The following is a 144,179-nucleotide window of genomic DNA, read 5'->3' as shown; positions in this document are numbered from 1 at the left end:
TTGTCCCTCCTAGCACTTTAGTAGAAGAGCTTAAAGCAAACACAACAACATAGCCTTGTGAGGTTTATATAATATATAGGTGTAATACATAAAGTAATTATAACATAAAGGATGGGGGGTACAGATCTGAATATTGGGGCAAGCTTTCTATATTTTTAATGACTTGGCACAATATTTACTGTAAGTGGAGTGTGAAAACTTATAGATGTATATTATGATCCAACCACATTTTTAAAGATTGAGAAGCAGGATAGCTGAAAATCAACAGTAAATTTAAATTAAATTCTAAAAGCTATTCAAGTATTCCTTAAAACACATGATGGGGGGAAATAAAAATAGAAGAGACATAGAAGAAACAGATATTGAAATTATACACCTAAATCTAATGCTATGAATGACTACATTAAATGTTAATGGACTAAATTTTTCAATAAAATACCACAAATTTTAAAAATATTTAAGTAAAACAAGACCCAAGTATATGTTGTCCATAAGACAGCAAACTTTAAATTACAAGACACAAATAGTTGACTGTAAATGCATGGGAAATATTTACCATGCCAATAGTAAGCTTATGTGTGTAGGAGTAGCTATATAGAAATCAGAAAAAAATTACATTTTTAATATGAAAAGTATTAATAGAGACAAAACATTTCCTAATAAAAAGTGGTTAATTAAACAAGAAGACATAACAATCATTAAGTATCTATGTGATCATTAAAAGAGTTGCAAAATACAAATAGCAAAAATTGACAGAATTGAACACAGAAATAGAAAATTCCACAATCATGGATGGAGAGTGTGTTAGTTTCTTAGGGCTTCTAGAAAAAATCACCACAAATTTTGTAGCTTAAAACAACCTAGGTTTCCTCTAAGGTCAGGAACAAGACAAGGATGTCCACTCTCACCATTATTATTCAACATAGTTTTGGAAGTCATAGCCACAGCAGTCAGAGAAGAAAAAGGAATAAAAATTGGAAAAGAAAAACTGTCACTGTTTGAAGATGACATGATACTATACCTAGAGAATCTTAAAGATGCCACCAGAAAACTCCTAGAGCTAATCAATGAATTTGGTAAAGTTGCAGAATACAAAATTAATGCACAGAAATCTCTGGCATTCCTATACACTAATGATGAAAAATCTGAAAGAGAAATTAAGGAAACACTCCCATTTACCATTGCAACAAAAAGAATAAAATACCTAGGACTAAACCTTCCTAGGAAGACAAAAGACCTGTATGCAGAAAACTATAAGACACAGAAAACTATAAGACATTTCTTTCTTTAAGATGAAAGAAATTAAAGATGATACCAACAGATGGAGAGATATACCATGTTCTTGGATTGGAAGAATCAATATTGTGAAAATGACTATACTATGCAAAACAATCTACAGATTCAATGCAATCCCTATCAAACTACCAATGGCATGTTTTACGGAACTAGAACAAAAAATCTTAAAATTTGTATGGAGACACTAAAGACCCCGAATAGCCAAAGCAGTGTTGAAGGAAAAAAGATGGAGCTGGAGGAATCAGACTCCCTGACTTCAGACTATACTACAAAGCTACAGTAATCAAGACAATATGGTATTGGCATAAAAACAGAAACATACATCAATGGAACAAGATAGAAAGCTCAGCGATAAACCCACGTACCTATGGTCAAGTAATCTATGACAAAGTAGGCAAGGATATACAATGGAGAAAAGACAGTCTCTTCAATAAGTGGTGCTTGGAAAACTGGACAGCTACATGTAAAAGAATGAAATTAGAACACTCCCTAACACCATACACAAAAATAAACTCCAAATGGATCAAGACCTAAATGTTAGACCAGACACTATAAAACTCTTAGAGGAAAACATAGGAAGAATACTCTTTGACATAAATCACAGCAAGATCTGTTTTGATCCAACTCCTAGAGTAATGGAAATAAAAACAAAAATAAACAAATGGGACGTAATGAAACTTCAAAGCTTTTGCACAGCAAAGGAAACCATAAACAAGACGAAAAGACAACCCTCAGAATGGGAGAAAATATTTGCAAACGAATCAATGGACAGAAGATTAATCTCCAAAATATATAAACAGCTTATGCAGCTCAATATTAAAAAAACAAACAACCCAATCCAAAAATGGGCAGAAGACCTAAATAGACATTTCTCCAAAGAAAACATACAGATGGCCAAGAAGCATATGAAAAGCTGCTCAACATCACTAATTAGCAGAGAAATACAAATCAAAACTACAATGAGGTATCACCTCACACCAGCTAGAATGGGCATCATCAGAAAGTCTACAAACAATAAATGCTAGAGAGGGTATGGAGAAAAGGGAACCCTCTTGCACTGTTGGTGGGAATGTAAATTGGTACAGCCACTATGGAGAACAGTATGGAGGTTCCTTAAAAATCTAAAAATAGAATTACCATATGATCCAGCAATCCCACTACTGGGCATATACCCAGAGAAAACCATAATTCAAAAAGACACATGCACCCCAATGGTCATTGCAGCACTATTTACAACAGCCAGGTCATGGAAGCAACCTAAGTGCCCATCAACAGACGAATGGAGAAAGAAGATTTGGCACATATATACAATGGAATGTTACTCAGCCATAAAAAGGAACGAAATTGGGTCATTTGTTGAGACATGGATAGATCTAGAGACTGTCATACAGAGTGAAGTAAGTCAGAAAGAGAAAAGAAATATCGTATATTAACGCATATATGTGGAACCTAGAAAAATGGTATAGATGAACCAGTTGGCAGGGCAGAAACTGAGACACATATGTAGAGAACAAATGTATGGACACCAAAGGGGGAGAGCGGTGGGGCGGTGGGGGTGGGATGAATTGGGAGATTGGGATTAACATGTATACACTGATGTGTATAAAACTGATGAGTAATAAGGACCTGCTGTATTAAAAAAAAAGTGTCTTCTTGATAAAATGTTTAAAATTTTTAAAAATAAATTAAAAATAAAATTAGTAACATGAAACACTTTATAATTATTGAGGAGAGACTCCCTACAAAAGCCTTTAGATTCAGAAAAATCTTTAAAAAAAAAAAAAAAAAAAAAAAAAAAAAAACAACCTAGGGCTTCCCTGGTGGCGCAGTGGTTGAGAGTCCGCCTGCCGATGCAGGGGACATGGGTTCGTGCCCCGCTCCGGGAGGATCCCACATGCCGCGGAGCGGCTGGGCCCGTGAGCCATGGCTGCTGAGCCTGCGCATCTGTAGCCTGTGCTCCGCAACGGGAGAGGCCACAACAGTGAGAGGCCCGCGTACCACAAAAAAAAAAAAAAAAAAAAAAAACAACCTAAATTAATTTTCTTACAGTTCTGGAGTTTAGACATCTGAAGTCATGGTTTCAGCTGAACCATGATTTCTCTGCAGGCTCTAGGGGAGAAATACTCACTTGCCTTTCCTGGCTTCTGGTGGTCCCTGGCTTTCCTTGGCTTGTGGAAGCATAATTCCAGTCTTTGCCTCCATCTTCACATAGCCTCTGCCCACTGTGTATGTGTTCTCCTTTTCTGTCTCTTACAAAGACGTCTATCATTGGTTTTAGGTCCCATTCTAATCTAGGATAATCTTATCTCAAAAGCCTTACCTTAATTATATCTACAAAGACCTTTATTTCAAATAAGGTTACATTCTAAGGTTCTGAGTTAACATCTCTTTTGGGGGCCACTATTCAATGCACTAAAGAGAATAAACCCCTCCTCTCAGAAATTTGTGGTCAAATTAGGGGAAAAAATAAGAAAGACATAGAGGATCTGAACCATCTAATCAACAACACTGACAATTTATGTTTATAAAACATGATACCTGCACAATATAAAACATGATACATGCAGATTACACATACCTTTTAAGGGCACATAAAATATTTATCAGACTAGATCAGATGCAGTGTCATAAAAACTTCATTGATTTTAAAAGATTGAGGGACTTCCCTGGTGTCATTGGTTAAGACCCCACACTTCCACTGCAGGGGCCATGGGTTTGATCCCTGGTCGGGGAACTAAGATCCCACATGATGTGAGGCGTGGCCAAAAAATTTAAAAAATAAATAAATTAATTAAATAAATAAAAAGATTGAAATCATTCAGGTGTAACCTCTAACCAAAATGCAATTGCATTAAAAATTTACCAAAATAAGATAATGAGGAAAACCCAAATATTTGAAAATTCAACAACACACTTATAAATATTCCATGGGTCAAAGAAAAAAATCAAAAAGGAAGTTAGAGAATATTTTGAATTGAATGGAATTACAGTAAAAATTTTAGGACAGGGCCTCCCTGGTGGTGCAGTGGTTGAGAGTCCGCCTGCCGATGCAGGGGATACGGGTTCGTGCCCCGGTCTGGGAGGATCCCATATGCCGCGGAGCGGCTGGGCCCGTGAGCCATGGCCGCTGGGCCTGCGCGTCCGGAGCCTGTGCTCTGCAACGGGAGAGGCCACAACAGTGAGAGGCCCGCATACAGCAAAAAGAAAAAAGAAAAAAAATAAAAAATAAAAAAAAATAAAATAGGACATTTTTGGGCCTCCCTGGTGGCGCAGTGGTTAAGAGTCCGCCTGCCGATGCAGGGGATACGGGTTCGTGCCCCGGTCTGGGAGGATCCCATATGCCGCGGAGCGGCTGGGCCCGTGAGCCATGGCCGCTGGGCCTGCGCGTCCGGAGCCTGTGCTCCACAACGGGAGAGGTCACAACAGTGAGAGGCCCGCATACCGCAAAAAAAAAAAAAAAAAAAAAAAAAATTTTAGGACACAGTTAAAACAGTGCTTGGGGTAAAACCTATTATTTAAATACAGTACATATATTAGAAAAAATAATGATTTCAAATCAATGATCTGGATTGATTTTATAAAATTAGACTAAAATAACAATTAAACCCAATTATGTAGATAGAAGGAAATAATACATATAATATTTTATAATAGTAAAAATCAATGAAATTTTAAAAAGGAAAAAACAAAAGAGAAAAATCAGTGAAACCAAAGCTGGTCCTTTGAGAGAATCAATAAAATTGATAAGCTTCGAGCTTAACTGGTTAAGTAAAAAATAGAGAAGGCACATATTGTCAAGATCAGAAATGACATAGGAAATGTCACTATAGATCCTGTAGATATACAAAAATGTGAAAATATTATAAAAAAAAACTCTTGCCAATAATTTTGACTGCCTACATTAAATGGACAATTACTTGAAAAAGGCTATATAATAAAACTGACTCAAGAAGAAACAAAAAAATGAACTTGAATAGTCTTCTAGTGATTTAAAACATTTAATTTATAATCAAAAAGAAGACATACAGATGGCCAAAAGGCACATGAAAAGATGCTCAACATCGCTAATTATTAGAGAAACGCACATCAAAACTACAGTGAGGTACCACTTCACATCAGTCAGAATGGCCATCATCAAAAAGTCTACAAATAATAAATGCTGGAAAGGGTGTGGAGAAAAAGAAATCCTCCTACACTGCTGGTGGGAATGAAAATTGGTGCAGTCATTATGGAAAACAGTATGGAGGGTCCTTAAAAAACTAAAAATAAAGTTACCATATGATTGAGCAATTCTACTGTGGGCATATATTCAGAGAAAATCGTAATTCGAAAATATACATGCACACCTATGTTCATAGCAGCACTATTTACAATAGCCAAGACATGGAAGCAACCTAAATGTCCATCGACAGATGAATGGATAAAGAAAATGTGGTATATTTATACAATGGAATATTACTCAGCCATAAAAAAGAATGAAATAATGCCATTTGCAGCAACATGGTTGGACCTAGAGATTATCATATTAAGTGAAGTAAGCCAGACAGAAAAAGACAAATATCATATATCATTATATGTGGAATCTAAAAAAAAAAGATACAAATGAAGTTATATACAAAACAGAAATAGACCCACAGATATACGAAACAAACTTATGGGGACTTCCCTGGCGGTCCAGTGGTTAAGACTCCTCATTTCCACTGCAGGGGTATGGGTTCAATTCCTGGTTGGGGAACTAAGATCCCAAGTGCTGCACTGTGTGGCCAAAACCAAAAAACAAAAAAGCAACTTATGGTTACCAAAGGGGAAAGGGTGGGGAGATAAATTAGGAGTTTGGGACATAACATATACACACTAGCATATATAAAATAGATAACCAACAAAGACCTACTGTATAGCATAGGGAACTATACTCAATATTTTTTAATACCTATAAGGGAAAAGAATCTGAAAAAAAAGATATATATCTATGTATAACTGAATAACTTTGATGTACATCTGAAACTAACACAACATTGTAAATCAACTATAGTCCAATTAAAAAAAAACCAAATAACTTTTCAATAAAAAATTGTTGAAGTCCAGAAATATTATTGGAATAAATACTATCATTCTTACACAAACTATTCAAAAAGAGAGAATAAGGAAACATATGTCAGCTTACTTTATGAGGCTAATATTACCCAATCAAATCTTTTTTTTAAATAATGAGAGCATTTAATTCTTTTTTTTAAAATTTATTTATTTTGGTTGTGCTGGGGTCTTAGTTGTGGCAGGCAGTCTCCTTAGTTGTGGCTCACAGGCTCCTTAGTTGCAGCTTGCTGTCTCCTTAGCTGTGGCATGCTAACTCTTAGTTGCGGCATGCATGTAGGATCTAGTAGTTCTGGCTCGTGGGCTCTAGAGCGCAGGCTCAGTAGTTGTGGCACATGGGCTTAGTTGCTCTGCGGCATGTGGGATCTTCCCAGACCAGGGATCAAACCCCTGTCCCCTGCATTGGAAGGCGGATTCCTAACCACTGCGTCACCAGGGAAGTCCCACCCAATCAAATCTTAACAGGATTTTAGAAGAAATTGACAAGATATTGTTAAAACTTACATGGAAAAAAAAAATATATATATATATAACAGCCAAAGCAGTTTTGAAATAGAAGGACATGATTGGAGGATTTATCTTATATGATTTCAAAACTTACTATAAAGCTTCAGTAATCAAGACAGTAAGAATAGACATAAAGATAGGCATATAGATCAATAGAATAGTGTAAACAGTATAGACAATCCAGAAATAGACTCACCATTAAGTGAACAATTGATTTTTTAGAAAGTGCCAAGATAATTCAATTTGGAAAAGATATATTTTTCAAGAAATGTTGCTAGAATTATTGTATATCTGTGTGGATAAAATGAACATTGACTCTTAACTCACACTATGCACAAAAAATAAATCAAAATTGTTGGTTGACCTAAATGTAAGAGTCCAAGTTATTACATTTCTAGTGGAATATATAGCATAAAATCTATGTGGCACTGGTTAGCAAAAGAGTTCTTATAACGGACCTAACAAAAAGGAAATCAATGAAATGATAAAGTTTATTAAAATAAAAATTTTGTTTCTTTGAGACACACATTTACAAAAGTGAAAAATTAAGACATTAACTGACAAAAATATTTGCAGAACACATACTGACAAAGAATTTATCACTCTTCTCATGAAGGGAGGCAGGAGCAACTGACAGGAATACGTGTCCTGCTGTGAGGAACTCTCCAGAGAAGGAAGACTGACCACAGGGATCTTAGGAGTGTCCTCTGGGAGGTGGAACAAGATGGTGACACAGGGCAATGGAGACTGCAGAGAGCCAAACACAACCAGAACTCTCAGCTGGGGCAGGAGCCACCTTCCTTCCTTGAGATGAGACACCCTGAATCCCACCAGTGTGGGAGAATTGTTATATTAAAGTGTGAGTGCATTAGTAACAGTCTGGGTTAGTAGAGCTTTCAGAGTCTCCTGGACTCATCCTTTCCTAGGACCCTTTGGTTGCTTCTTTCAAGAGTGATTCTGCTGATGAGAAAAACACAAGGGGCAAGACTGGCTACATAGTGTGTGCACCCAATGTAAAATGGAAATGCTCTGCCTTCTGTTCAAAAATTATTAAGAATTTCAAGATGGTGACCCACACCCCCCCCCAGCCCCCCACATTGAACTGCGTGTGAGGGCCTCCTAAGACTGAGTCCATGTAACTCTACAGGTCATGTGCTACAAAGCCAGTCCTGACTTGCAAATAGGCTCCCAGTCAGAAGCAAGAGGAAGATCGGAATTCTATGCTGGAATGTTTCTCAAATGTGAGTGCTTAGCAGAATCTTCTGGGGAGCACTGAATTAATGAGGTTCCTAGGTGCCCAAAATGAAGGTTGTGGGGGTGTTCAGAAATACTTTTTTAATTTGCCAGGTGATTCTGCTGGGCAGACAGGTTAGGCAATCAGAGCTATATAGGTCTCATAATTTATATGAGATTTCAAGAGGCTTGAATACTCATCTCATGTTGTTCAAATTGAAAGATCTTTTTTTTTTTTGATGTACGCGGGCCTCTCACCATTGTGGCCTCTCCCATTGCGGAGCACAGGCTCCGGACACGCAGGCCCAGTGGCCATGGCTCACGGGCCCAGCCACTCCGCGGCACGTGGGATCCTCCCGGGCCAGGGCACGAACCCGTGTCCCCTGCATCGGCAGGCGGACTCTCAACCACTGCGCCACCAGGAAGGCCCCAAATTGAAAGATCTTTATAATCGTATGTGATGATTATCTCTTTAATACTAAGCATAGGTTATTACAATGATTATATTGGATCATTATGCAAGTGTTGGAATAAGCTAGGGTGCTAAATATCGTTTCAAATTCTACACTTTACTTTTCAGTCCATTCTTACTATCCAATTGACTCCTACTGAAACACCCTTTTCCTTTTCCTTAATCTTCACTTCCTTCTGCTACTTGGACCTTGAAAAAAATCTAGTTTTAAAATATTTGCATGATAGTAGCCCTTAACGCTGTTTAAAACTCTTAGATGATCCACTGGGTCCATAAAAATATTATTAAAAAATGTAAATCCTATCCAAATGCCTGCAATCCAAAAAACTGGTATGTAAAATAATACTTAGGTCTATACCTGGTAACTGATTCACTTCAAACTACCAAGATCATCAGAAAATATTACCTACAATTTAGTTTTAGGTTTTTAAAGTATATTTTAATTCTTTTTTTAATGCCTTGTGAGCAATATAATTCTTCATTTTCATTGGACTAGACTAGCAGTAATTCTCAGTGTCGGAGGTTCCTGAGCACAGTCAATTAGGCAGACATAGACTGACATCTTAGAACTTGGCCTTGAGATGTAAAATGATACAATGTGAGATACACAAAGTAGTCAAGGAGTCTTTGGGACTATTGATTAAGCTGCTCACCGAACACACTGGAATCTAACCCAGCCCAATCTGTAGAGAGCAGCTCTGTATTCTTCCTGACATTTTCTTATTTCCTTCATTTGGAAGCAGAGGATAGACAAGAGTAAAAAGGATATTTCTCCAGTGCTTGCTTTCCAACAGAAAATGCAGTTTAAATATATTTCTTCATGCGCCAAATCTGTTTTGTTAAGGTATGTTTCAATTCCCCTTAGGGCTCCTTGGTTTATTTTCCTTGTAAAAGAATGAAGGGAGGAAAGTGTTGTATAGCAAGCAGTGGCCTCGCAATCCTTCTTTCTCTAGCGCAAGGGCCAAGTGTGCTTCCTGCCATCTGCCTCCTTCCATCTCCTGGTGCTTGTTAGGAACCTGGCAGCCCTGGGCAGAGGCAGAAACCTAGCAGGCCTTGTTGTTGATTTGTAAAAGCAGCTTAATTGTTAGCTTTGCCAAGCAAGTCCCCTGGGGTAACGACGGAAAGACTACTGAAACTCTTAGTTGAGGAAAGTACAGGGGCGAGAGCTTAAACTGAGAAGGCTACTAAAACAGTGGGACCTCCAAAACCAACCCGGGCCCCAGCCTCGAATCTTGATTCACTGTTGCCACCACGACACACATTCAGTGGTGAATACTGATCAGAGTCTGCAGTCTGGATCAGGGCTTCTTGCTTCCCTGTCTCCAAACCTTGACTTAGAAAAAGTGGGTGTGAATCCTCCACTTACTCTTTTTGCTCAGAAAACCCCAGATTCCTATTTGCAGTGTCTACTAAGATGCACATTCTTAGAACCTTTCAAGTGGCAGAGAGCTCAATCTTTCCCTTCAACGTGGCCCATGGTTGCTGGTCTTTACCAGTTGGGAATTTGTGTCATCTGCCTCTCGCTTCCCTCCCGGGAGTCTCAGGTCCTCTACATAGAGGAACTAATACTGTTCCACTGACATCTTAAAATTGAGAAAGGAAGGGAAAGGATACTTCTCACCAAAATGTTCCTGAGAGAAACATAACTATCTGAGATTCTAAGATTTAGATTTGTTGGTCGCCAACTTATCCAGAATATTGAAGTAGAATTCGTTGAAGTGGTTTAACAGCAGCCTCACTATCTATAGAACAAGGATCATAATTATATCCCCAGATTTTATTTTTATACCCAAACATTTGGAAAACCACTGCCTTTCTGAAGTTCTCCAGATGAGACATTGACATTACTGTACAGCTCTCAAACCCCAAATGTCTCAGTAATGGTCTCTGTTCCAGACCAGTTGCCCTGAGCTTCTCATCCTTCAGGTGCTGAAAACCTGTCTGGCAGCAAGACCAGCAGCCTCGACATTTTCAGCTTGCATGTCCAGGGAAGCCCCCTGACTTCCAGACTTCCTGCCGGTTAGACAGCGCCCCCCCGCCCCCCGCCAAGACACTCAATTGCCATGTGCTCTGCATCCACTTCTCTCCAGGTTCCCTGAGTTCTCAATCATTTCAGACTCAAAGACTTCCAGGATGAAACCCATCATTCCTCGCATCTCTCCACTCCTCAGTCATTTTCAGAAAAACAAGACTCTCAGATGAACCGTCATCATGTAGATTCATGTTCCCAATTCCTTGTGTAAATCATGTGTTCTACCCAAACTCCCAGACCTTCCTCCCCAAATCTTCCACTTAGTTCTCGGTCTGTTAAAAGCAAATTCTGTTCCTCTAAGCATTCACTTCTGTTTATTATTCCAATGGAAACTTAGTGGTCCCCTGAGGACACTCCTTCCCTTCAAGTCCTAGAAAATAAAAGCTTTTTCTTCTTTTCTTCCCTCATGCTTCAAGATGTGCTTGTCGAGTTGATAGGATCTCTGCTTCTATTTGTTACTTCCAGAGTCTTCTGGCCTTTCAAAAACAGCAGCTCCTTTGAAGTGTTTGTTGCCAGTCTTTATCATTTGCTCTCCCCGTCAGTGTGTTCTACCATCTCTCAGCCCCTGTCTTCCCCTTCCCGGAAGCTTGGTGACCTCACACATCCAGATATATGACTCACCTAAAACTCTGGCCCCTCAGGTCCTTAAACTCCTTATCCTCAGTGAACTTTTTCTCCACCTCATCTCTCATGATGCCAAGGATCTCACAAGGATCCAGATCTGGTCATGACCAATGACTGCACTGCTTCTGAAATCTTGATTTCAAATATGAAGACAGTCTTGGACGCTCACCTTTTATTTCAGAGCATTGATTGTACTATAACCATTCCAGCATTTTCACTGAGACTTCAAATTTGTCGATTCTTTTCACTACCCATTATCACCTGTTCTTTCCTCACTCTCACATTTAAGAAGGTCTTCTTAGACCTCGTGTCTAGCTCCTGCAATCAGCCCCAAATTCTGCAAAAGAATTGTATGAAGTTTCTGTTTTCACTTAACCACCTTCTAATCACTACAGCTGGGCCTTTGTCTTCACCGTTCCACTCAAAGAAACTTTAACAAAATCATTAATATTTGACAAAGCCAATGGGCTATTCTTTGTCCTCATCTCAGTTGCTTTTGGTAGTATTAATTATAGCCATTTCTTTGAAAGCGCCACTTTGATCTGCTGGAGTCCCAGACACCATACCCTCCTCATTTTCTTTATAATTTATTGGTTGCTTCTCTCAAATCATATGCTGGATAACTGTCCTCTACTATTAAATACTGGCTTGCCCAGAATCCTGTCCTTACCATTCTTTTATATGTTATACTTCTTTCTAAGTAATCTCAACCAGTCCCACTGAATTAAACACCAACCATACACCAATGACTCTCCAATGTGAAGTGTAGCCTGGGCTTCTCTCATGCATCTCAAATTCATTTGTACACTTGCTTACTTGAAATTCTTTTTTGATGTCACAGAATCAACATAGTCCAAAAAAAAACTACTGATTTTCTATTAAAATTTCTTTTATTCCCGAACTCCCCATCTCAATAAACAATACTATTATTCATTCAGTATTTAAGTCCAAAAGCTAGAAATCATTCCTGATTTCTCTATTTCCTCTACACTTATATTTAATCCTTTTATTATTGGATTGGCCAAAAAGTGCCTTTGGTTTTTAAGTAAAAATAAAAGACACATCTTTCATTTTCACCAAGAACTTTATTGAACAATGTGTTCACCGTTTTGTTTCACTACCTTCTGCCATTTTTCAGGCAACTTCATAATTCCATCTTCCCAAAACTTTTTATCTTTTTGAGCAATGAACCATGCCAGGTGCCTTTTACAGTCTTCCAGGGAATTGAAATTTTTTCCATTAAGAGAATTTTGTAAAGACCTAAATAAATGGAAATCCAAAGGTGCAATGTCTGGTGAATACAGCGGTAAATCAGAATTTCCCAGACAAGCTGTAACAGTTTTTGCCTGATCATCAAACATGCGGCCTTATGTTATCCTGATGGAAGATTACATGTTTTCTATTGACTGATTCTGGATGCTTTTCGTCGAGTGCTGCTTTCAGTTGGTCTAATTGGGAGCAGTACTTGTTGGAATTAATTGTTTGGTTTTCCAGAAGGAGCTCATAAGAGAGGACTCCCTTCCAATCCCACTGTATACACAATTTCACCTTCTCTGGATGAAGACTGGCCTTTGGTGTGGTTGGTGGTGGTTCATTTCACTTGCCCCACTATCTCTTCCGTTCCACATTATTATACAGTATCTACTTTTCATTGCCTGTCACAATTTGTTTTAAAAATTGAATGTTTTCAAAAAATAAATATAATAAAAATGGAACGTTTTCATTACATTTAAGTGGAGCACCGCATGTGGAAGTACAGTCAAGAAGGTTTTTTTCGCTTAACTTATGAGGAACACAAACATCAAAGTGATGAACATAACCAAGCTGGTGCAAATGATTTTCCACGCTTGATGTGGATATTTTGAGTATGCCGGCTATCTCCCGCGTGGTATAACGTTGATTGTTCTCAGTTAAAGTCTCGATTTGATCGCTATCTACTTCAACTGGTCTACCTGGCTGTGGTGCGTCGTCCAAAGAGAAATCTCCAGCATGAAACTTCGCAAACCACTTTTGACACGTTCGATCAGTCACAGCACCTTCTCCATACACTGCACAAATCTTTTTTTGCGTTTCAGTTGCGTTTTTACCTTTCTTGAAATAATAAAGCATAATGTGCCAAAAATGTTGCTTTTTTCTTCCATCTTCAGTATTAAGATGGCTACACAAAAATTCACCGATTTTGATACGTCTTTTTTTAAATGCACACTGATATGATAGCTGTTACATACAATCTAACAAAATTGTTTCCAATGCAGTTAAAGACAACTAAGTGCTACTAAAGCCATCTTACGGAAAAAACCGAACAAACTTTTGGCCAACCCAATATATCCTACTGGTTCTACTTTCAAAATATATGATAAAATATGACCACTTCACCATCCCTACTATTACAGCTTCAGATCAAGCCACCGTCATCTCTAAGCCACAGCCTCTTAACCAGCCTCCGTGCCTTTGTTCACCTACCCCTTCACCTGTAAAGTCATCCTCCACCCTACAGACTTCCCTTCTAGTCACTTCTAGTCATTCAATACCCTGTAACAGTTTTCCATAGAATGCAGGAAAATATTTAATTTGTACCATGGTACTAACCCCATCTCCTTCCATTTTCCCCAGAATTTATTGTTTTAGCAACAATTACCTTAAAAGCTGCCCCTTGAACATGTCAGTGCCATTCCCACTCTAGGGCCTCTGATGCTCACCTTTCCTTGTATAATTATTCTCTTAATGATCTTCATGTGGTTTCCTCCTTGCTCATAATTCCAGTCTCTATTCAAATGTTAAATTTTCAAAAGCAGGGCTTCCCTGGTGGTGCAGTGGTTGAGAGTCCGCCTGCCGATGCAGGGGACACGGGTTCGTGCCCCGGTCCGGGAAGATCCCACATGCCATGGAGCGGCTAGGCCTGTGAGCCATGGCCGCTGAGCCTGCGCGTCCGGAGCCTGTGCTCCACAACGGGAGAGGCCACAACAGTGACAGGCCTGCGTACCGCAAAAAAAAAAAAAAAAAAAAGATTTTCAAAAGCCTTCCCTGATCATTCCAGCTAAAAGGAGACATCTGCCTCCTGGTAATTCTGCATCCCAATACTGTTATCTTATTCACAGCCCTTATCATTACTTCCAATAATATTTGTTATTATTTGTGTGTTTATTAGTTGTCTACTGACCCTTCTTACTATGATGTAGCCCCATAAGACTCTTTCCTGTTACTGCTTTTTTTCAGGAAGTGCAAATTATGCCTGTAGAAACTAATAATGGTAACAATAATAAAATTTATATAGTGTTTATATGTGCTAGGCACTGTTTTAAGTGCTTCTCATATATTAAATCATTTAATTTTCACAATTGTATGACATATCTACGATTTTCTTTATAGATAAGAAAAATGCACAGACCATACAACCAGGAAGTTAGTAGAGGTAAGATTCAAACCCAGGTAGTCTGGCTTCAGAGTCCAAACTCTTAGCCACTACACTGTGTTTTTCTGATTTATTGGCTGTCTGACTACCTCACTCTTGAAGTAAGGGTCTTGAAATTCATGCCTGTCCATATTTAATCTGACCAATGCTCCAAACTGGCCAAAATACCTCAGTGATACAGTCATTAAACTCTGTAAAAGCAGCTCAATATTGTTGTAGATCAGTGTTCCTCAAAGTTCGGTCTTAAGAAAATTTTACACTTTTAAAAAATTACTGGGGGGCCTCAAAGAGCTTTTGTTTATATGGGTTATATCCCTTAATAGTTACCATTTTAGAAATTAAAACTGAGGTTTAAAAAAACAATATATTAATTAATTTTGAAATAATGATACCATTACATGTCACTATAAATAATATTGTAATGAAAATTAACTATACTGATAAAATAAAAGAAATATAGAGTGCGAAGAAAAGCACTATTTTACATTTTTGTAACTTGCTTTTATGTCTTCTTCCATAGAAGACAGCTGGATTCCCAAATCTGTGTCTGCATTCAATCTGTTGTGATATTACACATCATGTAGTCTCATGAAAACTTCACTGTACACTTGGGGGAGAATAAGAGTGAAAAAAGGAAATGACTTCTAGATATTAATACAAGCAGTGTTTTAACAGATAAGATCACATTTTGAGAACTACTTTCCTGAACTGAATTTATACATCAACCTTCTGTTCCCTAATCCCCCAGGTTGTTCTCACTAAGGTAAATAACTAATTTGAATACTTTAACCTACACTTATGTTGACCACATTAATTTTCATTATTTTTTCCAGCTCAATTGTTCCTGCTTGCTAATGTCATTTAAAAATGGCTGTTAGATGCTATTAAATTAAATGCCCTTATAAGATATAAGCTTAATAAATGAAGTTGCCATAAAAATTAAATAATCAATCAACTGGAATTCAGTCATTCATCCATTCAACAAATGCTAACAAAGTTACTATCGGGTGCCTGGCTCTGTTTTAGGTCTTGGGCTGCATAAGTGAACAGATGTAGACAAAAGCCTGTGCCCTTGTGGGACACACATGCTAAGTAAGGGAGACACTGTAAAGAAGAGAAGAGATATGTAAGTGGCTCTTTTGCCCCTTTTCTGTTTGTTCATTTCTGTTTCCTCAGACCTTAATCACAAAGATGAGATCACTAGGCAACATTTAAACTGACTCCTGATTTCTGCTCTACTGAATGTACACAATGCCTTGCCTAACCTGTTGATTCTTTCCCTGGATTAGAAGGAATAAGAATAAAGAATTAAGTAGTTAAAGAATGGCTTCCTCTCTCCCCCAGCCTCCCCTTAACAAATTTGCAGGCGGACCACGTGGGCAAGAGAGCGTCCAAAGGAAGATCAGGGGAAGTCAGCAGTCTGCACACAATGGAAAAATGACAAAGAATCTGAGCTTCTGCCTTAATGATTAACTGAGATTGTTTTCCCTTTAAAAATTGTCACAGCTGCACAGAATCTTCGGAGTTGGTGTCCAGACATGAGTCCAACTTCTCCCCAGATTGCTGGCTTTTCTGAATAAAGCACTTTCCTTTCTACTGACACTTGCCCCTTGATTATTGGCTTTTGAGTGGCGAGCAGCTGAACCTGAGTTCAGTATCAGATACGGTATGTTCAAATGTGGTAAAAAGACAAATTGGAGCCTAGTAAGGGAGATGTGGTGTGCATTTTTGTGGGAAGGTGAAATTTAAACCTGGGTGGTGAGAGTTAGTCTTATAGAGAAGGTGACAATGAGCAAAGGCTTGAAGAAAATGTAGCATTACCTGTGCAGATAAGTGGGGGAAGAAAGTTCTATGAAGAGGGAGCATCCAGGCAGAGGCCCCCAGCAGCCCATGTACCTGGTGTCTGGGGAACAGCAGGAGGAGTGGCCCAGCACAGGGGAAAGTATTCTATGTGAAATCAGAGATGCCAGGCACCAGTCCTGTATGTCCTGCATGATGTTAGCTTTTATTCAGAGCAAAGTGGCGAGTCAGTTCTAGTTTGGATTATGAATGTGTGTTGCATGAACTTGCACAAAAAGCATAATTATATGTGTCTTAATGTCTTGGATATAAAATTAAGAAATTGTACCAGAAAAGTTTCAAGATTCTGACAGACTATAATTCTATGATACTAAGGCATTTTAAATATAAATAAAGAAATAGAAAACAACTAATAGAAGCTAAAATTATTAGTCACAAAACTGAAATTTCCATGAAGACATAATTCAGTGCGGATGTATTTTACAATGTGCAAATCAGAGAGACAAAATTAGCAATACATAGCGCAGGGATTCAAACAGTTAAAAAGAAAAATAAAGTCTAGTCTCTAGTGAAGTAAACAGAAAGCAAATTGAGATGAAATTCAGAATGTTACTGATGAGACTATTAAGATCTATATATTATTTATTCATTCTTATCACAGGTAGAATGTCATATCAATATCATATCATAAAATATTATAGTGTCTTAAAAGAAACCAAGTGTCCTGTTCTGCATATAAGGAGCTTTGAAGTCACCACTCCACCCTAATAAGTAAAAAGCTAAACAGACTGGAAAATTAACTCTTCCTGAATCACCAGGGCAAACAGCTGCTCCCAAGATTGGAGAGAGAGACAGGCAAATACAGGGAGTCTCAGCTCACCAGAGCAGATTCCAGTGCTGGGGTAGGCAATCAGCACTGTAATTTACAAATTGCTGGAGGCTCAGTGCCGACAGTCTGAGGGTTAAAAGGCATCAGGCGTACCCAGTCATAGTCAATACTGTGAGATTTACCTCCAGGAATATAACCAGATTCCCATAGTAAATATAGGTGAAAAATCTCCCAAGCATTCCTGCTTGGGGAGAGGGAAAGAACCATTTTGAAATATGCCTGGATATTCTGTTCTTCTTAACAAGGGTTGCCCTCAGGGAAAACTAGTTAACCAGAGCCTAACCTGCTGGGGTTTTATCACAGCCTAACTAACCAGGGAAGGGAAACACCCAGCTCCAGCCCACTCTAGCCATCCTGTCCTACCTAAGGGGGGAGAAGAAAACTGAGAAACTCTTGTGAAGTTCATGGTCCAGAGACACAGGCTCACTAAAAGACTGAGACCTAACACAGGACCATAGAGTGTCTCCTATCCCCCCACACCTCACCTCCATATTACTGAGGCCTATTTATAGCAGTTCCTTTTTGCCCAGTACATCATGTCTGAGTATTAAGAAAAAAATTATAAAACATACCGAAAGACAAGTAACACAATTTGAAGACACAGAGAAAGCATCAGAACCAGATGTGGCAGGGATGTTGGAATTATTAGACTGGGAATTTAAAACAACTCTGATTAATATGCAAAGGACTCTAGTGGGTAGACAACACACAAAGAACAGGTGGGTAATGTAAGCAGAGAGACAGAAGTTCTAAGAAACAACCAAAAAGAAATGCTAATAATCAAAAACATTAAAACAGAAATAAAGAATGCCTTTGATGGGCTTACTAGTAAACTGGATATGGCTGAGGAAAGAATATCTGAGCTAGGAGATCTATCCATAGAATCCTTGAAAGCTGAAAAGCAAAGAGACAAACAAACAAACAAAACAGAAGGGAATATCCTAGGACTGTGAGAAAACTGCAGGAGTAACACATGAGTAATGTGAATACACAGGAGAAGATGTTACCAAACACAGGTTTGGATGCTCAATGCTCAAAAGCCAATAATCGAGGGGTAAGTGTTGGTAGAAATGAAAGGTGCTTTATTCAGAAAAGCCAGCAATCTGGGGAGAAGTTGGACTCAAGTCTGGACACCAACTCCAAAGATTCTGCTCAGCCGTGACAATTTTTAAAGGGAAAAAGGAGAAACAATCTCAGTTAATCATTAAGGTAGGAGATCAGATTCTTCATCATTTTTCCATTGTGTGCAGACTGCTGACTTCTGATCTTCCTTTGGATGCTCTCTTGCCTGCATGGTCTGCCTGCAGATTTGCTAAGGGGAAGCTGGGGTAGAGAGTCAGTTATTCTTTAACTACTGGATTTCATTCATACTCCTTTTAATCCAGGAAAGGAGTCAACAGGTTAGGAAAGGCATTGTGTACATTCAGTAGAGCACAAGTTAGGAGTTAGGTTAAATGATACCTAGTGATCTCATTTTTATAATTAAGGTTTACAGGAAACAGACATAGACAAACAGGAAAGGGGCAAAAGAGTTGCTTACAAGTCCCCACTTGTCAGACATCATTCTATTTTTATGGGATTAGGGGCTAGGTCCATCTTCTGTAACTTCTTTGTGCTGACATAGGGCACCGTACTTTCTGAGTGGAAGATGTCGACATGGGTCTCTAGCATCTCTTTGCTGACAATTTTAGTTTCCTGCTTATATATATGGGCAGAGCAAGCTGTTTTAACGCCCACAAAGATATAGATTATTATGTGCAATACTGTTAATCTCATTATTTCCTCAGACACTGATTCTGTGACTCTAAGGTCCTAATCATTAACTACTTGAGTCTACGCTTTTGAGACTCTGGGAGGCCTGGGAGACTTCAGCTTTCTACAAACAAGAGGCAGGGGACATAGAGGGTCCTTTGTATTTAGGGAGGGCCCTGCAGGGTTCTGCTTGGTTCCAAAGAAGGGGAGAATGGAATAGAAGAGATTTTTGAAACAATAATGACTGAGAATTTCCCCAAGTTAGTGTTAGTCATCAAATCACAGATCTAGGAAGCTCAGAGAACACTAAGCAGGATAAATGCCAAAAAACTCCCAAAGAAGCCCAAAACAAACGCAAAACTACACCTAGGCATGTCATATTCAAACTGTAGAAAATCAAAGATGAAAGGAGCCAGAGGAAAAACCTCTTTACTTATAGAGGAACTAAGGTAAGAATTACATCCAACTTCTCCTTGTGTATGCTTATATAAATATCATACATATGTTTATATACAAGTGAAATGAATGATGGCAGGACTATAAGTGACAGGGGGAGAAACAGGGAGGAAGTAGAACTATTTTGTTATAAGGTATTCACACTGCTGGTAAAGTGGTATAGTGTTATTTGTAAGTGGGCTTGGATTAGTAGTAAATGTATATTGTAAGCTCTATGGCAACCAGTAAAGCAAGTAAACAAAAGAAGTATTAAAGAAACTAAGATTTGAGGAATACTGGAGATTTTTTTAAAAAAATGTATTTAAATGCATGTGCTCCTATGAAGCCTTAACTGGCCTCCAAAATAATGAATTGTTGGCAAACTGTCAGCTTTCCATTAGGGAATTCAAACAAGTCTCTTGGGTCAGAGACAAGGATCTATAAATTGGAGAAACTGTCAGTGGAATTACAGCTCATGATCAACACAGCAGCACACTCTGGCTTTTTGACACCTTAGCCTAAGACCTCAGGTCGAGCAAAGATATATTATCACATTAGCTTCAGAAGAGTCTCGGAGAACTCCTCTTTGAAAGAAGCAACTTAACACCAGTCACTTTTCTGTTGGACTTTTCTGGTTATCACTTAGGGCTTAAGGGATAAAGGATACTATTTAGTGTCCTTTCCTCACCCACGGTGCAAGAATCAGTGCTACTTCAAAGGAAAGGGAAAGGGAAGGTTAGCCCAAGGTCCATGAACAGATATGCAGTGAGAGAGTGATGCTCCAGGGCCCAGATACTTAATCCAGAGTCCAGGAAGGGATGGCTCTACAGCTCACACTCAGCGCTGGCATCAAGGCAAAATGCATTGGGCTGTCATCCAAGTTCCCAGCACTAGCTCCCGGGCTCTTCTGTCTTTTACTAGCAACCTTCTGTCTTCATATGCTTCATGAAGTTTCACTTGACTGGAGGATTTTAGTACAGATCAGTGTTCCTATTTGAGGCAAACACCCTTTCTACCTGGTTAAATCTCCTGATAGATTCTCACTGACTTCACATCACGAATAACTAAGATGAGTTTAATTCAATGTCTTTTTATACTGAGTGTCTCCTATGTGCCATGTCACTCATGGCGTTACAGGAGATTCTGAAAATAATAAAGAAGTCAGACAGGAGCTCATTTCTAGAGTTGTGCTGTCCAATGCAGTAGCCACTAACCACATGTGGCTATTGATACTTGAAATATGGTTAGTCCAAACGGAGACATGCTATAATTATAAAATGCACACTGGGTTTTATCAAATTAGTATGAAAAAAGATTATAAAATATCAATATAAAATAATTTTATATTGATTATATTCTGAAATGATAAGATCTTGGATAAGATAAAAATATTATTAAAATTAATATCGCCAACCATGGGGAGTCAGGTATTCGAATTATGATCCACGGTCTTTCAAATAACTTTATTAATATATTTGAAAAATCAGATAACAAGAAAGAAAATTTCAGCTGAGGAATTGAAACTGTAAAAAAAATCAAATGGAAATTCTAGAATAAAAAATATGATAACTGAAATCAAGAATGCTGAAGTATGTATTCATTCAGCTCCTCGATAAATACCCAAAGAAATGCCCACATACATGCTCCAGGAGAAATGCAGAAGAATGATTCTAGCAGCACTATTCAAAATGGCCTAAAATGGATAAATAAATTGTGGTCTATTCACACAATGGTGTAAGTATACAACACTGAAAATCAACAGCAGGACAGATGGATCTCACAAACACAGTGTTTTGTGAAAGAATGTATATATGAAAGAATATGTACTATATGATTCCGTTTATATGAAGTTCAAAAATAGGTAAAAATAATCTGTGGTGTTAGAAGTTAGGACAGAGTTACCTCTTAGGAGAAGAGAGAGGGTCATGATTAGGAAGGGACATAAGCGAGGCTTCCAAGATGTTCTATTTCTTGATTTGGGTGGTAGTTACATAAATGGATTCACTTAGTAGTGATTCCTCAAGCTGCACACTTAAGACTGTAAATGTGTCTATATGTATATAAAAAGTTTATAACATAATAACACATAATACATATAATAAACTTCAATAAAATGTTCAATGAAGTAAAGCAAAAAAAACCTCCACTTCTTTTTACCTTTTAAATATGGCTACAAAAAAATTTAAGTGACAAATGTGACTCATATTATATTTCCATTGGATAGCACTGCTCTAAAGAAGAAAAGATTATCATAAAGCATTAAGTAGGATCACAAACTAGATTATACAAAATGCTATAACTGAGATTTTAAAAAAATATAATGGAAGACTAATAAGAAGTCCAAGAAAGCATCATGGAAAAGATAGGATTTGCTCTGTGCTCTAAACTATGGGTAAATCTGAACTATAAATACTCTATACTCTTTGAAGACTTAAATAATTTGTTTCAATTAATCTTCCTTTCATACAGTAGCCGCTGTCCTGTACCAAAACTTCTTCCCTTCCATCCCTTATGATATGGGAAATTATATTGCTGATGAGACACAGTGCCATTATTTCAAAGGATCACGTGCCTTATGGTTGTGTTTTTTATGTTTTCAACAATATTGTCACTAAAGCCAATGTGGATAGTATACTGTTTCATCATCAGTTGGGACTTCATTACATAACTGAGTTATCCTGGACCCTCAGTATCAATGGAATATAAGCATTCTTTTACTAAACTAAACAGAAACTCCTGAAGTTAAGAACCTAAAAACAGAGTTTCTCTTGCTGTTTATAATTGTGGAATTTGCACTTCCTTCCTTAGTAAAGACCACTGGGTTCTAAAATTAGCCATAATCTGCAACTGAGACCACTCACGACTAAGTCCCACTCTCTTGCATCAACTTTACTCTAGCAATTCTCGCCAATTCACCATCTGGGTCAGGTCATATTAGCATGAACACTGGAATCTAAAATTGCTAGATCTCATTTTCATTTTCTAAAGCATATATTTTGTAAACAATTTGCAGAAAATCACTACCTTGTAACTGCGAAGGAACTACAGAAAGCCAAGACCCATCTTTCTTTTATACTCCCCTCCGCTCCCTGCACTTCTGAAGCCAACTGAAGCCAGTCCCTAGCAGATTTGGTCTCATGAATGTCATATATAAAGTTACCCATAAATTCATGATGCCCCAAACAATATCTAATCCTGGAAGAACAGGAAGGTCCTACCCTAATACAAGTACACTGATGCAGCAGCCTTCCTCAAGATGTGCTTCCTCACCCAGGACTATCACAAGATAGTCCACTTCTGTGCACAGGGCTTCTGCCAGTATGAACCTCCTGTTTAATCTCTAGATGGAGGTAGTAATCCATAGCCCCTTTTTATTTGATCTCATTAAGGAATTTCAGGTAATGTATAGTTAGCCTCTCATCATATCATCCACACAAAAAGAGAGAATATATTCACATTGATCTCCTGTTTTCTGCTTGTTTCTTCTCACTCTAGTTGTAAACTTCATCTGCTTCTTCCTTTGCTCTCTAATTTCTGGTTGACCAACCCCACTAGCTCTGCTTCATGTAGACTTATCTCCACCCCACGTGCTTTACCCCAGGATCTCAGAGCTCATCCCCACCATTATTGACCCCAGAGAGGCTGGGCTGTCTGTGACTCTCAAGGTAAGTCAGCAGCCTGGAATGCAGCAATCTCCAAGTAGGTGGATGCATTATTTATGGCTATAAGATATTAATCAAGTAACAAAACACAGCAAGTCTCACTAGTGCCAGTGCCATGGAGAAGATGATACTGGGAATGGGACCAGACTGTGTAGCAGTGTAGAAGCAGGTGGCAGAATAGAAAGGAGAGAAGGAGGCAATGATTTCTGACAGCTTTACTTTGTGTCGGATGCTGCCCATGAGAAAGTCTCCCTTTCACACATTTGGAAATGAAGTCTCAGAAAGATTAAATATATGTCACACAGCAAGTAAGTGGGAAGAGGCTTCAAACATTGGTCCCTCTAACTCCTCCACATGCCCTTTTCTTTCCCTTTATCACCTGTTTGTACACTGAAGCACATATTTGTGTATTTTTGGAAAAACGTGTTCAGAATAAGTTTAGGGATAAATACAAATGCAATGATAAAGAAAGAACCTAGGCCTCTGGACTTTGCATCCTCAGGCATCGAGCTGAGATCAGGAGGTGATTTTCCTCATTTCACAATAGCCTTGGAATGGTAATGACATCATGGACGTCTTCCATCCCTATGCTCTGGTTTGAATTTGCTTCCATTTGAGGCCAATATTAGGTCAAATTTCCAATCTTCAGACTTTCCATTTTTAGCAATAACGACCAAGTTTCACAGTGTCTGTTTTGTTCAAGCTCTTCACTGAGATGATCCAATACCTAGTACCTCTGGACAACTAGAATTGCTTAATCCCAATGATTAAATAAAACAAAAATATCTCATATTTTTAGGCACAGCCTATTAATTTATTAGTTTGGGCTCCTTAAAGTTGTTCAAACAATTTATTTGGCCTTAGCACACATCTAAGTTGGAGAACAAGTAAAATCATCTCCAGGCTGAAAGTCCAAAAATATGCAGCTGGTGGGTTTTGGGCTATTTTCCAAAGCAACACAGTAGTGTGGACACTATTCTATTAGTAGTGTGGATAAATGTAACTAATAATAAGTTTTAAGTCTGTGTGACCTCCATGCAAACTACATTTTGGCAACCAAACAACTTCTAAAGTCATCAAGTTGTAATAGTGTGATGCAAGCTATGCACATACATTTCCATTAGATGATTTCTAATGTTTCATTAGAATTCTTGCTTATTAATGAGGTTTGGAGTAGAAGGGAAGCTGAATTGTAGAAATAGGAGCACAAGCATACAAAATTCAGAGAAATGTCTCCATATTTCTTTCTAATTTTAGTTTAATTTTCTTATTTCACAGATAAGAAAATTAAAGCCCACATTATCTGTCTAACATTCCGTAAATTCCCAGAGCTCAGAGAAAATAGTGAGTCTTTTTGTTTTTTTTAAAAATAATACTTAGCTCATATTGTCATAGAGTAAGCATTTAGAAAATGTTTCTCAAAGTGAGTTGAATTCATGATGAAATCCATGTCACTGAATTTTCTTATAAACACCTAGGCAAATTCACACAGTGAATATTCCCTTTTCATAATCAGTCCTTCGATTATATTAACATTGATTTCTCAGCATTATAATTCTATTAAAAACTCCTTGTAAATGAAGATTTTAACAGTAAAAAATAAAATATTATATAACACAGCATTTAACTTCAGGAAAATTATTGTGCAGAACACTGAATAAAAAGCAAAAACAAAAAACAAAAAAGCAAGCGGTTACTACCCTCTCAGTCCAAGATGTAATATCATGTGATAGCCTTTAAATTACATTGTTATAAAAGTGTTGCTTTACAGATTCCGTAGGAATTAATAATGGTCCTGAATATAAACTAGATGGTTTCTTTTCCTTGGCCTCCATTGTACATCTTAAATGGCATTTCTGTACTCACAGTCATCTTTTCTTAGTGAATAAACTTGTCTAACATCCAGGAATTACTCTGGGGAAAGATACTCTATCCATGAGGTTGAATTTCTTTTTTTCCCAGAGGAAGGTAAATTGGATTATCCAAACCACTGTTATTCCCATTACAGCCTTGCCTTTTTTCTTCGGTGTTCTAACAAGCTCCACTACGGAGGATGACCCCAGACGCTGTCAAGACAATGCTTCCTTGAGAAGTCAAACAAACTGGCAGAAACGCCTAACGAAAAAGATGATGAACTCAGATACCAACACACACAAAGAATCTGAGGGAAATCATTTCAGTTCTATATATGGTTCAGGACAAGCAATTAAAGACGTTAAGTATATTCATACAAATACTAGCCACTTGCATTTTCACATAGTCCAGGAGTTGTCTTGGGCTAGTAAAACTGAGCTTATCTTCTGCATGGAGACACTCACCTTCTTAAAATCCATTCTGAACACAAGCTTGGGCACTACTGGGTTGCAATTTACTCCTCAAGAGTAGACACTTTCTAAGCTTATTAAAACATACACAGCTAAGCAGTGTTTTTGCGCTTATTTCCTATTGAGTTGAAATTTGTAAGTATATTTTAAAGGCAAAAATATTTTTTGCTATTTCACAGAATGACCTATTTCTAAGAATATTAAATATGTGCTTTCATAGAGGTAGTTTACTGTTAAACCTTACCTCAGTTTCATTATCCATAAAATGGGAAAATAGTAAAGCCTTACTTGCAAGATTGGGAGGGTTAAATGGGCTAATACCCTTAACAGTGCCTGGTAAAATGTGAGCCCTGCAATGAACTTTAGTTGTTATTCTTGTTCCTCCTTTTTTGGCTTTTATTGCTATTACTGATTACTGAAGTCTTAAGGAAGTCCATTGTACTTACCATTGTTCCACATTCGAATGTTATAAAACAGCTTGAAAATACACAGACAAAACACTCGCATACATACATTATGTGTATTCAATCGATTGATTAGTAACTGGTGAATCGTTAGAGTTATACTGTATTTTCCTAGAATGCTTCTTCTGGGCCAAGTTTACCAGAACTCACGTAGGAAGGACCCCAAAAGTAGCACAGGTGACAGTACAGCCATAGCACAGCTGCTACGTCTCCGGTGCCTCCTCACTCAGAACCGTGCCAGGGCTGCTAAAAACACTGGGCTCCAGAAGAAAACGGAAACTCGCAAAGCCTGTTCCTCTGAAAAAGACTCGGACACTCACGCAATATCCTCTCACTCTCCTTCTCCCTTATGTGCGCACGCGCGCACACACACACACACTCGCCCACACAAAATCTCATTTGCCTGCCTTCAGAGAGGTAAAAGCGAGAACCGAGGCACATCTGCAGACAAGGAGGACTAAGTGTACTTCACCTTTTCTTCCCAGTCCTTTCTCTTCTATCATCCCTTCCACCCACCTTGCTCATTCTTTTATCTTTGGAAGATAATAATCTTTTTTTTCTTTTTTTTGCGGTACGCGGGCCTCTCACTGTTGTGGCCTCCCCCGTTGCGGAGCACAGGCTCCGGACGTGCAGGCTCAGTGGTCATGGCTCACGGGCCCAGCCGCTCCGTGGCATGTGGGATCTTCCCGGACCCGGGCACGAACCCATGTCCCCTGCATCGGCAGGCAGACTCTCAACCATTGCGCCACCAGGGAAGCCCCGAAGATAATAAGCTTAATAATTCTGATTAAAAATAGTTTTCAGCGTGTTAGTATTCATCTTGGTGTGTTGCCCTCTTTACAGGAAAAGGGATGGAGGGTGGAGTAGGACCTGCTGATAGCAACATTTAAACCAAAAGTGAAGGACAGGTTCTTCGATTTGGGTAAATATGTTGGGGCAAGAGGAGTGTTTAGAAGATCCTTTATTTCAAACACTGTGTAAGACTGTCTGCTTCTCTTACACGTGTGAATGCCTTGAAACCCATTGAAAAGACTCTGAGGCCAGCCCAGATGCCTAAGGTATGCTACTAAGCATGGCTAGAGGATGCAAAACACTTCTGGCCCTGATATGATGAAATATTAATCCAGGGACTTTGGTTCTGGCAAGACATCTAATAAGAAGTGAGAGTGTGCACTGCTTACCCAGGTATCCATGGCAGGTACATTTAACCCCCTTTATCCTGTGGAGTTTACTCTTGCCAATTACAGCTTCATGACACTGCACTTGAGCTTGGGGATCTGAGGTAGTAAGGCAGAAATGCAAGTCCATGCTCCTTACCAGGACGTTTCTAATCTCAATATAGACAATATTATTGATCTTGATCTGTGAAACTTCCTTTGTTTTTTCTCTCACTGGGAACCTGACAAACAACTACTACCATTTACCCTTTGACAATCTACCACAACCTCAATAAGGTACATGGTACATCTATAGTGCTTTCCGAGGATCATGAATTTTGTTTTGTTACTCTTTGTTTCCCCTATGCAGTTCAACAATCAGGTACTTGCCAAAAGAAAACCTAGATAACTGACCCATCTACATAAAAGTGCTAGAAGACAGCCAATCCAAAGAAATTACATACATATGGAACTGTCTTTTTGGAGGGTTACTTTTAAAAATTTAACTACTTTTTCATTGAAGTATAGTTAATTTACAATGCTATGTTAGTTTAAGGTGTACAGCAAAGTGATTCAGTTAGACATGTACATATATATCTATTCTTTTTCAGATTCTTTTCCATTATAGGTTATTACAAGATATTGAATATAGTTCCCTGTGCTATATAATAGGTCCTTGATGTTTATCTATTTCATATATAGTAGTGTGTACATGATAATCCCAAACTCCTACTTTATCTCCCTCACCCGCCACTATCCCCTTTGGTAACCATAAGTTTGTCTTCTATGTCTGTGGGTCTATTTCTATTTTGTAAGTATGTTCATTTGTATCAGTTTTTTAGATTCCACATATAAGTGGATATGATATTTGTCTTTCTCTGTCTGACTTACTTCACTTAATATGATAATCTCTAAGTCCATCCATGTTGCTGCAAATGGCATTATTTCATTCTTTTTATGGTTGAGTAATATTCCACTGTATATATGTACCACATCTTCTTTATCCATTCATCTGTCAATGGACATTTAGGTTGCTTCCAGGACTTGGCTATTGTAAATAGTGTTGCTATGAACACTGGAGTGCATGTGTCTTTTCGAATTACTGTTTTCTCGGATATATGCCCAGGAGTGGGATTGCTGGATCATATGGTAACTCTATTATTATTTATTTTTTAAATTTATTATTATTATTATTATTTTTGCAATACGCCGGTCTCTCACTGCTGCGGCCTCCCCCACTGCAGAGCACAGGCTCCGGACATGCAGGCCCAGCGGCCACGGCCCACGGGCCCAGCCGCCCCACGGCACGTGGGATCCTCCCAGACTGGGGCACAAACCCATGTCCCCTGCATCGGCAGGCGGACTCTCAACCACTGTGCCACCAGGGAAGCCCTATTTTTATTTTTTAAGGAATCTCCATGTTTTCTCCATAGTGGCTGCACCAATTTACATTCCCACCAACAGTGTAGGAGGGTTCCTTTTTCTCAACACCCTCTCCAGCATTTATTTTTTGTAGACTTTTAAATGATGGCCATTCTGTGAGGTGATACCTCATTGTAGTTTTGATTTGTGTTTCTCTAATAATTAGTGATACTGAACATCTTTTCATGTGCTCATTGGCCATGTGTATGTCTTCTTTGGAGAAATGTCTATTTAGGTTTTCTGCCCATTTTTTGATTTTTTTTATATTAAGCTGTATGAGCTGTTTGTATATTTTGGAAATTAATCCCATGTTGGTAGCATTTTTTGCAAACATTTTCTCCCATTCTACAGGTTGTCTTTTCATTTTATTTATGGTTTCTTTTGCTGTGCAAAAGCTTTTAAGTCCCATTTCTTTATTTTTGTTTTTACTTCCATTACTCTAGCAGATGAATCCAAAAAAATATTGTGGTGATTTATGGGCTCAACATTTTAAAGGTTCTATGAGGTGCATGAATCTGTGTTCCCATTTCTCTTTCCAAGTTTGGGAAGTTTTGAGCGATTTTTGTTTTAGATATGATTTCTTTCCCTTTCTGTTTCTCTTTTCCTTCTGGGATTCCCGTAGTGTTTATATTTCTCCCCCCGCTTTTTTTTTTTTTGGTGGAGTCCCATAAGTCCTGTAAGCTTTCTTCATACGTTTTCATTCTTTTTTTTTTTTTTTTTTTTTTTTTTTTGCCGTACGCGGGCCTCTCACTATTGTGGCCTCTCCCGTTGCGAAGCACAGGCTCCGGACGCGCAGGCTCAGCGGCCATGGCTCACGGGCCCGGCCGCTCCGCAGCATGTGGGATCTTCCCGGACCGGGGCATGAACCCGTGTCCCCTGCATTGGCAGGCGGACTCTCAACCACTGCGCCACCAGGGAAGCCCTCACTCATTTTTCTTTTTGCTCTTCTGACTGGATATTTTCAACTGATCTACCTTAAGTTCACTGGTTCTTTCTTCTTTGTTCTATTTAGTCAAGTCTGTTATTGGATATCTCTGTTGAATTCTTTAGTACTATTATTGTATTCTTCATCTTTAGGATTTCCAGTTGGGCTCTTTTGACATTTCTTTTTTTAATCTCAGCTCTTTAAATCGATTATTTCATTGTATTCTTTTTTCCCCCATCATTCCTATATTTTCTTTTTTGTTCTTCTTTAAACTTCTTGGCCTGGAATGTCATCAGAAAAATGTCAAAATAGGGATTTTCTACTGTCTTCCCCCCACAAAGAACACCAGTATTGACAATCACCCTTGAATGAGAGTGACATTTCGGAAGTCCAGGATTTTTGTGACAAGATTCCAGCACAGAGTTGGAGCAAAAAACCCCCAGAAACTGGATACATTGAAGAGGGTAAGAGGAATAGTTTCAAATTACCTGTGTCAGCCATCCTTCAAGGCAGCACAGCTCAGTGCCAGGACTTCTTGGCATGAAATTGCTTCCACAGAGGAAAATTAGGTTGTGTGAGTGAATGCCTGTCTCCCTCATCTGTGTTGGATGCTGACAATGAACTACAACTCTTTCTCAATTCATTTAGAATACTGAGTTGTATTGTAACACTGGAGGGTACAGAGGGGCTGAGAAGTCTGCAGTCAGGGCTCTTAAAGAACATGATAAATATGAAGAGCCTACTAGTCTTTTCATGGACCCCATAAGAAAGCCCTCCTATGAGGCCCCAGAATGCCTTGTCTGTGGATATCCTCAACTCGCCCAGGAGCACCATTAGCACTCCACACACCTCACCCACACAGATCCCCACACCTTGGCCAGCTCCCTGTACGGGGCCCAAGGGAGGCAAGTGCAAGTGGTTGCAGGTGGCTAGTAAGCATGTGCAAAAAACAAACCAAAGTCTGTGGGACTGGGAGAAAGCACACAAATTTGAGCATTAATCACTGCCACAGAGAAAGCAAATGGGAGGTTGTCTGCACCTGGGCTGGATTTTCAGGATTGAAAGAAGGCATTCAAAATTAATAATTCTCGCCCAACAGGGAACAAGAAGTGTGGAACAAGTGTATCATAGTAAAGGTCTGAGAAAGCTTCAGAACTCCTTGCAGGACTGATAGAATGTATTTCTCTCACCAAAGCTGTCAGTAAAGACTGGAGTAGGTGGCTCCTTCTTCAAATGTGAAGACAGCTATACAAGCCTTTAAGGAACATGACATCACCCAAGGAACATAAAAGTTTTCCAGGAACCAACCCCCAAGAAGTCAAGATCTGTGATAAATAATTCCAAAGAGTTGAATTAAGGAAACTCAGTGAACTACAGGAAACAAAGAAAGATAAGTAAATAAAATCAGGAGAAAGATACACAAATAAAATGAGAGTTTAATAGAGTGATAGAAATCACATAAAAGAATCAAACAAAAACTCTGGAGCTAGAGAATATAATAAATGAAATAAAAATTGCAATAAAGAGCATCAGCATCAGCCTTGATCAAGCAGAAGAAAGAAAATGTTAATTCAAAGGGAGGTCATTTGAAATTATCCAGTCAGAGGAATATAAAGAAAAATGAATGAAAAGAGTGAAAAAAACACATTAATTATAGGATCGCTTAAAGGAAATAATCTACGTGTTATTGGAATCCAGAAAAAGGAAAGAGAGAAAATGGGGCAGAGAGCTTATTTAAAGAAATAATGGCTGAGATTTCTGTGCATTAATTTTGTATCCTGAAACCCTACCAAATTCATTGATTAGTTCTAGTAGTTTTCTGGTGGCATCTTTAGGATTTTCTATGTATATTATCATGTCATTTGCAAACAGTGACAGTTTTACTTCTTCTTTTCCAATTTGTATTCCTTTTCTTTCTTTTACTTCTCTGATTGCAATGGCTAGGACTTCCAAAACTATGTTGAATAAGAGTGGAAAGAGTGAACATCCTTGTGTTGTTCTTGATCTTAGAGGAAATGCTTTCAGTTTTTCACCATTGAGCACAATGTTTGCTGTGGGTTTGTCATATATGGCCTTTATTATGTTGAGGTAGGTTCCCTCTATGCCTATTTTCTGGAGACTTTTTATCATAAATGGATGTTGAATTTTGTCAAAAGCTTTTTCTGCATCTACTGAGGTGATCATATGGTTTTTATTCCTTAATTTGTTGATATGGTGTATCACATTGATTGATTTGAATGAGATCCTTGCTGCATAGAGTAATCTTAGTTGTAGGTTTTCCTCTTTCATCCCTTTAGGTATATCCTGCCACTACCTTCTGGCCTGCAGACTTTCTGCTGAAAAATCAGCTGATAACCTTATGGGGATTCCTTTGTATGTTATTTTTTGTTTTTCCCTTGCTCCTTTTAATATCTTTTTCTTTGAATTTAATTTTTGTTAGTTTGATTAATATGTGTCTTGGTGTGTTTCTCCTAGGGTTTATACTGTATGGGACTCTCTGTGCTTCCTGGACTTGGGTGACTATTTCCTTTCCCATGTTAGGGAAGTTTTCCACTATAATCTCTTCAAAATTTTCTCAGACCCTTTCTTTTTCTCTTCTTCTTCTGGGACCCCTAGAATTCGAATGTTGGTGCGTTTAGTGTTGTCTCTGAGATTGTCTTCAATTCTTTTCCTTCTTTTTTCTTTATTCTGCTCCTCAGCAGATAGTTCTACCATTTTGTCTTCCAGCTCACTTATTTGTTCTTCTGCCTCAGTTATTCTGTTATTGATTCCTTCTAGTGTATTTTTCATTTCAGTTCTTGTGTTGTCCATATCTGTTTGTTTGTTTTTTAGTTCTTTTGGATTTTTGTTAAACATTTCTTGTATTTTCTCAATCCGTGATGTGGCACTTATATACAATGGAGTATTACTCAGCCATAAAAAGAAACAAAACTGAGTTCTTTTTAGTGAGGTGGATGGACCTAGAGTCTGTCATACAGAGTAAAGTAAGTCAGAAAGAGAAAAACAAATACCATATGCTAACACATATATATGGAATCCAAAAAAAATGGTACTGATGAAGCTAGTGGCAGAGCAGGAATAAAGACACAGACATAGAGAATGGACTTGAGGATGCGGGGGGCGGAAGGGGGAAGCTGGGGTGAAGTGAGAGTAGCATCAACGTATATACACTACTGAATGTAAAATAGCTAGTGGGAAGCAGTAGCATATCACAGGGAGATCAGCTCGGTGCTTTGCAATGACTTAGAGATGTGGGATAGGGAGAGTGGTAGGGAAGCTCAAGAGGGAGGGGATGTGGGAGGGGATATGGGTATATATGTATGCATATGGCTTATTCACTTTGTTGTACAACAGAAACTAACACAGTATTGTGAAGCAATTATACTCCAATAAAGATCTATTTATTTGGAAAGATTTAAACATCCAAATTCATGAAGTTTATGTGTCCCCAATATGACTCATTACAAAATGAACATCTCCCAGATAAAAAGCTATAAGCAGATTCCTTAGCAGAAACTTTGTAGGCCAAGAGAAATTTGGATGTTATATTCAAAGTGCTGAAAGAAAAAAACTGCAAACCAAATACTTTACCCAGCAAAGTTACCCAGATAAAAGACTTTCCCAGACAAAGAAAGTGTGAGAAAATTTATCACCACGAGAACTGACGTACACGAACCACTGGAAGAAATTCCTCAAGAGTAAATGAACAGATGCTAATTAGTAACATGAAAACATTCAAAAATATACAACACACTGGTAAAAGTAAGTATATAAGCAAATTTATAATATTATATTACTGTAATATGGTGGTGTATTAATCACCTAACTCTAAAACAATGTAAATATGTATGTACCCAACAACAGGTCACCTAAATATACTAAGCAAATACTAACTAACTAACTAACTAACTAAGCAAGTTCTAAAGAAAGTATTAGACAATAATTCAATCATAGAAGTGGATTTTAAAACCCACATTCAACAGTGGATAGATCATCCAGACAAAAAAAAAAATCAATACGGAAATCTTTTGACTTGAGTTATACTTTAGACCCAAGGGACCTAAAGACATATACAGAACATTCTAAACCACAGCTGCAAAATAAAAGTCTTTTACAAGGCTACATGGAATATTTTCCAGGAATAGATCATATATTATGTCAAAGAATAAGTCTTAACAAAATTAAGAGTTGTAGTCCAACTAAGTATTTTTTCTAACCATAATGGTATAAAACCTGAACTTAATAACAAGAGGAAAACTGGAAAATTCATGAATACAGGGAAGTTAAACAACGTACTCCTGAACAACCGATGGTCAAAGATTAAATTAAAAAAATTTGAAATAAATAAAAATGAATACACAACATACCAAAAATTATGGGATCAGCAAATGCAGTTCTAAGAGGAAAGTTTATAGCAATAAACATACACAGAAGTAAAAAAGAAAGATTGCAAATAAAACCTAACTTTGTATCTCAAGGAAGTAGAAAAAGAGAGCAACCAAGCCCAAAATTAGTGGAAGGATGAAAATAACAAAGATCATAGCAGAAATAAAATAAAGATCAGAAAAACAATAGAAAAGATCAACAAAAATAAGAGCTGTTGTTTATATAAAGAAAAACAAAATTGACAAACCTTTAGCTAGACTAATAAAAAAAGAGAGAACACTCAAAATTTAAACATCAGAAATGAAAGAGAAAACATTACAACTAATACAAATGCAAAGAATTACATGAGACTACTATGAAAAACTATATGCCAAAAAATTGGGTAATCAAAAAAGAAAAAAGATAATTTCTGAAAGACATACAACCCACAAACCCTTAATCATGAATAAATAGAAAATATGAAGAAACAAATAATCATAAGGTGTTTGTAGCAGTAATTAAAATCTCCTAACAAAGAAACCCAGAACCTGATGGCTTCACTGTTGAATTATATCACACATTTAAAGAATTAATATCAATTCTTCTCAAACTCTTCTTAAAAACTAAAGAGGAAGATCACTTCCAAATTCATTTTATGAGGCCAGCATTATCCTCATTCAAAGCCAGATAAAGGCACTATAAGAAGAAAAAAATTGCAGTTCAAAATCTCTAATGTATTGTACTCAGATGGAAACATACTCAACAAGATATTGGTGAGCTGTATTCAACACCACATTAAAAAGAGCCTACACCGTGATCATGGATTTATCACTCAAATGAAGTATATTTCAATATATGCAAATCAATCAAGGTGATACACCACGTTAACAAAATGGAAGATAAAACTCATATGATCACTTCAGTTCATGCAGAGAAATCATTTGACAAAATTCAACATCCTTTCATGATAATAACTCTCAACAACTTAGGTATAGAGGAAATGTACCTCAACATAATAAAGGGCATATATGACAAGTCCATAGCTAACATCATAATCAATGGTGAAAAACTTAAAGATTCTCCTCTAAGATCAGGAAAAAGATAATGATGCCCACTCTTGCTACTTCTATTCAACATGGTGGTAGAAGTCCTAGCCAGAGCAATTAGATAAGAAAAATAAATAAAATATATTCAAGTTGGTAAGAAACAAGTAAAACTGTCTGTGTGCAGATGATATAATCTTACATATAAAAAAGCCTGAAGTCTCCACCCCCACAAAAAACTGTTATAATCAATAAATAAATTGATAGTGTTGCAGGATATAAAATCAATGTGAAAAATTGGTTGTGTTTCTAAACACTAACAATGAACTAATAGAAAGAGAAATTAAGAAAATAATCTCATTTTCAGTACCACTAAAAACAATAAGATATTTAGGAATAAGTTCAACCCAGGAGGACCTTTACACTAAAACCTATAAGACATTGATGAAAGAAATTGAGGATAACACAAATAAATGGAAAAATACCTATGTTCATGGACTGGAAGAATTAATATTGTTAAAATGTGTATACTACCCAAAGCCATCTATAGATTCAGTGAAATATCTATCAAAATTTCAGTGGCATTTTTCACAGTAAAAAAATTTGTATAGAACCACAAAAGACCCTGAATAGACACAGCAATCTTGAGGAAAAGGAAAAAGTTGGAGAGGCATCACACTCCCTAAAACTTATAAATGTCAACACCAAAAAAACCAAAACCAAAACCAAAACAAAACCTTGAAACCAAACCAACCCACTCCCAAACACACAACAAACTGATTAAAAAAGGGCAAAGAACCTAAATAAAAGTTTTTTCCAAAGAAGACATAGAAATAGCCATCAGGTGCATGAAAATGTGCTCAACATCACTAGTCATCAGGGAAATATAAGTCAAAATCACAATGAGCTATCACCTCACTCCCCTTAGGATAGCTTTATTATCAAAACGGCAAGAGATAACAAGTTGTTGGTGAGGATGTGAACCCTTACTCACTATCGGTGGGAATGCGAAATGATACAGCTACTATAGAAAATAGAATGCAGGTTCTAAAACAAAACAAAACAAAACAAAACCCAGAACAAAACAAAAAACACAGCTTATCTACTGTATTATCCAGCAATCACACTTCTGGGTTATATCTGAAGGAAATGATATGAGTATCTCAAAGAGATACCTGTATGCCCATGTGCAATACAATATTATTCACAATAGTCCAGATATGGAAACAACCTACGGGTCCACTGACAGATGAATAGATAAAGAAGATGTGAGATATACATACATAATTTAGCTACAAGAAGGAAGAAAACATAGTCATTTGGATAAAACTAGAGGTACATATGATGAACTTAGAGGACACTATGCTAAGCTAAATAAGTCAGTCAGACAAAGACAAATATTCTATGATCTCATATGTGGAATATAACTTTAAAAATGTTTCACTCTGTGGAACAGAGAGTAAAATGGCAGTTACCAGGAACTGACACCTAAAGGAAATTGGAAGATGCTGGTTAAAAGGTACAAGCCTTCAGTTATAAGATGAATAGGATTTGGAGATCTAATATACCTCATGGTGACTATAATTAATAAAACTTTGTTGTGTACCTAAAATTTGTTAATAGAGTAGATCTTAAGCCTTCTTACCCCCCCGCCACACACAAAGGTATCAATAAGAGATGTGGATGTGTTCATCTTTTGTGGTAATCATTGCGCAAAGTATACATATATCAAATCATCTCAAGTATGCTTTAAAAATATACATTTTTATTTGTCAGCTATACCTCAATACAGCCAAAAAAATCTGCTTGGTCTGTTTTATATTTCTTTTTATCACCCCTTTGTTATTTTTTCAGAAAAAATATTTTTAGGAAACATATATTTCATACATAACTATCTTAAATTCTACCTGATCATCTCATTATCAGAAGTCATGAGCAGAGTGACTAAGTTTGTTGTTTTATTCTCTGTTGACTCTCACTTATAATGGCTTGTTTCCTATGTGTTCCATACTTCTGCTTATATATATGATTATGATTATGACAATATATTAGTAGTAGTACTTACTGTAGTATTAGACTGGTAGCATAGACAATCATACTGGAGTAGAAGTGGTGCTCATAGTCATTCGTTTCAGTCATATTAGTGGTAATATTAATGGTAGTATTTGATCAGAGTAGGTAGATAGATCAGAGAAAGCCTGGCTCCTGTTACGCCTCTTTGTACAGAGGAGTTGTTTTTCCTCACTCAGGCTTCACTGAGAATATAGCTATTTCAGGAATCCCAGATCTTCTTTTGTGGTTTCAGCTAGTTTGGCTCTTAAGATTTCCCCTAATTGTGACTGCCCCCCAGATACTTAAATATATTCTTAGTGTAGTTTGTTTACCACCTAAGCATTTGGTAGCAGTGCATTTTGGTTTGGGTGTCTACCATATTGTCAAGTTTTTAATAAAGTCTAACATCTTTTATAAGGGAGAAGAATACTAGACTAAAAACATTACATGTATATATGTGATGAAATCATAATGATACTATTACCAATGAAGAAGAGCTGGTAAACTTTTAAGATCCACATAAAAAGAATATGCTGATTTTTTATGTTATATAAATCACAAGTAAAGACCTATATGACATTAAAAACAACAAACTGCTAGTGTGTTGGGAATAAGTACCTGTGACTCAGGGTATATGTTTTAGGAATAAGATAATATACAGTAATAGAAATGTACTGTATTTCAAATAATGAAGATATAACTGAAGATGATGGGCTAGGTAAAACTGTTTAATAGTGATAACTGGCTTTAAGTCAATGAGAAAAGAGATGTTAAAAATGCATGTGAGACATTGGAGAACACTTGTTCTGTGAAATATGAGTGGAAAGAGGACTATTTTCAACTATTATTTTATATAATATGCAATGTGAATATTTACATGTAACTAAATTAAATACATTTTATAATTGAATAGTTGACTTTTATCTACATGCTTCATCATTTATATTTCCAAGTAGACCAAACTCTCTTTTGTTATATATTTGAAGACACATGTGACAAACTTGTATTAAATTATTTTAGTTAATATGAGTGAAAATGTAATATTTCCAAATTAATGTATTTATGTAATATTTGATTTTAAATATTCATGTGTAAATTAATTAATTAATAGATTGATTATAAGTACACTTTTTTCAATAACTTTTAAAATTTAGATATTCAGGTTGGTCAAGACACTCCATCTTTTCATTGGTGTCTCCTTATGTCTGTGTATGTATATTTATTTTAAAGTAATTTTCAGATGACTCAATTAATTGCATGTAATGAGAAAAGATTTTCTTTAGTGTTAGCATCTATCGTGGCACTTTACAATTTTAGTTAAAGGGCTTTTGTGTGGAAGTCCTCACATTCCCTCTGAATTCACCTTTCCTGATAAGGATATTAGTTACTCCACCTGGCCACTTAGAGCTCAGAACCGGGCCAGGACAGGACCTTGGGGTTTCTGTCCAGCAGATACTTAGGGAAAGTCACAACACAATTATTGAGCATGGAAGGTGAATGCCCAAGTCTTGGGTGCTGATCTCATTTCTTTCTCTCACAGCTTTATAAACCCTACAGTGCAGAGGAGAAATCACATACATTTTTGTATTTTTTTCAAGGTCTGGAAAGGTTGACTGAAACTCCTTATCTTATGTAGTAGATTTTTCTTAGTTCTCCACCACAAAAGGGTACTTTTGGCCTTATTAGCCCATTTAAGAGTCATTTTTTTTATTGAGGTGTAATTGACATACCACATTATATTAGTTTCATGTGTACAACATAATAATTTGATATTTGTATATATTGTGAAATGATCACCACAGTAAGTCTAATTAATATCCATTGGCTCACATAGTTACAGAATTTTTTTCTTGTGATGAAAACTTTTAAGGTCTATTCTTGTGGCTTCCCTGGTGGCACAGTGGTTAAGAATCTGCCTGCCACTGCAGGGGATGTGGGTTCAAACCCTGGTCTGGGAAGATCCCACATGCCACGAAGCAACTAAGCCCGCGCGCCACAGCTACTGAGCCTGCACTCTAGAGTCCGCAAGCCACATCTACTGAGCCCATGTGCCACAACTACTGAAGCCCATGTGCCTAGAGCCCATGCTCCGCAACAAGAGAAGCCACCACAATGAGAAGCCTACGCACTGTAAGGAAGAGTAGCCCCCGCTCACCACAAGTAGAGAAAACCTGCACACAGCAATGAAGACCCAACACAGCCAAAAATGAAATAAATAAATAAGTAAATAAAAATCTATTCTTTTAGCAACTTTCAAATATGCAATACAGTATTATTAACTACAGTCACCATGCTGTACATTATATCCTCATGACATTTACTTTATAACTGGAAGTTTGTACCTTTTGACTCCATCCATTTCACCCATTCCAAACCCCTGCCTCTGGTGCCAACTAATCTGTTCTCTGTATCTATGACCTTGTTTTTTTATTTGTTGTTTTTATTTTTGTTTTGTTTTTACATTCTACACATAATTGAGATTATAATGATATTTGTCTTATTTTACTTAGCATAATGACCTCAAGATCCATCCATGTTGTTGCAAATGACAACATAGATTTCATCCTTTTTATGGCCAAATAATATTCCATTGTGTATATATATGTGTGTGTGTGTATATATATATATATATATATATATATATATATATACACAGCACATTTTCTTTATCCATTCAACTAGTGATGAACACTTAGATTGTTTCCATATCTTGGCTATTGTAAATAATGCTGTAATGAACATGGGGATGCATATGTCTTTGCAAGGAGTCTAGTTTTTAACATTCTCTACTTGTTTTTAATTAGCTGATAGTTAATGCCCCCTTCTCTCTGTGTAACACTTGATCCAAGGTGATATTAATCTTATTTTTACTTGTTCTATGTCATTTACTTTAAAAATATTCTGTGTATCAATCTGATGTGTTTGGAGCATAGAGAATTTAAAAAATGAATTTTCACTCTCTCTTGACCTGTTGACTTTTCTCTTTTAACAGAAAAGGGAACTTAAAAATATATCACAGGGCTTCCCTGGTGGCGCAGTGGTTGAGAGTCCGCCTGCTGATGCAGGGGACACGGGTTCGTGCCTCGGTCCGGGAAGATCCCACATGCCGCAGAGCGGCTGGGCCCGTGAGCCATGGCTGCTGAGCCTGTGCGGGAGACGCCACAACAGTGAGAGGCCCACGTACTGCAAAAAAAAAATATATATATATATATATATATATAAATATATATATATATCTCAAAATATTTTGATATGAAATTTTCTACTTAACTGAACATTTTCTCTTAAAACCTCTCATAAAACTTTGTTACATTGTTTGTAACATTTGATAATGATGAAGAAGATTTCTCCTTCATACTAAACACAAAACATACAATTTATACATATTTATCATCTGGATATGAATTACTTCTGTCTTACCTTACCCTACGGAGAAGAGAGAAAAAAATGCTTATGGTGAAATAATCCATTGCATAAAAACATCTTGGGATTATATTTTGTAAGCAGTTCAATTCAACAGAAATTTAATGAATATGTCTCATGTACAAGGCATGATACCAGCTTCAGATTACAAACATGAGAGATCAAAAAAGGTGAGAAAGTGACACTTTTACTATTACCCACTTTGAAAATAGTGGTCTGATGTACTCCCAGACCAATTCTAAAGGAAAAATAGTCTATTTAGCATGTATAATTGACTGTAAGAGAAGTGATCCAGGTTTTGGTGTCAGGCAAAATATTTTATTCTAATTATTCGACAGAGGCCCTTTAGAGTTATGGGAGTCATAATCACCTCAGGGGAGATGTTAAAGTATGAATTTGTTCCAATTAATTGCTGTTGCAAGTTGACATTTCATTGTTAGTATATAGAAATGCAACAGATTTCTGTATATTAATTTTGTGTCCTGCAACTTTACCAAATTCATTGAGTTCTAGTAGTTTTTTCTGTGGTGTCTATAGGATTTTCTTAATATCATGTCAACTACAAACAGTAACAGTTTTATTTCTTTATTTCCAATTTTTTTTCACATTTAAAGTAGATTCAATTTTTTTTTACTGAAGTATAGTTGATTTACAATATATTAGTTTCAAGTATACAGCATAGTAATTCAATATTTTTATAGACCATACTCCATTTAAAGTTATTATAAAATATTGTCTATATTCTGTGTGCTGTACAATATATTTTTGTGGCTTATTCATTTTACACATAGTAGTTCATACCTATTGCTCTCCTACTCCTATCTTGTCCCCCCCTTTACCTCTTCTCACTGGTAACCACTAGTTTGTTCTCTATATCTGTGTCTTTTTCTGTTTTGTTACATTCATTTGTTTTATTGTTTATATTCCATATATAAGTGATAACATACAGTATTTGTCTTCCTCTGTCTGATTTATTTTGCCAAGCATAATACCATCCAGGTCTATCCATGTTGGTGCAAATGGCAAAATTTCACTTTTTTATGGCTAATATTCCATATATATATACCACTTCTTCTATATCCATTCATCTGTTTATTGACACTTCAGTTGCTTTCATATCTTGGCTATTGTAAATAATGCTGCTATGAATATTGGGGTGCATGTATCTTTTTGAATTTTTTTTTGTTGTTTTCAGATATATGTGTGTGTGTGTATGTATATATATATATACACACACACACACACACACACAGACATTTTGTGTGTGTGTGTGGTACGTGGGTCTCTCACTGCTGTGGCCTCTCCTGTCGTGGAGCACAGGCTCCGGATGCGCAGGCTCAGCAGCCATGGCCCATGGGCCCAGCTGCTCCGCGGCACGCGGGATCCTCCTGGACGAGGGCACGAACCTGCGTCCCCTGCATCGGCAGGCGGACTCCTAACCACTGCACCACCAGGGAAGCCCCTCACAGACATTTTTTTAAAAGAAGACATACATATGGTCAACAGGCACATGAAAGATGGTCAATATCACGACATCAGGGAAATGCAAATCAAAACCATAATGAGAGGGCTTCCCTGGTGGCACAGTGGTTGAGAGTCCACCTGCCGATGCAGGGGACACGGGTTCGTGCCCCGGACCGGGAAGATCCCACATGCCACGGAGTGGCTGGGCCCGTGAGCCATGGCCGCTGAGCCTGTGCATCCGGAGCCTGTGCTCCGCAACGGGAGAGGCCACAGCAGTGAGAGGCCCGCATGCCGCAAAAAAAAAAAAAAAAAAAAAAAAAAAACACAATGAGATACCACTTCACATATGTCAGAATGGCTATTAACAAAAAGACAACAAATAATAAGTGTTGGTGAAGGTATGAAGAAAAAGGAACCCTTGGGAACTGTTGGTGGGAATGTAAACTGGTATTGCTACTATGGAAAACAATATGCAAGTTCCTCAAAAAATTCAAAATAGAACTACCATATGATATAGTAATTCCACTCCTGGGTATTTATCTGAAGAAAATTAAAATCCTAATTAGAAAAGATATATACACTCCCATGTTCATTGCATCATTATTTACAATAGTCAAGATACGGAATGGATAAAGAAAATGTGATATATATATGACATAATATGATATAAAAAAGAATAGGGCTTCCCTGGTGGCGCAGTGGTTGAGAGTCCGCCTGCCGATGCAGGGGACACGGGTTCGTGCCCCTATCCCGGAAGATCCCACATGCCGCGGAGCGGCTGGGCCCGTGAGCCATGGCTGCGGAGCCTGTGTGTCCGGAGCCTGTGCTCCGCAACGGGAGAGGCCACAGCAGTGAGAGGCCCGCGTACAGCAAAAAAAAAAAAAAAAAAAAAAAAGAATAAAATCTTGTCATTTATGACATTATGGATTGACCTAGAGTGTATTATTGTAAGTGAAATGAGTCAGAGAGAAAGACAAATACTATATGATTTCACTTACATGTGGAATCTAGAAAAACAAAACAAATGAACAAAACATAACAGTAGAGAAACAATTACAGATTCTCTGTATCTATGACAATAATGGTTGACAGAGGGGAGGGAGCTAGGGGGAGAGAAATAGATGAGGGAGGTTAAGAGGTATAAACTTCCAGCTGCAAAATAAATGTTACAAGTATGAAATGTATAGTGTGAAGAATATAGTCAATAATTATGTAGTATCTTTGTATGGTAACAGATGATAACTAGACTTATCACGGTGATCATTTTGAATTGTATAGAAATATCAAATGTAACAGAAATTAACAGTGTTGTAATTATATTTCAGAAACAAACCAACAAACTCATAGGAAAAAAGATCAAATTTGTGGTTACCAGAGACAGGAACTGGGGAAGGGGGAATTGGTTGAAGGCAGTCAAGAAGTACAAACTTCCAGTTATAAGATAAATAGGTACTAGGCATGTAATGTACAACATGATAAACATAATTAACACTGCTATATGTTATGTATGAAATTTGTTAAGAGAGTAAATCCTGAGTTCTCATCACAAGGAAAAACAACTTTTTAAACTTCTTTAGTTTTGTATCTATATGAGATGATGGATGTTCACTAAACTTATTGTGGTATTGAAAAAAAATTAAAAATAAATAAGTAAATTTCTGACATGGCTGAATACATATAATAGGCATTTAGGAGAACATAAACAAAAAATATAATTTTTTGAAAATCGAAAACAGTGTGGAATTATGTAAGTTAAATGTTAACCTCTTTGGTTATTGCTGTTGCTATGGGTGTTGGTCTTCTTTTTTGATATAGTTTAAAGCATGAACAAACTACTTATCTTTCCATTAGAATTTAATGTTAAAATTTTTACCCATTGGAAAATAAACTTCACACCTGTGTGTAGCTAGCTTATTTGCTATTCAGATAAAATAATCTACTTATTTGTCTCCTTTTCTTGTTCATTTTTTGTATTTTTTGGTGCCAGTTAGTATTTCTAGCTCACGATGTGAACAAAAAATAAGCCTTTAGATTTACAGTGTCTTGTGACTTTTTGACAGCTTTTGTGAGGTATTTGAACCTTTGGACAAAACTGAGATTTGGGATATTTAGTGAATGTAATTAATTCATGTAGTCTTCGCCTCCAGGTCATTTGGATTTGTACAAAGCTGCTTATAAATGCAGAATATTTGCTTGCCATTCTCAAAGGAGTATGGCCCTAATTAAACTGCAACATAGTGTTATTTTTCTTTTTGAACAAATTTTCCCTGTGTTGAATTTTTCTTTAGTAATTTTGCAGTACTAAAAATCAAGAGAAAAGAAGAGAAATCTAATCTCTTATTACATTGCATCTCATCTGACAAAGAAGAAATGATGGTACTCCAAACAGAAAAGCAGCCATCTGTTGGAAAGAAATACGAGAAGCTGAATTGTCAAATTCTCTATTTTAAGCTTTCTTCAGCAAAATTGGTCATCAATCATGTTTTAAAATAGAATGTGGGCACAGGAAACATTCGGGGGAAAATATTTTTCCACATTATTGTTTTCTGTTTTATTCGTGGCACGGTGCCTTACAGGGGTTATGTTCATTCTAACCACAAAATTCAGCATTCTCAAAGTAGACTACCCTACTTTAAGTGATCATATATTGGATATCAGATAGCAAGTTGCCAAGGACTATGTTCAATATCTGGATAGATGAAGAGGATAATGTCTCCTTTGTGAAAAGTGAATTCTATTTATTAGTTCATGCACTCATTCATCTACTTATTCAGTCCGAATGCAACAAATATTTTGAGCTTTTATTCTGTGCCAGGCTTTTTGTTAGGTATTGAGCATTTAAAAATGAATAAAATACTATACTTTCCTCAAAGAGATCAAATATTCCATTCCCAGTTACTCTCCATCCAACAGGCTATGCTGAATGTCAAGTGAAAAAGTTACCACAGTTCCAATTATCCATAAAGAACAACTCATTGCTATTCCCACCACTTGTCTAGCTTAATCAGCCCTCAAGTCTTAAAGCTGTCAGGCAATATTAATTTCAGTGATATCTAAAAGGAGCACAGACCTAAAAATCCTGCTTGAATATAAAGAACCCCTCTGTTTTCCTACTCCGCTATTGGAAAATGCTTTGTTATTGTTGGAAAATGAATTCACTTCATAGAAAACAAATGTCCATTGCCATCATGGAGCCATACTATATTTTCCATTAATCCCCACTTTGGGCCATTAATAAAATTAAGAGAAAAAGGATAGAGGTGAATTGAAGAGAGCTAGGTTTTCATCTTCCGGTCACTAAAAAAAATGCTGTGTTTTTATGAGAGACTATTTATAACTCATATGGCTCGTTTGAAAGTATGACATAGGTTGCAACCATGGCAGCCAATGCCAAGGTTTTATGTTGGGCGTGTAAAGGATCATGAATTTTGTAGTACTGTAGATTTTTATTTTCAGGCTATAATGCATAATTTTTCGATATTTAACTGAATTTATTTTAAAGTGTTTAGGTTCCCAGAAGAAATGCCTTATCACTACAAAGCGTAATCTACCTCCATTTTTCTCCTTTTGTTATTTTTCTTAAAATGTTTTTTGTTGGATTAAAATGATTAAATGGCCTATTTAGTTGTAGTTGCACTACAAAATTGTATAAAATATTCTTTTTAAGAAGTTATATTTTTTCCTTGTGGGAATGATGTCAATTTCTAATTGTTGCCTACAGAGAAAAGAGTAATGATACTTAAAAACTTCTGCTCCTAGACTGGTAAACGGCTTTGACCAAATGTGTAAATCTAACCCTTAGAATTAAATGAATAAAAAAAAATTAAATGAAGGATTATGGGATGCTGATAAACAAACAGTAACAGAGTAAGAGTAATGACAGAAAGAAACACCTGTAAATAACATCTACAAAAAACCCAGGTGACAAGAATTTCTCCTGAACCTAAAAGTACAAACTACCAACAGCTACGACACCATTCAGTATCATCATCTATGAGGTAAAAGCAGAATAAAGGCATCGGTGCCTCAAATGGCCCTGACAGTAGAACAATAAAATTGCCAGTAGGTACTTAATGGAAAGTACAACAGGTCAATCTGAAAACACAGACAAATGTGGAAGAAGGGGCTTCAGCAGCATACAAATGTCAAGTTAGTGTGAGGGGGCAGTGAAGGATATCTGATGATGCTGGAGAGTATGGATTGTAGAAAGTGTCCAACGCAATCTTTTTTCCCAGAGGGTAGAAACTGCTGGGAGTTGAACACAGATTGAGCTGGGGAGGAATAATGGTTACTCTTCATTGCTGATGGAGGACAGTAGATTGTATCCCACTTGCTTCAGCTCTACACTTAGCACATGCTGCTAATATTATACTGTATTCCTATCACACTGAATTCCATACCCTTCTCTTTTATGCATATTTCTCTCAAACTAAAGCACTAAGAACCTCAGGATAGGGACCATATTTTATGATATTTCCAGTATAATATCTGTGTATTCCACATTCTAAGATATTACATGTAAAGTTTGAAATCACAAAAAATAACACTGAAATTGGACAAACCTGAATAATTTTTATATTGTTGCCTACTTATACTTTTCAGCCTGCTTGAAATATTTTTGAACATATTGTAAAAGAACTGTGAATAAAACCATATTAAAGTGATAATGTAACACAAATATTATTGGTTAGCATTACAACTTCATGGATCTTCCTCACCCTCCCTGTGATATATATCCAACCATGTGAAACACCATAATTTAACCATTGAGGTCTATATATCACAATGCTGAAGAAGATCCTTGACTTAAAAGAAAAACCACACATACAAAATTATAGCATCCTTTTATATAGTCTTTAAAGAGGAAGCGTTTCTAATAACATAATAGCAATTATTACTTCTAATATCACTTAGATTACTACCACTTATATACTTACCTCTGATTCATACACATGAGTATTTTAATCAATCAATCTCCTATTTTATAGGAGATTGAACATATTGGGAGCTTTGAGTTAATTACTATAAGAAGTGTGTATGCCTGAGCGTGTTTGTGTGGCCATAATATTGAATATTGTTCACACATGGATACCATCACCTCCTATAATCAACTCTTGCATTAAATGTATATAAAGCTGAAAATGACAAAGTTACTTTAAGCCTGGCCTCCTGTACAACCTCTACATTATTTGTTCTTTTGAACTTAGGCAGAAGCTCTTGTATAAATGTGAACATTATTTGAACACCATGAAACCTTAAGTTCTTGTTGGTCATTAGCATATTAACTTGAATTCACTATCTAATTAGCATAGTATTGGAAAGAATGATATATGTCTGTAGGCCCATGCATTTATTTGAGCAACTTAAGCCACAGACTCAAACTCATGGGTTTGGAAGATGTTCATTCTAAGAGTTGGGGAGTAAAGCTTCTCTGTTCAATACACCTGCATTAGGTTGGCACCTCAAGGCCCCAGGAGCCAACTCAACACAGCAGATTGCTGTTTGGAACACCTAGAGACCTTTGCGAGAAAATTTCAGTGTGGGGCTTCTCTAGGCTTCTCTTTTCCCCTGTTTAACTCCAAAAGAGAGGTGGTTCTAGAGCCAAGAGAAAGGAAGGGACTTTCATAGGGGAAAGACAAGCACCGCATCTTTACCATCTCCTTATATCCACATCCAGTGGGATGGCACAGTCTGCAATTGTTTGGTGAATGCGGTAATGAATGTCACCACCTACCTTCAGTCACTGTTCTGCAACTTCAACTTCAATAAGTAATTTCCAATGTTTTCCTTCAAATTCATCTTCTATAACATAGGAGGAATTATCTTGAGGGTCTTTTTTTCCAAAAATGAAGAGGACACTTTACAAACTTGCTATACAAAGATGAGAAATAAAAGATAAGAAAACAGACTTTGAGTTGTAATATATTAAATAATCTCAGCTATTTACATGCTAGAGGCTAAAAAACAGTGCCAGTTATCTAATACACATAATTTTATTCCATAAGAGGAATAAATCTAAGCTGAAGGAATATATAGTTTGCCCTATTAAATATAATGGAATGATTTCCATTTTTAATAGGAAAAATAAATGTGACCTATAAATATTTCATATTTTTACATAAGTTCCCCTCCTTTAAAGGATGATTTCTAGTGGGGCTGTGGAAAGCAAATGAGCTTTGGGGTTAGCTTGGCCTGAATTCCGATTTGGTTCTGCCCCCTAGTGTACTATGTGAGTTAATCAAGAAGCTCCCCGATATTTGGATTCCTTAAAGTATGTGAAATTGCTTAGCACAGGGCAGGTTTCAAGACTTCTGTCTTTCTTTTTCTTGGTATTTAGCAGAACAAGTGATACTGGGTGACAGAAAGAGGGAAGACTCTAGATGAGACCGTGAGGACAGGCACTGCTTAGGAAGAAAACTATAAGCAGGAAAGGGCTCAGGGCAGTTGCTCTTGGCTCAGTGGGCTACAAAGAGGGCTAGAGAGAGGAAAAGAAAAGTCTTAATGATATATGCAAAATGAGTGTCTCTCTGTCTCTCCAGGGATGTGTGAGTAGACAGACAGATTGTCATCAATTTTGAGGGTTGCTCGGGATGATCTGAGTAATATAGATTCTATGGAATGAGAAAAATCCCCTTTGCAGGGTGTACAAACTGTGTGTGTTTAAGAGCTGGCCCACCAGAGCAACAGCGAAGAGTCTTCTTAGAGGCTCTAGGACTTGGTGTGAGGTAGGGCTGTCTGCTCTCTGCAGACAGGGGGTACCTGCTCTCAGGGGGTCCCAGCAGGGTTCATCTATCCAAGGACACTGGCATTTCCCACAGCCACTTTGTTAGTGTACCATAGGTGTCAGTGCGGCGATGTGATGCGTCGCCACCCACTGCACCCACTGACCCGTGCACACATCATGAGAACTCGTAGAGGCGGTCAGAAGCTGGGTGGAATAGTGGTGAAGAGGACAGGATCTAGGGACAGCATGCTGAGGGGTGACCCCGACGTTGCCTCTTACTAGCTTAGCCATGTTACTTAGGTCTTCTGCTCAATTTCCTCATCTTTAAAATTGGCAGTAATAACAATTCTTATCTCGTAGGGGCATTTGGAGGGAGTTCAATGTGACATCAATGTATAAGTCACCTAAATTTGGTTATCCTTCTGCTATACGTGATCTGAGTCCTATAGCAATTAACACAGCAGAACTATATGTGCATAAGTAGCTTTATACTCTCTGCTTATATGCTGAGCTGAGCTGATTTATTTCACACCTAATTTGCAACTTGTTACAGAGCTTTTTCAATACTAATATCCAAACATGTTAGACAAAGGAAAGAGGATGGACACTTTTGCTTGTTTGATTTCCACTGATTTTGTAGTACTGTATTTTCAACGTCTTAGTGACATTGGCTGTATTAAAGGTCTGTGCCACACACCCTGCAGTGAATGAGAAACCGTTTTTACAGTTGCCATTACAATGAAACCCCTAATTGCCTTAAGAATAATTTTATTGTTCTTGCAATATAAAATTATACTGATAGATCATTTTAAAGTCACACATTTTTCTTAAAGAGATGAGATAAGGAAATAAAGTGGTAATGATGTGTTTAATTTATAAGTAAACCCTAGGAATACAACTTATTTCATTTTGTTACTATCACAGAGAGTAGAAATTGATCATGTTTTTAACAGAGTATTAACAAATCCCATTATTAACACATCCCATTTATCTCCTGTTTATTCATTTGTCATGTAGATGAAACTCCTTGTCTTTTCCATGTTGGAGACTAAGTTGTGATGATCAAATAGAACAATATAAACAAACAATTAGAAGATTAATTTGCTACAAGCCTCCCCAAGATGTCAGACGCGTATTATCTAGTCATGTATATTCAAGGCCCGGTTATCAATAAAATATAGGCAGAAGTTATGAAAATGGTAAGAAATAAGATATATTACTGTGTAATTTTCAAGTCCAATTTTTTCTTCTTACTCTCACACGTCATTCAATTCACTAAAGATTCATTGCTTGTTATATGAGAAGAAATAGAATATTTTAGATATAAAATGAATAAAGCAAATTCTCTACCCATAAGGAATTTGCAGCAGAAAAAGAATAACACTGTCATGTGATGCAATCCAATGAGTACCATATAATGCAGTGACAGTGCTATAAAGGATCTGAAACAGTGCTGTGGAGAACAGACGAAGAGCTCCTAACCACTGAGCCTGACTGCTGGAGACAAACAGAAAAGGTCCAGAGAGAAGAACCATCACTACTGACCCTGGAGGATTAAGCTGGGTGCATCCTGTGGAAAAGAGGAGGGCATTCCACAAAGACCATGCGCAAAGGCAAAGAGGTAGAACTGTTTTAGGAGATAAACAGGATTTGGGTTGAAAGGAGCACAGAATGTATGACAAGGATTAGTGAGAGAAAAGTTTGGAATAAAAAATTGGGCCCATATGGTTAAAAACTTTACATATCATGTAAGAAACTTGGACATGATCCTGGAAGCTTTAGGGAGCCACTGGATAATTTAAAAGGGAGTGTAGTGGTCAGAATTTTATTTAAAAAACAAAATCAAAGCAAATAATAAAACTGAGGGCACTTGGGATATAGCAGGATGTAGACACAAATGGATCAAGCATAAAAGTTGGAAACACGTTTGACCAAATTGCTGAATTGAGCCATGGTAAACAAACAGTCCATACATTTGCATGTATTAAAGAGAGCCTAATGTTCCTGAATTACTACTGTTCACTTAAGCTAGAATCACTACTGTTTTATGCACTCAAGAACAGGTACAAAGACAAAACAGACACATTGAAAGTTATCAGTTTCGTACAAGTAGATTCTTTTATTCTTCAGTCTCTTATAGACTTCTTAAGATGATAAGAGCACTGTCAATACATGATATATAATATGACATAATATAATATAAGTTCTTAAATCCATATAGAGTGTAAGGAAAATTATACATTTATATATATATATAAATATATATTCTTTACTTAAAACTAACTTGAAAAATCATTTTGTAAGAGCTAATTCATGTTCAGAAATATTTCTCAAATTTTTATAGCTATTTTTAAAATTAAATGTACCTTGATACACTTACCTGCAAAAAAAAAATTTAAAAATATAAAGCAATTTTTGAAAGAGTAAAAAAAAAAAGCATATTTTACTCTGGGAAGATTTGAAGTTAATTCAAAGTCTTAAATCCATGAAGTTTAAGTTACTTCAAACTGGCCTCACGTGTCTTCAAACCCTTACTCATTGCAATCCAGGAAAATTGCTTTAGAACTAGACTAAAAGTAAAATTGTTTGGGATAGGTTATTCTTTCTTTTATGCAGTAAAATCATAACGTCTAGAATACTATGTGCTTCCAAGATTCAAATTATGTTTCTCAACCTTAGTATTAAAATTTATTAAAAAGTAAAGGTTAATGTAATGGTTTTGAAAGGCAGAATATAGGTAAAATGGAAATATAAGATATTTTAATGGAGAAACAAAAAGCTTTTAAATAAGACACACATCTTATTGTATTGAGAAAGCAAAAAGTATTAAGAATTTGGCATAAAACAGTTTATAAAATCATACGAGCAAGTATTTTGTACATTTCTAAGATTTTCCATTGAGTTATTTAGCAAATCAGTTTGATTTTTCAAAAGAAGCATGAATTTAAAATTTTAGATGTAGACATAAGCAAGACCAACAAACTATTTTGACTTTCAAACCACCAGCTGTTTAATTGTGTTGTCAAGTAAACAGTTTTGACTCCCTTCAAATGTTTCAACTTTCTAACACCATTTTATTCATACCTACACTCATTCAAAAGCTATGTATGAAGCATTTATTATCTGCCAGTTATTGCATGACTCACCAGATACACTGCTGAGCAGGACCAGCTTGGGCTTTGCCCTTACAGATTTTCAGTTGTGTATGAGGGGAACCTGGCATTTAAAATGCACAAAACAGGGCTTCCCTGGTGGCGCAGTGGTTAAGAATCCATCTGCCAATGCAGGGGACAGGGGTTCGAACCCTGGTCTGGGAAAATCCCGCACGCCGTGGAGCAGCTAAGCCCCTGTGCCACGACTACTGAAGCCCTTGCGCCTAGAGCCCGCGTGCCACAACTACTGAAGCCCTTGAGCCTAGAGCCCGTGCTCTGCAACATGAGAAGCCACCACAGTGAGAAGCCTATGCACCGCAAGGAAGACCCAACGCAGCCAAAAATAAATAAGTAAAAATAAATTTAAAAATAAAATAAAATAAAATGCAGGAAACAGCTGAAGATGGCGGAAGATTCAACTTCCACAAAAGCTTGAGCCTCATTATACGCTTGTTGTATTATAATACATTAGTATCTAAATGACATGCCCACAGCCGCCATGACAGTTCCTGGAAATCCCCTCCCCTTCCCCAAAATAGTTGGAATAATCCTCCCACTTGTTAGCCTATGAATTGTACCCTGGGGACTCTCGCCTTTCGAGATGGCCCACACTCTGTCTATGGAGTGAGTATCTCCCTGAATAAATCTGCTTTCACTCTAAACAAATAAAATAAAAATAAAATGAAATGGAGAAAACAGTATGGCATGGATGAGTATGTTTGTTAGGGACCTCTTGATCGAGACCACCTGCCCTGCCCAGGCACGCTGGCGTGAGTTGTCTCACAACCGGAGATCCCAATAAGGAACACAGCACTGACAAGCTACAACCAAAACCGACTGGAGAAATTCAGGAGGGGCCAACCTCTCAGAAACCCTCACACTGGAAACCAACTTGACTGAGAAATATGTGTGCCAGAAAGGGCCCTGAGTTGGACCAAATATGGGCATGAGCAAAATGATTGGCCAGAGACAACCCAGAAACTAACCCCATCACCATAAAACCTGAGACTGGGAGCCACGGGGCAGAGCAGTCCTCCTCGGTTCCCTTACCCTGCTGTTCTCCCCTAGAGCACCCCTTTTCAATAAAGTCTTTTGCCTTACATCAGTACATGTGTCTCCTAGGACAATTCATTTCCAAGTGTTAGACAAGAGCCCACTCCTGCTCCCCCTCGCCCCCTAACACCTCGTGACACACATATTTACAGAATGGAGAGAAGTTGGATGTGATTAAGTACTACAGCTTGTGAACGAGACCAGTAGGATGTGAAACTGAAAAGGTAAAGTGAGAGTCATTCATTCAAATTAATGGAGTGGCTCTTATGTCCCAGGCACTGTGCTAAGATTATAGTGTAAATCCATTAGGTTATTTTATTGGTCCATGAGGGATCTGTTGGTAACTTGGACTAGAATGGTGGTGGTGGATAGAGGTGTGGAAAGAAGAAGAGGAAACAAAATTTTGACCATGGTCTAGAATAAGAAATATTTTTTTTTCATTTCAACCCAGTGTGTGCATGCACATGTAAGTCTATAATGAAAATACACATTTGTGTCTTAAAATTGACACTGATCTCTTTCAGCTTTAGTTTACTATATTCCTTTTCATTAAAAGAAAAAAAAAAGATGGTCCTGACCCTTTTAACTTATATCAAAACTTGGGACCTGCAGCTTGTGAATCCCTGGATAGATAATTATGAATGATAATTAAATCCTTAATTTACTGGTTAAGGGAGTAGGGGGTGATGAGGGAAAAGTATCAAGCCTTGCTCTAGAGGATTTTGCTTCTCAAAACAGGATAGCAAGCAGCAACTTATATTAAATAGACTAGGCTTTGGAATGAGTTTATGATTTAGGTTGTGGACAAGTTGATTTTGAGGATCTTTTGCAACATTCAAGGACATGTGTCAAGTGGGCAGTTTGATCATAGGGTCCAAGGCCCAGTGTAATGGCCTAGAGTGTAGATGCTGATTTCTGAGTCAACTGTATATACATGGTCATTGTTCTGTAGATGTGGATACAATCACCTAGGAAGAGATCAGAGACCAGAGGAGAAGGCTGACCCCTAAGCTTTGAGGAGCTGCCGACCTTTAAATGGTTGCTTGCAACTGAATCAACCCAAGGGAGACAGTGAGGAAGCATCTAAGGAGACAGGGAATCACCAGGCAGAAGTTGTGTCAACAAAAGCAGCAGAAGCAAGCGCTTTAGGAACGAAAAGTGTCATTGGTGACATTTCAGTACAGTAATAAAAGTGGAAGGCAGATTGCCTTGTGCTAAGCAGTGAGTGTACGGTAAGAAAAAGGAGAAAGCAAAACAGGTCTCTTGAGAAATCTGGTGTGAGTGGAAAGGGCAATGAGGTCGTAGGCAGTTGGGTACAGACCCTACAGGGCCTTGTTAGTTTTGCTAAGAAAATTGGAATTTGCCCCATTATCATTGGGAGTTAACACATTTTTACACAGGAGTATGACACAATGGTTTTCGTGAAATAGATAAATAACTCATAAGAATGTGAGGTAGATGGGCCATGTTTGGAAACACACTAGCAGTGGGAAAACTATTTAAAAGTTGATTGCCACAATCCAGGTCAGACAGGGCAGCAATTGAGCATCATTTAAACAAGATTGTTATAACTGTAAACTGAAAGTCTGTTTTCTCATACTTTGTCCTCTCATCCTTACATCAAATCAGTTTATTCATTTCCAGTAATATACGGTACTAAATTGAAAATAATCCCCGTAGAAAAGACTTTTTCCCCCAAGGGCTTTTAAAATGAAGTGTAATGCGCTCAGTAAAATAATCGTGGAAAGAAGTAGAGCAGTTTTAAAAAGAACTAGTGGGAAACAAAAATAATTAACTTTCAAATTTCAAGGCAGGAAAACAACTGACATGTTCTCAGTCTACTCAGGATTTACGTTCAGTTCCCATTAATAAGTCATTTACCAAAGGAACAAAATTATAATACATTTCAGTACATTAAAAAATTAATCTTATCTACTCTAAACAAGGACAATAAAATGCTTTCTTTTAATTGACACAGAAAGCAAGTAGCTCTTAGAATACCCTATGTTTTTCTCATTTTTAATAAATAGTGGAGCAACTAAAAATCATAGTCTAGATAACATCACGCTTTCCTGTTCGATGAAAGTGTTAAAACTTTGAAATGATTAACCATAATAAGTAATTTTTAAAAATCCACTCCAAGTGTCTGTTTTCTGTTTTTTTCCCTTTAGCTTTCCCCTAGACAATTTCCCATAACACAAGGACATGTCAAAAACACTTTTGAAAATTGACAGTGTTTTAGAATTAATGAACTACATTCCAGAAATATAAATTTGACTTAGCTAAAGGGCATAAAAATAAAAATTTCAAGACAAGCCCAAATGATCAGGATGTAGTTAAAAAATAAAGCAGAGAATAAATGGACAAGTTACGATTTAAAATATGAAGGTTACTGTATTTTTAATAATTTTACCTTCTTAATATATTGATATGATGCCAGGCCCTGTCAACAAGGCATTTGAGTTCCACTGCGGTAGTGGACATTGATTTTTACTGATACTCCTTAGAATGGAAGAAGGAAAGGTAAATAGTATTATATTATTCAAGAGACAAAAATGCTTTAAGAATAGGGAAGGTGTGATGCAAAGAAAATAGATTTTGTGGCTTTCTTGTGTGTGTGCTTAATAAGATGATCAAAATATTGAAATCAATTTTGATTAAAAAAATCTACTACCTCCCTTGGGAGTCATTAAAGATGAAAAAAATCAACCGTATGGAAGCTGATGTTAGAATAGTTGGGAGATTTCTCCTGCTGATTGACAGCCGTGAAATCAGCAAGAGAAAAAAATTAAGTGGCTAAACAAATTTGTATTGTTAATATGGCTAAATGTTCAATTTCATATATTTGTTTGAATACTCTAAACATTTTTGATGGTAAGTGTTGGGAGAGTAGAAGGTGGAGAATAAAACCAGTGGACTTGGTCATGTTCAAATTAAACATTTTAATCATATCCATAAATGCTTATGTTTTGTTACATTTTTAAAAAATTAATTTATGCTGTGTAGTATAAAAATGGAACAACACAATAGGGAAAAGAGTAACCACCTCGCCCAGACTCTTAATTATAGAACAGATTCTTATAGGAAATGCAATTACTTTGAAATATTTCTGTTATCAGTATTTTGTGATTATCTTCAAGTTATAAAAATATCACTATTTATTGATGTTCATACATTCCTGTTCCAACAGATAAGAATTTTGTTTATTCGAATACCTCAATAATTCCTCCTTCTACTTCTGTATTTTGATTGTTATATTACTGATTTTAGTTCCTTTAATGGATACCTTTGTAACTACATGGATAACTATGGATAATTTTGTACATTTAAAATTCATCAGCACTCCATGGCGTCTTTTGAGATGCTGCTTTTTAAGATGAGAACATTAATTTTCTGAATGTAACCTCTCCTCTACTCAAGTTCTACTTCCAAATTCTGTCACATCCTATTTCTGTTCTATAACAAAAATTAAGTCCTTCATCCTGATTCTAAAAGTTTTACAGCCAACAAAATGTTTACATAATGACGATCAGGTGAATATTTTTTACCAAGGATGAAGCAGTGTGCTATTGTTACCCTTCCTTCTCTTCAGTTTTGCTGTTATAAGCCTTATGCCACACACAAAAACTGGTATTTCTAATATCAAAGAAAATTATTTCCCTGTCATTCTTGCCTATCAATTGTTTATATTAAGTCGCATTCTATTTTGTTTCATACTTAGATCGTGTTTTTCCTGGACATGTTTTTGTTTTTCCTGGAATTTGAGATTGCCTTCTATTTTTTCTTATTGAGAGATAAAATCAATACCACATTTATTTCTAACTTCTTCCAAGTTCCTACAAATTTTAACCTTTTGTACTATACTCTTCTCTTACATTGAAAACATTCTTCTTAGAAGCAACTGGCTTCTAGATCAAATTTGGAAAGATTAATTGTAGGTCTCCAGCATGGCTAAGAAATTTTTTAAATGGACTCTTAAGCAAGACCAGCATTTCTTGTATGCTACATCTTTTTCCTTCTTGTTTCCCAGCCTTGTTTTGCTAGTGTACAACTTCAAAATCTTCCTCATGGAGGATGCTTGTAAGATAAAACTTACAAATCTTAAAAAAAAAAAGTTTATTCATACTCATGCTTGATGCATGTTTTGGCTAAAAATATAATTTCAATTTATTAAATATATCCCTCCCTCCATACTTAAAAAAATTCTGTTCTCTATCTTCTAGGATATATTGTTTTTGTGAAAAAATTAGATGCAAGACTGATCTTGTTTCTTTTAAAAGATATTTTTTGTTTTTCTCTGTGAAACTTTCTAGCATCTTGTTTTGATATACTCAGTACTTTAATAATTGATAATAGTTCTAGGTGTAGATCTTTCACAAATTCTTGCTAAATGGCACTTAAAGTGTCCTTTAAATATGAAAACATAAAGTAATCTGCTCTATTTAAGATCTGGGGGAATTCTTCCATTATTTCTTTGATAATTTTTTAATTGGTTTTTTCCCCTACTTTTTTTTCTTGAAAACTAGCTAGTCAGATATTAAATTTTCTGGATTAACACTTTATGTCCTTTAGCTTAAGCTCTTGGAGAGGTCCTCATTTTATTTTCCCAGTGTTCTATTGATTTTTTTTGTTGTTGTTCTATTGATTTTAATTAATCATCCTTAAAACAAATCCTGACTCTTTATTCTTATACTTTTTTGGGTTGTTTCTTATTGTTGACTTTTCTTCCTTCACATATTACTTACTGAAACTTTTCTGAGTAGAGGTACGTTTTTTGATTTTTTAAAATGTCCTTTTCATTCCATGAATACTTGTTTCTTTTGAGGTGAATTTTATCTAGGTCTTTATTTTCATGCTGGAGACTTGCTTCAAATATCTAGTCATCTTTAATTGTTGTTTTATATTTTATATTGAGAGATGAGGATGACAGAGAAGAAGCCTGAAGATGTCAAAAAAAAATTGCTTTAGTATGAGTGAGAAAGATGATGGCCTTACCCTTGAGGTTCTCAAAGATGCCAGAATTATTAGTGCTTTATTCTAGGATGACAATATCCATCTAAGGTGTCTTAGTTTCCAAAACTGTTTGGCAGTTTTTATAGAGAACAACTCTCCAATGTGCTGCCTGGAGGTAAACTCTTGGTCTGCACAAGTTGGGATGAGGCAGGAATCGATAAGGAATCTATGATTTCCTCTATATTTTAAAGGAATTAATTTATCCTTTAATATTTCATCGTGTTTTCACTCCCACCCTCTGTTGTTCTCTGCATGTCTCATTAAACATGTTTCCTTGTTTATGTAGTCCTCACCTCTTGCATTATAGATCCTGCATTTTATTTCGTTTTAATCATTTCCATCCTTTTATCTACTTTCCATCTTCACCATGAATTCCTTCTTTTTCTTTTTATTATGGATTTATAACTTTTAATTCATTTACTGTGTCCTTTTAATGGTGTCTCAGAAGAGGTGAGAAAAATGTGTATGTCGAGTCAGAGACCTTGAGCTACAAGACCTCAGCTCTGTAGGGACACTTCTTAAAAACATGATTTTGAGCTTGTAATGTCTCTTTACTTTTGATTATACCGATAGCTTAAATTCACCTGTGAGCACAAATGCAATTTGTTCTCAAAAGACTCTATTCACTCAACTGCTTCTCATTGACTTGTACTTTTATTTTGCCTGCTTCAACTTTAGCTTTGATTTGAAGAACTTTGGAGAAGAGAAAGGCATTCCACACCAGGTGATGCTGGAAAAGGTGATATTCTCAGTTAATTCCTAAGGACATAATCTAGTCCCCCTATGGCCTTGGAGGTAAGTCTTCTCCCAGCTGCAGAGTTCTCTGGAGCTCCAAAGTGAAGCATGTTCCAGAAGCATTGTGCTTCCAGACAGCAGCAGTTATGCGCAGAGGTGATGGTCTAGGATAGGAATTCTAATTGCTTGTGGCAGCAGGACTGACAGTGGAGGAGACTTTATCAGTGGTGTTTTCACTGTGTTCACGTAAGCCTACCTCAGGGGCTGTCAGCCCTGGAAGACATCCCGCTTTTAGACTGGCCCTTATCTAACTTTAATCATCCACCCCAGAAGGGGATGAGTGGAGGCTTTGTGGAGAGAGATAGTCAGATTGCCTTCCTCTCCCTGGCTGCTTCTTAAAGTAACGTATGTTGAACACATTTATTAAGGTTGTAAATAAGTAAGCAAGTGCAAACACAGGCCTTCCCCCCGTCCTTCCCCCTCCACCCCTTTCTCATGAAGGGAGAGCTGCAGGCACAGAAGTGTGTGGCTGGATGGAGGCCCAGAAATCTGGAAAGTGTATTACGTGGGATCCCTGCGGAGAAGCACTTGGCTGCTGGCAGCCCTGGCTCTGGTTTCCACACACCATCAATCTGGTGCCTGGCGGTCACTGCTCCCTCCTCACCTCACCTCATGCAGAGAGCAGACAGCTCAACTATTTGTCTCATGCTGCAGCAGCCAAGCCATTTGAGGAAGGGAAGAAAAGGGAAAGGAAGAATGATGGGGGTGGGGAAAAATAACAACCTTCCAACAGGCCACCACTCCTTTTAACTGTCAGCTGGTTCCTGAACAGCTTCAACTCGGACCTTCGGATGTAGACGGTGGGAGGAGGAGAGGAAAGCAGAGGTGACTCACGGTGCAAGGGCCAGTATCTCGACCAACCTTCGGGGTCAGCTCGGGAAGGAGGGTGGATTTGGGAAACAGTGCTTGAGGCTACTTTGCAAGAATAGGAGAACAGGAGCTAAGTCTGTCACTAAACCTCTGGAGTTCTGATTTATTCCCTTTGTACAGAACAGGAAACTGAGTCAGGCAGAGGTCGGTTCAGCCATGAAAATCCCACACATATTACCAGGACCAGTAACATATACGTGAGGCATCCTGTTATTTGAATAACAGGTATGTGTTTTCTTAGACTTCTGAAACTGCCTTGACAGTCTTAAAAAAGAAATAAGGAAAATGGTATTTCTGTAGAAGGAGAATTTTCTCAGGCCTTATGATGTCTATTATTTGAAATGTTCTTACTTCTGGTTTTTCTAGAAGGGTATTATGTATGCTTGTACCTTTTTCACTACTGCCCCGGCAGTGGCAGGAAAAAAGCCAGATGATGATTTAGGGTCTTGAGGACATCTAAACTCTCGCTCCTGCTAGCTTCAACTTTGACCTTAACCTCAATCCTAGTATTTTCTTGCAATAGGAAGGGACCCAGGCTTGCTTGATCAGTTTTTCCATGTCTGGTCTAAGGTCTGAGACCTGGATGCTACTTGACTAGTGAGTAGAGTTATTTGTGAGCCATAATGAACGCAAATTCCAACAGTAAGAAAATTTGCAATAGATGCCAGAGACTTGTAACAACCAAGGATAAACATTTCTATATTCGCTAATTTCCTTTACTCAGACTGGAAGGTTGTGTGAGAAAATAAAATGTTTTTCAGTGATTTAAAGGAACCACAAAAGCATAGATTTATCCCTGAAAAAAACTGTCTCATGTAAATGTATGCTCAATTTTTTTTTTTTCCCACTAAAACTCTTGGGTTTGTGCTTTCTGTCCACAGCCTATGAGTGTTTGTTCTCAGTCATGACACCACTAAAGTTTTCTCACTCTTCTGTGAATGCAAACCCTGCCTTCTACTTTGGAGCCTCTCATTTTTATATTGACAGACTTGGGTGAAATTTCAATGTCAGCAGAAAACAGCTTTACTCAGCCAATGGTTATTTAGAATCTCATGAGATTAGGAGAATTGCAATACCTGACTTAAACATATAAACGCTTCACTCCCTGGGTTCAGTGTCTTTGGTTTCCAAGAATATTACAGAAGGTTTATTATACGTTCAAGCTTGGCAATGCTTTATGCACAGGAGCTTTCAAACTGGCAGTGGATCTGGAGGTAATGAAACTGGAAGAACAACACATAGCAGGAAATGGTTCACTGGTTTTGAGGCTTCATTTGTTCCAAAGAAAAGAGCAATGTTACTGTAACGAAGGTTAGCAGTATTTGTGTTAGAGCAATTGCAAATATCTTATCTTCAACATGTGCATAAAATGAGAATGAAAATTAGTTTAACTTTTAAAGGGAAAAAAGTCATTTAACCACTGAGCCTGTTGTATTTCTTTCACAAAGGTATTTTAATACAACATATTTTTGTGCTTTATATGAAAACAATCACAGTCTAAATGCCCTGCCTTAATCAACTAAAGACAGTAAAACGTTATTTCATTCTTTATTATCAAAGGATCAAGGAGATTAGCAGTTCAAAAACAATTAAGATACTGATATTTATTTATTCCCAACAAAATTATAATAGCTGTTTCCTAAACCCTAGTTTGCCACCTCCTTTCCCCTAACTTTTCAAAATCTGAGCCTCTGTTAATATTTTGTCTCATAACGTTCATTTTTTTTTTTTTTTTTTTTTGTGGTACGCGGGCCTCTCACTGCTGTGGCCTCTCCCGTTGTGGAGCACAGGCTCCGGACGCACAGGCTCAGCGGCCATGGCTCACGGGCCCAGCCGCTCTGCGGCACGTGGGATCTTCCTGGACCGGGGTGCAAGCCAACGTCCCCTGCATCGGCAGACGGACTCTCAACCACTGCGCCACCAGGGAAGCCCCAGTATTTTGTCTCATAACATTCATATTCTTAATTCTTTCCTAGTTCAAGGAAGAGTATTTTTGAAGCCTAATTCAAAAGGATTGCACCCCCCTCATCACACCTGTTGGACTTTAAACAAATCACACCCAGAGAATGAGTAGAAATCATCTTTTTTGTCATTAGGAGAAGGGGGGGTAGATGGATGCAAACTGAAATAAGAAATAAATCCTAGCTCTATAATCTACAATCTCATTGGCATGATTCCAATGCCAAGATCCCTTTCTATAAAGTCTGCTCTTGAGAATATGTGATTATTATAAAGGTCCATGCCAAAACATTTTATTAGAGATAATTCTGTACATTCTGATTCCAATCAATGGGCTCCTTGAGGCCAAACGTCATATTCCCTCTAGACTGTCTCCTTTGTTTCTAAGTGACTAACACCTAGGTCAGAGGCTGTGGCATTTTCACTACTCACTGACTACTAACTGGTGTTTTTCTGACTGAGAACATTTGTGAGTTCCTTATTTACCTCTGTCACCCAGAACAAGAGTAGTCAGCCAATAAACACTTACTGATTTTATTTATATATTGGTGCTCTTGCAGATTACTGTCAAATTGGCAATACTAGAATTAACTTCAAAGAGTACATTCTAGGTTTGGTTCATACAAACATGGAAAAGTTCAGTTCTTGATGTGGAACCTGCTGACTTGATGAAGTTTTCCTAAGAAAAACACTTGAATAGGTTCCCCCACTAAACTTTTTTTCATTACTGTTTATTGAAATTTCTACCTGTAATCAGTTCCATTTCAGAGAATAAAAGGAAAACTTCTATTCCTATTCAAGAAGTTCACAGCAAATGGTTAGACTGATTTAAGAAGGTTAATGATTAGAAGTAATTGGGGAAGATTTTCATTTATCCCTAAATGAAGCACCGTGGTCTTCTAAGAGCGGACCCTAGAATTAATCATTCTTTTCATTATTAGGTTAAATATTTCATTTTATTTGACTGGATTTTCCAAGCACAGTTTTGTCCTCTGGCTAATTGTTGAGCTCAGCACAGGGAAGGTAAATAACACCAAGCCTGCTCCATATGCAGGTGTTACTTTGGTCTATAGAAATACCTGGTTTAACTTGGCACGATTGGTTCTTTTATTTGGAAGATCTAGTAAAGAAAGCTGGACTGTTTCCTCAGTTGCGTTTGATTGCTTTCATTAAAAATAAAATAATCACCCTGATACCAAAACCAGAAAAAGATATCACAAAAAAGAAAATTATAGACCAATATCACTGATAAAACATAGATGCAAAAATCCTGAAAAAAATACTAGCACACAGAATCCAACAGCACATTAAAAGGATCATACACCATGATCAAGTGGGATTTATCCTAGGGATGCAAGGATTCTTCAATATATGCAAATCAATCAATGTGATAGACCACATTAAGAAATTAAGGAATAAAAACCATATGATGTGATCATCTCAGTAGATGCAGAAAATGCTTTTGACAAAATTCAACACCCATTTATGATAAAAACTCTCCAGAAAATGGGCATAGAAGGAATCTACCTCAACATAATAAAGGCCATATATGAGAAACCCACAGCAAGCATCATACTCAATGGTGAAAAACTGAAAGCATTTCCACTAAGATCAGGAACAAGACAAGGATGTCCACTCTCACCACTCTTATTCAACATAGTTTTGGAAGTCCTAGCCACAGCAATCAGAGAAGAAAAAGAAATAAAAGGAATCTAAATTGGAAAAGAAGAAGTAAACCTGTCACTGTTTGCTGAAGACATGACACTATACATAGAAAATCCTAAAGATGTCACCAGAAAACTACTAGAGCTAATCAATGAATTTGGTTAAGGTTGCAGGATACAAAATTAATGCACAGAAATTTCTGGCATTCCTACACACCAACAATGAAAAATCAGAAAGAGAAATTAAGGAAACACTCCCATTTACCATTGCAACAAAAAGAATAAAATATCTAGGAATCAACCTGCCTAAGGAGGTGAAAGAGTTGTACTCAGAAAACTATAAAACACTGATGAAAGAAATCAAAGATGATATAAACAGATGGAGAAATAGACCATGTTCTTGGATTGGAAGAATCAATATTGTGAAAATGACTATACTACCTAAAGCAATCTACAGATTCAATGCAATCCCTATCAAACTACCAATGGCACTCTTCACAGAATTAGAACAAAAAATGTTACAATTCGTATGGAAACACAAAAGACCCCGAACAGACAAAGCAATCTTGAGAAGGAAAAACGGAGTTGGAGGAATCAGGCTCCTTGACTTCAAACTATACCACAAAGCTACAGTAATCAAGACAGTTTGGTACTGGCACAAAAACAGATATATAGATGAATGGAACAGGATAGAAATCCCAGAGATAAACCCACGCACATATGGGCACCTAATTTACTACAAAGGAGGCAAGAACACACAATGCAGAAAAGACAGCCTCTTCAATAAGTGGTGCTGGGGAAACTGGACAGCTAAATGTAAAAGAATGAAATTAGAAGACTACCTAACACCATACACAAAAATAAACTCCAAATTGATTAAAAACTTAAATGTAAGACCAGAAACTATACAACTCTCAGAGGAAAACATAGGAAAAACACTCTTTGACATAAACCACAGCAAGATCTTTTTTTAAAAATAAATTTATTTATTTATTTATTTATTTATTGGCTGCACTGGTCTTCATTGCTGCAAGCGGGCTTTCTCTAGTTGCAGCAAGTAGGGGCTACTCTTTGTAGCATGCGCTTCTCATTGTGGTGGCTTCTCTTGTTGCAGAGCACGGGCTCTAGGCACGCAGGCTACAGTAGCTGTGGCACGTGGGTTCTAGAGCACAGTCTCAGTAGTTGTGTGCATGGGCTTAGTTGATCCATGGCACGTGGGATCTTCCCGGACTAGGGCTTAAACCTGTGTCCCCTGCATTGGCAGGCGGATTCTTAACCACTGCACCACGAGGGAAGTCCAGCAAGATCTTTTTTGACCCACCTCTTAGAGTAACAGAAATAAAAACAAAAATAAACAAATGGGACTTAATTAAACTTAAAAGCTTTTGCACAGCAAATGAAACCATAAACAAGATAAAAAGACAACCCTCAGAATGAGAGAAAATATTTGCAAATGAAACAACAAACAAAGGATTAATCTCCAAAACATAAATAGCTCATGAAGCTCAAACAAACAATCCAGTTTAAAAAATGGGCAGAAGGGGCTCCCCTGGTGGTGCAGTGGTTAAGAGTCTGCCTGCCGATGCAGGGGACATGGGTTCGTGCCCCAGTCTGGGAAGATCCCACATGCCGCAGAGCAGCTAGGCCCGTGAGCCATGGCTGCTGAGCCTGCTCGTCTGGAGCCTGTGCTCCGCAATGGGAGAGGCCACAAGAGTGAGAGGCCCGCGTACCACACACAAAAAAATAAAAAGGGCAGAAGACCTAAATAGACATTTCACCAAGGAAGACATACAGATGGCCAAGAGGCACATGAAAAGATGCTCAACATCATTAATTATTAGAGAAATGCAAACCAAAACTATAATGAGGTATCACCTCACACCGGTCAGAATGGCCATTATCAAAAAATCTAGAAACAATAAATGTTGGAAAGGGTGTGGTGAGAAGGGAACCCTCCTGCACTATTGGTGGGAATGTAAATTGATACAACCACTAAGGAAAACAGTATGAAGATTCCTTAAAAAGCTAAAAATAGAACTACCATATGACCCAGCAATCCCACTCCTGGGCAAATACCCTGAGAAAACCATAATTCAAAAAAAGACATGGTATGGTACTGGCACAAAAACACAAGTATAGATCAATGGAACAGGATAGAAAGTCCAGAGATAAACCCATGCACCTATGGTCACCTTATTTTTGATAAAGGAGGCAAGAATACACAACGGGGAAAAGACAGCCTCTTCAATAAGTGGTGCTGTGAAAACTGGACAGCTACATGTAAAAGAATGAAATTAGAACACTCCCTAACACCATACACAAAAATAAACTCAAAATGGATTAAAGACCTAAATGTAAGGTGAGACACCATCAAACTCTTAGAGGAAAACATAGGCAGAACACTCTATGACATAAATCACAGCAAGATCCTTTTTGACCCACTTCCTAGAGAAATGGAAATAAAAATAAACAAATGGGACCTAATGAAACTTAAAAGCTTTTGCACAGCAAAGGAAACCATAAACAAGATGAAAAGACAACCCTCAGAATGGGAGAAAATACTTGCAAATGAAGCAACTGACAAAGGATTCATCTCCAAAACTGACAAGCAGCTCATGCAGCTCAATATCAAATAAACAAACAACCCAATCCAAAAATGGGCAGAAGACCTAAATAGACATCTCTCCAAAGAAGATATACTGATTGCCAACAAACACATGAAAGAGAGCTCAACATCATTAATCATGAAAGAAATGCAAATCAAAACTACAATGAGATATCATCTCACACCAGTCAGAATGGCCATCATCAAAAAATCTACAAACAATAAATGCTGGAGAGGGTGTGGAGAAAAGGGAACCCTCCTGCACTGTTGTTGGGAATGTAAATTGATACAGCCACTATGGAGAACAGTATGGAAGTTCCCTGAAAAACTAAAAATATAACTACCATACGACCCAGCAATCCCACTACTGGGCATATACCCTGAGAAAACCATAATTCAAAAAAGAGTCATGTACCACAATGTTCATTGAAGCTCTATTTACAATAGCCAGGACATGGAAGCAACCTAAGTGTCCATCAACAGATGAATGGATAAAGAAGATGTGGCACATATATACAATGGAAAATTACTCAGCCATCAAAAGAAACGAAACTGAGTTATTTGTAGTGAGGTGGATGGACCTACACTCTGTCATAGAGAGTGAAGTAAGTCAGAAAGAGAAAAACAAATACTGTCTGCTAACACATATATATGGAATCTAAAAAAAAATGTTCATGAAGAACCTAGGGTCAGGACGGGAATAAAGACACAGACCTACTAGAGAATGGACTTGAGGACACGGGAAGAGGGAAGGGTAAGCTGGGACAAAGTGAGAGAGTGGCATGGACATATATACACTACCAAACGTAAAATAGATAGCTAGTGGGAAGCAGCCGCATAGCACAGGGAGATCATCTCGGTGCTTTGTGACCACCTAGAGCGGTGGGATAGGGAGGGTGGGAGGGAGGGAGACACAAGAGGGAAGAGATATGGGTATATATGTATATGTATAGCTGATTCACTTTGTTATAAAGCAGAAACTAACACACCATTGTAAAGCAATTATACTCCAATAAAGATGTTAAAAAAATTTTGGGGGGGGGAGACTAAAAAAAAAAAAAACCAAGAGAAGTTACTGATGATGGCACTACCAGAGCCTGGGGGCATGGGAGCCTCCAAATCCATGCAGTTTCCTCTAGCTTGCTTCTTGCCAGGCCCCCATTCCCTCAGATTCAGGGCCTGGATTTTAGGCATGTGACTCTGGGCAAGTCAGATTTAGGCTGGCCATTCCTGGAGGTTGCTCCCAGATCCTGAAGACACTAGGGGTCTGCCTCAACAGAGCTTGGGGCAGGGGAAGCCTCCCAGCCCATCCACCCATCTTGAGCCAGCCAGCTGCTCTGCCCTCATCCCTTTAAACCAGGGCCTGAATACTAGGCCAGCAAGCCCCAGAGAGGCTGGAAGCTGACCTAGACTTGTGTGTTCTGAAAGGCAAGGGACTGCAACAGACCCTTGGGTGTAAGGGAAGCCTGTTTTCTCAACCCACCCACATCCCTTAAGCTAACTGCAAGTTCTTCCCTGAATGCATCACGCTCTAGGGTCTCCATATCTGGTCTAGTAATGGTCAATCCATGCTCACAGTGACCCTCTTTATCTAGAAGGTATCCTCTACCCTCAATCTCTGCTGTTGCCACAAACAAAACCCCAAACCTCTATGTTTTGATTTGTTTATGGATAGAAAAATTAACATCCTCACTAAGTTAGATACCCATGTGGATTAACTAAAAAACATCCCTAAGAAACTTACCAACATGACTGATGGACTTCCAATGGAAGGTGCAGCAGGGCTGAAGAGGTCAAACCCAAACCTGGGTATGCAAACACTGTGATTATGTGAGGGTTTGGCTTCAGGGTATAAATCCTATTTATATCCTGCTTTTTTCCAACTAAAATAGTGTGTGTGTGTGTGTGTGTTTTCTCATATTTTCTGACTGGTCATTGCTAGTCTGAAGGAATGCTACTGATTTTTTTTAAAGAAACTATTAAGAATGATGTTAGTTATTGATTTAAAATTGATATAATATTTATCAGGTTAAAGAAATATCTTTTTATTTTTTAGTGTACTCAAATATATAAAATCTAGAATGGGTGAAGCATCTTATTGAATTTCTTCTATTTTTTTCTTAGTGATCCAGTAGATTTCCAGATTTTAATTTCTTACATTGGAGGAGTGAATGTACTTGGTTATAGTAAATTCTGTTTTCATTAAGCTGTTATACATTTATTAAGCTGTTTATATTTATTTAGAAATGAAACTTTTTTTTCTGGGATACCTAGGGACAGAGTTCTGTGGAATACCAATTGGGGAAAAATTGGTCTATGGGTTTCTTTTCTTGTTCTAACTTTGCTAGGTTTACTACCAAAGCTATGTTAACTTTATAGAATCTAGACATGAATAAAACTTCATCAATATTTTGGTTTAATTATAAAATATTAAAATAACATACTTTTCATGATTATAAAACTACCACATGTTCATTACAGAACATTGGGAAAATACCAAAAATCAGAGAACAAAAATATTTGTCACCTATGTGTATTCCCAACATTAGAGATAATTGTGGTTAACGTTCTAATCAATTTTAATTTATCTATATCTATATAGGTATCTACCTTAGATTTATGTATGTTCAGATATTTATAAAACTGAAATTATTGTGTGTATTGTGTACAGTTCTATGTTGTATTCTTTTCACCGTGATTTATATTTTGGACACTTTACCATGTCATTAAATATTCTTTAAACATTAAAAAAAAAAGAGAGAGACACGTACCACAATGTTCATTGCAGCACTATTCACAATAGCCAGGACATGGAAGCAACCTAAATGTCCATCGACAGATGAATGGATAAAGAAGAAGTGACACATATATACAATGGAGTATAACTCAGCCATAAAAAGAAACGAAATTGAGTTATTTGTAGTGAGGTGGATGGACCTAGAGTCTCTCATATAGAGTGAAGTAAGTCAAAGAGAGAAAAACAAATACTGTATGCTAACACATATATATGGAATCTTAAAATAAAAAATGGTGCTGATGAACCTAGTTGCAGGGCAGGAGTAAAGACGCAGACATAGAGAATGGACTTGAGGATGTGGGGTGGGAGGGGCAAGCTGGGGCAAAGTGAGAGTAGCATCGACATATATACACTACAGAATGTAAAACAGATAGCTAGTGGGAAGCAGCAGCATAGCACAGGAGATCAAGTCGATGCTCTGCAATGGCCTAGATGGGTGGGATAGGGAGGGTGGGAGGGAGGCTCAAGAGGTTGGGGATATGGGGACATGTGTATGCATATGGCTGATTCACTTTGTTGTACGACAGAAACTAAGAGTACTGTGAAGAAATTATACTCCAATAAAGATCTATTAAAACATATTCAGCTGTTGAGCACTTGAACTTCACACTGAACGTTTAGGGTAGTGATTCTAAGTGACATAGAGAGGGAGTCTTGTGATGTACTGCAAGAATTTAAATTGCCTTTACTGATTTGTTTTGATGCCTTTGGAACATGGCATTTCAGTGGTGAAATTTGTACCTAATATGGTGACATTTTTACCTAATATGTTGATATTTGTACTAAATTTGTGTATTGAGAGTGTGAAAGTGAGGACAAAAGGACTCCCATGGAAGGGGTTGTAATCGTACAGCATATCCAAATTCACCATTTGGGCAAGGAATCATTCTTAGAGTTATATATGTATACCTGTATACTTATAAAAGTCAGGCTAAGCAGTCATATGGGGATATTTAGCACCTTTTCAAACTTAATGAGTGAATGCAATGAGGAAACTATGCAGCAACTTTAAGGGAACACAGTTTATATCAAGTTTACATCCAAGCCTTCCATAACTAGACCTTGTGATCCTCAGGTGGTTAGACTCCAGATCCTTTTGAACTCCCCTTGGAAGGTGAGATTTAACATTTTAGCCTTAGACTAGCCTCAATTTCCAAAAAGCTCAACTTCTGGAAGGTAAAATCAGAAATAAATATGCATGATTGACTCATTCATTCTCCCACTCACTTGTTCATTTATTCGTTGTATAGAGATGAATAACATACTATTTTTCTTCAAGGTGATTAAATTCTAGTGAGGGGGCAAAATAATAGAAATATAACAATAAAGAAGGATAATAAAATGACAAATAGAGTGAAAAAACATAAGATGTTACTTAACGTGTTCTATGTGATCAGGGAGGCTTATTTTTTTTTTTTTTTTTTTTTTTTGCGGTATGCGGGCCTCTCACTGTTGTGGCCTCCCCCATTGCGGAGCACAGGCTCCGGACGCGCAGGCTCCGGACGCGCAGGCTCAGCGGCCATGGCTCACGGGCCCAGCCGCTCCGCGGCATATGGGATCCTCCCAGACCGGGGCACGAACCCGCATCCCCTGCATCGGCAGGCGGACTCTCAACCACTTGCGCCACCAGGGAGGCCCAGGGAGGCTTATTTTTGATGGTGGCAACATTTGAGATCATTTCTGAAGAATGTGTGGAAATTTTCCAGGCTTTCAAGTCTACAAGAACAGTTTTGACAGAAAGAGAAGTATTTAGTGTAAATTAATTGTCAAGATGATATATTCTAAGAAATACAAATAGCTTGATTTGCATGGAATGTACAATGTTTGGTTGCCTTTGAATATGACTCTAAAGGTATGTCTGGAAAAGTAAACATAAGTCAGATGATGAAGGCTATATAGTCATATATGCCAAAATAAAGGGCAATATTTTGTCCTCCTTCTTGAGAAGGAGATTTAATTAAAAAGACAAGCTGCAGAAAGGGTATTGAATAGGTGAAGCACATGGGACTTTTTACAGGGTAAAACTATTCTGCATGATACTATAATGGTGGGTATGTGACAGTATGCATTTGTCAAAACCCACTGACACAGATAGTGAACTTTAATGTATACAAATTAAAAAAAATTTAGGAGTTCAATGGATCTTAGCAGGGACTTCAGAATGTAACAAAACAATCTAACAAAGCAATCTAACTGTACTACAAATGTATGAAACAACCTCACTGAAAAGAGTAGGGAAAAGTTACTGAGAGAGTTATTTAACTTTGGAAATGAGTGTCTCAAAAATCAAGGTAAAAGGAGCTATACATAAGCACTGTACTGTAGTTGATACTGTTGATAAAGTGAGTAGGAGGTTACAGATACACAAAGGGAGAAGGCTAGAATGATCCACAGATAATTGATTAGGATTGGAGATATCAGAATGAACTCATGTTCAGTTTAATTTGGATGCAGATGGTTACATACAGAAATATATATATATATATATATATATTTATGTGTATATATATGACTTGGTATATATACATTTTTTTTTCTCTTCTCTACCAGTGGAGGTTATAACACTTTAGTAGGAATGAGCACACCTAGCACCCAGATCTTGGTGTCTAATACCATTCTCCAGAAGAAACAAGATTTCTTGGAGAAATGGATGATGATTCCAGGAGTGAGGCAGAAAATATATAAGGTGAGCCTGGAGCATTACGTAGTGCCAGAAAATAAGTAGTGTTAAAAAAAATAAGCAGAGACACTGATGGACATACGATAAAGGGACACAGGAAACAAATGAAAGTTTCTATTAGCCAAAATACCTTAGAATTGACAATCAAGTGTCAAAATCAATGAATAAATAATTGAAAAATGATAAATAATTGAAAAATGATAACAGTATATACTGTGTGCTTTTATTTTTTTACAGTTCCTCTACATATCAATTAGAAGATATATACCTTTTGGCATATGAATTACCATATTTGGTCTAAGTACTGGGGACTCTCCAAACACAATGATAGTAGTTGGGATTAAAAATCTAGAGGAGGGCTTCCCTGGTGGTGCAGTGGTTGAGAGTCCGCCCGCCGATTCAGGGGACATGGGTTCGTGCCCCAGTCTGGGAAGATCCCACATGCCATGGAGCGGCTGGGCCCGTGAGCCATGGTCACTGAGCCTGCGCATCCGGAGCCTGTGCTCCGCAATGGGAGAGGCCACAACAGTGAGAGGCTCGCGTACAGGGGAAAAAAAAAAAATCTAGAGGAAGACAGGAGAGATAGGAAATGATGAACTTTGGGCTAATCAGATGAAATCACGTGTAGACAGAAGCACAAATTTTCCACTAAGAGATTACCATTGTCACCCAGTAGATTATCCTGAAATAACCAAACACATACTATATAATGAGAAAGATGTTCTTTCTTTTTTAAAAAAAAATTTTATTTATTAATTTATTTTTGTCTGCATTGGGTCTTTGTTGCTGTGCATGGGCTTTCTCTAGTTGTGGTGAGCGGGGGCTATTCTTCCCTGCAGTGCGCAGGTTTCTCATTGCAGTGGCTTATCTTGTTGCGGAGCACAGGCTCTAGGCGCGTGGGTTTCAGTAGTTGTGGCTCGCGGGCTCTAGAGCACAGGCTCAGTAGTTGTGGCACACGGGCTTAGCTGCTCAGCAGCATGTGGGATCTTCCCGGACCAGGGATCAAACCCATATCCCCTGCATTGGCAGGCAGATTCTTAATCACTGTGCCACCAGGGAAGTCTGAAAGATGTTATTTCTTAAACCAATTTTGGTGGAGAAAGCATAACTTGGAGGATTTATCTTGCTGAGGCTCTCAGTTTTTATTTTTCACTTAATCATTTTAAAGCATTTTTAGAGAATATCTGAATGTTAGGAATTGACATTCTCTTCACTGTTACGGTGTTTTGTGAACTAGGGCTTTACTGCTGTTTATTATAACTGTTATAACCATAGAATCCTTTATCTCATGTTCTATATCTTTCCACTCCTGTTATTTGTGTTCTCTTTCACACTACTATGCCAACTCAATATATCCTCTTTCTGTCAAATTCAATAGCAACTTTTCAGTCCATCCCAACACAGCATCATTAGAGCATCTGGAACTATTGACTATCCTATGAGTTTGGGTTCTGAAACTAGAGCAGGCATCTATGAATCTTTGTTCAACATCATACTAACCATGTTACCTTGGGAAAGTTACTTAAACTCCATAGCCTCAGTTGCTTTGTCTGTAAAATGGACAGAATTACAGTGCCTAATACATGAAATTGTTTTAGCATTAAACAAGATAATGCACATAAAGTACTTCTTAACAGATATAAAGTAAGTGCTTAACAGATACTGGCTGTCAATCTTAAACATCCTCAACAATGGTCTTTGCTGGCCCATCTCCTCCTTTGTCTTCACTTCACCTCTGTCCCATAAATAACTCCTCTTCATTCTTAGGTGTCACTACTCATCATTTTACAAATTCTTACTAGACAAGCCTGTGCAGTCAACTTGTCTGCTGACTACTTACAAGTGTCTATCGCAACCCTGGTATGGTTCTTGAGTATGAAGACTTGTTTATGCAATTTTCACAGCATGTTTATTGGTTTTTCAAAGATAGAAACTAAATCTTCATTTCTGCATTTCCCTGCAAAGCACTTCATGCCGAACTGGCTATTCAGCAGTGCTAAATTGATATTTATTGAATGAATAGGTCCATCAAACTCATTCCTTCCCTATTGTTTTCTCTCTAGCTTTTGTCTTTACTTTGGTTTATTGTTCTGGGTAAATTCTTAGGGGCAGACAGCTATTTCTGACTTAGTATTTTGTTTCCTACACAGTTCAGAACCAGCCCAGGGTCCTTGATTGAAATGTAAGGATCTCAATAGAAGGATAATCTTAAGAAATATAAAGTATTAATCAACTGAATATGAAGGAAATATGCAAGTAAAAAAAATGGGAAAAAAAGAAAAATGAATCAGAAAAAATAACTGATCCACCTTCTCCACCTGAATCTACAAATGATTAACATTACAATTCTGTCTCTTTATTTTAAAATGTTCACACAGAAAAACAGTAAGTTGGTAAACCAACTTACTGACATATTGAGTCCTTGGCCAGAAGGTCCATCCATCCATGGAGAATTTAATAAGAATGAAACAGAATGATACCTCATACCTGAAAATTAAACTTTTCTTGCCTCTCATTTATTTCTGATTCCCTGCTTTAGCATTTTTGGACTCCTAAGGCCAACATCCTACTGCACGTGTTTTCAGGTATTCCTGATACATCACCTGAGGGACATTGTGTCCTGAAATCCTTGGCATTATCGTCTAAGGCAAAGAAATGAAAGTTAGGACTTCTTGCCAATAAGCTCGAAAATAAACTGAAAATGATGGCTTGGTCTTGGTCTTGAAACTTGCCAAGTTTCAGCATCAAAACCAGTTTTGCAGCCAATTTCTAAACCTCTGAAAATTGGGGTCAATGGAAGGGCAAGAAACCAAAATGCTAATTCAGTTTTGGTCCACAGGGTCAAAGCTACACAGATAGATTAAATGTAAAAACCCTCATCTGTATATTATCTTCCTACAGAAAAAATTAGTTTAATAATTAGTCATACAAAGTGTGTCTCACTAACAATTTGATCTACTTAACAATGTAAGTTGTTTGAACTGACTGAACAATTTGATCTATTTAATCACATACTCCTTAAATCTTTAAAAATAATCTTCAAGAACAAAGCAGCCGGGACTTCCCTGGTGATACAGTGGTTAAGAATCCGCCTGCCAATGCAGGGGACACGGGTTCGAGCCCTGGTCTGGGAAGATCCCACATGCCGCTGAGCAACTAAGCCCATGTGCCACAACTACTGAGCCTGCACTCTGGAGCCTGTGAGCCACAACTAGTGAGCCCACGTGCCACAACTACTAAAGCTTGTGCGACTACAGCCTGTGCTCTGCAACAAGAGGAGCCACTGCAATGAGAAGCCCGTGCACTGCAATGAAGAGTAGCCCCCGCTCACAGCAACTAGAGAAAGCCTGCGCGCAGCAACGAAGACCCAATGCACCCTAAATAAATAAATTTATTTATTTAAAAAAAAAAAAGAAAAGAAAAGGCATTATTTTCCTAATCAGTAAATAACAGTAGCTGTGCTTGAGGAAGACAATATTGACAGGAAAGTGCAATTCACTCTCCTTGCTGCAAACAGAGAAAATGTAATTGAAAACAGTGGACAGTATCCTCTTTCCTGAAGAAAAATGCTTTATACCTGATAATCATCAAAGATGTATATATATATACAACAGAATATTTCTCAGCCATAGAAAAGAATAAAATAATGCCATTTGCAGCAACATTGAAGGACCTAGGGATTATCATACTAAGTGATGTAAGTCACTCAGAGAGAGACAAATATCATATGATATCACTTATATGTGGAATCTAAAAAAATGATACAAATGAACTTATTTACAAAACAGAAACAGACTCACAGACATAGAAGACAAACTTATGATTACCAAAGGGGAAAGGTGAGGGGGAGGGATAAATTAGGAGTTTGGGATTAACATATACACACTACGACAGTAAGTCCCCTACATACAAACGAGTTCCATTCTGAGAGCGCGTTTGTAAGTCCAATTTGTTCGTAAGTCCAACAAAGTCAGCCTAGATACCCAACTAACACAATCAGCTATATAGTACTGTACTGTAATAGGTTTATGACACTTTTCACACAAATAATACATAAAAAACAAACACAAAAAATAAAACATTTTTAATCTTACAGTACAGTACCTTGAAAAGTACAGTAGTACAGTACAACAGCTGGCATACAGGGGCCGGTAGCAGTACCAGCTTCATCACTGCTGCTTTTACACTTGCTTCCAGATATCCTGGGCTTGAAATAAAGATACTGTACTGCTCTACTCTATACAGTATTGTACAGTAAGATACACAAAAGCACAACCACTTGTAGAGGATGCACGCATGTGACAATGTACGCCAGACACGTGAACTAACTTATATGACTGGACATGCAAACGCACGTTCGCATATTTGAAAGTTCACAACTTGAAGGTTCGTATGTAGGGAACTTACTGCATATATAAAATAGATAACCAACAAGGACCTACTGTACAGCACAGGGAACTCTACTTAATATTCTGTAATAACCTATATGGGAAAATAATCTGAAAAAGAATGGCTATATATATATGCATAACTGAATCACTTGGCTGTACACCTGCAACTAACACAACATTGTAAATCAACTATAGTCCAATATAAAATAAAAGTGAAATTAAAAAAAGAAGACAAAATATTGGCGATTCACTTAAAAAGTATTTTGTTTTGACCTTTGCTGATGAATTCAAAATTGAAAATATTGTATTTCCTGAATTGTCAAAAGATTTTTTATGGATAATTCTCTGTAAACAGCCAGTCAATGTTTTTGTTTTATTTTATTTTGTTTGTTTATTTATTTTTGGCCGTGTTGGGTCTTTGTTGCTGCATGCGGGCTTTCTCTAGTTGCAGTGAGCGGGGGCTACTCTTTGTTTCGGTGCATAGGCTTCTCATTGTGGTGGCTTCTCTTGTTGCGGAGCATGGGCTCTATTTGCGTGGGCTTCAGTAGCTGTGGCGCACAGGCTCAGTAGCTGTGGTACATGGGCTTGGTTGCTCCGCGGCATGTGGGATCTTCCTGGACCAGGGCTCGAACCCATGTCCCCTGCATTGGCAGGTGGATTCTTAACCACTGCTCCTCCAGGGAAGTCCTCAATGTTTTTATATTAGTAAAATTAATGAAATAATATTAATCCATACAAATACGTCAAAATAATTAGCCTTCATTAGATTTAGTTCAAATGCCAAAAATGTTACTGTGAAGATAAAGCCAAATGCTTTTTACTAAAACCTCAAGTTTTAGATCAGTTGGAAAGTAAAGTGCCTTGTTACTATATGGGTATTAATTCTTACAAATTTTACTCAGTTTATTCAGACTTATGAATGGATAATTAAGGTTCTCAGACTTGGGAGACTAGCCATTTAGGCATAAATTCTAGATTTCTTGAAGCTTATCTATTAATGAAGACAGCATACCAATACTCAAATTTGGAAGTTTGTTATTGAGATATCCTTTAAGAAACTAGGTGGGTTTTTCTTATGTCTAAAGAATGAGTTGAAGAACAAGATTTTAAAGTTATCTATATTTACACATATTTAGAAATGTCCACAGATATCTATTTCTCCTCAAATCTCTGAATCACTAGACCACAAATATTAAATCCCTGCTCTTGCAATTGTAGCAAATGTGTATCTAAATGCTATAAACCTCAGTTCAATTATCTTTGAACTTACTATCTTTTTTAAAATTATTATGACTTGCACTGTAGGAAGAAACCAAAAACACATAAATCTTCATATTATTTTCCCTGGCAGTAGGAGATGCCCCACAATAAAAGAAAGCCATACATAGAGAGGAGTCTCGATAGAAAAAGGAAAATTTCCCCCTTAAAAATGTTCTATAGGGACTTCCCTGGTGGTTCAGGGGTTAAGAATCTGCCTGCCAATGCAGGGAACACTGGTTCGAGCCCTGGTCTGGGAAGTTCCCCCATACCGCCAAGCAACTAAGCCCATGAGGCACAACTACTGAGCCCATGTGGCACAACTCTTGAAGCCCACATGCCTAGAGCCCATGCTCCGCAACAAGGGAAGCCACCACAATGAGAAGCCCGTGCACTGCAACAAAGAGTAGCCCCTGCTCACCACAACTAGAGAAAAGGAGGCATGCAGCAACAGGCCCAATGCAGACAAAAATAAATAAATAAATTTATTTAAAAAATGTTCTATAACTTAGACTCTCTTTATTAACCCAGTACTTGGGAGTAGATTTTTTTGAAAAAAAATCAAAATATTGAAATTAAAGATTGAATAATTAATACGTTGACGTTATTCAAATGCACTTTTGTGAATAAACAGAAATTGCAAATATTCACTTAGGTCATCTCTTCCTCTGTAGTACACAGAGTTTCTTTGGGGCAAGCCTAAGTCCAGGGTTATCTTTTCTCAGATTTCAAGATATTGATAATGTCTTCACTGAAAATTATAGGTCACCAAAATCAGCAATGAAAAGTTCCAGGGATGGTGAAACAGAACCTTGTCAATATATTCCATTTCACATTGGTTTTCAAAACTATGAAAGTTCTTTTTAGAGGACCTACCAATTTTAAGAATAAATTCCAAGAATTAAGTAGCTAAAATAAAAGGCTCCGTATTGCCCTCTTGTATGCAAGTAACATTTACTAAGTTCTTCTCCATCATTTTCTATATTTGCCTCCTGGCCACATCCTCCTCAGCCTATTCCTTCTCCAAACACAAAGGGAAAAAGAAGCTGGATAGAAGTATCAGAACAGAATTATAGTATTTAAGAGCTGTTCAATAACTTTTAGTGTTCAATATACATATTTTCACAATTTATGGATCCACAGAGATAAGTTATTTTAAAATGTATCCTCTTGAATGTGAAGTTCAATGTAGATTTGGGATGTAGATTTCATCTACCTCTTTATATAACATTTATGAACTTTAACTTAGCAGACACTGACTCAATCACTATGCCCTGTAAATAAATACAAACTGTGTCGTCTTCTTTTTTGTCTACATCAGGTCTTAGTTGTGGCATGTGGGATCTTTGTTGTGGCACACGGGATGTTTTGTTGTGGCGTGTGGGCTCTTCGCTGAGGCGCACGGGCTTCTCTCTAGTTGTGGCGCGTGGGTTTTCTCTCTCTAGTTGTAGCGTGTGGGCTTCTCTCTGGTTGTGGTATGTGGGTTTTCTCTCTCTAGTTGTGGTGCGTGGGCTCCAGAGTGCGTGGGCTCTGTAGTTGTGGCACGTGGACTTAGTTGCCCCGCGGCATGTGGGATCTTAGGTCCCCGACCAGCGATTGATCCCACGTTACCTTCACTGGAATGTGGACTCTTTACCATTGGACCACCAGGGAAGTCGCTGCAAGCTTCTCTTTCAAGTACTGTGTTTAAATTTATAGACTACTTAGCTATTTAGTCTAATTTTACTATTTTAAAGCAACTCATTTCAGAATACCTCTATCCACTTGCCCACATTCATATCAGATAATTTTGCCAACTAATGTCTCTATCAAGCACAAGGGCAGAAATTAATCATTGAAATCAAGCTCAAGTGGCATGCTGGCCAAAAAGGTATCTCATTATATGTGTATAGAATATGGGACCAAAGGAATGTTCAGTATTATGCTGCAATCATTGTTCTTTTCTATCTCTAAGAATAAGACTAGATAGCTGAACAGTCTCCTATATGGCAACTCAAAATTTGGATGCATCCATCCACTCTGTGCAACTCAGTTTCCCTGTACCATTCTAAGCAGGAAAAACTAGGTAATTTCACAGATTATCTATAAGATTTCCCAAGTGTAGTGCACTTCAATGCATTTTCAATAACTGTGCTTTTAATTACTGTATTATATAAACAGAACACCTGGGGAAGTGCCCTAGTATCAGCCAAGTCCTTTAAAGAAAGTGGAAATCATTCTAAGTATTTCAACTGAGATAATTTAATTCAGGGAGCTGCTTACATAGGCATTTTTATTCAATCACAGAACTACCCACAAAGATTGAACATGACCTCAGAATCCTTGGATACATAGTACTCAGGGCAGCTACCACCAGTTAATTAGAGTTGGCACTGGATAAGCAGAATTTAAATTTCACACGTCTTTCTCATTTGTAAAATTTATTTTTTTCTTGTACTTTGCTAAAAGGTGTTGCCCCATAAGTACTACTTACTGATCACAGAATAAACCCAACCCCTTTCTTTACTAAAGGTATGAAAACTTTCTAAAAAGTCTATCATACCTAATACATTTGCATTGTTCTAAATAAAACAGCTCTGTTCCTTCGCTCTCACTAGAAAAAAATACGATTGTGCCAGCCTTATTTGGTATATATATGCTAGCTTTGCTATTTGTTTCAACAGTTCATCATGGTGTTTGGAGACCTACTTCCATATACTCCATTTAAGAACTCAGTCAATATAAAGACATTTGATTTGGCGTTAAGTTGTCATTTTTCCTTAAACACTAAGCATGAAAATCTTCATATTTCTGTAAGGGAAAGAAATAAGAAAAGAAGGAAAGAGGAAGAAAATAGGGGAAGAAAGAAAGAAAAGAGGAAGGTAGGAAGAAAGGAAGGAAGAAAAGGAAAGAAAGAAAGGAAGGAAGGAAGAAAGAAAGAAGGAAGCAGAGAGAGAGGGAGGGAGGGAGAAAACAACAGAATAAAAAGTGCTTCAAAGTCTCTTCTTTGGAAGAAGTTGTCTGTAATGAATAAAAATATAAATAAATAAGGGTCGAAACATAATTCGTTCAGTTAATACTTATTGAACACCTTTGACTGGACAAACTTCATTCCAAATGATAGAGATGTATGGCTAGCAACAAAAAAGCTCTCACTGGGAGCTTCCATTCTTGTTAGGGGAGCCACATAAAAAATATAAACACAAATAAAAAATAGCAGTGACCAATAAGTGTCAAGGAGAGAATCATAATGGAATGAAGTGATATATAGAGTCTAGGGGGAAGCACTAGGTTGGAGAGTCAGAGAAGGTCCTTTGTGAGGATATGGCATCACTAGTCACAATTAGTCTTGAAAAATAAGAGCCAGAAGTACAGAAATGAGGGAGGAACGTTTCGGGCAGAGCAGAGTTTGTGCAAAGGCCTGTGGCCAGCAGAGACTGGCTCAGGCTGGGAGTGACCAATGGGGGACAGCACCGAAGACCCAGTAAGAATTCCAACTGATATAAATGTGATGGTAACATCTTAAGGTGAGAAGTGTAATATGACTTGGGTTTTAAACATCTCTCTCTGGATATTTTATGGCAAAAGAGTGGTATAATTTACCCTATTATTAGATCTGTAGAAAAATATTCTGATCTTCTCCACAAATGCTAAAATGGCACTTGATGCATATTTTAAACATTTCTCAATTCATTTTTCTGGCATCTCATTATATTGCCAGAAAGTCAAGGACAAGGACTTCTATCTTACAGAGGTGTCTCCAACACTTCCCACAGTGCCTAAAATGTAATATATGCCCAGCAATATTTGTTGAATAAATGAAAAAAATTTCACATGCACAATTCCTGATGCTGCATACATCTTTCTCCAAAAAAATGTGTAAGTCAAATTTCTTCCCCAAATCCAATCTCAAATGTATCTTTGCCAGTGATTTCCCGGCTTCTCTTTGTTGAAACAATTGATTTATATTAGTGGACTTGGAATAAAATACATTGCTGTGAATTTTTCTGAGGAGTATTTAATTGAGAAGAAAGTTCTTTCAGTAATTATTTAAGCTGTGAGTTTTATTTTAAGTGCTTTTAGATCTCTGAAGTTTCCAGATCCAAGTATGGATAAACTATGCTATGTGTGTTGGGGGCCAGGGGGAGGAATGGAAAGGTTCTTTATATATTTATAAATATATATATATATAAGTATAAATATGTTTATACTTATATAATTTATAAATATACAATATATAATATATAAATATATATTTATATAAATATAAATTCTTTATATATTTGTATATATCTCAGATGTATATGGATCATAATGTCTTACCATTGGTTTTATTCTTTTTAGAGTATAAAATATTTCTTACAAAATGTTACATATTCCAGTCTAACTGCATACACCCTCTTTGCTGTCAGCCTAGTTGAACATGTCCACATTCTCCACGAAATATTCTAAGGTGAATTTAGGGAGATAAAGTGACTGAACTTAAAAAGTCTGCCATTAGTCTCCTACGTCAGGCTGTGCTCTTCTGGGGAGAGCTTGTGGGGTAGTTCTGTTCTCTTTTATTCCACACGATGTCACTCTGTCCCTGTCAAGGACACAATTATCTCCTGTTCCGTTTCTGAACTTCTTCCACTGGATTTTATGGAGGAGAAGCATTATATTTATTTTGAATCACAATAATGAGAAAAATATCAACTTTCACTGTTAAATAGTATGGTAAACTTTCCTAATTGCCTCTCATTTCTTTCAAATTTCAAAACAGACAGCATTGAAACATAAGTAGGAAGTATATTATTTTGCTTCCCCTGGCTACTTCACCAAATTAATAGACTTACAAAGTAATATTCCCTGGCTATTGTAAATAGTGCTGCAATGAAGATTGTGGTACACGTCTCTTTTTGAATTATGGTTTTCTCAGGGTATATGCCCAGTAGTGGGATTGCTGGACCATATGGTAACTCTATTTTTAGTTTTTTAAGGAACCTCCATACTGTTCTCCATAGTGGCTGCACCAATTTACATTCCCACCAACAGTGCAAGAGGGTTCCCTTTTCTCCACACCCTCTCCAGCATTTACTGTTTGTAGATTTTTTGATGATGGCCATTCTGACCAGTGTGAGATGATACCTCATTGTAGTTTTGATTTGCATTTCTCTAATGATTAGTGATGTTGAGCATTCTTTCATGTGTTTGTTGGCAATCTATATATCATCTTTGGAGAAATGTCTATTTAGGCCTTCTGCCCATCTTTGGATTGGGTTATTTATTTTTTTGATATTGAGCTGCATGAGCTGCTTGTATGTTTTGGAGATTAATCCTTTGTCAGTTGCTTCGTTTACGAATATTTTCTCCAAATGTAAAATAGATAGCTAGTGGGAAGCAGCTGCATAGCACAGGGAGATCAGCCCGGTGCTTTGTGACCACCTAGAGGGGTGGGACAGGGAGGGTGGGAGGGAGGGAGACACAAGAGGGAGGAGATATGGGGATATATGTATATGTATAGCTGATTCACTTTGTTATAAGGCAGAAACTAACACAACATTGTAAAGCAATTATACTCCAATAAAGATGTTAAAAAAAAGTAATATTCCCCAAATCCATTTGCAACAACTTCATTACAGACATTCAGATATTTCATCTAATCTTTTCTTAGTGCATTTATTTAAATATGGCTTTATACTTAAGTATAGATTTTTAGAATTTAACATATAGTTATATTTTAAAATATGCATATGTATTTTTATATAAAAACATATTACTGAATGATTTAGGAATTTGTTGAAAAATGCAAAAATAATTTCAAGACATAGTCTAATTGAATTAAAGTTTTAAAAATAAGTAGAGGGGCTTCCCTGGTGGCGCAGTAGTTGAGAGTCCGCCTGCCGATGCAGGGGACACGGGTTCGTGCCCCGGTCCAGGAAGATCCCACATGCCGTGGAGCGGCTAGGCCCGTGAGCCATGGCCGCTGAGCGGCTAGGCCCGTGAGCCATGGCCGCTGAGCCTGCGCGTCTGGAGCCTGTGCTCCGCAACCGGAGAGGCTGCAACAGTGAGAGGCCCGCGTACCACAAAACCCCCCCCCCAAAAAAAATAAAAATAAAAATAAAAATAAAAATAAGTAGGAGTTAGGTGACAGAAGTGTGTTGTGTAGTAGAGCTTGCTGGAAGAATCTTTTGATAATATTCCCCCTAGCTTTTTTTCCCTTTTTATTTATTTATTTATTTTTGGCTGTGTTGGGTCTTCCTTTCTGTGCAAGGGCTTTCTCTAGGTGCGGCAAGTGGGGGCCACTCTTCATCGCGGTGCGTGGGCCTCTCACTGTCGCAGCCTCTCTTGTTGCGGAGCACAAGCTCCAGACGCACAGGCTCAGTAGTTGTGGCTCACGGGCCTAGTTGCTCTGCAGCATGTGGGATCTTCCCAGACAAGGGCTCGAACCCGTGTCACCTGCATTGGCAGGCAGACTCTCAACCACTGTGCCACCAGGGAAGCCCCACCCCCCAGCTTTGTAGCTATAGAGGCACAAGTCCCCTGATAAACTTTGACCATCACAGAGAGAAAATAATAAGCTATATGTTTGTCATTGCGATTGTAGTTACAGTGTACAACTATTCACAGCATCATAGAGCAGAGTGGCACTATATCATTTGGACAGACTCTGGAGCCAAATGGTCTCAAATTTCAATTCCATCTTTGCACACTTGTCATCTCACCTCTTGGTACCTCAATTTCTTCATCTGTACTATCAGGATATAATGGTACCTATTTTTAAGTCATTGCCAGTATTAGGTACTGGCATTAGGTGAATATATTATACATATAAATATATTATACGTATAATATATCTTGATGAGTAGAGACAGGCCAGAATCTAAGAAGAAAAATTTTATTGTGGAGATATATACACTTGTACCTGGTTTCAAAAAGCCAACCCCGCGAGTTGGCTAATTCTTGTCTAGATTTGATTAAGGATTTTAAAATAATAAAAAGAGGAGATTCAGAAGCAACAAAATATTTATCTTCAGATATTGTCTGGTCAACAGGCTAAAAGGTATTGGACTTGGTCTTGACAATGTGATTGGAAACTACAGGAGATAGCACAAAGCAGTAGAATCTTGAGAACTACTGAGTTACCATTACTGGGGGGTGTTCAGGTCTGAAAAATGTGACCACTTGGTGATAATGTTGAAGGAGACATTCAGACAAACAGTATGCTTCTTGAAGTTATTTCAGTTTTTTTAAGTGTAGGATTCTATGCCTCAAAAGGAAGTACAGGGCCTCCCTGGTGGCGCAAGTGGTTGAGAGTCCGCCTGCCGATGCAGGGGATACGGGTTCGTGCCCCGGTCTGGGAGGATCCCATATGCCGCGGAGCGGCTGGGCCCGTGAGCCATGGCCGCTGAGCCTGCGCGTCTGGAGCCTGCGCGTCCGGAGCCTGTGCTCCGCAACGGGGGAGGCCACAACAGTGAGAGGCCCGCATACCGCAAAAAAAAAAAAAAAAAAAAAAGGAAGTACAGTGGAACAGAAGAGATTGGCTCAGAGAGAGGAGTAGAATGGAGAGGTATTGAAATATATAAAGTCCAACCTCTGAATATTTTACAAACAAGTATACACACCTTCTGATTACCTTGTAGAAAAACCCTTAACTTTTATATATATATTAATATTTTTTCTCTCCAAAAGTTTGTAAGCAACTCAAAAACAGTTGTAAAGTCATTCCTTTCTACCATGGCAACAAGTCAAGTGATAACAACATGATAGAAATTAAATATATAATTGCTGAGTATAATTTATGAAGTCAAATTAAGGTTCAGTTCCCAGTAGTACAATGCCACTGCAGAAGGTGATATGCAAAAGCACTGGAAATCCCACATGTGATAAAATTAGGAGTACCACTTATAATCTCTTTTATGTGACTGTTTGAATTATGCAAGTGATTTATGAATACATTTATAACTATTATAAATATTATGCTATATAATCTTCCAATTATTTTACTAGTATGCCTATTTATTTGTATTAAGAGTTTTTCTTGCATATAAATTAGGTTACACTATGGGTAATTTGCTGCATCTTTATCTTTTTATCACTCGTTTATTCAGTCATTTATTAGATAAACATTTAAAGAGGGCTCTTTAGGTCTCACGCTGATTGTGAGGCACAATGGTGACTAGGATATAATCGAGTAAATAGGAAACTCTAGGACAGCAGGACCAGTGAGCTGATAATATGGACTGCACAGAGACCTGTGGCAGCACGTAGAAATCTTGCCTTTGGTTATTAGAAAAATCTTCTTGGAGGAGGTCATGACTAAGTTGATATTACAAATGGAGGAGTTATGGAAGATAAAACAGGGAGGGTTAAAGACATTACAATGCCAAAGAGAAAAAATATGTGAGAAAAAAATAAATAAAAAAGGGGACATGGCATGTTAAAGAGCTATGAAAAATGTGCAGAGCCAATGACAAGTGAGAAGGGGGTAGACCATAAAGTGCTTTCAGTTCCCTGCTGAGGGCTCCTCTGAGGGGTATGTAAGGTCACTGAAGGCTTTTGGCAGGTAGGTGACACCATCAAAAGTTTTGCATTTTACAAAGATCAAAAAACTTGGCTGTAGTTTGGAGAATGGATTGGGGCCTGGCAAAACTGAAATTATGGATACATTTAGGAAGTGGATGTAGTTCTCAGTCAAAGATAATGTTGGTACCTAAACTAAGGTCTGAGAATAAGTGGAGAGACCTGTGGCAAGCTGGGAGACTAGGAGATCAGGGAGAAGAAGGGACGTGTGGTGCTCAGGGATCACGTGGGGAACAGTGGAGATGGTGCAGCTACTCCTTGGGATGTAGCAGATCCAGCCTCCCCTATCCTAATTCACCAGACAGCCAATGTCATCATAATGTCCACCGTCACTGGTGCTGGTACTTGGGCGAGTCAGAATCCAGGCTAAGAATGTCTTTGGATCACGTTTTCTCCTTATATTTTATGAAGAAAGAAAAAAAAAAGGAAGGGGAAGGAAAGGGGGGAGAGACCAAGAGGAGGGGAAGAAGTGAAGAAGAAAAAATAAAAGATAAAGAATAGAGAATATTAATATAAAGAAGATAATGAAATGTTTTCCTTCATATAAGCCTGGTTTTTAATCTTGGCTTGACCATTTGAAGATATGCAAATTTTGACAAGTTGCTTAATGTCTCCATACTCAGGTATCATTTGTAAATGTAATTTCCTAGGGATTTTACTAATCAGTGTGATAATATATGTAAGGTACTTAAGAGTCCCTGAAACATGAGTAAGTTCTTTAGAAATATATTTGTCTTCCTCTCTCTTAACAGTGTATTGATTGTCTATTATCCAGACACAGCCAGGCATTAAATTATGTATAGTAATTAAGAATGCAGGCCAAGATGCAGAATAGTGTGTGTGTGTGTGTGTTGTGTGAGGGTGTGCTTGAAAACATCAGAGAGTTACCAAGTTAGTGAACGCCTGTGGATTGTGGGGACGAGATTCTGGAGTTCAGTTCAGAGATGTGAGCCCTACATTGTGTTGCTTTTCTTCCTGAGATATTGAATATTTTTTATTTTTGATGAGGCTGCTGAAATCTCAGAAGCTGGCAGTGCTTTCAAAAATCGTATGGAGCTATGAAGACAAAAATTGGTGTTCACAGCTCAAGAAGGAGAAGGGAACATTTTAACACCCCAGGCTATCAGCTGGGACCCCTCAAAGGACTATATGCAACTAAATGAGGTGAATCAGAAATAGATCAGCTCTTACAAATTTGGAAGCCCTGCTGTTGATCAGTGCTCATTAACCTTAAGTTAATCTGTCCCTAACCATAACTGCTCACCAGAAGTGACAATGAATCCTCTATGGAAGAAAACAGCATTATTCAGATCTGCGTATTATAATGTTTTCATTGACAATGTCTAGAGTTCAATAAAATTACCAATCTTGTCAGGACACAACTTCATACAATTTAAAACCAAGAGAAGAAATAGATAATACAAATAAACCTAAAACAGACCAACAGGAAATTCAGACGTTAGAATTTATTGCACACAGACTTGAAAATAACTATAATTAATATGTTTAGGAAATTAAATGGGGACTTCCCTGGTGGCGCAGTGGTTGAGAATCCGCCTGCCAGTGTAGGGGACATGGGTTCGATCCCTGCTCTGTGAAGATCCCACATGCTGCGAAGCAACTAAGTCAGTGTGCCACAACTACTGAGCCTGCACTCTAGAGCCCACAAGCCACAACTACTGAGCCCACATGCCTAGAGCCTGTGCTCCGCAACAAGAGAAGCCACGGCAATAAGAGGTCCGCATTCCGCAATGAAGAGTAGCCCCCATTCTACACAACTAGAGAAAGCCCGCACACAGCAACAAACACCCAACACAGCTAAAAATAAATAAAATAAAATAAATAAATTTATTTTTAAAAAAAGAAATTAAATGCTGCCAAGGTAGGAGGTATAGAAAACTAGGAAGTATAAGAAGAATCTCATGGACACTTTGGTGCTTTCAAATGCAATAACTGAGCTTAAAAATCCAGCATATGAATTTAACAGGAGATTGCACACAGCTGAAGAGACTGCACACAGCTGAAGAGACAGGTAAACTCAAAGATCAGAAGAAATATGTGGACTGAGATTCAGAAAGCCTAAAAGGTAGAAAAATTTGGAAATAATGTAGAGATAAGTGAGACAGTGAAAATACTTAGCATATGTGTTTGTGGATCTAAAGAAAGAGAATGGGACAGAAAAAATATTTGAAAAGTAATGGCAGAAAATTTTGCAAAATAAATTAAAAACAAGAACCCATAAGTTCAAGAAAGACTTCACAACCAAAACAGAATAAATACAAAGAAAATTATACCTAGACACATCATAGAAATGGTTAGATTAATTAATTTCTGAAAAGGCCTTAGAAGAGTTCCTGGAAAAAGAAACAGCTAATTATCATAGTTATTATTATTATTATTATTATTTATATATTAGCATTGTTGCTTATAATCAAGTTTCTCTTATGTAAGTTAACTGGATTACCTGGTGAGCTAATTTAGGAAGTGTGACAATGTATCATTCTTCTAAGATATTGACATTGAATAATAGCCCTTTACAGTTATGTATTGTTATGTGTTGCTCCAAGTTGTCCATGTGTGTTAAGGTATATCATATGTTTTTAAAGTTCTTTAAAGCAAGTTGAATACTTCTCAACAAACAACAATAAAAGTGAGAAGATAAAGGAATGGTAAAACTGAAAGTGCTTACCACCAACAGAACAATACAAAACTTCTAAGTGATGTATTTCAGGAAGAAAGAGAAAGAAAGAAAAGGAACAGAAAGAAAGAAAAAAAAAGGAAGGAAGGAAGGAGGAAAGAAAGGTAGAAAAGAATGAAGGAAGGAAGGAAGGAAGGAAGGAAGGAAATGAGAAAGAAAGAGGCAGATTTAAGGAAGAATAGAGAGTAAAGTAAATGGTAATAAGTAAACCTAAGTAAATACATTCACACAAAATAAGATTATAATGTATAAATTGTTACATTTTTAAAAAGATAAGATATAAAAACAAGCAAAGCAGAATCAAGAAATAAAAAAGCAAAAACAAAATTAAAAAAATAAATAAAGCTAAGAAAAGTGAGACATATACAAAGCTCAAAGTAAGTAAAGATAAATCTATCAGTAGTCACCATAATTGTTAATGACAAAATTGGCCAGTTACAATATATAAATTATCAGATTTGTTTTTAAAAAATTCAGCAACATGCTATTTATAAAAGATATATCTAAAACATAACAAAGAAATGATGAATATTAAATGATGAAAAAAGACACACAAACAAATACAAATCAAAGAAAACTGGGGAAAATAGTTTAATTTAGTGAGAAACAAATATTAAGACAAAGTAATCATAGGAGTAAATAGGAGGCAAACATTTGGGATAAAAGCTCAGAACATCTGAGATACTCTGCCTGATTTAAAATCCTGCAGTAGCATTCATGAGCTTTGTGACTTTAAATAAGTTAAAATTTGTAAATCCTTTTTTACTTATCTGAAAAATATGATTAGTCATTCTATCCGTGTCAAGGGGTTGTCATGAAGATTAATTGAGTTCATGTATGCAAGTTGCTTAGAACTTTGCCTAGGGAAGGGCAAACGCATGTATGTGCTTCTTAAAAGGAATAAGACCATTAATAAAGTGAATTGATAATGTAAAAAGTTCACTATTGATGACTTTTAAAATTTGGTCTTCATCAGTAATGACAGCAAAATAGAAACTCCAACAGATTTTTGTTTCATTCTGTTTTATTTATCTCCTAAAACTGGCAGAATGGCTGAATAGCTAAGAACAGCAAATTCCATAGAAAATGAAAACCTAGATAACTAAGAGTTGACTAGTAGAATATTGGTAAATGAGAAAAATATTCAAAATTAATATTGGACCAGTCATTTTAGAGACTCTTTATTTTGTATTGAGATATTCAAAACCATTTGCCAGCAAGAGGGCAGATTTGGAGTTTGTGGTCTTCATCCCATGTCTTTGTTGAAAGTATCATTCAAGTAACTGGATGTCCAGATAAGAGAAAAATCAAGAGTTCTTGCTATCCTAATTGCTTTAGAATAGACACATGGCTACCGAGACCCATGGTAACTGATATCTTCCTCTAAAACAGAATAAGAATACCAGAACTTTGCTGGTAGAAAGAATTTGAGTAACATGGACAGTCCCTGCTAAAAGAGCCATTTGTTGCCTGAATGAAGGGAAATAATTAGATACTGTCTTTAAAGATGACAAGTTAAGTTCAGACATCTGCTGTTTGGTCAGCGTTTGCTGGAGCTTTTGAGATGGTCCAAGGGACCCATATTTCCCTGTTATAGGGAGTTAATATGCCCAGAATGACAGTGCTGTGTGATTCATTCCTGTTTTTTCTCCATCTTTTCTAAAGATGAAGACTTTCAGCTGTTCTTTATTAGTCTCAAAATACGGTTTAAATATGCCAGAAGGTCCATTTCTGCGAATAGTGACATTGTAAAATTAAAGACACATATCTGTGTCCCTAAGTAACACAAGACGCTGTATCTTCATTCTCAGTGTCACTTTTGTGTGGCTCAACAGGGTTAATAAAAACATTGAAATCACTCGCGAATTACCAGCACTTGTGGAAGCTTCTGTGTTTAGCAACTGTTCTCTTTATTTGGACGAAGTGTGAGAAACAGGTCACGGACACCCGTTCCAAACAGATACATGACAAACACCATGTGTTTTTGTTTTTAAGGAACTTACTGGACTGAGTGGAAGTTTGTTCATTTTTATGGTGAGAGCATTTTCAGGCCCTCTGGGAAATGAAACGAAGGAAATCTCATGTAACACACAGTGGTTTTAGCACCAATGCTGTTAATACCCTGCAAGCCAGGGACATCCCCACCCTCGGGTAATGTCATCTTTTGAGATGTGGGTAAAACTGTGACCATCTCCTCAGAAGAAATGCACTTAGACAAATATTCACTCAGTGTGGCTCACTATTCAAGAGTTTCCTCAGTCTCTCTATCCACTTGTGGGTCTCTAGGACTCTGGTATCCTCTGTAGAAGAATGTGATGACTTGTTCTATTGGGAGAAAATGAACCTCTGCAAATAAGAGTGGGACATGTGACGACCTGCCACTGGTCATTCCTGGTGCTTCCTTACTGTTTTCTTCCTCCTTTTGTGCAAAATGATGTCATTATTTATTTTTTTTTAATTTGAAACCCAGTCCAGGAAATTTTTCTTTCCTAAAGAGAAAGGGCCCTGAGAGATACTACTAAGGTGTATAGATAGAGAGGGTATAGCTAGATAAGCATCACTGAGTCACTAGCCTGTCTTCTCCCTCTCATTGTGGACAGTGTGCTTTCCTCAGGCATTGTAACACTATCTTTGTAGTTAACTGTCTTTTACCTGTGCATCCACGTCTGTAGACTACCCTGAATACTTAATATAGGCTTTTTTTTTCCTATATGGAATATTACAAAAAAGTAGGATTGTTTGAACTTCATGGATTTTAAAAATAATAGTGCAATGACTCTCCCCCAAGATGTACAATAACATGCAGGGGTGGGCTTGGCAGTGATTAAACACGTTTTTCCCACTTCTCTCAGCAGTTGAGATCCCCAAGGTATGTTTGAATCCCATAGGAATGCAGGCTTGAAAACAGTAAGCAAAGCAGAGGGCGTGGTGGGAGCGCGAGAGGAGGCTGGTCTGTCTGCCACACTCTACAATGGGGGCCCCCTTGGCCCCTGCCCAGAGCTGGATGCTTTTGAGTCCCAGCCTTGAAATGAGAGTATCAGCCTCCTAGACACTAAAAACCACTCTTCACTAAAAGTATCCATTTCTATCCCTCTTTACAAGAAAACCATCAAGATTCCATCGAGCAGATCAAAACCTTCAGAAATAATAGGAGTCCTGGCTCCCCACCTGAATCTCTGCATCAAACACGACTTTTTCACAAGGTAACATCTGATCCCAGCTCAAATACGTGAGGAAAATGACCTTTTTTGTCTGGCGCATTTCAATAACTATAGGTTGTCAACCCTAAGGGTCCCAAACACTAGAGAAAAAAGTACAAGAAACTAGTAAAGAAGGAAGAATTTTAAGACTTTTGTCAAACATCTGAAATACTATGATCCTGGTGTCATTTAAATTTCTGAAAAGATTTAGGGCAATTCATACTTAAGCCCTAGGACTAATCTACTCAGAAACCGAAGTCATTACAAGTCTCATTTCTTTATAGATTATCTGATAGCAGACAAATCAGAACTGAATAAAAGTGTATTCTTCTGAAACTACTGTAGAGTCAAAAATTCTCTGAAGACCAATGTGGTACCTCTCAAATAACTCACTTGGATTAAACGTGTATTATGTAATCATCACAGTGGTGCAGATAAGTTTATGGATGTGCTCATATTTCAAGCAGAACTATGTTGTAAGGGAGACAAAGAATTATTAGCAAATTCATTTGGATTCTTTTTCCTGGATCAGGAAATAAATAAATAAGTATGGTCTCTTAGAAAGTTACATGTAACAGATGAAATACAAATGTGCTTAGAGATGGATTTATGACATTGAATATGGAATTTTGAGTTTGGTATCTGACTAGTGTACCTCTAACCAAATTGTTCATGACACTGTAACACATAAAGCTCACCAATGGAATAAAAAGTTCTACCTTAAATTTTTTTAAATTAGAAATATCAATTTACATAGGCTGTATCTAAAATGAATTATCCTGAGTTTTGTGAGGCATTTATCTGAAGACTTACATGAACATGAGAGATAATTCTTTCATGATTCTTTCATTCAAATAACATGAAATAGTTCGCAGGGACACCATTTTACCTTTTCTTGGTCTGTGCTGTTTTTTAAATGACTGTGGCCTACTTTACTGACATTTAAACACAGAAATCACATGCAACTCTAGGCTGAATAAAGATAATTCCTTGTATTTTGTTACAAGAACTTTTGAATGCACTGCTTTCCCTCCCCTGAACCTTAAAGGATGTTAAAAATAGAGGAAAATATAACCTTACAAAAACTAGTAGCTCCTAAATGTCAGTAGAAAGTCTGATGTGATAATTTCCTAGTAAATGAAATTACTTCGTACTGTATCAAATGTGTTTCCAAATGGAAAGCCAAAACCTACATAAACTCTATATTGCCAGGGAATTTTCTGCCGTGGTTCTCATTGTTGACATAGCGTCTAAATGAAGGCCTCAGATGCAGAGGGAAAGTGCATCTTTACATCCAGCCTTCTTGGCAACAGAAGAAAGTGCTATATTGTTCTTCACACAAACCATCCCCATTAGTGCTCAAGATGTTCTTTTCCTTCTAATCCTCATTTGTCCCCCTTAGCCATTTGTTTAGAATTAAATTAACTGCAATTTGGAAAATGTGGATGAAAGGTAGTGCATTGAGTAGATATCACATGTTTCCTGAATGGTGCCTGTTCGGCCTCTTTCACGGCCATTCATTGTGCTTGAAAGGGTGTAGTGTGTGAATTGTTGGACTGTCACTCTGCAGAGGAGTCTGGCAGCCAGTATTACCATGGAAACAGCAGGAAAAAGACAATTAACAAAATGGCTTTGATTGTTTTTCCTATTTCTTTTTCTACTCTTTAGATTTAGAGAGGATATTCCCCCTTTAAAACACACACACACACACACACACACACTCAGATGTACATTCAGATACACATGCACACATAATAAAAAAAAGCAGTATTTGAAAATCTACTTATACTTCATTTCCTCCATTGAGGGTATCTGTGAATTTTTTTAAAATCACATTTCTAATATAAAATATTTATAAATGATTCTTTCAACTTATTTCTCCCTCCCCCTTCAGTTTTTGTTCTTTTCAGACATGGAAAGAATTCTCTGGAAATTCTCTGGAAATAGGTAAATGACTGTTAATGAGCAGAGTCTGTGATTTTAACCCTGGCACATTCATTGGACTTTTAATTAGTCCCTCTTACCATCACTCCTGTGACAGAAACACAATGTAGGCCCAAGAGCTTAAACCAAAAGGAGGCTCTCTTTAGATTTGTCAACCTTAGTTTAGGTTAGCACATCAGGAAAAGAGGGTTATGTATTATGGCCATTAAGGCTAGAATTTGTGACTGAAAGGTTAACAGGGCATGAAGAGTAAATGTTTGATGTCACCATTAATACTAAAAAAGCACTGCAATCTAAACTTTGTCAGACTTTGATTTCCTTTAAAAAAAGGCTATTTATAAATAAAGGAAATGATTATACATTGTAAGTATCATAATTAAAGTAAAATATGAGTGGGAGACCTATTGAGCCCATGTGTCAAATATTCCATTGAAATGAAACATTGTGCTTTGCAGATAAGCACTCTAAGTGCAAAGAGATACTTCAAAATGTGAGAATGCAGGTTTCTTTTGCATACTGTATTTAAAATCTGTTCTCTTTCCTAAGCCTTATGGAAAAATATAACTCTTGTGAGAGGCCTAAATCCAGCAGTGACCTTGAGCTTGCTCTGACTTTGGTATAGATTTAAAAATTTTTCTACCAGAATGAAATGGAGTACCTACTATTTTACAAAAACTTTATTGGCATCCCTAAAATTCTAGGCAAGCCTCCAAAAATCATTCTCAAAATTTCCCAAACCAAGAAAGGCTTAACCAGTGCTGAATTACATGTTCTTTTACTTTTCTCCAATATTCCATGCTTCCTCTAGTTGACAATATTCACTTTTAATTATAAAAAGGATAATTTAAACACAAAATTCCAGGAAGGATTTTCAGGCAAGGATGAAATCTGTTTTTTTCCAAATTTTAGAATCTGGCTGAATTGTTAAAAAAGCCCATTAAGTTTTGCTAAAACCTTTAGGTTATACTTTAACATGGCTTAACAGAAAATTGTCTTTATGAAGTAATTGTAAAACAGATCCTTAGAAAATGGGAAGGTGTTCTAGACTTGGACATTCCCATAATTTTTGAGGATAGCCATTTACGCTGTGCAAAAACAACAACAACAAAAAACTAAAAAAAGTGTTGGCATATTAGGAAGGAAGTATTTGATAAAAAAAAGTCATGTGAAATTTTGAAAAATGTGTATGGTTTTGAGTTGAAGTCAAGCAAAACTTGACATTTTTTTTTCTTTTTTTTGTGGCACGCGGGCCCCTCACTGCTGTGGCCTCTCCCGTTGCGGAGCACAGGCTCCGGACGCGTAAGCTCAGCGGCCATGGCTCACGGGCCCAGCTGCTCCACGGCATGTGGGATCCTCCCGGACCGGGGCACGAACCCGCGTCCCCTGTCTCGGCAGGCAGACTCTCAACCACTGCGCCACCAGGGAAGCCCAAAACTTGACATTTTTAACAACAGGAAACCACAGACAAAGTAGCGACTTTCAAATTCCCTAATCCTGTGCAATTCTGCTGTTAGCCACATTTAACTTATTGTAGACTGTATCACTGAGATGGACACAAATCCCTATAGAAGTATCTATGAGGCATATAAGATTACTTTTAATTCACAGTGTAGGATTTTAGAGTAAAGAAGTTGAAAACCTAATGTTCTAAAATGAAAAAATGAAACAGCTCACTTAGCCATTATTAGGACATATATTTCATTAACAAAATCTCATATAGCATCAATTGTGTGCCAGGTAGTATGGGATGACAAATTTGGGTAAAGGTCAACAAATAAGTTTGGGATTCATGAGATTCACTGAGATATCAGCTTCATCAACGTATTTATAACAGTCCCAAAGAATGTACAATTAATGAGAAAAGGGACTTCATTCTGCTCACTGCTCTACCCCCAATGCCTAGACCAGTACCTGACGTGGACTATGTAGTTCAAGACACATCTGTTTAGTTAATTAATCTCCTTTTGTCACTTTGACAAATCAAGGAGTCCTGACCCATTCATCTGCCCACGCATCCTTTAGTATGTATACTTTCTTATTTTAGATTTTCTTCTTCAATAAGTTTCATATAAGGCTTATAGATAGTGGGTTTATACATCTCTAGAACAAATCTAACATATGTTTCAAACTTTTGCCTATTTCCCTATGTTTTCTGTAATCTTTTACATTCTTTATAGCCAATATGTTATAATAGTAAGTTATAACTAGCATAACCAGTTATTTACAGAAAATATAACTAAAATTAAATATGTTAATATCATTTCCTCTTATGTTTTCCTTTTTTCCATTTTAAAAGTAATCTTACATTTTCACCAAATCAAACTATATGGCATCAAATAAAAAGAAAAAGGAAATGAAGAAAAGATGAGAAGTACAGGAACAGGCGGAGAGTAAAGGAAAGAATTTTATTAACTCAATAAAGAGCAAGAAAGAGTAATGAAATATATCATTCTATACTTTGCACCATAACTGAACAATGTTCTCCCTGATTATATGATAATTATCTTATAAATCAGTCCCTAAGTAGATATCTAAGTGATTTTACCTGTTTCCCTGAAATGATGAGTAACTAAGCAATGAGTACTTTCAAACTCTGTATAAACAAATGACATGGTTACAAAAAAAAGAGAGGAACTGAGAATATTGAGATATCACAGAAATAAAAGGACTCAATGAATTTGTAATTTTCCAAAAATAAATGTAAAGGATTTAAGAACTTGTATATCAAAGGGGCCAACAAAGCTAGTAAGCCATAGATATCCTGATCTGACTTTGAAAAAGAGGTGTGTGTCCTAGCCCATCACCTGAGAATGTTGCAGCCAGGAGATTCTTGAACATGATCAACATGTTTTTCTGCTGATGCACTAGAAATTGATACTGGATTCTTACATTATCAATTTATAGTTTTTCCTCATATATATTGTTTCTTCCACTATATGTGTGGAAGAAACACACACAGACAAACACACAGAGTTTATTTGGACTATTTGGAAAAATACTGAGAAAACTTGAAAATAAAGTCATTCATAAGATCATCCCACATAGACAATCACTGTGAACAATTTGCTGTTTATCTTTTCATTAATTTTCTGTGATTACCTACCTGAAGTTTAGATAATCACAGAAAAGAAAATTGAACCTACATTCTGAACCTGTGTTTTCCACCAGCCATAGGAGATGGAAGGAGCTATAGTCATGTCAGCAGCAGCAGCACTCATACCACCCATTCTGTGGGGAAGCTCTTCAATCACATGCTGCCTTTTAGACTTAGGTGGTAGTTTACTGTGTTTTACATGAGTTTACTAGTGAAACAATAGCTACCTTTTACATACATGATTAAAAACAAATATTTTCTTTTTTGCTAAAAACCCAGAGAATTGCTGAGTTTTCTAAGTTCCTGAAATGATACATCAGTTATCTCACCATTGCCCAGTTCTACTTCCTTCTGTATGTTTGTGCACTGTTTTTTTTTTTTATTCAGATGCTTTAGATGAAAATAGAATCACCATTAAAAGTCTATCTGGCTTATAGAAAATGCCTGTTACTTTACCTAGAGGTGAACCATTCAAGATTCCCCTTCCATTTTCTTCAATCTTTTCCCAATTTAAACTATGCCTGCATTCACTCCTTTAAACTGTTTGCCTTGCATTATTCATTAAGGTAACTGCAGTTTTTACAAAATGCATTTATTTTTTCTTAGGCTGAACTCTTGGTCCTAATACTCTCATGTTCAAACATCTTGCTTCTTGTTTATCTTAACATCTCAGTGTTTAATTTTATTAAGAGTTTAGAGAAATTCTTGTTAATTTCATTACAGACCACTCTGTCAGTAAGCTATATAATTCACAATATGAATCTTTATGTTGTAAAGAAAAAGGAAAGAAAAATGTTTAAACATGAATTTCAGAATCTTGATAAAACAGATTTTTTTCTACTAGTAACAATATCCCAAGATGGTGAAGAGTTCCAAAGAAAGTCAGAGGATATAACAAATGTTTACACGAGCAGAAATTACTCCTTTAAAATAGTGTCCTAGAATTTAAAATTCCCAATTGTCTCAAGTATTTTTAGTACAAGAAGTACTGTAGACGCCCTCCCACACATTACAGATTTCAATGGGTAGAGCTTTATATGTTTATAAAACCCACGTTAGCATGGTGTTATGTGCATAGTTATTAAGATTATTCTCACTTAGCACATTAGCAATCAATTTTGCAACCATGCATTTGGCACATACTAGAGTACAATCTAATACTCCTTTCATATGTTAGGAATACAACTGGAATCAGTATTTTGTATCGCATTGTTTGCCTTTTTTGACTACATTTGCCAACTTCACAGGGAATAACAGAGTCTTCTATTCATGAAATATGGGGTCCTGAATTTGTCTCACTCAACCCTATGCCTTTAGCTCCCATGCCCTGTTGCCAGTATGAAGAAACAACTTACTCTCCGTACCCTCAATTTTTGTAGTCAACGCTTTCTATTGTTTGCCTCAACTGATTGCACATCTGTTTTCTAACCTGTTCTTCTCTTCCTGGACTCTGGTCTTCTTTTCTCATCTCAGCTCAGTGGAAAGGCTCTGCTGGTCCAGCATGTTCTCAGGTCAGAGTGGGTCCTACTCTCTGCCATTCTCCACTCCTCACAAGGACCTCTTCAGCCACAAGATAGTACCTGATTTTGTGACTGATACATCTCTAACTTCCCCCTCTCTTCAGCACAATTTCATTTCAAAACTTAATTATTTTTCCCTGACACTGTACCATGGTTAAGTCTATTTTGGGCTACCCCTACAAGCTTGAATTTCAGGAGGCTAGTGTTGGAATTTTATCCTTTCCTAAAAAAAAAGTGTCCTATTATAATCTGGAGGAGCAGGGAGTATCTTTTGTGATTCCATAGAGGCTACCACTTCCAGAAAACTCTGGAATGCAGAAATAGAATTAGGCTGAAGGAGGAGTAGTTGTATCAACTTATTTTAGGAGGTTTTTCAATCTGATCATCAGAGTGATTTTCTAAAAAAAAAAAAAAAAATCAAAGTTTTTAACATCAATCCTCTACTGAAACCTAACAGTGGTTTCCTAAGGCCAATAGGATAAAAGCCAAACTCCTTCTCACGTACACAAGACCAAACATGATTTAACTCCTAACTAATTCTGCTTTATGTTGGTTTACTGCACAAGAAAATTTTAAAAGAGAGAAAACCTCAAAGCATTTATCATTTAGTTTCATATAATTAAATTGATGATTTTTCTTTTCTCAACAATGTCTCTCATGTATTGGCTGAGAATCATCTTACTGCCTAGGGTCTGCACTGTGTTTATCACGTTTGTGTGGTGAACACAGGTCACAAGCAGTACAGGGAAATGGAAAGGTACAGTGGCTTAGGCATCTGAGTATTTTCTCAACTCCCAATTCTCAAATGAAATTGGCTTTTGGTGAAAAATAAGTGTGAGAACACACCACAGATCAAACAACTGCAGAAGTGCTTTTCCTCCAGACAACCAGCATACCCTGGGAGGCAACGGTGCTTGAGGCACACATTCTAAGAAGGTGTCCCTTCTGGCTCAGGTACCTATCACCGCATCCCACTTCATGCACCATGGACTCCCACAGGAGGGGCCTCTTGTCATCTCTCCAAAGGGCTTGGGAGTCTCCCTCTTCAAGTATCTTAAGAATAAGACATTATCTTTTCAGTAACTGATGTACACAGACTGTTCTTGCTTGAAACCCCACACAAGCCTTCCCGTGGCTGGAACCAACATGCCCCCCAGCTGCCCAAGGTCAAGATCAGTCTGAAAGAAAAGGCCATGTGCCCCTCCCTGCCCCCAGCCACCTCACTCTGGGTCATTTCAGCAGCCAAGGCTACACAAACAACCCTGCAATCTCAAGTTATAATTTCCCCTGATCTCTAAACTCTTCAGACAGTTTAGATAAAGCCATATATATTATAGGAAGATTCTTAAAGAAAGTGAACAACAGGAATATTTTTTAAATAATTAACTTTTGTAAGGCAGCGCAATGTGACAGAAAGAATGATAGCTTGAAATCAGAGGGACGTGCTCCCAAAGCTGGGAACATTGGCTGTGTGATTTTGGGCAGATTACTATCTTTTTCAGTATGTTGGTTTCTCATGTGCAATTCTGAAGTGGGGTTAGTTATCTTCAAAGTTTGTCATAAAGTAGGCAACATGAACAGTGCTGTACGTGGACCATGAACGTCCTTAATAAATTGAGATTGTCATTATTATTATAAATTAAGTGCTTTAAATTTAGTTTTGTTCTCATCTTTGTCAAGAATTCAGTGCATAATTCAGGTAAAGATCTAGACATTCTTTGCTCAACTTGTGTGAGGCCACTGAAGTTTCCTATTTCCTCTAGATTTCATTGGTGGAAGTTGTCATCTCTATGTCAATGTTCCAAGAAGGCTGCTTGAGAAAGTGGTATTTTAATAGTTACTTAAATAAAAGAAGAAACAGTACTTAATGAAATCATAGGATGTGGCATCTGATAGAGATTTACCGAAATTTGAGAGAAATTCAAAACTGGAATTTGTAAGATTATATACATTTTTTTTTTTTCTTTTTGCGGTATGCGGGCCTCTCACTGTTGTGGCCTCTCCCGTTGCGGAGCACAGGCTCCGGATGCGCAGGCCCAGCGGCCATGGCTCACGGGCCCAGCCGCTCCGCGGCATATGGGATCCTCCCAGACCGGGGCACGAACCCGTATCCCCTGCATCGGCAGGCGGACTCTCAACCACTGCGCCACCAGGGAGGCCCTATATACATATTTAAGAGAATTTTAAATACAAAAAAGCTATTGCTTTGCATTTTATATCCTTATGCAGAGAAAAAATGTTTTTTAATATAAACAAATTAATATTCTAAATTTAGGCAATTATAAGGGCTGGCATTTTGATGAGATATTGGATTTGGGTATGTAAATGCAATGTGTGTGTATGTGTGTGTGTGTGTGTGTGTGTATAATTCTGACAACTCCTTCTTACCTAAAATTTTAAAAATCTGTATACATTAAAGTTCACTCTTTGTGCTATAAAGTTCTTTGGCTTTTGACAAATGCATAGTATCATGTTTCAAATTTACAGTATCATACAGAATAGTTTCACTAACCCAAATAATTCCTAGACTTTACCTATTAAAACTCCTCACTGAACCCTTGACAGTAGTTTAAACATACTTCATTTTATGGATGTGCCATAGTTTATCTCTTCATCTATTGTAAAATATCCTGGTTGCTTCCTGTTTTGGCAATTATGAATAAAGCTGTTATACAGAGTCACATGCAGGTTTTAGTGTGAACATAATTTTCAAATACAATTGCTATATTGTATGGTAAGGCTCTAGTTTTGTAAAAAATTGCCAATTTGTCTTCTAAAGTGGCAGTATCATTTTACAAATGGTGAGAGAAAAAAAATCCTTTCTTTGCTCTTGATCTTTGGAGGAAAGTATGCAGTTTCTCACTATTAGGTATGATGTTAGTGCTAGTGTTCTTTTAGATGTTCTTTATCAAGTTGAGGAAATTCTCCTCTTTCTAGTTCGCTGAGTTTAAAAATGATGAATAAACTTTGTCAAAAGCTTTTTCCGCATCAGTTGATATAATCACATGATTTTTTTCTTCCTTAGCCTGTTGATTTGGTGGATTTCACAGATTCATTTTCTAATGTTGAACAAGCCCTACCTACCTGGAATAAATCCCACTTGGTTGTGATACACTTTCTTTTTTATTCATTGTTGGACTGAATTTGCTACTATTTTGTGAGGGATTGTTAAATCCATCCCTCATGAGAAATCCTGATCTGTAGTTTTAATTTTTTGTAATGTCTCTACTGAGTTTTGGTATCAGATTAATGCCTACCTCATAAAATGAGTTAGGAAGTATTCTCTCTGTTTCTATTTTCTTGAAAAGAATGTGCAAAATTGGTAAAATTTTTTTTCTTTAAATATTTGACAAAATTTACCTGGACTTGGAACTTTCTTTCTGGAAGGTTATTAATTATTGTATTGAATAAATAATAATTAATTATTCCTTTTGTAGGTATAAGATTATTCAGATTACTTATTTTTCCCTGTGTGAGTTGAAAAGTTTGTTTCTTTCAAGGAATGTGTCCTTTTTATCTACGTTATCAAATTTGTGGGCATAGAGTTTTTCACAATGTTCCTTTATAATCCATTTTTTTCTCCTTAAACCTGTTTTTATTTTTTTATTTTAAAAATTCTATACAATTTTTAAGGGTTACTTTCCATTTACAGTTATTACAAAATATTGGCTGTATTCCCCATATTATACAACACATCCTTGGGCCCAGCTTACACCCAATAGTTTGTACCTCCCACCTCCCACCCTTTAGTGCCCCTTCCCTGCCTCCCCACTGGTAAGAACTAGTTTGTTCTCTATATTTGTGAGTCTGCTTCTTTTTTGTTCACTGGTTTGTTGTATTTTTTAGATTCTACATATAAGTGATATAATACATCATCTGTCTTTCTCTGTCTGACTTATTTCACTTAGCATAATGCCCTTCAAGTCCAAGTCTTTTTCATGTCCACAAAATCAGTGGTCATGACCCTTCTTTCATTTAAAATATTGGCAAGTTGTGCCCTCTCTTTTGTCCTTGGCTTGGATAGATGTTTTTCATTTTAATTGATCTTTTCAAAGGACTAGCTTTCGGTTTGATTGATTTGTTTTCCTATTTTCAAACCCACTGATATTTCCTTACTATTTTATTACATCTTTATTCTGCTGCTTACTTTTTATTTTTTTTCCTAATATCAAGGTAGAAATTAGGTTATTCTTTTTATATATTATTCCTTTTCTAATATACACATTTAATGCTATAAATTTCCCTCTAAGTACTGATTTTCCATGTCCCACAAAGTTTGGTAAGTTTTAATTTCATTTTCACTTAGTTCAAAATATTTTTATTGACTCTTAAGACTACTCCTTAGTCTAATGTGTTACTTGGAAGTGTTGTTTAATCTTCAAATATTTGAAGATTTTCTCTCCTCCTGTTATTTATTTCCAATTTATTTTAGTCTGAGAGTAGGCTTTATTTTTATTCTTTTATATTTTTTAAGGTGTTTATGGCCCACAATTTGATGTATCTTGGTTCATGTTCCATACAAGGTAGAGAAGAATGTGTATTCTGCTGTTATTGAGTGGATTATTCTGTAAATATCAATTTAATTTACAGTGCTGTTCAGGTCAGCTGTGTCCTTATTGATTTTCTGACTTGACCTATCATTTACTTATAAGGGCATGTTCAAGTCTCAAACTATATTTGTCTATTTCTCCTAGCAGTTCTATCAGTTTTTGCTTCATATTTTGATGCTCTGTTGTTAGGTGCATACACACGTAGTTTTGTTATGTCTTCCTGGAAAATTGACCCCCTTATTATTATATAACGTCACTCTCTGTTTACTCTTTTGTGTGAAATCAATACAGCTACTTGAGCTTCCTTTCAATTTGTATTAGCATATTTACCTTTTCCCTTTTTAAAAATTTTAACCTATAAGTGTCTTTATACCTAAAGTGGTTTTCTTGTAGACAATATATAATTCAGTATTGTTTCTTTTTTTTTTTTTTTTTCGGTACGCAGGCCTCTCACTGTTGTGGCCTCTCCCGTTGCGGAGCACAGGCTCCAGACACGCAGGCTCAGCGGCCATGGCTCACGAGCCCAGCCACTCCGCAGCATGCGGGATCCTCCCGGACCAGGGCACGAACCCGCACCCCCTGCATCGGCAGGCGGACTCTCCACCACTGCGCCACCAGGGAAGCCCTTCAGTATTGTTTCTTTATCTATTCTGACAATACTTGTCTTTTAATTGGTATGTTTAGATCATGTACTTCCAATACAATATTGAATAAGAGTCTTAATAGGGGACATGCTTGCCTTGTTTCTGATCTTAGCAGGAGAGCATCTAGTTTCTTTTTCCTCCCCCCTCCAGGATCTTAGTTCCCTAGCCAGGGATTGAACCTGTGCCCCTGGCAGTGGAAGCATGGAGTCCTAACCACTGGACCACTAGGGAATTCCCGAAAGTATCTAGTTTCTTTCCATTAGGTGTTATTTTACCGGTGGGTTTTCTGTAGATATTCTTTATCAAGTTAAGAAAGTTCCCCTTTATTCCTAGCATGAATGGGACTTACATTTTATCAGACACTTTTACTGCACCTCTTGATATGATCATGTGATTTATTTTTTCTGTATTTTAAGGAACCTCCATACTGTTCTCCACAGTAGCTATATCAATGTACATTCCCATCAACACTGCAAGAGGTTTCCCTTTTCACCACACCCTCTCCAGCATTTATTGATAGATTTTTTGATCATAGCCATTCAGACTGGTGTGAGGTGACACCTCATTGTAGTTTTGATTGGCATTTCTCTAATAATTAGCAATTTTGAGCAACTTTTCATGTGACTCTTGGCTATCTGTATGTCTTCTTTGGAGAAATATCTATTTAGGTCTTCTGCCCATTTTTTGATTGGGTTGTTTTTCTGATATTGAGCCACATAAGCTGTTTGTAAATTTTGGAGATTAATCCATCAGTCACTTCGCTTGCAAATATTTTCCCCCATTCTTTTCGTTTTGTCTTTTCGTTTTCGTTTCGGGTTGTCTTTTCGTTTTGTCTATAGTTTCCATTGCTATGTAAAACCTTTTGAGTTTAATTAGGTTCCATTTATTTTTGTTTTTACTTCCATTACTCTAGGAGACAGCTCAAAAAAGATCTTGCTGCAACTTACATCAAAGAGTGTTTTGCCTATGTTTTCCTCTAAAAGTTTCACAGTATCCAGTCTTACATTTAGGTCTTTAATACAGTTTGAGTTTATTTTTGTGTATGGTGTGAAAGAATGTTCCAATTTCATTTTTTAACATGTAGCTGTCCAGTTTTCCCAGCACCATATACTGAAGAGACTGTCTTTCCTCCATTGTATAGTCTTGAGTCCTTTGTCATAGATTAACTGACCATAGCTGCATGGGTTTATTTCTGGGCTTTCTTTTCTTTTCTTTTTTAAACATCTTTATTGGAATATAATTGCTTTACAATGGTGTGTTAGTTTCTGCTGTATAACAAAGTGAATCAGCTATACATATACCTATATCCCCATTTCTCCTCCCTCTTGCTTCTCCCTCCCACCCTCCTTATCTCATTCCTCTAGGTGGTCACAAAGCACTGAGCTGATCTCCCTGTGCTATGCAGCTGCTTCCCACTAGCTATCTATTTTACATTTGGTAGTGTATATACATCCATGTCGCACTCTTACTTCATCCCACCTTACCCTTCCCACTCTCCGTGTCCTCAAGTCCATTCTCTACATCTGAGTCTTCATTCCTGTCCTGCCCCTAGGTTCCTCAGAACCTTTTTTTTTTTTTACATTCCATATATATGTGTTAGCATATGGTATTTGTTTTTCTCTTTCTGATTTACTTCACTCTGTATGACAGTCTCTAAGTCCATCCACCTCATTACAAATAACTCAACTCCATTTCCTTTTAAGGCTGAGTAATATTCCATTGTGTATATGTGCCACATCTTCTTTATCCATTCCTCTGTTGATGGACACTTAGGTTGCTTCCATGTCCTGGCTATTGTAAATAGTGCTGCAGTGAACACTGTGGTACATGACTCTTTTTGAATTATGGTTTTCTGAGGGTATATGCCTAGGAGTGGGATTTCTGGGTCATATGGTAGTTCTATTTTTAGCTTTTTAAGGAACCTCCATAATGTTCTCCATAGTGGCTGTATCAATTTACATTCCCACCAACAGTGCAAGAGGGTTTCCTTTTCTCCACACCCTCTCCAGCATTTATTGTTTATAGATTTTTTGATGATGGCCATACTGACCAGTGTGAGGTGATACCTCATTGCAGTTTTGATTCACATTTCTCTAATGATTAGTGATGTTGAGCATCCTTTCATGTGTTTGTTGGCAATCAGTATATCTTCTTTGGAGACATATCTATATAGGTCTTCTGCCCATTTTTGGATTGTCATTTGTTTGTCAGTTGTTTGTCATTTTGATATTGAGCTGCAGGAGCTGCTTGTAAATTTTGGAGATCAATCCTTTGTCAGTTGCTTTGCTTGCAAATATTTTCTCCCATTCTGAGGGTTCTCTTTTCGTTTTGTTTATGGTTTCCTTTGCTGTGCAAAAGCTTTTAAGTTTCATTAGGTCCCATTTGTTTATTTTTGCTTTTATTTCCAATTCTCTAGGAGGTGGGTCAAAAAGGATCTTGCTGTGATTTATGTCATAGAGTGTTCTGCCTATGTTTTCCTCTAAGAGTTTGATGGTGTCTCACCTTACATTTAGGCCTTTAATCCATTTTGAGTTTATTTTTGTGTATGGTGTTAGGGAGTGTTCTAATTTCATTCTTTTACATGTAGCTGTCCAGTTTTCCCAGCACTACTTATTAACGAGGCTGTCTTTTCTCCATTGTATATTCTTGCCTCCTTTATCAAAGATAAGGTGACCATCGGTGCATGGCTTTATCTCTGGGCTTTCTATCCTGTTCCACTGATCGTTATTTCTGTTTTTTGCCAGTAGCATACTGTCTTGATTACTGTAGCTTTGTAGTATAGTCTGAAATCTGGCAACCTGATTCCTCCAGCTCTACTTTTCTTTCTCAAGATTGCTTTGGCTATTTGGGGTCTTTTGTGTTTCCATACAAGTTGTGAAATTTTTTGTTCTAGTTCTGTGAAAAATGCCATTGGTAGTTTGATAGGAATTGCACTGAATCTGTACATTGCTTTGGATAGTATAGTTATTTTCACAATGTTGATTCTTCCAATCCAAGAACACGGTATGTCTCTCCATCTGTTTGTATCATCTTTAATTTTTTTCATCAGTGTCTTATAGTTTCGTGCATATAGGTCGTTTGTCTCCTTAGGTAGGTTTATTCCTAGGTATTTTATTCTTTTTGTTGTAATGGTTAATGGGAGTGTTTCCTTAATTCCTCTTTCAGATTTTTCATCATTAGTGTATAGGAATGCAAGAGATTTCTGTGCATTAATTTTGTATCCTGCTACTTTACCAAATTCATTCATTAGCTCTCGTAGTTTTCTGGTAGCATCTTTAGGATTCTTTATGTATAGTATCATGTTGTCTGCAAACAGTGATGGTTTTACTTCTTCTTTTCTGATTTGGATTCCTTTTATTTCTTTTTCTTGCTCTGATTGCTGTGGCTAAAACTTCCAAAACTACGTTGAATAATAGCGGCGAGAGTGGGCAACTTTGTCTTTTTCCTGATCTTAGTGGAAATGGTTTCAGTTTTTCACCATTGAGAATGAAGCTGGTTGTGGATTTGTCACATATGGCCTTTATTATGTTGAGGTAAGTTCCCTCTGTGCCTATTTTCTGGAGGGCTTTTATCATAAATGGGTGTTGAATTTTGGCGAAAGGTTTTTCTGCATCTACTGCGATGACCATATATGGTTTTTCTCCTTTAATTGGTTAATATGGTTTATCAGATTGATTGATTTGCATATATTGAAGAATCCTTGCATTCCTGGGATAAACCCCACTTGATCATGGTGTATGATCCTTTTAATGTGCTGTTGGATTCTGTTGAGGATTTTTGCAATTATGTTAATCAGTGATATTGTCCTGCAGTTTTCTTTTTTTGTGACATCTTTGTCTGGTTTTGGTATCAGGATGATGGCGGCCTCGTAGAATGAGTCTGGGAGTATTCCTCCCTCTGTTATATTTTGGAAGAGTTTGAGAAGGATAGGTGTTAGCTCTTCTCTAAGTGTTTGATAGAATTCACCTGTGAAGCCATCTAGTCCTGGGCTTTTGTTTGTTGGAAGATTTTTAATCAGTTTCAATTTCACAGCTTGTGATTGGTCTGTTTATATTTTCTATTTCTTCCTGGTTCAGTCTCAGAAAGTTGTACTTTTCTAAGAATTTGTCCATTTCTTCCAGGTTGTCCATGTTATTGGCATATAGTTGCTTGTCAGAATCTCTCAAGATCCTTTGTATTTGTGCAGTGTCATTTGTTACTTCTCTGTTTTCCTTTCTAATTCTATTGATTTTAATCTTCTCCCTTTCTTTCTTGATGAGTCTGGCTAATGGTTTATCAATTTTATCTTCTCAGAGGACCAGCTTTTAGTGTTATTGATCTTTGCTATTGTTTCCTTCATTTCTTTTTAATTTATTGCTGACCTGATCTTTTTTTTTTTTTTCCTTTTTGCGGTATGCGGGCCTCTCACTGTTGTGGCCTCTCCCGCTGCGGAGCACAGGCTCCGGACGCGCAGGCCCAGCGGCCACGGCCCACGGGCCCAGCCTCTCAGCGGCATATGGGATCCTCCCAGATTGGGGCACGAACCCATATCCCCTGCATCGGCAGGCGGACTCTCAACCACTGCGCCACCAGGGAGGCCCTCTGACCTGATCTTTATGATTTCTTTCCTTCTGCTAACTTTGGGTTTTTTTTTTTGTTGTTGTTGTTCGTTCTCTAATTGCTTTAGGTGTAAGTTTATTTATTTGAGATGTTTCTTGAGATAGGATTGTATTGCTATAGACCTCCCTCTTAGAACTGCTTTTGCGACATCCCATAGGTTTTGGGTCATCATGTTTTCATTGTCATTTGTTTCTAGGTATTTTTTGATTTCCTCTTTGATTTCTTCAGCGATTTCTTGGTTATTTAGTAGTGTATTGTTTAGCCTCCGTGTGTTTGTATCTTTTACAGATTTTTTTCCTATAATCAATATCTAGTCTCAAAGCAGTGTGGTCAGAAAGGACACATGATATGATTTCAATATTCTTAATATTGAAATTTACCAAGGCTTGATTTGTGACCCAAGATATGATCTATCCTGGAGATAACACGGAGAATGTATTTTCCATTCATCACTTTAAATACGTCCTGCCACTTCATTCTGGCTTGCAGAGTTTCTGTTGAAAGTTCAGCTGTTAATATTATGGGGATTCCCTTGTATGTTATTTGTTGCTTTGCCCTTGCTACTTTTAATATTTTTTCTCAGTATTTAATTTTTGATAGTTTAATGTGTCTTGGTGTGTTTCCCCTTGGATTTATCCTGTATGGGACTCTCTGTGCTTCCTGGACTTGATTGGCTATTTTCCTTCCCATATTAGGGAAGCTTTCAACTATAACCTCTTCAAATATTTTCTCAGTCCGTTTCTTTTTCTCTTCTTCTTCTGGGACCACTATAATTCAAATGTTGGTGCATTTAATGTTGTCCCAGAGGTCTCTGAGACTGCCTCAATTCTTTTCATTCTTTTTTCTTTATTCTGCTCTGCAGTAGTTATTTCCACTATTTTATCTTCAGGTCACTACTCTGTTCTTCTGCCTCAGTTATTCTATTGATTCCTTCTAGAGAATTTTTAATTTCATTTATTGTGTTGTTCATCACTATTTGTTTGCTCTTTAGTTCTTCTAGGTCCTTGTGAAACATTTCTTGTTTTTTCTCCATTCTATTTCCAAGATTTTGGATTACCTTTATTATCATTATTCTGATTTCTTTTTCAGGTAGAATGCCTATTTCCCCTCCATTTGTTTGGTCTGGTTGGTTTTTACCTTGCTCCTTCATCTGCTGTGTATTTCACTGTATTCTCATTTTGCTTAACTTACTGTGTTTGGGGTCTCCTTGTCGCAGGCTGTAGGTTTGTAGCTCTCATTGTTTTTGGTGTCTGCCCTCAGTGGGTAACGTTGGTTCAGTGGGTTGTGTAGGCTTCCTGGTGGAGGGGACTGGTGCCTGTGTCCTGGTGGTTGAGGCTGGATCTTGTCTTTCTAGTGGGCAGGACCGTGTCCAGTGGTGTGTTTTGGGGTGTCTGTGAAGTTATTATGATTTTATGCAGCCTCTCTGCTAATGGCTTGTGTTCCTGTCTTGCTAGTTGTTTGGCATGGGCTTTCCAGTACTGTAGCTTGCTTGTTGTTTAGTGGAGCTGGGTCTTAGTGTTGAGATGGAGACCTCTGGGAGAGCTTTTGCCATTTCATAGTATGTGGGGCTGGGAGGTCTCTGGGGGACCAATGTCCTGAAGTCAGCTCTCCTACCTCAGAGGCTCAGACCTGACACCTGGCCGGAGCACCAAGACCCTGTCAGCCACTTGGCTGAGCACCTGCGTGCGGCACCCGCTACAGCTTCCAGTGTGATGCCGGCACAGTCTGACAGTCCAGTGTAGTGTCGAAAGCTTCCTACCTGAAACCAATCCTGGTGTTGAACACAGTGCTATGTGTGGTGCTGCACTACCCTCCCTGCTCACGCTTGCGGCTGCTCAAAAAGCCCGGTGTGGGGCTTCCCTGGTGGTGCAGTGGTTGAGAGTCTGCCTCCTGATGCAGAGGACACGGGTTTGTGCCCTGGTCTGGGAAGATCCCACATGCCGCGGAGCGGCTGGGCCCGTGAGCCATGGCTGCTGATCCTGCATGTCCGGAGCCTGTGCTCCGCAAAAGGAGAGGCCACGACAGTGAGAGGCCTGCGTACCACAAAAGAAAACAAAACAAAACGGTGTGGTGGGGTTCAGGCTGCCAGCTCCTCAATTTTTGGGCTTTCTATCCTGTTCCAATGATCTATATTTTTGTTTTTGTACAAGTACCATACTGTTTTGATGTCTGTAGCTTTGTAGTATAGTCGAAGTCAGGGAGCCTGATTCCTGCAGCTCCGTTTTTCTTTCCTAAGATTGCTTTTGCTATTTGGGGTCTTTTGTGTCCCTGTACAAATTTTAAGATGTTTTGTTGTAGTTTTGTGAAAAATGCCATTGGCTTTAGTTTTTATTGTTTCTTTTCTCTTATTTTGGATTAGTTTACTCTTATTTTTCTACTTTGTTAGGGTGAAAACTTAGATCAATGATTTTAGATCTTTCTTCTTTTCCACAATATGGTTTTAGTGCTATAAATTTTCCCCTAAGCACTGCTTTTCCTGCATCCCATAACTTTTGATGAATTGTATTTTCATTTCCATTTAATTCAAAATATTTTTTTAAAGTACCTTGAGGTTTCTTCCTGACTCATATGTTATTTAGTGGTGTGTTATATAGTATCCAAGTATTTTAGGAATTTCTATCTTTGTATTATTGATTTCTAGTTTAATTCCACTGTGGTCTAAGAACATATATTGCATTTTGGTTTTTTAAGTATGTGAAGGTGTTTTTTATGTTGTAGAATATGGTTTATCTTGGTGAATGTTCCATGTGACCTCAAGAAGGATTCTTACTCTGCTATTGTTGTGTAAAATAATGTATAAATGTCACTTAGACCTAGTTCATTAATGGTGCTGTTGAGTTCAACTATAAACTTACTGATTTTCTGTATGACGAAACTGTCTATTATTATTGGAGGCACGCTGAAGTCATTCTTCAACTGTACCAGTGGATTTGCTCATTTCCCTTAGCAGTTTTTAGTTTTTGTGTCACATATTTTGATGTTCTGTTGTTAGGTGCATACACATTAAGAATTGTCATGTCTTCTTAGAGAATAGCCCCCTTTTTTCATTAAGTAATGCCTTCCTTATCTCTGATAATTTTCCTTGCTATGAAGTCTGCCTTGTTTGAAATTAGTATAGGTGTTCCAGCTTTTTTTTATTACTGTTAGCGTGGTATATCTTGATTCATCCCTTTACTTTCAATCAATGTGTGTCTTTATTTTTAAAGTGGATTTACTGTATACAACAAATATTTGGGTCTCTTTTTTCATCCACTCCCATAGTCATTTTCTTTTAATTGGTGTATCTAAACAATTGATGTTTAAATACTTCAATGATGTTACAGTTATTATTTTCTATTCATTGCCCTTCTCTTTTTCTGTCTTCCTTTTTTATTTAATTTTTAAATTTTATATTGGAGCATAGTTGATTTACAATGTTGTGTTAGTTTCAGGTGTACACCAAAGTGATTCATATACATATATCCATTCTTTTTCAGATTTTTTTCCCTATATAAGTTATTACAGAATTTGAGCATAATATATGGTTCCATTTTGTCTCCTTTGTTAGCATGTCAGTTATGCTCCTTATTTTGCCTTTAGTTGTTGCCCTAAAGTTTGCAATATACATCCACAACTAACCCTTTCATACAACACTATACCACTTCAGGGGCAGTGCTAGTATCTTATAACAAAGTATCCCTAATTCATCTCTCCTGTCCCTTATATCAACACTGTCATTCAGTTCACTTATTCATGAACTATAATCATTTAATACATTGTTGCTATTATTATATTGAACACACTGTTATGTTAAATCAATTAAAAATAAGAAAAATAAAAGCTTTTCTTCTACCTTGACTTATTCTTCTCTCTTATTTTTCCTTTCTAATGTAGTTACAAATTTCTGACCTATATGTTCCTTTGCTCTGAAGACCTTCTTTTACTATTTCTTGCAAGGTATGTGTATTGTGACAAATACCCTCAATTTTTGGTTGACAACATCATTTCACTAGATACAGAATTCTAGGTTGATGAGTTTTTATCTTCCAATACAAATATTTAATTCCACTCCTCTCGTCTTCCTACATCATTTCTGAAGATAAGTCAAATGTAATTCTTATCTTTGCTCCTCTATAGCTAAGGTATTTTTTCCTCTGGTTTCTTTAGATTTTCTCTTTGTATTTGATTTTCTGAAGTTTGAACATGATATGCCCAGGTATAGATTTTTTGACATTTATCTTTCTTGGTTTCTCTGAGCTTCCTGAATCTGTGGTTTGACATCTGACATTAACGTTGAGAAATTCGCAGTCATCATTGCTTCAAATAATTATTCTATTTCTTTTTTTGCCTTCTGGTATTCCCAGTAAATTTATCTTACACCTTTTGTAATTGTCCATAGTTCCTGGACATTTTGTTCTATGTTGGGTTTTTTTTCCCCCCAGTCTTTTTAGTCTTTGCTTTTCAATTTGGGAAGTTTCTACTGTTATATCTTCAAGTTCCTCAGCCATTTCCAGTCTAATGCCTATCAAAGTCATTCTTCATTTCTGTTACAGGGTTTTTGTCTTCTAGAATTTCTTTTTGATATTAGAATTTCCATCTCTCTGCTTACATTATCCATCTGCTCTAGCATATTGGTTTCCATTAGAGCCATTAGCATATTAGTCATAGTTATTTTAAATTGCCAGTCTAATAATTCCGACACTGCTGCGACGTCTCAGTCCAGGTCTGATGATTGCTAATCTCTTCAAAGTCTGATTTTTACCTTTGAAAATGTCTTTTAGTAACTTGTTGAAAGGCAAAAAATATTTTACAAAGTATACTACAAGGTAATGTAAGCAGAGCAATGGACATCCTAATATTAAAAAGCAATAAAAACACTGTTCTAAGTAAAAAGAACTTACATTAGCTCCATTAGTGGTTTCTGGGCATTCTGCTCTGAGTAAACCGTGCATCTTTGTATCTGCCTGTGTCTCCAGTTTTCAGTGTGGTGGTTTGTCCTGTGACCTCAATTGTCTGATGGATTTAAAAAGTTGTTGATTTTCAGTTTTTCAGCTTCTTTCTTGTTGTGATGACTTCTAAGTTTCTTACATGTAAAGCTGGAAAGCAGAAGACTATACTAGTGTTTTTGACTTGTAGCACTTAAAAAATTTTTTCCTAATGTTTCCATCTCTCTGCTTATATTATCCATATGTTCTTGCATGTTGCTAATTTTTCCAGTAAAGCCCTTAACATATTTTAGTTATTTTAGATTCTCTGCCTGATAATTCCAAAATTTGTGTCATATCTGAGTATGCTTCTGATGCCTGCTTTATATTTTTAGACTGTGCTTTTCTTTGCCTTTTAGCATGGTTTGTATCTTTTCTTTGAAATCCAGACATGATTTACTGGGTAATAGTAACTAAGATAAATAGGTATTTAGTGTGAAGTTTTATATTAATCTGGCTAGGAGTTGGGTGCCAGTTTTTACTGTTTGCTATAGCTTTAGCTGCCAGAGATTTCAAATTCCTCTAATGTACTTGTTTTTGCTTCCCCTGTTGTCTTTGAGTTTCCCTGAGAACTCATCCTGAGATAGAGCATGAAATATGCAGCTCTCTCAGCTGTAATCCACTGTTTTTACAATGTAGCCCTATTGACATGGTGGTAAAAACTTTATAATCTTATGATTACAACTCAAGTCTCTTAGTGGGCATGTGTCTCAGGCTGTGACCTTCAGAAGCGTTTCTTTAATTCCCCCTCCAGCCCCTAAGTAAAATCAGAAGCCTAAAGGGGGCTACAGTCAGGGAAATGTCCTTCCCCCAAGTGTGATGGGGAAGTCTTCCCCTAGAGAATGTTCTGGAAATATCAAAATGTTTAATTTTCCCCTTTCTCTATTAGAGCCATGAGGGCATTTTACTTGGCTCTTCCCCATGAGAATCAGGTAGTGTTTCTGGAGAAAAAAACCTATGAAGGATGGAAACCCCTTCCCACAAGACTCTTCCTCAGGAGTCTTCTTTCAAGTTAGTCCACTCTCAACTTCCATCAATTTGTCAAAGTTACCATTTAAGTCTTCCTATCACTTTCTGGCTCCAGTGACTTCTTCACGTAAGCATGTCTTGGTTGTGACTCTTTGAATTCACCTGTCTTCTTCAGATTTGGGGATGGTAGTTTTCACTATGACCTCAGTTCTATGATGGGTACTAGAAAAGTTATTGATTTTTAAGTTTTTCAGCTTTTTCTTATGGTAAGGATGAGATTGATAGTATCCAGGTTCTTTACATGTTGTGGCTCTAATGGTGGCTTTATATCAGAAAGTCCAGTATTCTATATTGATGGATGTTTTGGGGATGGACTTCTAAACAACTTTAAATACCAAATTGTGCATGGAATCAATTTAACCTTCACACAGAGTAGACTCTACTGTTTGTTACTTTAAAATGTTCTTTTTATAAAACATTTCAACCAATAGCACTTCATTTTCCTTAGTCATCTTTTTTAAATTAGTCATGACCCTTGAGATGTCTGCATGGCTCACCATGACTGCTCTTCTCTGATAATGACAGAGTGAGCTGCTGGTGGCCATGCCCCTCTTGGTGATTCCCTTTCACAAAAGGAGACATTTCATTTAAATAGGCCAATCAGGGGGGATTTTGAATTTGGAACAGAGAAGTCCATATTGCTATTGCCAGGCACTTTGACTGACACTTGTTCTTCCTGTAACTTAGATACTTAACTGTCCCTTGAGTTATATGAAACTCTATAAACTTCACACATCCCCTTTTGGGCTATTATTAATAATAGCATTCTTCATGTGGTACTCTCTTTTTGATACCTTCTAATATATCAACTCATTTGATTCTCATAACCACCTTGGAAGCTAGTTATTATTGTTTTTCCCATTTTACTGATGAGGAAATTAAAGCAGAGGGACATCAAATAACTTTCCCAAGTTCTTACAGCTAGTAAGTTGTGAAGATGTCAAACGAGAGTCAATTGAAGATCTCATAGAATATGGGATAGATTAGTATCAAGTGAAAAATATTTGGAGACAATTGATATCCAGGTGAGAAAAGATGAAGGCTTCAATTCATAAAAGCAGTGGTAGGGGAAGGGAAAGGCCAGTTTGAAAGACATTTTTTAAATGAAACTGAAAAGACTTTGTAAATAGTTCAATGACTTTTCTCAGCATTTGTGAGGATAGAATGTGATGATAACTCAAACTTTTTATTCTGGAAACCTGAGTGGACAGTGACATCATTATCTGATATAAGAACAATTTTAAATGCAGAGCGAAATATAAAGAGATGAAAATGAGTTCAGCTTGGGGCCTGATATCTTTGGGATCTTTTTATTTATTTATTTATTATTATTTTTTTTTGTGGTACACGGGCCTCTCACTGTTGTGGCCACCCCCGTTGCAGAGCACAGGCTCTGGACACGCAGGCTCAGCGGCCATGGCTCACGGGCCCAGCGGCTCCGCGGCATGTGGGATCTTCCCGGACCGGGGCACAAACCCGTGTCCCCTGCATTGGCAGGCGGACTCTCAACCACTACGCCACCAGGGAAGCCCTGGGATCTTTTTAAATACTCATGGAGATGTCTATGGCTTTGAAGTACATACTCATTGCAGAAGAAAATTTAAAACTGAAGATACAGGCTTGAGTGTCACTGGTTAAGCTAGTTAAATTAGGTTTTTGTTACACAAAACAAGTGGACATAATTTTCTAGACAGGAAATATATTTAAAAGAGGCAGGAAGCTTAGGGTAGAAGTTATAGTAATTTCTATTTGCTTAGAAAGACATATTGATAACGTCCTCTAAATCTCATTAGCTGGTAACAATGAGCGCACACTTGGAATGCATTCTTACCATGTAAAAGGCCTTGTTCTAAGAATTTCACAGGTATTAACAAATTCATTTTTCACAACAACACAAGAAGGAGTTACTACTTTTTTTTTTTTTTTTTTTTTTTTTTTTTTTTTTTTTGCAGTATGCGGGCCTCTCACTGTTGTGGCCTCCCCCGTTGCGGAGCACAGGCTCCGGACGCGCAGGCTCAGCGGCCATGGCTCACGGGCCCAGCCGCTCCGCGGCATATGGGATCCTCCCAGACCGGGGCACGAACCCGTATCCCCTGCATCGGCAGGCGGACTCTCAACCACTTGCGCCACCAGGGAGGCCCAGAAGGAGTTACTACTTTTTGTTTTTCTTTTTAAGAGCCCTCATACAGACAAAAATATATTTTAAAATGCATTCTTCCAAGCATCTGCTAAAAATGGATCAGAGTTGGCTCCTGGGTTTAAAACCCTTTGTCAGGGAGGATTGTTAATGATGGTAGACCAAATTTGGCCTGTTATTATTTCATTAAACTGGTGGAAATCTTTGAAGATATTTATTACAATCCAAATTAAACAAGATAGTGCTACTTTCAGAGGTAATATCCTAGGAAAAAATGAACTTTTACTTTTAAAAAGTCTGGCTTTCTCACTTTGTTATACTGAGGAAAAAACCTTTTATTTTCCACAATCTTCCTGTCCTCTCTACGCATTTCCCACGTTTTTTTTATCCAGCATGTCAGCCATGCCCACAGTAAAGTCTCTTTGGGCATTGTGGAGATGGGATTGAGGAGCTCTGTAACTTATTCAGTAAACTCTTCTCTGAATTACAGGGAGGAAAGAATGTTTATACCTCTGTACCTAAGGGACAAATTAGGATTAGACCAACCTCCACCTGTGTTTGGGGAATTTGGTAGAAAAGAGATATTGAAAAGAATTAGGGTAATTTAGATTTTGATTTTCTTAGAGTTATCTTAAAAACAGATACTTAAAAAAAAGTCACAGTATGTCATAAGATTAAGTTCAGTAACCCAGATCTGTATAACCCCAATGCCCAAGTCCATTCACTACATCCCTGATTTTTAAAAAAAGAAATTCTTCTCATATACTGGGTTTTGTGAGGAAGAACACCTCCAAGGGTGAAAGGGAATTAACAGCTAATAAGAATAAAGAAAGTAGGATTTACTTTGGGGGACTTCTTTATAAAAACTAAGGAAAATACAAGATACATCGTTGAGCCAGAGACATGGCCCAGAGCAGGAGAGAGGCCATGTGTGGAATTTTCCTTTATACAGTGAGTGAGATTAATATTTTAATTCACTCTTTTTGTATATACAAGTCATCTCCTACAGGCATCCAAGTACTGTAATATGGAATTGCATTATTTCCCCATTACCAAATATAGATCCACAACAATTTTGAGGTGAGATTCAGAAATTTAGATTTTAGAAAGGTACTGTTGTGCCCGTGTTCTTCAGTGTGATCTGAGCACCTTGTAAGCAGCATATTACTATTTTTGTACCAAATTACATGAGGTCACTTCAGGCAGAGGCCAGGTCAGGATTTTTCCAAAGGAGTTCAAGGCAGAACAGCTTCAGATTTGGACTCTGGAATTATGCACCCTGCAAAAGGGGACACGTTCTCATAGCACAGAATAGATTAGAGGAGTAGAAAAGGAGCATGGGCTCTAGATGTCTAACTAGCAAACACTTTCCTCTGTCTAATTTGCCTACTTGAGAAGACTGGAATACAGTGAATTTCTATCTTCAATTTTACAGGAAATTCTTGCATTATACTTACGACTACATTCAATAAAAGGAAGGGAGAAAAGAAGGAAGGGGAGAAAGAAGGAAGGGAGGGAGTAAGGAGAATGAGAGGGAGAGAATAATTTTGAGGAGGTTGCCAATTGCTGAATTAAGACTGATGTAAACAGAAAGCTGTTTAGATTCATGGAATGGACAAAGTTATACTTTGTGTCACAACAGACTCCCTATATTTAACTTTGCATAGATCAATAACTTTTAAACTCTGTTCCTTACAGCCTTAGGGTTTCTTTGAAAGTGTGAAGGGGGATGTGTGTGTGTGTGTACATGGGGATGGGTTGGGTTGGGGGGATGATATCAGGGATTAGAGTCTAGTGAGAAGGTTGGATTGCCTTTGGGCTTTTTCCTGATACTTTTATCAAGAGGGTCTAGCCTTCCCCTGTGGGCACTGATCTGAACAGTGTCAATAATATTTCTCCTTCTTTTCTCTTCTTCTCTAATGGAAAGCCACTGGCCTGATTCAAGTTTATCTAAGCCCTCTAACTACTTAAAACACCAAAAAAACAGAAAAGCTTAATTACTGGTCAGTGTATATAATTACAAAAATTTAAGAAGCTCAGCTAATATCAGAATTTTAAAAAATCTTAAGAGCTCAAAAATCATCTTGATCTCATCTTCATTTCAAAAACTGAAAAACTGTCTCAGAGAGAAGTGATTTGAATAATGACAATGAATGAGTGATTAAAAGACTTTTAAGATCTAGAATTTTCTTCAAACTTAAGCACTATATTATAGTAAAAACATCTCATGTTTCTTTTACAATTTCTTTCACAAAAAGGAGAAGTATCCAAATCTTGGAAATAAAGCAAAAGTGGGGAGACCTGTCTTTTCGTGTTACGATCAGGAATTATTTCACAGACAAATTCAAGGATTATTTAATTAACTAGGAGGATTAGATTAGAGCCCAGCAACATAGAAGTTATATATTAATTTGCAGATTTCTGTTTGGTAGAAAAGACAGTTGCAAAACTTACGGTTTTGCTATCCTGTACAAACAGTTTTTTATCCAACCTAGCAATTTTATTCTAAATTTCTAATTTTTTTACAGAAAGGTTAATAAATACCTGTTTCTTCATATGCTCTTGGCACTAGGTTTATCATCTCAATGCATAATGAATGAGTTATTAAATACATTAATTTAACATGTGCTAATTTTATATTTACATAAGAAGTGTACCTCTTGTGCATTCTATTCCCAGGCCTGTTTACTCGGCACTTGGAGGGAATCCCAACTGTGAAGTAGAAATGAAACGCTGCCTTCTCTGACTCTCTCTCTTCCTAACTGTATGTGGGTTGTTTGTTTCTGTTTCTTGACTAAGTTCAATTCTGCTTTTAGTTGGTACATAGCCCATAAGTTTTCCCCACTGGTGGCAGCCATGACTGGAAATCTGATTTTTTTGGTCTGACCATTTGGCAATACCTACTGAAGAGATGGGTGCTCATTCTAGATCTCATTAATCCTTTTGTCTGGTTGTCTATATAAAATAAGGAATTATTTATGCCCACTGGGAGACAACAGCCTTTTGAGGCCTGGAAGGGTTTTTGTGTTCTGTGCTGTAACTTTTTCTGTATCTGAGACAGTAAAACTGAGATTATGAAACTGGAAACTATGCTTGTCTATCATTAGGAAAATCTTTTAGCTCTCATTGTGTTGCATGTGGAATATTTTCCTACTCCCAGAGAATATTAATAAATTAAATTATAATGTCTCTTACGCTGAAAGAACCTGTTCTGATTAATTTATAGAGATTAAGGAGCAGCTAATACATATAATATTCTTTCATAGCTACCAGAAAATTGAGACATACTTTTCCTATTTAAAAAAAGCCTTCTCAAAGAAATTGCTAACTCAATCCGAATTTATAGGATCAAGGTGATTCCTTGGACTAGTAAGAATGGCTTAATAATTTTGGTTTAAAAAGAAAAGCTAAATTTGTGTCCTCTGGTTTTATCAGGTTGGGCAATAATATAATTTTGTCCTTTTAAATATATAAGATTTGAGTTTAGTTCTTCATTAAGATAACAGTTAACTTGACCTTTCTTAACCTCATATTCTGTTTAATGATTAGATAATTTAATATTACTCCACATGTTTAAGATGAGACACAGAAAGATATAAAACCTTGTTCAATTTAATTAAATTATTATTCTGCCAATTTTCATATCAGCAGTCATTATGTTTTGAAAAGTATTAGCTTAAACATATTTCCAAAATGCTTAATTTAAAAATTTGAATGAATACTTGAATTAATTAACATAAAATTTTTGAAGATATAACACCAAAACCTTGCTATAATTGCAGAGTGACACAATTATATTATTTATGAAGTTATAAAAGGTATGTAGATAGCTTTAGGGGATTACTTCATCACTGGTATGCAGTAAGTATGACAGGCTTCTTAACTCTCTACCTCCCTGTTCTCTCTGTGAAGGACAGATATTTTGTTTAAAAGTTACAATAGGAGTAGTTGCAATTATACTAGAATATTTATGGCAAATAATATGTATTCAAGGGAATAGGATGTATTTTTGCTTTCAAAAGATAAAGCGGCTTTGTAAGGATTCAAAATATGAAACAGCATAGTGAAGGAAAAAACTTGAATGTTTATAGCAAGTTGTAGAAGGTTTGAGGAAATGGTATTTATTCTTTTTTTGTGTGTGTGTGGTACGCGGGCCTCTCACTGTTGTGGCCTCTCCCGTTGTGGAGCACAGGCTCCATAGGCGCAGGCTCAGCGGCCGTGGCTCACAGGCCCAGCCGCTCCGCAGCATGTGGGATCTTCCCGGACCGGGGCACGAACCCGTGTCCCCTGCATCGGCAGGCGGACTCTCAACCACTGCGCCACCAGGGAAGTCCTATTCTCCTTTGATTATAATAGCTGCAAATGACAAGTGTAAAAGACAAAATGATATGTGTTATAATGTGGCTAAAACGGCTTTATTTATGAAAACATTTTGAATTCTTCGGTGCCAAATGTTATATTAAAGCAAGACTAAAATTTAGATTTTTCTCTTTACTTGTTAAAATGACAAATTAATCTGGTAATATTCATTCTGCTGTAAGAAGTAGTAAAAGATCATTATTTACCATTTGAGAATCTTCCTATAGGAAATTTGATATTTTAACATGCTTGAAACAGCCCAAATTTCTCACTTTGAAGGGAATAAACTTCCTTACAATTCCAACATCTTCTGTTTAGTTTACATGCTGTCTTATCACTTTAAGCATTAGATAGCTCAGCTCCCATTCATTTTCAGCATTTACCTCCTGTCTTAATCAGGTGACTAAATATCCTCTGATAACATTTTTTATTTTTGTCTACCCAAAATTATATATAGAATTCAGAAAAATAATTTTTTAGGATTTGTTTTAGGACAAAAAATGTATCTTTTATATTTCTAGAGGACTCCTGGAAAAATCATAAAGATTTTCACCCTATAAAAAGTGATGCTAGGGCCTCCCTGGTGGCGCAGTGGTTGAGAGTCCGCCTGCCGATGCAGGGGACACGGGTTCGTGCCCCGATCCCGGAGGATCCCACATGCCGCGGAGCGGCTGGGCCTGCGAGCCATGGCCGCGGAGCCTGTGTGTCCGGAGCCTGTGCTCCGCAACGGGAGAGGCCACAGCAGTGAGAGGCCCGCGTACAGCAAAAAAAAAAAAAAAAAAAAAAAAAAAAAAAAAAAAAAAAAAAAGTGATGCTAAAAGAAGCTAGACTTGTTTGGCATATTGTTTCCCTAGCTTCACACATCTTTATGAGTTGCATGAAGACAGTTGTCAAGTCTAAAAAGCTCAGCCTTCCTGGTTAATTTTACAGAGGTAAAGTACTATTGACATAAACGTTTCAGAGACTGTATATATTACCTAATAGATTGGAGACTGTCAAGGCCATGATATGTTCATGCCCTCAGGTGAAACATTGATGAAATCTTTATAAAATAATGAAGTACTGCACACTAACGCAGAACTTTACTCTCCTCTATTGTCACATTCTTGTTACTGTAGTAAACTAACCACAGCCATGTAGTCTCATCTCTAGGTGGTTTTTCCTTCCCTCTAACACTTGTTTGAACATTCTGCTATAAAATAGTGACCATACTAGTTATTTCTAACCTTTGTTATTTCAAGGGCTTCTCTTTTTGGTTCAGAAGCAGATGACTTTATGAAAGCAGAGGACTGAAAGTATTCACGAGGGAAGTTATGTGTGGATAGCAATTGTTTAGAATAGCGATGTGGTTTCAATGTTTTCTTTTCTGACGGATATATGACAGAGCCCTTTCCTTCTTTTCCTAATTTACCTGTGATCCTAAATTTAGTAGACTGTGTGTTATACGAACTGAAGTGCATTATTTAAATGGTATCTGATTTTCAGTATTCTTTGAGAATTCAAAACAGTATTTTTTACAGCATCTCCTTACTTTTAATGGCAACATTTTATTTGCATAGTTTCATAAAGAATGTGTCCTTTTATTCCTGTGATTTAACTGGACATCCAAGGCTACACATCTCCTTTATCAGATATGAAAACTCACCATTAACAGACAAGGATTGCACTTTAAATGCTGATCCAATGCCTACCAGGTCCTTCTAGGAAGGACCTGTTCTATGGTTCCAGCCTCAAAGGGATGAGGAAATCACTTCTAGAAAGCCATGAATTCTTAGTATACTTGAGAACCTTGAGGAGGGAAGGCTTGACCCACAAGGTTGACAATCTCTTTCTATACCCAAGTAAATAATCAAGGCCTACCATAGTAAGACCATTTTTTTTTTGACCAAGAGTAATGTTTTGATATTTTGATAATCAAAATAAGGAACTGGCAAGAGGATTTAGTTACAAGTTAGTATTAACTAAAATAATTTTGTGATAGAAGACTTTTAAGGAAAATTAACCAAAACTCTGATATGAGACATATATTTTCAGTGTTATATTGGGGTAATACTTAACAGAGCAACCAAAGGATTACTTAATTCTTTTTTGACTTTACTACGTACTATTTGATTCCATACTACATACTAAGAAATTATTGACATATGTTAGTGTGCAGATTTCTCACTCATAGGAAAAGACAATGCCTGAGGTTATCACCCTGGGGGATACTGATCAGTTTTTTTCACAAGTGATAGCAGTTGGTTGACATTCAGAAAAGTTGCCCTGAATACATTTCAACATACATATTATTGAGAGTTACTGCATTGTATCAACTTTCCATTCCCTTTTTCCTAATAAAGTTTAGCATTTATGTTCAGTCACCACAGACACAGTGCAATTGGGAAGGGTTTTTTTTCTTGTGTGCGTGTGTGTGGTAAAATATACATAAAATTTATCATTTTTACCATTTTAAGTTGACAATTCAGAGGCATTAAGTACATTCACAATATTGTACAACCATCATCCTTATCCATTTTCAGAACCTTTCCATCATCCCAAACAGGAACTCTGTACCCATTAAACAATAATATACTATCCCCCACAGATCCTGAGAACATCTATTCTAATTTCTATCTCTATGATTTTGCCTATTCTAAGTATATCATATTACCTTGTTCTTTTGTGTCTGGGTAATTTCACTGAGCATGTTTTCAAGTTTCATCCATGTTGTAGCATGTATAAGAATATCATTCCTTTATAACGTGGAATTCTATTATATGGATAAACATTTTGTTTATATATATACCTAGGCATGAAATTGCTGAATCATACAGTAATTCTACATTAAACTATTTTAGGGACCACCAAACTGTTTTCTAAACCAGGTATACCATTTCAAATTCCTGTAAGCAATGCACAAGTGTTCCAACTACACCACATCCTCCACCAACACTAGTTATTTTCTGGGTTATTGGTTTTTTTTTCCTTGTTTTTTGTTTTTTTGGATAAGAGCTACCGTGAAGGGTGTGAAGTTGTATCTCTCTGTTTTGATTTGCATTTCTCTAAGGGCTAGTGACATTGAGCATCTTCTCATGCACTTATTGGCCATTTGTGTATTTCTTTGGAGAAATGTCTATTCAAGTTCTTTGCCCATTTTTTAATTGAGTTGTTTTTTGTGTTGGGTTGTAAGAGTTCTTTACATATTCTAGATATAATCATATATATATATATATATATATATATATGATTTGCAAATATTTTCTCCCCTGTGAGTTGTCTTTTCATTCTCTTGACGGTGTCCTTTGATGCATGAAAGATTTTAATCTTGATGAAGTGCAATTTATCTATTTTTTCCTTTGTTCCCTGTGTCTTTACTGTCATATCCAAAAAATCATTGTCAAATCCAAGGTTAGGAAGATTTTTCTTCTATGTTTTCTTCTAAAAGTGTTATAGTTTTCAAATTTAAGGCTTTGATGCATTTTGAATTAATTTTTGTGTATGGTGTAAGGTAACAGTCTGACCTTATTCTTCACATGTGGATGCCTGTTTTCACAGCACCATTTATTTGAAAGATAGTAACCAGTTTTGACTCTAATCTAGCTATCTTATTCTAAAATTCTTGTTTTTGAAAAAAAAGTCTACAGAATTTTTCTAACCAGTTTTCCCATCTCACTGGTTCCTTTATGAATGGGTAAACTAATTTTGACACAGGTTCATGTATTTGTATGAGCGTTCTATTATTAAGATTTTGGAAAATTATACTTGAGCTGTGTAAACATTCACATTCTATTAACTGCAGAATGCCCTAATTTCTTCTCATGTTATAAAGAGGATTTATGGGATTTGAACTATCACACAGCACTGTTATGATCGGATGACCACTGTCCATCGGTAGGCTGGGGCAGTAGACAGATTTAAAAAAACAAACAACAAAATAATCGTTACTGACAGAGAATGTGTGTCCCTTCTTTCTTCACTCTTCTCTCAAGGTACATAACTATGCCCACTTTTTTATTCTGAGTTTATGTCTACTATGAAAGATAACTTGATTGATCTCAAGGAGGTTTAAAAGCAAAAATAGTGCAATGTGAAATACCCAATTATGTCTCTGTAGGTGTTTAGTGGTGGTATTTACAGTAGGGTTTCATGAAATGATTTAAAGCTTTCAGATCATGAGAAAAGCTTAGAATCACTCTTTGTGAACAGTGGAAACAAATCAGAATTAACCAGAGAGATACTGAGATATTGTCTTGATTTCTAAAATATATTTCTGCGAGCAAAGCACTGGGCAAAGTAATCTCTGCTCTCAAGGAAAAGGCTTAGTGTGGACACCTATAAAATCCCCAGCTGTAATAAACCACAGACATCCAACAAAAAGAATAGCATCATAAGTAGAGCAACATTCATTTCCTTGGGGCAGATCAGCAATTGAGGAAAAAAAACAAAAAACAAAAAGAAAACAAAAAATCCCCCACAAGTCTAGGCATGAATAAGTGTCTCCCTTAAAAATATGTTTTCCATTTAAATGAAAGCATACTTTTTAAGGAAGAGAGATATATAAAGAATAGAACTACTGATTGATATAAGGGGGACAGTAAACATAACACAAAAGCAAATAAAGAGACTAAAGTATCAAATTTGCAGGTGGTTGAGTTATACGCAGCTATTTCATCTGGTAGTTAGAAAAGACAGATCCATGGTAAAAGGAGTAACTTCTACTGCTTTGGAAAAGTGAACTCATGATATACTGATTGCCAATAATTTTGAAGATGGTTTTAGTGCACTCTTAATGTTTGAGTATTGTAAGGCACTTGTTTGTATAAAAAGTTGTTAATCATCTTGCTTGGTATGGGTTTTTTAACCAAGAGTTAAAGGTCACACTTTTGAGTAATATATTTATTGATTAAAATCATATTGTAAATTGATTTGCTCTCCTCTCCTTCAACCCAAACTCTAGCTCCAAATATAATATATGGGACTGGGAGTAAATTAAGTGAAAATAGAAATGATTATTAGTAACTAAAGAAAAAAGAATACTAACTTACACCTTTTTAAAAAGGAGAATATTATGTTTCTGCCTAAGATACACACTGAACTGTTATTTAAATAGCATTTAATTTTATTATTTTACTCCTTCTTTCCTAAGATTCCACACAGAATCACATGCAGAAATCCAAACTAAAAAGAACACCATTTACTTACATTACTGAGGTCTTTTAAAAATTTAGAGAGATTTAGGTATTTACTTCACCCAAAATAAATGCCTGGAGACCTATATGCTCCACAGGAAATAAGCTGAATTCATGTTTACCTCAAATACTTGTCAAAACCCTAAACTTGAACCCATTTAACAACACAACTGGTGGTTAACATTTTCTTTTGCATGTCTTTTTGCCTTCTATAGCTATTTTCTTAGCCAGACATGTATTTTAAAAAGATCAAAGGCTTAACCAAAATAAAGAAAAACTGCATGATTTCACTCTGAGATTCAGTCAAGGCACGGTAAAGGCAGATAACTTAGAGCCAGCTTTGATCTTATCAATGTTTATCTGAACTGAAAGGAATACTGGCACACACAGGATCTTTCCTAGTGATTAAAGAATGGTGCCAATTCAATTTAAAATTCACCTAAGGAATTGTTGCAAGAAAGTGCTGGATTTTTCAAGCATCATTTTACTCCTTTGTTGTTTCAGTTGCACAGTATGCTATGTGTAAGGTTAATATAAGGAAAAACAAGAAGCAAAGTTTATGAATGTGTTCATTTTGTCCTAAAGCCAAGGAAAAAAATGGCAATCTTGGGATTAAAATTGTGCATTGTATTAATTTCCTTTGTTTTTAGTTATAGCATTATCAAGGATTTTTTTCTTCCTCTGGCTTTCAGGGGAATTGGGTTTCATTTTTTTACATTTGATGTACCATTTAAAGTGTTATTCAAAACTAGCATTAGAATTTCATGGTACTTTCCATTATTTTGTTTTGAAAAATGTTATTGTCAAAATTAAATTGTTTTCCTTTAGAAATCAGAATATATCAAGGCAAAGACATTTCTAAAGGAAAATACTTGAAAAGGATAATTGATAGGTGAATTCACCAATAAGATTAATTCAATTCAAAGTTAATTTACAAATATGTGCACAGTACTCTGTGAAACAGCAGGGAATATCAACATTAAAAAGACAATATTGGGGAGGAGCTTCAAGATGGCGGAAGAATAAGACGCGGAGATCACCTTCCTCCCCACAGATACACCAGAAATACATCTACACATGGAACAACCCCTACAGAACACCTACTGAACGCTGGCAGAAGACCTCAGACCTCCCAAAAGGCAAGAAACTCCCCACGTACCTGGGTAGGGCAAAAGAAAAAAGAAAAAAGAGACAAAAGAATAGGGACGGAACCTGCACCAGTGGGAGGGAGTTGTGAAGGAGAAAAGGTTTCTACACACCAGGAGCCCCTTTGCGGGCGGAGACTGCGGGTGGTGGAGGGGGAAGCTTCGGAGCCACGGAGAAGAGTGCAGCCACAGGGGTGCAGAGGGCAAAGCGGAGAGATTCCCGCACAGAGGATTGGTGCCGACTGGCACTCACCAGCCTGAGAGGCTTGTCTGGTTGCGCCCGCTAGGGCGGGCGGGGCTGGGAGCTAAGGCTTGGGCTTTGGTCGGAGCGCAGGGAGGGGACTGGGGTTGGCAGCATGAACACAGCCTGAAGGGGCTAGTGCGCCACGGCTACCCAGGAGGCAGTCCAGGAAAGTCTGGACCTGCCTAAGAGGCAAAAGACCATTTTTTCGGGGTGCATGAGGAGAGGGGATTAAGAGCACCGCCTAAACGAGCTCCAGAGATGGGTGCGAGCCGCGGCTACCAGCGCAAGCCCCGGAGACGGGCATGAAATACTAAGGCTGCTGCTGCCGCCACCAAGAAGCCTGTGTGCAAGCACAGGTCAGTGTCCACACCTCCCCTCCCGGGAGCCTGTGCAGCCCGCCACTGCCAGGGTCCCATGATCCAGGGACAACTTCCCCGGGAAAACACACGGCGCGCCTCAGGCTGGTGCAATGTCATGCTGGCCTCTGCCGCCGCAGGCTCGCCCCGCATCTGTACCCCTCCCTCACCCCAGCCTGAGTGAGCCAGACCCCCCGAATCAGCTGCTCCTTTAACCCCATCCTGTCTGGATGGGGAACAGATGCCCTCAGGTGACCTACACGCAGAGGCAGGGCCAAATCCAAAGCTGAACCCCGGGAGCTGTGTGAACAAAGAAGAGAAAGGGAAATCTCTCCCAGCAGCCTCAGGAGCAGCAGATTAAATCTCCACAATCAACTTGATGTACCTGCATCTGTGGAATACATGAATAGACAACAAATCATCCCAAACTGAGGCAGTGGACTTTGGGAGCAACGATACTTATATATATTTTTCCCTTTTGCACTTTTTGTGAGTGTGTATGTGTATGCTTCTGTGTGTGATTTTGTCTATATAGCTTTGCTTTTACCATTGGCCCTAGGGTTCTGTCTGTCAGGGTTTTTTTGTTTGTTTTTGTTTTAGTATAGATTTTAGTGCTTGTTATCATTGGTGGACTTGTTTTTTGGTTTGGTAGCTCTCTTCTTTCTTTCTTTTTTTTTGATTACTTAAAATTTTTTTTACTTCTAATAATGATTTTTTATTTTAATAACTTTCCTTTGTTTTCTTCTCTCCCTTCCTTCCTTCCTCCCTCCTTCAATCCCTCACTCTCTCTCTCCTTCCTTCCTCCTTTCTTTCTTTCTTTCTTTCTTTCTTTCTTTCTTTCTTTCTTTCTTTCTTTCTTTCTTTCTTTCTCCCTTTTATTCTGAGACATGGGGATGACAGGGTCGTGGTGCTCTGATTGGGCATCAGGCATGTGTCTCTGAGGTGGGAGAGCCGAGTTCAGGATATTGCTCCACAAGACACCTCCCAGCATCACGTAATATCAAACGGCAAAAATCCCAGAGATCTCCGTCTCAACGCCAAGACCCAGCTCCACTCAATGACCAGCAAGCTACAGTGCTGGACACCCTATGCCAAACAACGAGCAAGACAGGAACACAACCCCACCCATTAGCAGAGAGGCTGCCTAAAATCATAATAAGGTCAGAGATACCCCCAAAACACACCACCAGACATGGACCTGCCCACCAGAAAGACAAGATCCAGCCTCATCCACCTGAACACAGGCACTAGTGCCCTCCACCAGGAAGCCTACACAACCCACTGAACCAACCTTACCCACTGGGGGCAGACACCAAACACAACGGGAACTATGAACCTGTAGTCTGCGAAAAGGAGACCCCAAACACAGTAAGTTAAGCAAAATGAGAAAACAGAGAAAGACATAGCAGATGAAGAAGGTAAAAACCCACCAGACCAAGGAAATGAAGAGGAAATAGGCAGTATACCTGAAAAAGAATTCAGAATAACGATAGTAAAGATATCCAAAATCTTGGAAATAGAATGGAGAAAAAACAAGAAACGTGCAACAGAGACCCAGAAGAACTAAATAGCAAACAAACAACGAAGAACAACACAATAAATGAAATCAAAAAATTCTCTAGAAGGAATCAGAAGCAGAATAATTGAGGCAGAAGAACAGATAAGTGACCTGGAAGACAAAATAATAGAAATAACTAACACAGAGCAGAATAAAGAAAAAAGAATGAAAAGAACTGAGGACAGTATCAGAGACCTCTGGGACAACATTAAACGCACCAACATTCAAATTATAGGGGTCTCAGAAGAAAAAGAGAAAAAAGAAAGGGACTGAGAAAATATTGGAGGAGATTATAGTTGAAAACTTCCCTAATATGGGAAAGGAAATACTTAATCAAGTCCAGGAATCGCAGAGAGTCCCATACAGGAAAAATCGAAGGAGAAACAGGCCAAGACACATATTAATCAAACTATCAAAAATTAAATACAAAGAAAAAATATTAAAAGCAGCAAGGGAAAAACAACAAATAACATACAAGGGAATCCCCATAAGGTTGACAGCTGATCTTTCAACAGAAACTCTGCAAGCCAGAAGGGACTGGCAGGACATATTTAAAGTGATGAAAGGGAAAAACCTACAACCAAGATTACTTTACGCAGCAAGGATCTCATTCAGATTTGACAGAGAAATTAAAACCTTTACAGATAAGCAAAAGCTAAGAGAATTCAGCATTATCAAACTAGCTTTACAACAAATGCTAAAGGAACTTCTCTAGGCAAGAAACACAAGAGAAGGAAAAGACCTATAATAACAAACCCAAACCTTAAGAAAATGGTAATAGGAACATACATATCAATAACTACCTTAAATGTAAATGGATTAAATGCTCCAACCAAAAAACACAGACTGGCTGAATGGATAGAAAAACAAGACCCATATATATACTGTCTACAAGAGTCCCACTTCAGACTTAGTGACACATACAGACTGAAAGTGAGGGGATCAAAAAGATATTCCATGAAAATGGAAATCAAAGGAAAGCTGGAGTAGCAATTCTCATATCAGACAAAATAGACTTTAAAATAAAGACTATTACAAGAGACAAAGAAGGACACTACATAATGATCAAGGGATCAATCCAAGAAGAAGATATAACAATTGTAAGTATCTATGCACCCAACATGGGAGCATGTCAATACATAAGGCAAATACTAACAGCCATAAAAGGGGAAATTGAGAGTAACACCATCATAGTAGGGGACTTTAACACCCCACTTTCACCAAAGGACAGATCATCCAAAATGAAAATAAATAAGGAAACACAAGCTTGAAATGACACATTAAACAAGATGGACTTAATTGATATCTATAGGATATTCCATCCAAAAACAACAAAATACACTTTCTTCTCAAGTGCTCATGGAACATTCTCCAGGATAGGTCATATCTTGGGTCACAAATCAAGCCTCGATTGAAATCGTATTAAGTATCTTTTCTGACCACAGTGCTATCAGACTAGATATCAATTACAGGAAAAAAATTTGTAAAAAATACAAACACATGGAGGCTAAACAATACACTACTTAATAACCAAGAGATCACTGAAGAAATCAAAGGAAATCAAAAAATACCCAGAAACAAGTGACAATGAAAACATGATGACCCAAAACCTATGGGATGCCGCAAAAGCAGTTCTAAAAGGGAATTTTATAGCTATAGAAGCCTACCTCAAGAAACAAGAAACATCTCAAATAAACAACCTAAACTTACACCTAAAGCAATTAGAGAAAGAAGAACAAAAAAACCCCAAAGTTAGCAGAAAGAAAGAAATCATAAAGATAAGATCAGAAATAAATGAAAAAGAAATGAAGGAAATGATAGCAAAGAGCAATAAAACTAAAAGGTGGTTCTTTGAGAAGATAAACAAAATTGATTAACCATTAGCCAGACTAATCAAGAAAAAAAGAAGACTCAATAGAATTAGAAATGAAAAAGAAATAATAACTGACAGTGCACAAATACAAAGGATCATGAGAGATTACTACAAGCACCTACATACCAATAAAATAGACAACATGGAAGAAATGGACAAATTCTTAGAAAAGCACAACCTTCCGAGACTGAACCAGAAAGAAATAGAAAATATAAACAGACCAGTCACAAGCCCTGAAATTGAAATTGTGATTAAAAATCTTCCAGCAAACAAAAGCCCAGGAACAGATGGCTTCACAGGCGAATTCTATCAAACATTTAGAGAAGCGCTAACACCCATCCTTCTCAAACTCTTCCAAAATATAGCAGAGGGAAGAGTACTCCCAAACTCATTCTATGAGGCCACCATCACCCTGATACCAAAACCAGACAAAGATGTCACAAAGAAAGAAAACTACAGGCCAATATCACCGATGAACGTAGATGCAAAAATCCTCAACAAAATACTAGCAAACAGAATCCAACACCATATTAAAAGGATCATACACCATGATCAAGTGGGTTTTATCCCAGGAATGCAAGGATTCTTCAATATACACAAATCAATCAATATGATACACCATATTAGCAAATTGAAGGAGTAAAATCATATGATCATCTCAATAGATGCAGAAAAAGCATTCGACAAAATTCAACACCCATTTATGATTAAAACCCCTCCAGAAAGTAGGCGTAGAGGGAATTTACCTCAACATAATAAAGCCCATATATGACAAACCCACAGCCAACATCGTCCACAATGGTGAAAAACTGAAACCATTTCCACTAAGATCAGGAACAAGACAAGGTTGCCCACTCTCACCACTATTAGTCAACATTGTTTTGGAAGTTTTAGCCCCAGCAATCAAAGAAGAAAAAGAAATAAAAGGAATCCAAATCGGAAAAGAAGAAGTAAAACTCTCACTATTTGCAGATGACATGATAGTATACACACAGAATCCTCAAGATGCTACCAGGCAACTACTAGAGCTAATCAATGAATTTGGTAAAGTAGCAAAATACAAAATTAATGCACAGAAATCTCTTGCATTCCTATACACTAATGATGAAAAATCTGAAAGAGAAATTAAGGAAACACTCCCATTTACCATTGCAACAAAAAGAATAAAATACCTAGGAATAAACCTACCTAAGGAGACAAAAGACCTGTATGCAGAAAACTATAAAACACCGATGAAAGAAATTAAAGATGTTACAAACAGATGGAGGGACATAACATGTTGTTGGATTGGAAGAATCAACACTGTGAAAATGACTATACTACCCAATGCAATCTACAGATTCAGTGCAATCCCTATCAAACTACCAATGGCATTTTTCACAGAACTAGAACAAAAAAATTCACAATTTGTATGGAAACACAAAAGACCCCGAAGAGCCAAAGCAATCTTTTTTTTTTTTTTTTTCTTTTTGCGGTATGCGGGCCTCTCACTGCTGTGGCCTCTCCCGTTGCGGAGCACAGGCTCCGGACGCGCAGGCCCAGCGGCCATGGCTCACGGGCCCAGCCGCTCCGCGGCATATGGGATCCTCCCAGACCGGGGCACGAACCCGTATCCCCTGCATCGGCAGGCGGACTCTTTTTTTTTTTTTTTTTTTTTTTTTTAAATTTATTTATTTATTTATTTTTTAATTTTAAAAATTTAATCAGTTATACATATACATATGTTCCCATATCCCCTCCCTTTTGCGTCTCCCTCCCACCCTCCCTATCCCACCCCTCCAGGCGGTCACAAAGAACCGAGCTGATCTCCCTGTGCTATGCGGCTGCTTCCCACTAGCTATCTACCTTACGTTTGGTAGTGTATATATGTCCATGCCGCTCTTTCACTTTGTCACAGCTTACCCTTCCCCCTCCCCATATCCTCAAGTCCATGCTCTAGTAGGTCTGTGTCTTTATTCCTGTCTTACCCCTATGTTCTTCATGACATTTTTTTCTTAAATTCCATATATATGTGTCAGCATACAGTATTTGTCTTTCTCTTTCTGACTTACTTCACTCTGTATGACAGACTCTAGGTCCATCCACCTCATTACAAATAGCTCAATTTCATTTCTTTTTATGGCTGAGTAATATTCCATTGTATATATGTGCCACATCTTCTTTATCCATTCATCCGATGATGGACACTTAGGTTGTTTCCATCTCCGGGCTACTGTAAATAGGGCTGCTATGAACATTTTGGTACATGTCTCTTTTTGAATTATGGTTTTCTCAGGGTATATGCCCAGTAGTGGGATTGCTGGGTCATATGGTAGTTCTATTTGTAGTTTTTTAAGGAACCTCCATACCGTTCTCCATAGACTCTTAACCACTGCGCCACCAGGGAGGCCCCAAAGCAATCTTGAGAAAGAAAAATGTAGCTGGAAGAATCAGGCTCCCAGACTTCAGACTATACTACAAAACTACAGTAATCAAGACAGTATGGTACTGGCAGAAAAACAGAAATATAGATCAATGGAGCAGGATAGAAAGTCCAGAGATAAACCCACACACATATGGTCACCTTATTTTTGATAAAGGAGGCAAGAATACACAATGTAGAAAAGGCAGCCTGTTCAATAAGTGGTGCTGGGAAAACTGGACAGCTACATGTAAAAGAATGAAATTAGAACACTCCCTAACACCATACACAAAAATAAACTCAAAATGGATTAAAGACCTAAATGTAAGGCCAGACACTATCAAACTCTTAGAGGAAAACATAGGCAGAACACTCTATGACAAAAATCACAGCAAGATCCTTCTTGACCTACCTCCTAGAAAAATGTAAATAAAAACAAAAATAAACAAATGGGACCTAATTAAACTTAAAAGCTTTTGCACAGCAAAGGAAACCATAAACAAGACGAAAAGACAACCCTCAGAATGGGAGAAAATATTTGCAAATGAAGCAACTGACAAAGGATTCATCTCCAAAATTGACAAGCAGCTCATGCAGATCAACATTAAAGAAAACAAACAACCCAATCCAAAAATGGGCAGAAGACCTAAATAGACATTTCTCCAAAGAAGATATACAGATTGTCAAGAAACACATGAAAGGATGCTCAACATCACTAATCATTCAAGAAATGCAAATGAAAAGTACAATGAGATATCACCTCACACCTGTCAGAATGGCCATCATCAAAAAATCTACAAACAGTAAATGCTGGAGAGGGTGTGGAGAAAAAGGAACTGATACAGGTACTATGGAGAACAGTACGGAGGTGCCTCTACCATACAACCCCGCAATCCCACTACTGGGCATATACCCTGAGAAAACCATAATTCAAAAAGAGTCATGTACCACAACATTCATTGCAACTCTAGTTACAATAGCCAGTACACGGAAGCAACCTAAGTGTCCATCAACAGATGAATGGATAATGAAGATTTGGCACATATATACAATGGAATATTACTAAGCCACAAAAACAAATGAAATTGAATTATTTGTAGTGAGGTGGATGGACCTGGAGTCTGTCATACAAGTGAAGTCAGAAAGAGAAAAACAAATACCGTCTGCTAACACATATATATGGAATCTAAAAAAAAAAAAAAAAAAAGTCACGAAGAACCTAGAAGCAGGACGGGAATAAAGACGCAGACCTACTAGAGAATGGACTGAGGACATGGGGAGGGGAAGGGTAAGCTGGGACAAAGTGAGAGAGTGACATGGACATATATACACTACCAAATGTAAAACAGATAGCTAGTGGGAAGCAGCCGCATAGCACAGGGAGACCAGCTCAGTGCTTTGTGACCACCTATAGGTGTGGGATAGGGAGGGTGAAATGGAAGCAGATGCAACAGTGAAGAGATATGGGGATATATGTATATGTACAGCTGATTCATTTTGTTGTAAAGAAGAAACTAACACACCATTGTAAAGCAGTTATACTCCAATAAGATGTTAAAAAAAGAGACAGGGCTTCCCTGGTGGCGCAGTGGTTGAAAGGCCACCTGCCAATGCAGGGGACACGGGTTCATGCCCCAGTCCGGGAAGATCCCACATGCTGCAGAGCAGCTGGGCCCGTGATCCATGGCTGCTGAGCCCGCGCATCTGGAGCCTATGCTCTGCAATGGGAGAGGCCACAACAGTGAGAGGCCCACGTACCGCCAAAAAAAAAAAAATTAAAAAAAAAGACTATATTGTTTCATAATAGGAGAGAGAGGTCATTAACTAACTCCCCCCAAAGAAAAAGAAAAAGAAAAAGCAGAGTAAGGTGAATACTAGATCACTCCACACAAAGTGAGTGCTAGATTACTACATATACAGCAAAGGCTGTGAGATCACGGGAGATGCTATTTAATTTCAAAAGTGTTTAAAGACATGTTCATGGAAGGCACAACACTGAATTTTCTGAGCTAAGTTTCAGGTCGGGATAGGCAATTCCATGTGGTCAGATGGTTTTAATAAATGCAAGTTAAAAAGTATGGCTACGATTATGAAACAATGAATTCCATGTGACTGTGACACTGAGAACTGGTTTGAACGTGCAAGAGAAGACTGGGGGTGAAGGAAAGGCATGAGCATGTGGACTGGTAATTGGTGTCTACAATGTGCCAAGCATCGTAATTTTCTTTCTAAGCCATGAAGAGATTCTAGAGATTTCTGAGTAGACAAGAGACATAATCAGATATTTATGTTTCAGAAAAGTTAATTACAGCAAAATGTAGGAAATATTGGAAGAGAAGAAATAAAGATTGTATGGTGAACTTAGAAATAAACTTTTTTTATTGAAGTATGGTTGATTTACAGTATTGCTTTAGTTTCAGGTGTAGAGCAGAATGATTCAGTTTTGTTTTTCATTTTTTGCAGATTATATTCCATTTTATGTTAGTACAAGATACTGGGTATAATTCCCTGTGCTATACAGTAAATCCTTATTGCTTATCTATTTTATGAATAGTAGTTTGTATCTGTTAATCCCATACTTCTAATTTGTCCCTCCCCCCTCATTCCTTTCCCCTTTGGAAATCATAAAGTTTGTTTTCTATGTCTGTGAGTCTGTTTCTGTTTTGTATATAGGTTCATTTGTATTATATTTTAGATTCCATATATAAGTGATGTCAAACAGTATTTGTTTTTCTCTGTATGACTTATGTCACTCAGCATAATATTCTCTAGGTCTATCCAGGTTGCTGCAAATGGCAATATTTCATTCTTTTTTTTTTTTTTTTTTTTTTTTTTTTTTTTGCAGTATGCGGGCCTCTCACTGTTGTGGCCTCCCCCGTCGCGGAGCACAGGCTCCGGACGCGCAGGCTCCGGACGCGCAGGCTCAGCGGCCATGGCTCACGGGCCCAGCCGCTCCGCGGCATATGGGATCCTCCCAGACCGGGGCACGAACCCGTATCCCCCGCATCGGCAGGCGGACTCTCAACCACTTGCGCCACCAGGGAGGCCCTCATTCTTTTTTATGGATGAATAATGTTCCATTGTGTGTATACACACACACAATCTTCTTAAGACCATTGTCTGTTGGAGTGCACTTGGGTTGCTTCCATGTCTTCATTATTGTAAACAATGTTGCTATGAACACTGGGGTCCATGTATCTTTTGAAACTAGAGTTTTCATAGTTTCTGGATATATACCAAGGAGTGATATTGCTGGACCACATGGTAGCTCTATTTTTAGTTTTTTAAGGAACCTCCATACTGTTCTCCATAGTGGCTGTATCAATTTACATTCCCACCAGCAGTGTAGGAGGGTTCCCTTTTCTCCACATCCTCCACTGCATTTATTATTTGTAGACTTTTTGATGATAGCCATTCTGACTGGTGGAGGTGATACCTCATTGCTGCTATGAACCATTTAGTAAGGTACTTTTTATTTATTCACTTAGAGCATATGCACTAGTTTTTCTTGAATATGTTTAGTTATAATATCTGTCAAGCAGTTTTTGAATGAGTGTGTAGCAGTCTGCATTCCCACAACTAGTATATGAGAGTTTGGTTGCTCCATATTCTTGACAACACATAGTTTTGTCCATCTTTTTAATTTTAGCCATTGTAATGGATAGTCATGTCTCAGTGTGGTCTTAATTTTAATTTTCCTTTATGTTACATTAATTTTCTTATAGTTTACATGTTATTATCCATCATTTAACTTTCAATCTATATATGTTCTTAAGTGAGTCTCTTATAAAAAGTATAAGAGACTTATACTCGACTTACACTCACAGGAGTTCCTCACCTCGCAGCTGCACAACCTGGAGGAGTGGCTGCGCCTGGGCCTGGCCTAGTGCGAGCAGAGCAAGAAACTCCTCACCAAGCAGGCCAGTGAGATCAAGTTACTCAAGGAAGAGTGTAAACGCAGGAAAAAGTTGATTTCCACCCAGCAGCTGATGACTGAGGCCAAAGCCAGGTATTACCAGTGCCGTTTTTTGTGACAAGGTCTTTATGAACCAAGCTTTTCTACAAAGTCATATTCAGTGCTGCCACCCTGAAGATTCTCATCTTGCAGAGTATAAGACAAGGGTACAGACTGAGAAGCTCCAGAATGAGACCGACATGTTGAAGGAGCTCACCAAGTCTCAGCTAGAGGCTGCACAGCATGCCCATGCAGTCAGATTCTCTAAGGAATATGAAATGTAGAAAACAAAAGAGGAAGAATTTCTGAAGTTATTCGATAGATGGAAAGAAGAAAAGGAGAAACTAGTTGATGAAATGGAAAAAGTCAGGGAAATGTTTATGATGGAGTTTAAAGAACTAACTTGTAAGAATTCAGCATTAGAATATCAATTGTCAGAAGTCCAACATGCAGATCAAGTCAGGCATAGGCCCATTAAAAGATGCAAATGAGTTTAAAGAACGTCCTCAGCAACCCCAGGATTTCCAAAATGTGATGCAACTTCCTGATAGTCAGGAAAGCAAGTGGACAGCTTGAGTTCAGGCTCTTCATCAAGAACACAAGAAAGAGAAGAGCCGGCTCCTGTCACATATAGAGAAACTTCGAAGCCTAATGATAGATGATCTAAATGCAAGTAATGTATTCTACAAGAAAAGGATAGAAGAGCTAGGGAAGAGGCTTCAGGAGCAGAAAGAGCTGATCATCACTCAGAGACAAAAGATTAAAGAGTTTACCAGTAAACCATTAAACAGTGTCAGTGAAGCCAGAGGGAATCCTTTAACCTGGCAAACCTTTGAATCTAAGCCAACTACCCCAACGGTACCTATGAATACCCCAGCACCACAGACTTTGGATGCTAAGTCAAGTCTAACAATGGCACATGAACAGGCATTCTCACTGCACATACTGGAACCAACAGAAGAACTTTCAGAAGAAGAAAAAGGAAAGGAAAATGCACAGAAATTAAATAACAAGATACATTTAAGGAAAACTGAAGAATAACCCTTCCCTCGCTAAGGAAATAAGAACAGTCTTGGAGGAGAGTTTGGTGGAGTAACTGGAAACCTTGGGGATTAATGCAGATATATGTGGTATTCCAAGTGACCACTTGAATAGAGTGCTAAAAACCATAGTATCAGCAAGACATGAGCAGGAATGACAAGTACCTAACATTCAGCAAATTCGTGAATTCCTTGAATGTCAGGTCACCTGTAAAACTGAGGAGAGAACACTACTGTCCACAGACAGGTATAGTGCTTCTCAAGTGGACACCCTTTCAACTGGAGAAATACCCAAAGCAATACATCTTCCTCCCAAAAGCAGACAGTTGGTTAGACAAAGACCTGTTTTTACTGATAGGACATCTGTTCCAAAAGTTAAGAAAAATATCACAGAAGATCATTTTCCCAGAAAGTCTTTAACTACTGCGACCCCTCCCTTCAGTTCAGAGGAAGAGCTGGATGATGAGGACCTCATCCAGGCCTATGCCTCGCCAGACTTACTTCCTATACTGTCATCTAAAAGCAACAAGAGTAGCTTTGGAAGGAGCACTGTCAAAAGTGACACTGACTGGACTACGTGAACTTGAGGACTCTGATATTTCTCCCAAGCCCACAGGAACCTCCATTAAAACATTAACTGGAAAAGTTGAAAAGACAGTTTCAAATCACAGAAATGTGAATAAGCCAGTTGGTGGGCTTAATGTTGCTGAGGCGTTCATCAAAAAAGAACAAAAAGAAGATCTAAAGTGTGCAGATGTGGACGATGATGACCGGGACATATCATCCTTAGAGGAAGAGAAATCTTTGGGCAGAAGAATTGGATGAGAACAGAAGGAACCTCCACCTGTGAAGAATGAGTCAAATTCTACTTAAGTGCCAAGTGCCTGGGGTGCAACTAACGCGAAAGGGCCAAAGTGAGAAGGACCTCAGGATGAATCCAGCACACTGAAAAGCAGCTTAGTAACCAAGACTGATTGGAGTGACTCTTCAGATATGTAACTGTCACCCCACGCATCAGGAGGCCCTTCCAGACGCCAGCAGTATTGCAGGATCACAGTATTTCAGTACTGCCTACACGACTCTAATGCTCCTGCTTGGCAGTATCTCCTACAATAACAAGGAAGCTGACTCTCAAAGAACAAGAGTCCCTTTAGTGGCACCTAATGTGGTTATTAAAAAACAAATTGTCAACAGTATTTTGAAGGATATAAAGGTGTTTAAGACTGCTACTGCTTAAAAATAATGTGTCATTGAAGTCATAAAAAGCTTTTCTTCAGAGCGGTACTCTAGTGTTTAAGTGTATTTTTTTCAACTAATTTTTAAGTGAATTTTTAAAAAACTTATAGCAGGTTTTGGTTTGAATTAAAACCTTTTCTTATATCTTTCTTATGTATGTTGTCACATTGGAAGTGTTTTATTATAAAGTTCTGTTAGCATCCTTAAAATTGAATTAGTGGAATCAGTGAAATCTTAAGAGTAGATTGCTTGTTTTTCATATAGAAGTAAGTTTAGAGTTATAAAAATATAGCTAGGCCCATGTTAGATAACTACATTTTCCAGAAGTACTTTTAACATATGCAGCTTTGAGCCATTGTAAGCATGTTGTTTTATTTTAGAACTTTAAATACTTTAAAAACTTTCTGTGGCATCATCTTTACCTTGGATATGTTATGAATAAAATGTAGCCAGTTTAAACGTCAGTTAATTTATCGTATTATGAAAAGAAGAGATTGAGTCAATACTGAATTCATATATGTCTGTATTTTTCACTTTCTAAAAATGCCCAATCCATATTCTAAAATACCTCAAAACGAAGTTAGTTTTATTCTTAACAATGACATTGTCAATAGTCAAAAAGTTCATATAAGCTGTTTTCTGAATTTTTTATACTTTGTGGTACTATATGTACTCTGTTTCCCAAAAAAAGTAACATTTTAACTAAATGGTTTGTTGGATTTTGGATCTTTCTTCATTTTGTCAACCTTTCAAGTAAAGTCCTCCATGTACAAAAAGAAAAAGTATAAAAATTAGGTCTTTTTCAATCTAATGAAAATCACTCTAGTTGGAGAATTTGGTCCATTTATATTTAAAATAATTACTGATTTGGCTGAAATTAAGTCTGCTATCTTGTTATCTGGCTATCCCATCTGTTCTTTGTTTATCTTTTTCTATCTTCTTTTAATCAACTTTTTATTATTCCCTTTTACCTCCTTTTTTTTTTTTTTTTTTTTGCTGTACACGGGCCTCTCACTGTTGTGGCCTCTCCTGTTGCGGAGCACAGGCTCTGGACGTGCAGACTCAGTGGCCATGGCTCACGGGCCCAGCCACTCCATGGCATGTGGGATCTTCCCGGACCAGGGCACGAACCTGCGTCCCCTGCATCGGCAGGCGGACTCTCAACGACTGCGCCACCAGAGAAGCCCCCCTTTTACCTTCTTTATTGGCTTTTTAACTATATATTTTTGTAGTATATTTCTGGTGGTTAGCAATTTGCAGCTTCATGAATAATGTAAGACTTTTAATATTATTTTATATACCCTTCAATCTTTTCCTATTAATATTGCCATATATTTTACTTCTACATATACTATAAATCCTTCAACATATTGATATCACTAATTGCTTTACAACGTTAGTAACCTTTTTTGTTTTTTAACATGCATTTCTATCCTTGCGGAGAACTAGCAGGTAGGCAGGGAGAACTAACTCTGTTCTGCATATAGGGATTCTATGAATTCCAAGGCTATGAGTGATCTTTCTTGACAGAAACAAATTTCCTCCACCCGTGAAAGGCCTGCTTCTCTGCCAGCACAGGCTCAGACTTGGCAACACTCCTAGCTGCCCTAGACTGCTGACCCTCTTGGAAGGGCTTGTTTTTCCCTGGAATTTATTTCCTTTACATCTCTTTGCATCCAAAGCTCTTCAGTGTGTTGAAAAAATATGATGTTTTTAGTCTATCTTTTTTATTTTTTACAGTAGGAACAATGTAATAGGATGTGGAAACATAAATGTTTTATATAAACTTCTTTTTTTTTTTTTTTTTTTTTTTGCGGTACGCGGGCCTCTCACTGTTGTGGCCTCTCCCGTTGCGGAGCACAGGCTCCGAACGTGCAGGCTCAGCATCCATGGCTCACGGGTCCAGCCGCTCCACAGCATGTGGGATCCTTCCAGACCGGGGCACGAACCCGTGTCCCCTGCATCGGCAGGCGGACTCTCAACCACTGCGCCACCAGGGAAGCCATATATAAACTATTTATATCATGACTTTTAAGCAAAGTATTCAAGTAATATTGAATTCTGTCAAAATATTACTATTAGTTATGAAGGAGACATGGTAACTTCATAAAAAACTCCAAGTTTAGTGATATATTCAAGATACACAATGTATAGTCATTTATCAGAATGTTTATGTTATTACCATAAGGAATAAATGTTGTATGTCCACAAATGTCTCAAAATTCTTCTTAGGATAGAATATGGTAACATATGTAAAATGCTTTGCAAATTATACAAGCTTTGTGCATGCAAATTATTATAACGAACTACAATAAAATGCTAATTACTTTTGGAAATGAGGATAGATATGACCTAGGAGGTCTTTATGGGACTGAAGATTTTATATATAAATACACACATACACAGTTGACCCTTGAACAATGTAGGGTTTAGAGGTGCCAACCCTCTGCAAAGCTGAAAATCCATGTATAACTTTACAATCAGCCCTCATATTCGAGGTTCTACATTCATGGATTCAACCAACCAGGGTCATGTAGTACTATAACACGTATTTATTTTAAAAAATCCACATATAAATGGACCTGTACAGTTCAAACCCATATTGTTCTATATATAGAGGGAGACAGAGAGAGAGAAAGAGAAACAGAGACAGAGAGAGAGAGACTGAGGCAGAGGAAAGAATAGTTACTATGTCCCAGGCATTGATTTATGCTTGTTACACAAACTAATTCACCCTTACCACAGTCTGATCTCAGAGATAGGCACCATTATTTTCCCCATTTTACAAATAAGAAAAATGAACATAGGTAACTTATGCAACTTGCCTAAGATCATATGACTAGAAACTGAGAAAAAGGATTTAATCTAACTGTAGAGCTATCTCTATTAATCATTCTGCTATACTTTCTAAAGTTCTTTCTGGCTCTGAGAGCCTATGATTTTATAATGAAAAACAAAATAAGTTAACCTAAGATATTAAAAAAATCCTTTATTGAGTATAAAAGGTGAGAAATGAAGGGAGAGAAAGAAACAAGAGAAGGGATTCCCTATAATTTTTAATACTAAAGGCACACAAACACACACAAAACACACACACAAGTGCACACACACACACATTCCAAGTCATGATCAAAATGAAATTTTCATTTCATCTGAATCCTTCCAATTACAGCTTGAATATCCCTGAAGGCCACACCTGAGAACAACACTTGAAAAAAAAAAAGGACAGTACCTACACAAATATGTACTTTGTACATAAACAAGGTATATAGTTCTTTTTATTAAAATAGAGACATAAAATTAAAAAGAAAAACACAGCAGGGTCCTCAGGAGGATCTTGAGCTGATATTTAGGATTCAAATTATACACAGAGCTATAAGACATTTGAAATGAGTAAAGAAACCAGATAAATGAAGCATTAAACCTTTTAAAAGACACAGTTTAAGAAATCAGGGCCAGGGTTTCCCTGGTGGTTTAGTGGTTGAGAGTCCGCCTGCCGATGCAGGGGACACGGGTTCGTGCCCCGGTCCGGGAAGATCCCACATGCCGTGGAGCGGCTAGTCCCGTGAGCCATGGCCACTGAGCCTGCGCGTCCGGATGCTGTGCTCTGCGACGGGAGAGGCCACAACAGTGAGAGGCCCGTGTACCACCAAAAAAAAAAAAAAAAAAAAAAAACCAAGAAATCAGGGCCAGTTTGTCTAGGGTACCATATTAAGTATAAGTTATTGCCATATTAAGTTATTGCCATCAAGACAATTACACTGAGAATACTCTAGTTATTCTTCATCTTTCATGAAGGAATATGACATGAATTGTTTAGGTCACATTTCAGGAAGATTTGTTTAACAGTAGAGTAAGCTACCAAAAAATTTTGTGAATTTATACGCAGTTGTCCTGCCTGATCCATAAAGACAAAATATGGGTGAGCAGATAGGAGTTCAGTTTTGCAATGAGTTATCAGAGACCACAGATACAATAAATAAAGATGGACAGATGTGGAAAAAGGACAAACGCATGCTCAGTTATTATTACCTTTGAATTGAAAGGCTAAAAACATCTTAATTCACAAGACTTTATGATTAACTTAAATTATTAAAAATGATCATTTTTTTTCCCCTCGGGTTAGTGGCTCAGTGTTTGCCCTAAAAATTTTCCAACTCCCCATTTTAGTGTAAAAGTTCTACTGATATGTGAAGTTACTACATTCACTCAGGCCTAACCAGGAACACAAAGGTAAAAGAAAGAACTAGCTGTAGCTCTGCATAATAAATGAAGAGGAATATTAAGTTAACACGAGAGGTTTGGAGCGGGAACATGGCAGACCTAGATGCGGAGACGAAAATGGGAGAAAGGTCTAGATAAGAAATTCCAAGAATACACTGTTAGAATCGGGCTGGAGAAATTCCTTCCGATGGGAAGAAATGAGGAAATTCAGGACTTTGGTGTCAAAATATGTATGTACCTATGAATGTGTGTAAGAATATTTTGCTACCCTCGTTTGATATAATTCTCTCATCTCCTCCACGTAACAGCCTTGAATGAATGGTGCTTGGGGTGTGATGGGAGCAGAAATGAACTCCCTGCCAGAGAGAACTGAGGTGGAAAAAATTCAAGTTGCTCTGGGGCAGAGAGAGGAAGAGCATTCTTTCCCTTACTCCCCAGTGCCTTACAAATATATTGTTATTCTGAAAGCAAATGCATTAGGCATATAAAATTTCTGGTATGGGTTGGGTTTTGTAGGGAGCATTCCTGCTATCCACAGGAATTAAAACTCAGTATACTTGTCCCTGCCCTGTCCCCTGCCCTGTAGTAGACAGTTAGGTGTGTAGGAGATACACATTTTTGCTTGAATAAAGGAAAAGCACAGGGATAAGAATATGAAGTTTATGGTTTTGTCAGTTCTTGCTGTGAATTCACACTAACTTTTTATAAACATATAATTTGTTAGGGCCACAGTCTCCTTGACTGTAGAATAAAATATTTTAAACTTAGAATTTATTTATTTATTATTATTATTATTTTTTTGCGGTACACGGGCCTCTCACTGCTGTGGCCTCTCCCATTGCGGAGTACAGGCTCCAGACATGCAGGCTCAGTGGCCATGGCTCACGGGCCCA

At 37.4% G+C, this 144,179-nt stretch overlaps 1 pseudogene; it reads left to right on the top strand.

The window, feature by feature from the left end:
- Positions 1 to 26,109: 26,109 nt before the first annotated feature.
- On the top strand, positions 26,110 to 138,825 carry LOC132488219 (cilium assembly protein DZIP1-like; annotated as a pseudogene).
- Positions 138,826 to 144,179: the final 5,354 nt, after the last annotated feature.

The sequence above is a fragment of the Mesoplodon densirostris genome, chromosome 4 (assembly GCF_025265405.1).
Source record: "Mesoplodon densirostris isolate mMesDen1 chromosome 4, mMesDen1 primary haplotype, whole genome shotgun sequence".
NCBI lineage: Eukaryota > Metazoa > Chordata > Mammalia > Artiodactyla > Ziphiidae > Mesoplodon > Mesoplodon densirostris.
This window is presented reverse-complemented; position numbering and strand designations above follow the sequence as displayed.